General features: G+C 43.6%; 1 protein-coding gene and 1 pseudogene across 2 annotated transcripts; both read right to left on the bottom strand.

The window, feature by feature from the left end:
• Positions 1–4,600: 4,600 nt before the first annotated feature.
• On the bottom strand, positions 4,601–73,957 carry MRPS9 (mitochondrial ribosomal protein S9). Its single transcript, XM_079792436.1, has 11 exons — positions 73,779–73,957; positions 60,215–60,394; positions 37,800–37,862; positions 37,680–37,710; positions 26,651–26,730; positions 17,151–17,236; positions 16,222–16,297; positions 13,695–13,857; positions 12,477–12,585; positions 6,560–6,729; positions 4,601–4,840 (listed from the first exon to the last, which is right to left on the bottom strand). The coding sequence occupies exons 1-11, from the start codon at positions 73,911–73,913 to the stop codon at positions 4,749–4,751; spliced, it is 1,185 nt and encodes a 394-aa protein (XP_079648562.1). The 5' UTR covers positions 73,914–73,957; the 3' UTR covers positions 4,601–4,748.
• Positions 73,958–76,491: 2,534 nt separating this feature from the next.
• LOC307111975 (leucine carboxyl methyltransferase 1-like) lies at positions 76,492–85,055 on the bottom strand (annotated as a pseudogene). The gene is made up of 3 exons: positions 85,010–85,055; positions 77,331–77,387; positions 76,492–77,193 (listed from the first exon to the last, which is right to left on the bottom strand). The product of its transcript is annotated as a leucine carboxyl methyltransferase 1-like (transcript).
• Positions 85,056–144,179: the final 59,124 nt, after the last annotated feature.

Raw genomic sequence — 144,179 nt, forward strand, 5'->3', positions numbered from 1 at the left:
TGACAGCTAAGGTCCTGGCTGCCTCTGCCCAGCCATTATCACACTCGGCCAACACTTGCCAACAGACTTAATTGCCTCCTAATTGTTTTGTTGTATTCCTGTTTAGACTCTACTTGAAGGTAAAAAACTCTGACCTAACCATCTTTGTAACCACCTTACGCTGGGCCCAAGGCGTAATCAGTAGATATGTATGACTGACGGGAGAATCCAGACGCCATCAGGCAGCCGGGCAGGCTGACCACCACCTGAACATTAGTGTGAGGCATCAGCAACGACATGCTTCAACTGTGTGGCAAAGTTATCCTTGTGCGTCCTGTGTCCAAGCACTGGGCAGAGCAGCAGGACCCTCTCCCTGCCCCACACAGTGACTCCTCACGATGAGCACCGAGAGATGCACAAGTAGGTGCTGTGGACTCACAGAGGCGGAGGCTGGAGGAGGGGACCCAGGGGCCAGGCCTCACGGTGGGTATGGCTGGACTTGTGGACAGAGGGACAGAGGCGCAGCCCAGCTGGAGCGGAGGGGCTGGGAGTAACAGTAGGGTGTCTTTGAGGTCAGCCATCTGGTTTCCCTGGAAGCTGCTGTAACTCCAATCCGGTCCCAGCTGTCCAGAGCCCATTCAAACAGACGGAGGAGCGAATCCTGGCACCTTCTGGAAGAGCCTGAGAAGTGGACGGGGCTGTGCAGCGTGGGAGCTGGTGGGGGCTCCCTGCCGGCAGAGGCCGCAGCCCTGCGCGAGGTGTGAGACCTGCGGCCCTCTCCTTCCCTCCGTCCGTCACACATCCACCCAAGAAATTCCCTCTCAGTTTAAACGAGAAACTGACGTCTACAGTCCAAGTTCCGGGCTTTTGCAACTGCAGCCAAGAGAACCCTCATCTAATCCAATGCAACCACCACCGACATGTATTAGTCAGCTTTCTTCTTCTAAACATCACCATGAAACATATCTCCCGCCACCATTTCCTCCCCTCACTTCACACAATATCCCTAAATTATGAGATAAATGCAACGTAACAGTGGGGGCATGAAAGAACCGCTGGTGCCCAGGTGGAGAGGGTATGGCGTGTGGTGGGTTATGGAGAGTCTGGGGTTAACCTTTCATTCTGGAGAGGAGGGGACCTCACGCTGCGAGGCTGCACCCCTGCGTAGGTTCCATTCTTGCTTGGAAGTACAATTAGGTCCTGGGAAGATGAGAAAGGAATACATTTGGAGTGCTCATGAACAGTTTTCAAAGACTGGTGGTCCTAACTTCTGTTAGAGCTTCAGTAGCAGAGAATTAATAAAAGTAATGGGAATTTACCACTCTAATAAAAGGGTCTCCTCCTTTCCTTAAAAGAATTTCCTAGGCCCTTCCGGGTGGCTCAGTGGTTGGAGCATCATCCTGTACACCAAAAGGTTTTGCATTCGATCCACAGTGGGGGTGTCTATGGGGGGCAACGGAGCAATGTTTCTCATATCGGTGTTTCTCTCCCTCCTCCCCCTCCATCAAGTCAATGAAAACAAATCCGGGGGTGAGGATTAAAAAAAAATTCCTAGAAGGAACTTGACGGTTGACAGTTAGCGCCGACATAGCACAGCAGTTACTCGGCCATCTCTGTTCAGTGGCAGTCACGGTGCCCGTCTGAAAGGCTGAGGTTTAAAACGCGGGTTTATTCCTCAGGTGTGCTCTGCCCAGCCATTATCACACTCGGCCAACACTTGCCAACAGACTTAATTGCCTCCTAATTGTTTTGTTGTATTTCTGTTTAGACTCTACTTGAAGGTAAAAAACTCTGACCTAACCATCTTTGTAACCACCTTACGCTGGGCCCAAGGCGTAATCAGTAGATATGTATGACTGACGGGAGAATCAGAGGCCCCGGGTCAGAGGCCCTCACAGTGGAGGCCGCACACGATGCAGGGCCCACCAGGCAGCACTGGGTGGTCGGGGCGAGGGAGCCGGTGGCACTCGGGCCGAGCCTTTCCTGCGACCCGAGGCCGCCGCACAGGCAGGGCACGCAGGCCCGGGCTGGCTGGTGTGAGTGATGTCGGTGGCCCTGGGGCACAGGGGCTGTCCCGAGGCGTCTGGGACTGGCCTCTAGGGGGCCTGGAGCCTGCAGCCCCGTGTCGGGCAGGGTGGTGTGGACACGCACTGGCCGCTTTGCACAGGGAGGCAGCGGGCAGGCACTGGGCGCGGTCAACGCAGCAGGAACACGGGTTGGCACAAGCCTTCACTCCAGTCATGGCCTTTGTCTTCTAATTCCAGCGAAATACGTAATTCTACCTAGGGCTCCTTTCTTTTTGATATAACATCAATTTTATTGATTATTTAGTAAAAAGCTAATGGCCTGTGTTGAAGGAAAAGTAACAGTGATAGGACTTGAATTTTTTAAAATTTTACATTTTGCAGCTCAGTAGTAATTTCTATCCTCTGTGAAATGCTAGAGAAATTCTTTGATAAGATTTTGCTCAGTGTTGAAGTACAGTAGTTTTTATAGCATGGTGTTCAAATATTACTTTCAAGTTTTAGCAATGAGTTTATTGTGTTTTAATCAAAGGCTCAGAATAAGACAAAGTTCTGCAGCCCACAAAGTCATTCACCAAAGAAGGTGGCAATGCTGCGAGACGATTTGCTGACAACTTACTTTCTGGTGTCCGGCCTTTCTGCTGGCGGCACCTGCTCCAGTATCTGTGCGGGACAGCGCACTGACCCTCCTTGCCGTGTCGGTAAGTCCCCACCGGCCGCTGCCTCTGTGGTCTGCCGGCTGTGAGAGGCTGGGCACAGGCCTGGGGGTTCCTGCATCAAGCCCACCTACAGATTCTAATAGCTGTGGGGACACTTGGTCCACGACATCACAGTATTACCACATTCCCATCATGCTTTGTTTCCCAGCTGTCCAGTCAATGAACGCAGTGCTACCTGAAGAGAATACAGGGACCGACTGCCATTCACTTTCAAGGGAACCACCTGTTCACCATCGTATTCCTTCCCTCGCCAAACTCGACTGCTGCCCACTTCTGTTTAACCAAATGACAGGGACAAGGAGAGAATTTTTATGAGAACCCAAACCAACCTGTACTGAGCACTTCCTGTGGGCCATGCTGCTCACGGGGATTTTACGGGACCCTCGTCAGCCTTGGAGAGGCGCTGCCATTCTCCCCACTTCATGCGAGCAGTCAAGGTGTACGGAGGTCAGCCCGCCAAGGTCACACAGGACCTCAGAGCCTGTTCTGAAACCTCCACGTGGTCTGCAGGATGGCCTTCTATTTACTTGTATCATACAACAGCACATAATAAAAACCGTACATACCCCACGGGGAAGGTATAAGAAAGTGGACACCCATGTGCCAGCTTACGATAACGGCCATTACCAATTCCCTTGCTCACTACTCCCGCCGGGTGCAGGCACTCTCACCGCAGCATCCTACCCACACCTGCTCTGCTTTACCTGCTGGATTCACTGTTGCACACAAAAACCAGGCTTATTTTCCTTAAAAAAAAAAAAATAAAGCAAAAATCCTCCTTCAGCCAGTGGTTCTTAATACCATAGGGATGGACCTTGTGGGCATATGTGAAAGCAATGAATCGACAGAGGCCAGCAAAAATCACACACACAGAAAACTCTGGAAAGTATTTCAACGTTTCACACATCTCCTCAAGCTCCAGGTGACCATGTAACCGACGTTCACACCAGGACACTGTGGGGAGTAGCTACACTGAGGGGCAGGTGCCAGCTGCGGCCAGCGGGCACTGCTGTCACCTCCTCACAGCAGCTCCTACCTCGCCAGTGCCCGCTCCTCCGGTCCCGCGGCCCTCTCGCTGGCCCGCGCTCCCGCCTCGGGGCAGCTCACTGTCTTTATTCCCAGCCTTCCGGAAGGACAGTTAACAAATAAGATGGTAACATTTAAAGCGCAGTGTGACAATTTGACGTATGCATACATTGTGGAAGGGGCCCCGCCACTTGAGGTAGTCAACATGCCCATCATTTCACAGTTATCCTTTGTGTGTGAGAACGCTTCAAGATCTACCCTCTCAACAAACTTCAATGATACCATATAATACTAACTACAGTCACCATTCCGTACATGGGATCCTCAGAATTAATTCGCCTTACAACCAAAAGTTTGTGCGCAACTTGAAGGGCACTGTGCAAGGTGAAATAAGCCAGACAGAGGAAGACAAAACCTGCATGGATCAATTATATGTAGACTGTATTAAAAAAAAAAAAGACGCAGAGAGGAGGATGGTACTGCCAGGGGCCGAGGGGTGGGGAAACTGGCTTGCTGCCTTCAACAGCTTCCGGGCAGCTCGGCCTCTCCCTCAGCTTCCCTCTGCTCCTGAACAAGCTCGCCCCTCAGTGTGGAAACTGCTGGCCCACTGCCACGCGGGCAAACAAGAGTCAGGAGAGGCGAGTTCAAGCCCAGTCCCACCAGAAATACAATGGGCTTAACCTTAAGCGGGGCTGGGCTTTCTTGTCCACAGAACGAGGTGACTTGATGGGGATTTGCTCAATGTTCCCCTCAGGTCGAGAATGCCGAGATGCTATGAATTTACACTTCTAAAACTACCTTCTGAAAAAGCCTAAAAAAACAAAGCAGCAGACTGAAGCTAACATTTTTAAAAGTGATTTTTAAAAGGTAACCTTTGCAAAGTAGCATTTGAAAATAAGCGCTCACAACCCAGTGTCTGGCTGTGGCCTTCCCACTGGCCGGCACTTGATGTGTGCTGGCCACCGGCAGGTGCGCGTTCCCCCTCCTTTCCCGGCGACACTCAGCGCTTCTTCCAGGTAAACTTCCTGCGGGCTCCCTCCTGGCCCGGCTTCTTCCGTTCTCGGACGCGCGGGTCAGACGTGAGCAGTCCAGCTGCAGCACAGAGAGAAGCTGTGACAAACCCTGGGAAACGCACTCTCAGGATATTTTCCCAAACACCAGCGACATGACTCAGTCTGCTTTCCTTATCGCGTGAGGACTGATTACTTTCAGGTTTTCAAACCTGTTTAACTTAAGGAAAGCTGCTCTTGTGTGGGAGGTTGCTATTCCCGGCAGTGGAACTCCTGCACACCCATCATTCCAGATGCGAGCGAGTTTAATGAACACAGAGGCGGAGAAGAAACACACAGGGAAGTAGGAGGTATATGGACACCATATATTACTGGTATCATGAACATACACATACTTACAATATGATTCACTGAACATGTTTTAGAAAAAAAATCTTAATCTAATTTATGCGATCATAATATCCCTGGTATTTTGTTTCAGAATCTAAGTAGTGAGTTTTAGGATTGCATTCTCAACATAAGCAGTTTATCCCAGAAGAACAGTCAGTGTAAATTAGAGGCTCCCACGCTCCTGGTCAGTCTCCGGGAGCAATTATGCTTCCTCCACAATTACGGAGTTGCTCATAGTGCATGGGCAACGAAGACCCGGCATGGATGCAGTCAGCATATCAGCAAAGACCACAGATTTCAAAACTTCCGGCAATAAGAAAGCTTTTATAAATATGTAAACGGACCACAGTGTTTCACTGTTTTTTTTAAACTCTTCTAACACTAGTACGTGTGTAAGTATTTCATGAGGGGTCTTGTCACGACCATCCAGCAAAGGAAAACTTCAAGTGCTTATCATGTACCCATAGCTTTTGCACTTTACTTGTACTTAAATGGCATGGAATAAAAAATATTTTGAACAAAATGCAGACAAGACCTGTCTAAATTCTACTTGAAATTATAAGTGATAATGCTTTATTACTTTTCGATATGCACAGTAACTCAAACTGGCAGAATTGTTAAGACCCTATAAAATGATTTTAATGACCAGATAGGAATGTCACAAAATGGTGAACTGTTTATGAACAAATGGATTGTGAAGAGGTTGACACATTTAACGAGGCTCAGCCACAGGGGGCACCTGTCTGTAGCTCAGCTCCGGGAGCCAGGGGCTGAGGGAGGGGAGAGACTGGGGAGCCAAGGACTGGGGAGGGCGGCGAGTGAGGAGCCGCAGCACCCGCAGCACTGTCGTTTCTTCACTAACCGTGTAAAGAAAATCTCCAGCCAGAACCGCCCTGATTTATTATAAATGCCGAAGCAGTGCCCTAACGAACAAGTCTAGCGCATATTCATTCTCACACTTGTTTCCACGACCATGTCATGGGGTTACATGAAGCGAGACAACATGAAATTCGAACTAACATCACCATGGAAAAATGGAAATCTCCAATAATTTTGGAAAGAAATACCTACCTTAAGGGCTTCACCATTAAATGAAATAATTATTATAACTTTCCATGATAAAACAAAAACAACCAATCCATCTACTAAATACAATTGAGCAGCACTTGATAAAATGGTTATGCCTTGAGATCCAAATAAATTTCCTCTGATGCTAGCAATGCCTCCCTTTTCTTTTTCTAATTCAAGTTCATTTTGTAGAAATCAAAACTGAATAACAATGCTATAGGTTCTGAAGCATGAAAAGAGAAGGCAGCAAATTGCAATACTGCACAGTGAACTGTTTTCTCACTGAGTTCAGGTAAGTAGCACAAGAATAAAACAAACACTTCCCTCCCACAGCAACGCATACCTTGTCTCATCCACTCGACCTCTTCCTCGGTGACAAAACTGCACAAAGCTCTGGCCACTGCCAAGCGGATGGCTCCAGCCTGCGCCGACCTGCCGCCCCCGGAGACGGTGCAGGTCACATCGTGCTTTCCCAGTCGGTCCAGGAAGTGAAAAGGGAACATCAGCTGTTCTCTGAAGCACAGCACCAGGAATGCGGTTAAGTTCACTACAGCACATGACTTCATAAACGGTTCACATTCTGACCATTTACAAAAGCCAAATTGTGCCCTAAGTGTTCACACTTCTGGATGAATCCATTACTATATTTTTCATACTTTTTAATTAATCCATTGTGAAGAAACACTAATATTTCTTTTTAAAAAATATTTTTATTGATTTTTAGAGAGACAGGAAGGGGGAGGGGAGAAAGAGAAACATTGATGAGAGAGAAACATTGATTAGCTGCCTCGGGCATACTCCCTCCTGGGGATTAAGCCTGCAACCCAGGCACATGCCCTGACCAGGAATTGAACCAACAACCTTTTGGTGCATGGGACAATACCCAACCAATTGAGCCACACCAACCAGGGATTTTCTTTTTTTTAAATCCTCACCCAAGGAGATGTTTAGAGAGGAAGGTAGAGAGGGTGAGAGAGAGAAACACTGATGTAAGAGAGAAACATCAATTGGTTATCTGACTGGGAGTTGAACCTGCAACCTTTCGGGGCACAGGACAACACTCCAAATAACTGAGCCACATAGGCCAGGACCACGGATATTTCTGATATTTAGAATGTTTTGCTGAGAGCAAGGTTTATTTCTCTTTTTCTTGGATATAGCAATATACTATCTGACTTTTGATTACTTTTATCTTCATAAGGCCTTTGTGAGGCTTGGAAATAACCTCTAAAGAAGTCTTAAAGTTGGAAAACTCCATTAATCAAATGAATCTAACTCGCTGGAGTCAAGGATCAGATACAATATTGATTGATGGGCTTTCCCATGCAGTTTCCAGTGCTACTCGACTCACTAAATAAAGTATGCTACATTTGTATAATGCACATACAATGCACATCCTGACAGTTTTTAAAGTTACTAAAGCCACATTCAACTCCCCACACCCCACAATGAAACACATATTGCTATTAACAGTTCTCTAAGCTGCAGGGTCCTGCTCCTTGCCTGATTGCAGGTGACTGCACAACCCCAGCCAGGCCTGCGTCCCTCAACAGCGAGTGTCCACGTGGTCCCAGGCAGGCACCACAGGATTAGAGAAAGGAGCACAGACAGAACATGGGCCTGGACCTTCTCTTGCTCAACTGAGCAAGTATTTGCTGAGCACCATTTATGTGCCAGGTGCAATGTTCACTACCACCTTTGTCAAGTACTTAGATTTTGCAATTTTACCTTAATATCTCTGCTGAATTTTTATTTAGAAAAGTTGATTTATATTGCATTTTGCTTGCTTTGACTGACACAGTAGCTTTCTAGACCCAGAATACAGCTTATTACAACACAGTGAAGCTGAAAGATGAATACAGGCAGAACATTCAAGTGTCACTCCTTGACTGACATTACCAAAACAATCACATGCAGGAAGATGTATCGGAAGGGACCTTCCAGGGCATAGTTCACTGGAACTTATGACAATATTGTTTCAATAGGGAGAAACATAAATCTATATTGCTCTTTTGAACAAATAAACAGCCAAATAAAAAATAGGAATGTTGTGGAAATTGTCGTTATAAGTAACTAGAGGCCTGGTGCATGAAAATTCGTGCACGGGGGTGGGGGTGGGGTGTCCCTGAGCCCGGCCTGCCCCCTCTCACAGTCTGGGAGCCCTCAAGGGATGTCCTACTGATGGCTTGGGAGTGGGCCTAAGCCGAAGTCTGGCCTCCCTCTGCGGGAGGTGACCGGGCTGATCAGGGGAAGGTGCCGCCCCCATCACCCTGCTGTTGCTGCCACTGCTGGCCGCGGCAGCTGCCTGAGCCCATGGCTGCCTGAGCCGGGGCCTCGCAGCCACTGTGGCTTTGTCTGGATGGACATCCAGATGGATGTCTGCCCTAATTAGCATATTACCCTTTCATTATAAGTAATAGCCATGTTATGATAATAACTGAAGAGAATTTAGAGACTGATAACCTAATTCCATCATTTCATTTTTTCCAGCAGGAATGAGGCCGAGATAAAATCTGTGGACTGTCGTATGCACACGCCACTGGAGAACCTGCATGCATCACAGCCAAGTGAGGTCCTGGCACCCGTGATGCTACAAAGACAAGCTCTGATCATCCACTCGTTTGGGAGTTTAAACATTTTCCTGTCCTAATTTCTAAAATTTCAAGATCCCCCAACACTTGCTTATTAAAGAAACTTAAGACTAAAATTCAGGAAGAAATACTACCATTTACTCGAGATGCATCACTAGAGTAGTCCAGGTAAGAAAGAACCATTAAAGAGAATCTAGATAGTTGAGAAATTGGTATACACTGAGGTACAATCTTAAATTTATAAGTAGATGAAAAAATACCCAAAGGGTAATAATAAAAAGTAACTATATAGCTATTGATTTAAATTAATCTGACTACAAACTGGTACATGACTTGAAAATATTTTATAATTCACCTCTCTCCTCAGGAATCCCAGATGAAATCCTGAGTTAAAAGAATCAAATTTACTGTTCCTTGTTATATAATACAAGTTATTTTGAAAAAACAAACAAAATCCCACAACTTTCTCATTTCTATCTTCTCTGAACACTACTTCTAGGACATCAATTCTATTATCATGTAGCTTAATATACATATAATTGCATAGTCTCTTATTTTTCTCCTAAAGGCCAGGTGCACAAATTTGTGCACAGGTGGGGTCCGGTGGGCCTCTCCGATTGGGGCTGATTGGGCTGGGCAGGCCGGGGGAGGGGCCACGGGCAGTTGGCCAGCTGACCACACCCCCTGGTCGAACTCCTGGTCGAGTGGACAATTTGCATATTAGCCTTTTGTTATGTAGGAGGATAACTGCCTGAGCCCTAAGCGTATCTCCTCGTCTACATGGCCCATGTCCTGTGAGGAACGCACTCCTTCAGTACAGTGATGATCACTTAGAGCTGCTTTACTGGTTGATGACAGAGCAAAGGCCTTTCCAAATCAGAAAGGTTATTGATCTTTGTAGTCCACAATGCCAGGCGCACTGTAATAAACAGTGTTTGTGTAAGTGGATGAAAGAATAAAAAATTCCTGAGGCTGCTGGGAAGGCAGCAGGGTCAACCTTCCCAGTGATCTGCTGCTGTTTGTGTAAAGGCAGCCTAAAGAAAGGCCCTGGAAAGCAAGCAGTTCAATCAACTTCAGCATTATCTTAGTGATCACCACCTTGGCTAAGGTCCCGCAGCTGGGAAGCATCAAGATCACCCTCCTCCGGTTCAGTGGTCCTGCCCGGCCAGCGCCTCACTGCTGACCTGCAAGCTCCGGGGCTGCTCCATCAGGAGGAGAGGCAGTCCATGCTAGTGTGGCCGCCGGGAGCCCTCCAGCTACTTACAGATGAGGTGGTTTAGCCACCCATTCCCACCATGACTAACAGAGTTTCCTAATGACAGAAATCAGATCTTACATGGCTGTAATATCTTCACACTATCCAGAACAAGCCTCGACTCATACAATCCTTATTAAATGTCTGCTGAATTCTAAATGAATAAGTTCTGAGAATATATTTTAATTGTGAGATCAAGCCAAAATGGAGATTTTGTGTTAAATCATCAGTTATATCTGAAAATCAATGAACAGGCAAATATAGGTCAAATGTTATCCCCCCTAGCAGTCCCCAGTGCTAAAGTGATGGGTCTCTCTTGCTTTTCATGAGGGAAATAAGAACTTTCTCATCTGTTCCCCTGCGAGGATGATGGCAGAATTAGTTTAATTCACATTAAATGGAGTCAGAGCAGACACAAACACACACAGATAAACACACATTTCCTGAAGAAATTACTCTGCCCAGGAGCTTACACTGCATCAGCAGGTCCCTTTCCCTACTGCACTGACCTTAAAACCTCTCCCCATTCAAGAAGCGGGAGGAGGATTAGGAAAGGAGGAGCAATCATGCAGAGCTCTGTTCCTTGTGGATAATGACAGTCAATACTGGAAAGACAGTAACGGTCTCAAGAACAGGCCTTTGCAGGAGACTCAGAGACCATAGAGGAGCACATGTGGAGGCTCTGAACTGTAACACCCACTAATGATTCATGTGATTCGTGCCTGTTTCCCATGGGATACAAAGCTCGGAAAGAGAACTGTCATATTTAGCACTGGGGTGCGGCCAAGCCCTCATGGGCTCTTATTTAAGGTGGAAGTGGTTGCTCAATCTATATATACTAGAGGCCCGATGCATGAATTCGTGCATGGGTAGGGTCCGGCCGGCCCGCCCTGATTGGGGCCGATCAGGGCCACGTCGGCCAGGGGGAGGGACGCAGAAAGTTGGCTGGCCGGCCCTTCCCCCGATCGGGGTCGCAGTGTGCATCAAAGTAACCGGTTGTTCTGGTCACTTGGCTTTTATATCTATACTACAATAAAAGGGTAATATGCTAATTAGACCATGTCAACGGGACATCTTCCAGACGTCCGACTTCCTTCTGCACAAAGCCACAGTGGCAGGTGCCGAGGCAGAGGCGGTTAGGGGCGATCAGGCCAGCAGGGGAGCAAGCACTTAGGGGTGAGATCAGGCCGGCAGGGGAGGGCAGTTGGGGGCGATCAGGCAGGCATTCAGAGGCAGTTAGGGGTAATCAGGCAGGCAGGCAGGCGAGCGGTTAGGAGCCAGTGGTCCCATATTGTGAGAGGGATGTCCAACTGCCAGTTTAGGCCCTGTGGGATCAGGTCTAAACCAGCAGTTGGACATCCCCTGAAGGTCCCAGATTGGAGAGGGTGCAGGCCTGGCTGAGGGAAGCACCCCCCCATGCACGAATTTCATGCACAGGGCCTCTAGTCTTACCTAATAATAGACAAAGATGTAAATTGACCGTACCTCCGCTATGCCCACCAGCCAATCAGGAGTGATATGCAAATTAACCAAACAAAATGGTGGTTAATTTGCATACACAGGCACTGAGCGACGGGGGGCGGGTGAGAGGCTTGCATCGTTGCCATGGTGATGACGCAGGCATTCCGCCCCACCCCTGGTCTCTCAGGGCCTCTGGGCAGCATGGGAAGGCGGGCCAGAGCAGAAAGAGGTGGCTCTGGGGCTGGGCCAGAGTGGAAAGGTGGTGCCGGCAGCCAGGGAAAGGAAGGCCCATTCTAGCACGAATCTTTGTGCATCGGGCTTCTAGTATATAGATAAAAGCTTAATATGCAAATTGTCCTCACGGGAGTTCAACCAGGAGACCAATCGCTAACTATGACGTGCACTGACCACCAGGGGGCGGTGCAGAATGAAGGAAGGCCCTGGCCAGCAGCTGGCAGTCGAGGAAGGGAGGCCCCAGCTGGCAGCCAGAAGACCCCGATCAGCCCTGGTCGCTGGCCAGGCCTAGGGACCTTACCCATGCATGAATTTCGTGCACCGGGCCTCTTGTGTACATATAATTTATTTCCTCTGAATAGGAAAAAATCTGAAGTGACAGAGCAGACTTTTTCTAATATGCATGATGGCCATGGCTGCTTATCATTGTTGTTTGGTTTTGTTTATGCCCACCCCTAAACAAGGGAAACAGAAAGTGGAAATCTACTTTTCTTACATTTTGGCACATTCTGCATTTCAGAACGTAAGAGATATCTGTGGGAAAATATGACAAAAAAGTGATAGCGTCCCTCTAGCTAGTCTGATAAATTATATTAGTAAAAAAAAAAAATCATTAGCAAAGACAAATGCAATCAGAAAATCAAAAGCCTTAATGAATTGATCATGATGAAATATATTTTCTTTAAAAACAAAAAGCAAAAGCAAAACCAGACACTAACCTGTCCTGTATCACAGGGAAGTAAAGCAGGTAATCGATGCCATTAATTTTTATTCTTCCATTTCCATGTTCATAAACAACTGCCTCTGCTTTTGCACTCTTTCTTTTACCTTTAAAAATATAAAATTTCTAATAGTAAAAATCTGCAATCACATTAAAATTTTTTTCTTCCAAATAACAATATATAGCTCTACACAGGAAACTCTAAGACTACTATACAAGTCAACCAAAAATAGGTAAACTATGCCATAATCAATGTAATAGAGCTTATTATGAGGTAATTTTGTTATTCAATTCCATTTGAAAAACACTACAATGATTTTAAGTTAGTTTTCACAAGAAACAAAGTAATTCATATTTATTTATGTTACTTTAAAAAGTCAACCATTTACAGTGTTCTTTTATATTCAATAAGAATATATTTAATCATATAATTTTTCAAATATTTGAAAAGTATAAAATATAATTGATAGAAATGAAAGTAATGACAAGGCAAGATGTTAAATTTGTAAGAGTTGCAGGTATATTATTTAATACATTAATTTAAAAAAAATATATATTTTTATTGATTTCAGAGAGGAAGGGAGAGGGAGATAGAAAAACATCAATACTGAGAGAGAATCACTGACTGGCTGCCTCCTGCACACCCCACTAGGAATTGAGCTGGCAACCTGGTCATGAAATTTCTGCCCTGACCAGAAATCGACCTGTGACCTCTTGGTTCATAGATCGATGATCAACCACTGAGCCATACCAGCCAGGCTAGTACATTAATTTTTAAAAGTTACACCATGTCAAATGTCTGCACACCTACAAGGAGAAGGTGAGTGAGGGCCTAAAGTTCTCCCGTCTCATAGTTTTAGCTTCTGATATGCAGATTCATGGGCACTTTCATTTTATATAAGAAACCTTTATTATAAATGTTTTAGTGTTTCTACCAGTTGAAAGTGTAAAAATAAAAAGATTTAACATAAATATGTGAAAATAAAAAGGGTTAATACGATTGTGTAGGAATGTGTCCACATTTTTTCTTAGGACATTTTAAGGTCTTGCTTTTTAAAACTTCAATAGAATCTTAAAAATGAGGAATTCCAAGGTAGCAATAGGAAAAATAAACAAACAAACCAATCGAATGAATCCCAGAGAGCAATAGCAAGTAAAAATCACTGCAGTTTCATGGTGGTCACGGAGCTCACTTCTCTCCGTGGAATGCCATTACCTTCGCTGGTGCTGAAGGCCATGCCCTGCGCGTCATGCTGCACGGGCTCGATCGGCTGCTTCTTAGATTGCACAGTGACACTCCTGCGGAAGCGCTGCACAAAGTCCTCTGCGGCAGCACCGCACTGCAGTAACCTTTCCATCAGCTGCACGAACTGCGCGTACTGCACACAATGAAAACTCATTAGAAGATGCAAGTGTAATTGCATTTGCTAAATTTTTTCTATTTTGATAGACTCGATCTTTCCAGTGTTGCTTTCATGATGGCTTTGACAGGATGACACTTGTGCGCCTTCACGCTGCTTTTAACGCAGCGTGCAGACGCAGCACTTGCCCGTGGATCTTCAGGGCTCACTCATTTCTTTGAGAAACAAAGAGATATGTCATTCAAAGAAGTCAACTTCTCCATATTTTGATGACGTGAAATTGAGATTTAAATTCATTTTCAAAAAAATATTTAGATGATCTTCAAGAGTAATTTCTACTTCTTATTAGAACCGTATTTAGAGGAGCTTCATAAATAATTTCCAGTAAGTTATGTGTAGTAAAATGGGAAGAGTTTGATTTTGAGAAAATGTACTCTTAAATTATATTTCATAATACACTTGGCAAATATATCTTTAGCTGTTCAAGCTGTGTTACTTTAATGTTTATGATTTCCTTTAAAACCGAACAATCAAGCTATTTAAAAATTCAAGAGATACTTGACTTAAAGGGCAACCTCTTGAAATAAATTATCCTTGCTACTCTGTGCATTTTTTTTAATAGTTCTTGAACATGTGATTAGAAAGTAAACAACTTGGTATTAACCCCTTAAAATTAGAAGTCAGAATAATCATTCTAAAGTGTTTTTGCAGAAGGAAACAACTAACACTGGAGGCCTCAGGCATGTGCAGTATGAAACCAATGCTGACAACCTTATTGATGTCTCTGCCACCCTGAACGGCACACTCGTCTGCCACCATTGCCTTCGGTGTGGAAGTCTGCCATCGGTAACCGGGAATATGGAAGACTCTCAGCGCTCAGAGCAGAAGGACTGCTTCCATCACCGCCCCTGTGACGTCACAGTGAGGAAGGCCGTTTTCCAAGTGGGTGAAGAACTCAGCCACCAGTGATGCTGGCCTGATAAAGCTCCATCCTTCCCTCCATCCTCAGGCCGGGCCTTTGTCCTCAGCGATTCTCTCAATTCCACTGCACACAGTGTGACTACTGGTGAACCTACCAAGGGGTAACTGCAGGGATGATATAGTCGTGCTCATGAACTAAGAAGTTTAGGAAGTCACTGACTGTTCCTGCCTCCTTCATCTTGATACCAGACTTCAGCTGAGAGCCACTCCCCAAAAGGATAGAAGACACACGTACATACACATCTATGCACACCTGTATGAAGTCTTTGCGATGTTTTCAAAATGAAAAACACAACCCTGTAGTATGAAAATCAAAGCAACCAGAAACGGGAAACCATGAAGTGCTGTGTTCCATGGAGAAGCAAAGGGAGATTTTTCCAGTGAGATCCGAGTTCAACAACACCGACGTGGCAGTCAGGATGTTGGAAATTAACTCCAGACCTACCACTCACTCACCGAATGCCTGACACCTTGGTTAAGCAACTTGCCAATTTGTTAATTTATCCAATATATTCAATGAGAAAAAGGGCAATGTCAGTACATGACTTAAAACCTACTTGGTGGCAAGGCACTACCACTGTTAGCCACTGCCAGGGAAGAAAAAACACTCTTGGAACCATTTTGAAATTAATCTACACTGAAATCTTCCAAAAATAATCTAAATTTAGAACAGAAAAATATGTAAAAATATCCTCAAATTTCCTCTGATGATACTGGCATATATTAGGACATTTTGTAAACAATCTGAGACCTAAAGTAGGAGTCAAAAGCATTCACCTGGAAGCTTGTTAAAATATTGATTCCGGTGACTCCCCTAGAAATCCCGAGCTACGCCTGAATATGAGGGCTGCATTTTGTAAGCAGCATTCCAAGTGATTCTGTCACAGGGGTTCTCCAGATCCAGAATGAAAAGCAGTGGCCTCGAGATACTGCACGTAGGTAAGCCAAAAAGCAGGAAGTTGTATGAAGGTCACCACGGGCTTCCTACTTTTCTACTTGACCTGTAATAATGCCTTACACTTACCATGAGCTTATAAAATGAGCTGCCTGCTTTACTGAGACAAAACTGGCATCAACAGACCAAGCTTCCCTAGAATGACAAGCAGAGGGCATGAGGGCACGTACACAAGGAGGGTCTGGAGACCAGGCATGCCACCTTCCTGACCACAGGCAAGGTCCTGACCCGTGGCAGAAATCAACTATAAATATGTTATCAAAGGAAAACGGTCTTAGGAACAACTACCTCTGAGGAACATCACTATTAGGATTCTAAATACAATACTGTCTGCATTGTTAGGGCACAGGCCCCCTTAAACTAAAATGATTAATTACTCACTTTTTTTTTGTTAAACCTCATCCGAGGATATTTTTCCATTGATTTTTTACAGAGTAATTACTCACATCTTGATCTGACAGTTTTTCCACCAACATTTCTTCTAGTTCCTCCTTAATCAGCCATCTGCTGCCAATCAGGTCTCTGTTAAAATATCACATAGATTCTCTTTTAAATTAACCATGCAATTAGAGTTATACCACAAAGGATCCCACATGTAGTAGCAATTCTTGATTGGGAAACAAATTTTTGTACTATATAGCCGTCAAATTTCATCCAAGTAAACTAATTTTCAGATATAATTTTTCACTTCCCTCAATCTACTCTAGGAAAGATACTCAATCTAGCAAATGTTTTGTTTGAAGAGTTAACATGCCTCTGTGGAATTAATTTGATAATTAAAGCCATCAGATTTCTTAAAAATTAAAAGTTCACTTGTTTTCCATAATTTACTTCACAGAAGATGCTTTGAGTGACCGTGAATCTGCCAATGGGCTGAAGTAGGAACACATCCAAATGAAGGGCCAGGCATGGTATTTACAGCCTCAACAAGAGATGCTCAAAGACTTGTGTCTTTTACATAAGAATGTCAATAACCAGGCTGAAATTTAAAACTGGTTGCTCAGCATGATGGATCTAATTTATCACACTGTTTGCTAAATGAAAGCACAAGCCCTAAAATACTAAAAAAAATTTAAAGCATGTAAAAATTAAATGTGTAGCTATATACACAAAAATTCTGAGGCTGCCATACTCAAATATAGTTATTAAATACCATTTAGTATATAAATATGGAAAGTAACATAAAAATATAATCTTAATATTTACTTCCTCTCAAACAAAAAAAAATCACCTATTATTTTGACGTCTAACTTTAATAATTAATGCTGAAATACTGAACCAATTTTTAGGCTTAAGGTATGCTTTAAAAACACCAATGATAAGTGGCATGTTAGTTCAAATTTTTTATATATTTTAATAGAAGAAAAGAACTTACGTGGTTTTATTTTTTTCTGAAAACAGACCTTTGGCTTGCAACTGATTTTTATGTTTTTCTATATCGAGTATCTTTCCATATGTGTCCTGTGGCAAATAAAATACACATGCTAAAATAAGGGAGATGGTACATTATTACTTTTACTTTACATTTTCCCTGAGCACCCCTTACTTCAAAAGTGACCTTCTCAAATAATCTAGCTGCATAGCAAGTAACACTGAAAATGCTTTGTAAGAATACTATTTCTCACTCAAACTAAAGAATGGGAGAGTAATTTCAATGAGAATTTAGTATAATGCATATATTAACTAATTTTTAAATAACTAATTTTTAAGTAACTGTAAGACACAACTCCAGTGAGATTGGTAAAAACAAAACGAAACTACAAACTATTTTCCTTAGAGTCCCACAAATAGGAACAAAAATTTTCCTTAGAAAAAAAAATCTTAATTTATATAGCAGTATGTACTTTAAAGTTAAGAGAATTAACCAGTAAGTTATGGCATTTACAGCTGAAGTGCTTATCTCATGTATATTTATATAATATTTAAATCCTCACTATATAGTTTGTATCTTAAAAATAGTGTTCTATTATATTTTTCATTATCTGTTTTCTTTTATTAATTTACTTTCCAACAAAGTCTGCAAATGTATGGCACTTGTTAAACTATAATACAAATAGGGGAAAACTTGCCATTTTTTTAGAACTTGGCAATACAGGTTTATCAACAAAATACATTTTCCAGGAAATGAGTTTACAACAAACAAAATAATGCAATTGTTTCCCAATTTTTTTGTTTGAGCAAACTTATTTGGACTCATATCCAATATGTGAGTATTCATCTATAATTACACATAACCTACTTTACTAATACCTAACGAACAAAGAGGCATTTTCAAAGAATGAGTTAGACATGATATGAGTGACGTTTTTCCCCTCGCTATTCATGACATCTTCCAAGGTCATTAGCGAATGTCGGAAGACAGCTTGTTGCTGATAGAGATGCTCACCCAGATCGCAGACAGTCTTAACTAATCATTTCCAATTTGAGGGGCAATTTCTTATGAACTGTGATTAGACTGCCATGTTATATCACAATGCTGCTAATTTGTTCTAAAAAGAAGTATCCCTTTGCCACTGTCTTTGTATTTACCACTGCTTACATTTTATTATTCATTCAGGAACCTATTTTCAGGAGTCCATTTCTCTCATGGGGGACAAAAATGTTAAAAAAAAAAAAGAAAAGAAAAGAAAAAAGAATGTAGGGGGGAAAGGGGACATATGTAACGTTTTCAACAATAAAGAATTAAAAAAAAAGAGGAATGTAAACACAGAGCCTTTGAGTTTCACAAATATAGGTGAGAAAAGCCGAGGCTAACTCTGTGGGCCGAGACTTCCCATGATAAGGATGTAAAAGTTCATTTCTTATGGCTGGGGAGACTCAGCAGAGCGCTTTTCTGTTTTCAGCAGGACTAGCAGAACTGACAGCTCATGAGAGACAAGAAAAGCAGCAGAAGAAGAGAAGCAGCAGTCTGAAGCTATGACATGGGCTGAGCTACAGATTCTAACGGTGGACATGAGTATTCCAAAGTGAAACACCTACTAGTTCAGGAATTGTAAAGCTCAGACCAATAGTAGCATCCAAGCCTAAGAATGGTTAGAAATATAACTTCTCACCCTAGCTGGTTTGCTCAGTGGTTAGAGCGTTGGCCTGCAGACCAAAGGGTCCTGGGTTCGATTCCGGTCAGAGGCATGCACCTTGGTTGCAGGTTCCTCCACGGCCCGGGCCCTGGTGGGGGCTCATACAGGAGGCAACCAATCGATGTGTTTCTCTCTGTCTTTCCCTCTATTCCACTCTCCCTAAAAATCAATGGAAAAATATCCTCAGGTGAGAATTAACGCCCCCCCTCCCGCAAAAAAAAGGAAGAAAGAAAGAAGGAGAGAAAGAAGGGAAGAAAGGTAACTTCGCAGGCCCCTCACCAGACTTTCTGAAAAGGAACCTTGGCCAGGCCAGCGATCTGTTTAATGATGCCCCCAGATGTGCAGTCACGCCTGGATCTGTACACTAGACCTGTCGAGAGCCTGGTTCCATTCGACAGCAAGAGGACAAAGCAAGTTAATCTGCTTCTGGTGTCCTATTAAGGATAACTATCTCTACAACTACAGCCAAAGTACAAATCCATCAGCTGTATCAGCAGCAAAATGTATGTGAACCATCTGTCCACACTAAAGAAAGCAAAACCTAACATGAAGCATCTCAGATAAAACACGCTCCTGCTATTCAACTTAAAATTTTACAACTGCCTCCCATGAATTGGTAAGCCTCATTTGACTGTGGTTAGGGAACTTCTGACTCAGTTCTAAAGGATCAAATAGTGGGGTTGTGTGACCCTAACTGAATAGTGTATCAGAAAAAATTCTATGCACTTGTTTTGAGAAAGCAATTCTCAAGTGCCCTGAACAGGTAAAATAAAAGGGAAAGACCCTCCCCCACGTGTCAGAAGTGGACAGACACAGTACAAACAGCATCACACCGGGCACCGGACCCCAGCCAGACTGCCATGTTTGGGGGCACTGGTAAAAGGATGGTGCTAGTTAAGATTCTGAGTGCAGCCCTAAACGGTTTGGCTCAGTGGACAGAGCGTCGTCAGCCAGTGAACGGAAGGGTCTGGGGTTCGATTCCAGACAAGAGCATGTACCTTGGTTGCAAGCTCAATCCACGGCCCGGGTCAGGACACGTGCGGGAGGCAACCAATCGATATGTCTCTCTCTCCCCCTCCCTCCCACTCTCTCTAAAAATCAATGGAAAAATATATTCGAGTGAGGATTAATAAAAAAAAAAAAAGATTCTGAGAGGGTAAGTCACAGACGTTGTGTGTTTCGATCTAGTTAAGGAAATATAAATCCAAGAGAACACCAACAACAGTAATAAGATACTCTCCCCTTCTTGTGAGGGTCTATTTAATTTCCTGGAATAACCAAGGCAACAAAAATAAAAATAACTGACCTGCTTCACAGGAAAGTTTCAAGTCAAAGTTTGGGCTGCTAAATTCATCATCATTTTCAGGTGACTTGTGAGCAAATTTTACTTTAAATCCATATTTTTCCTTACTGTTGTCTCTCACTATGCCATTACCATCCAGTGTCCCACTTGGCTCCATAATAATTTATAAATAGTGCAAGTAAGATAATCAGAAAAATATGAGAAAATAAAGTTCATGTCAAATTTCAAGCACGGTAAATTCTGTTCCTTTATGACAAATGTTAACACTTTGATGGCTGTAATCTGTCAAGTTACATAATACTCATTGTATTTCTTCAAATAGGAAAATATATGTAAACTAGTTAGCACAGTGCCTGACCTATGCTAATGGGCATGAAATGGCAGCAGTGGTGACGTTTGACATCCGGGAGCCTAATAACGGAGAAACCATCTTCCTGGTGCACCATTTCTATTTTCTTTTTCTTCTACATAATACAACCATTCTTGAAATTCTATCTTGGTTAGAAACAACAGTTCTCTGGAAAGTAGACTCTATAGCTTCAACTCCCTGAAGAGATGTGTACTAATTTACATAAAAAATTCTTGAGGGTATAAAATATGCCAGGAACTGTCAATATCACAGATCATCACTGGTAGCTTTCGGTATACTGTTAAATTCTCACTTAATCTTTAAGGGACACTAGAGAATTAGTATGACACTAAGTTTATATACTGTATTTAATAGTATCTTTTTAAAATATGACAGGAATAACCCAGATGTGAAATGCTGAATCATTAATCACAGTTATGATTAATATTTCATAAAATCAAAGTGAGCCTATCTACCCTTGTGCCATCAGATTTCCATAATGCATGAGTCAAATTTAGAAGGTGCCTAATTTGAACATACCAGATGCTCAGGTTCAGGAAAGAAGTGCTTCAACTAAACCCTCCTGAGCAGTATGATTTTTGGTCTAAAAAAAGCTGATTTTAGTCTTCTAAAACCTGTTTTGGTTGTATTAATCATGTAGAAATTCCAAATTTAGGAAGGGTAAACAAATAACATTTCTTGGGAGAATGGTATAGGAAAAGTCAACTGAATTTTGATATACTTATTTACAGTAACATACTAATAATTATCATCTTAGATACTAGACACAAACAGAAAAGTAACACAGTTAAAATTATGTATTTGTGTGTTTTTTATCACAGAAAATCAATTTCCTAAATAACATTCTTCTCAATTTTATGGCTACTGACATATACAAAATCAAATGAAATAAATATAAATATAATTCATTTATCATGGTTTCTGCTATTTATCTCAAGTTCCAAGCGATGCAATTCTATTGTATACTCTTGCTATCATATCACTCTGTGAAAACAATATGCTATGTAGTTTACACATCATACAGTGCTAGTCAACATAAAAGGGGAAATAGACTCTTATACATGGCATACAGAAAAGTACTTTGGGAAAGCACACCCAGGAGTAATTACATAAAAAAGCTTGTAACTCTCATACCATATACTTTTACTATTCAAAGTAAGGCTCCACCACATATTATAATAACAATTATACCATTATAAGAGTAATCTGATTAAAACCACAGAGGCAATAAGTTGAATCAGCTTTTAAAAATTTTTAATTGTTACATTTAGTACATGCAAGATATAAAATGGTAATTATTCTATGCATATTAAAGATACTTCCGGAACAGCAGTTTCTATTGCTGAGTTAATTCAAGAACTGACTCCTGCTGTCGAGAAAGTCTTAAAACAGCACACGGCAATGCCAGCATACCTCTGTAGCTTTCTAGAACCAAGTCCTTTACATAGTGTAGGTATTTCCTCATACCTCACTGTGAGAAGGCTCACTGTTTCAATTCCATTTTTACAGATAAAAGCAGTACATCAGAGCTCTCAATATTCACCGCAAGGTTACAAAGATGTGAAGAAGGGAGGCCTCTGACTCCAGGTCCCAGGAGAGGGCTTCCTGGAGTGTGGAGTCTTCGCCGAGGAGCCCCACGCCGCTCCTGGCTGCTCTCCGCTTGCCTGCACACGCTCACAGGAGGCCACTCCGGTCGTTTAAAACAAACTGGAGGATTTCTAAAGAAGCCTTCTTTCAAAAGGCAACAAGTCTTGCTTATGCGTAAGTTATCGGAATTACTTGGTTTTGTTTCAGATATTTTTTTAAACTCAGGAGAGTAGTTTAAGTATATAATGATCTACGTATTCCCTAATTTTATACTTTTATTGGAGTAAAAATTTCATCTGTGACCATGTGATTCCTTCAATTTATAAAAATACTTTGAAAATACTCCATTGTTTACTGTAAAACTTGCCCTAAACTATCAATCAGATTTCTATAAGATTATTATTCCCACTGCAGTTTTTAGAGCTGACTAATCTTATCTTAAAGACTGGGGAGGAGAGCTCATGTAAAATTTCAATAAACTCTTACTGTACTTGACAGCTTAGTGTTTCAATACGCTTTCCAGCCTTTCCCAAGCACCAGTTTCCCCGGATTTTTAAAAGGTGTTCTGGGCAGAAAGGGCTCCGGGATCCAGCATGTTGCAGCAGCGGTGGGTTAGTGGCCCACGTTTCCTCACTGAAGGACTTCACAGAGCTGTTCACACTAAGAAGTGCCTTCTTATTAGTTTCTCAGTCTGCCGTCTTCCACACTGACTTAATTTCAGAGACCCTTTCTTGGAGATTATTTTATAACCTGTGTGCCTCAGAAAACACGTTGGGAAAGCTGCATTATAAACATGGGGCCATAATGAACCATATTTTACAAACGGGTTTCCACTCAGAGTGAAATTATCACCCCCTATAATGAGTTTTAGATAATTTCCAACTCATTTTTTTGTGAGTGAATTTTAAAAATTTCAGAAATGTATGTATTAATAAAATGAGTCAATCTGAATTAACATTTTTCTAAAAATCAAAGGACCTGAGGTCAAACTCAACCCTGACTACGCAGGTGGCCGCCTTGCTCAGGATTGCAGCCCCCTCCCCGTTACCACTGGCTCGGTCGGCCGGGACAGGCTCCAACTGCTGCGGACAAGGGGTACCCCTGGCAGGCGGGTGCACCTGAAGAGCACGCTCTTCTGGCCTGTCCTTTACCGGTCCCTCACCCAGACCCCAGCCACTCACAACTCAGCTGTTCAATGGCCTAACATTTTCTTCATTGCACAGACATTCCGCTTTAACAAGTCTTCCCTTTCCTTTACACTGCTGCTCAGCTGTTCTAGGAAACGTCTTTTATTCTTCCTCTAGTTCTTCATTCTGCTCCTGAAACCCTAAACGGAAACTCTTCAGTCGTGTCTAAAAAGTATGCAAGTTCTACTGGATAAGTGGCTGTTACAGAAACGGAAAGCCATCCATTTGGGTGAAAAAAGTCAGCCGAGCAGTGCCACCCAGGCTGGAGCTCCCTTTTCAGTTCTCACCACCCTTTGTGAGACTCCTGAAGTCTCCTGCTGCTCCTTACTTAAACGACTTTTTATTGCTTAAGGAATCAGCTGCTAGCACGGTTTTATACTTTTTTTTCACTACACATGGACATCATATTCGCTGTAAGTGGCATGTTAGCAACTTTCCCAGGAATGTGAAGCAGTGTATCACTGTCCATAGGAAAATGCAGTTCTAACTCACCTGCTAACGAACCTTCAGAATGTAACACACAGTTGGAGACCCTAGGGATCAGCAAAATTTCCTTCACTTTATTCTCCCCTAGACTTCATTTCAACGGAACAAGAAATTGCTTCTTCCTTTTCATCTTTATCCTCCCTCAAAAATCTCCCTGCTTCTCCACAAAAATTAGATGGTCCATTATAGGCCAATTGGACAGTGCTCACCAAAGGATTGTATATCGTTAACTGTACGCTGTATCAGGACTATAATGTAATATATAGGCTTAACATGCTAGCAGTGACCAAATACTAAAAGGAGGACTGGCACAGAGGACAGAATGGCTAAATGGCACCAGAAAGGTCTCCTGGCAGAACTGCACACACATGCTCTGGGCCCGAGTCTTTGTGTCAAAAGCTTGGCCGATGACTGCCACGCTTCAATTGGGAAAACTGATTTGGCTCAGTGTCTTTTACACCGTCACATGGAAAGAATTGTATCGACAAAAAGAAATGGAAACAACAATCATTCATTTCCAAGTACTTAACGCCCCATAGTCTCTGGGGCCTATCCCCTTGCTGCAGCGGGAGGGCAGGAGTGGACTCCTAACACAGAGAATGGAACAGCAGCCCCCACCACCAAGAGAAGGCAGAACAAAGGCCAGAGCAAACACATGAATCCGTTTCCATTTTCATTGTTTTACTTTATGTGCAATACTTGACTTCACTACAAAACCACTGCTGTAAGCCCACCAGCAAGCACTGAGTCACATGCTATTTAAAGCAGCAAACCGAATCTGAGATGATGCTGGTCTGCGTGATCTTGGAAACGAGACCGGTGCGACGAGAGCTGTAATTAGTAACAAGTGCCACACACTATGCTAAGTGATGGGCATACATTCAGGAAAACATTTATCCTTTCCCCCACACATATACGTACTTTAAAATTCCATAAGACACATTGTTGAAAATACAAGGTTTTATGATTATCTGAATTAAAGTTAAAATGCTTAAGTTAACCTCAAATATCTGTAATTCCTATCTGTAAACTGTTCTGATCAGCAATAAAACAAACGCTAAACCCCATACAGTTTGGGAAGTCCAAACACCCAAGAAAACAAACTGACCTAAATTAAATTAAAGGATTTAACTGAAATATAAAAGCCAAAGAACTCTCCTATATGTAACAGGAACCAGATTACGCAAAAAGAAAGAATATTTATTAATCAGATATAATTTGACTTTTCAGTCAGAGTATGCTAATATTTTATCCACTGAGAAACTAACCAGTTTCTTGAGCAATACCTTTTTAAAAGACATAAACAAACTAAAAATAAAGTTAGGCCTCTCTTACAATGTGTAATTTCTTCATTATGATGGAATGCAACAAAACATCTTGCCCTTGGGTTGCGCAGTTTCAGCCAGAACAAATGCAAATGGCTTGTGGGTTGACAGCTGTTTGATAAGGCGCCTGCACAAGACCTGCATGCTTTACTTTCTCCCGTGAAACTTGGGATGAAAGGCAGAAGGCAGGAAGGGAATTAATGTAGCATACAGTCTAAAGGCAATGCTACAGCCGTGATTAAGTAGAAAAGTTAAAAGGCACAGATTTTCCACAGCTTCGCTGCGTGCAACCCATCCGTGTAACAAGCTGACAGGCCTGGCGCGTCAGCTCCATCATCCCCTCCGACAGCTAAAGCGCAGCACTGATCCCTTTCCGGAGGAAATGTGCGTCGGCACCATGAAGCGCTGTACATTATTTCTTAGCACTGCAGGGGGCTTACGTCCATATGGAACCTTCACAAATATTACCACAGATCAAACCAGCGGCGGCGGCAGGCAGATTTGACATACCTATTTAAATGAACAGCAGGGGTCCTCGGGCAGCCTCGGGCTGTGCAGAGACAACCTCAGCGGAATGCCTGCGCCTCAGCTCCATTACTCAGCAAAGATACACTCTACATTTATCATTCGTTTCATTTCTGCCAGGGCAAGAAGCTCATTTGCCCAAGGTCAACAAAAACGAAAATAAGGTTTTCTTTTTTTCTCCCCCAAGAAATAAATGTACCTGACAAATGTACCTTTGGGTTTATCAGTCCTAAAGAGCAGAGGAAATGTGTGCATGGGATTCAAGCAACCTGAAATCGATGGGGGGGGGGGGGGGGGATAGGGGGAAGGGGGGACGGGACCCAATAAATACTCTAAAAAGTCATACAATGAATAAAGTAAAACTTGACATGTTCTAAGAATGAAATGGGTTCTGTGCTCAAACCTGGATATTGGCATCCAGGTCTCCCCCACAGTTATTCTGGGGAATTGCTGAGTTTACTCACTATCACACACTTAGGCTCTGAAAAGGAAACTTCCAGGATACTCCAATGCAGGTGGAAGTCAACGTAATAAAATAATTTCTTGGGTCTTTTTTCTAGGCTTGCTAGACTCATACACTGCATAAGTCTATGAAGAGCAACTACTGTACCTAAGTAACAAGTACAGTTAACTATCTGACTCTCTCCCAAGGTGCCTTGCAGCTCCCACCACACTCCACAGAGATTCACACAGACTCGGCCTTGCCCTGCCTCACGTTTTACCTGTACTGCACAGACACGCACTATGGCTAAGGGAGCATCTATCTCCTAACAGGATCTCAATTTGTAAGTAAAAGCATTTGAAAGACAAACCATTCTGTTATAAATTCTATAATGTTTACCTTTAGAAAAATGAATAAAATATAAAGTCTTTAACATACTGTCTTACCTCTGAAAGTTTTATTTTGTCCATTATGAACCATTCTAGGTACACCGTGAAGCTTAGCAAAATCTCTGGTATAATCAGTTACTTAGCTTACAGTTCCTATTATTTATCGTAAATGTAATATACTTACATGCATTAATGAGTAATATGACTGCTTGCCAGTATAAAAGAGATAATGAAATGGACGGCCATCTTCTCCCCACTGGGTTGCTAATAAAAAGCCAGATGAAAACAAATAAAGAAACAAAATAAAATACACAGAAAGAGACCAAATAGATGTATTTAATTGCAGTTATGAGACATGTTAGTAATTCTAATTAACTTTTAAAGTAACAAAAACATTAATATTTAAAATTTTAATATTTAGTTTAGCATGTTTAACATGTAAATATTTAGGCTACTTATTTAATACCTAATACCCATTGATATAAAACAATGTATTTGAGTAACTATTCTAAATATCTCACCACGAGAATTTCTATAACTTCTTTTAAATAAACACACATAAAATAGTCAAAATCATCCTGTTAGGATAAAAATATTTTGGTGTGACTGCAAATACAATGCACTCCCATATTCTTAAAAATAAAAACAAAAACTGCTAGTCAATAATATACTTCATTCAGAAATTAGAAACAGGCATAATATAACAAAGAAAAAAAACTAAGTGGATTTTTCCATGCCACATTATTTATTTCAACTCTGTGATGACATACCTCCAAAAGTTTAAAATGTCTAAAGCTGAAGGGGCCCCCAAAAGGTGCTACGTGTAATTCCTTTTGAAATACAGATGGCCATTCGCTCTAATGAACACCAAACAAACTGAGAGTGGAGTCTGTAGTAAATAAAGCAAACACCAACTCCATGCCCTATGCCCACGTTTCTCTTGTTTCTGTTAACAATTTGTAGGAACTCTAATATGTTAAAAATTATACTCCTCTGTCCATTACATAGGCTGTAAACTCTCTTCTCCCAATCTGTCACTTGCCTTTTAATTGTGTTTGTGGTGTCTTTTATAATCGAAAAGTTTAACATATGTTTTTGTAGAATCTGTCACTTTTTCTCTATTGCAGTGTTCCTCAAATGTTTTTTTATTATCAACCCTATTAAGGAGCCTTTTTAGACTTTTTTTCCTAATTGCCTCCTTCCCCATGAAATTTTAATACCAAACATCCTGCATATCGGTTGATGTGTACTGTGGTGGCCCTTCAGAGGGCCAAAACCTTGTAATAGCTGAGATTTTTTTCACTTCCTCTGAACCAATTTATTCCTCTTTGGGCTCAACATCACTCCCATTGAGAAAGCATGCTTTTAAGATTATGCTTTTAAGAAAGTATTATTTTCCTATACTCTGAAATTTTTGTTTTCATGTTTAGAAATTTAATCTACCTGGAATTTACATTTATGAGACAGAAATGCAACTATTTTGTCCACCAAGGTAAGTCATTACCCATTAGTTTTTAAAATACTGTACTTTCTGTTGAAATGCCACCTGCACAACATGTAAGTAACCTTTCCCTTCTGAGGGTAACTGGCATTACACATGGACCACTTCAAGTGAATACACCTGAAAAGAAGACCAAACTTCCACAGTAACTGGTGAAAAAGAAATCCTGATAGAGTTCAGCTTGAAAAAATAAAACAAGATTCTTATTTGTCAATGGCTTGAGGATGAATTAAATAGTTCTCCAACATCCCTATCATAGGTTGCAAATTTTCCAATATTTATAACTTTACTATGCAATAAATTTTCACTATACTGAAAAGCAATCAGTTAAAAAGTGACCAAGAAAGACAAACATCATGGCTACAGATGAGACTTGACTGTAAAGCTTGGAGGAATTTTGAGTTGGGTCTCATTTCATGTGAGTGTTTAAGTGTGAGTGTGTATGTGTATATTTGATTTCATAAAGTATGCATGTATATACACATATGTATATATGTGTGTGTGTGTGTGTGTGTGTATAGACTTGGTTTCATTCAATCTAAGATGCCACAGATTTTAAGATGGCCCATCATGCATCTTTTACAAAGAGAGAAAAAAACCTGATAGCATGCTTCATAGTTTACATTAATTGTATAATGAATCCTGTTATCTAAGACTAGAGGCTCAGTGCACAAATTCGTGCATGGGTGGGGTCCGGCCAGCTGGCCCCAATCGGGAGATTGGGGCTTGGGCCTGTCAGGAGGAGGAGATGGCGGGAGGTTGGCCGGCCGGCTCTGTCCCTGATCGGGGTTGGGGGGAGGGCCGATCTGGGGTGGGGCCGGCCGATCGGGGGCAGGGCTGGTAGGGAGAAGGGCGGTGTGTGTGTGTGTGTGTGTGTGTGTGTGTTTGGCTGCTGGCCCCGCCCTTGATGGGGTGGGAGAGTCCGATCAGGGGTGGGCCGGCCGGGGGGAGGGGCTGTAGGAGGTTGCCCACCAGCCCCACCCCCTAATCAGGCTGGTTCGCTGGCCACAGTGGACGTCATAGCAACCGGTCATTACAGTTGCTGGCTTTTTTTATATTTATAGATGTTAAAATTTGAAAAACCATGTCTTAGAACTCACAAAATATGGCATAAACAACTGTTGACACTGAATACTCTAATTTGGTCTACTCTGCACCACTACCACCATTTAATTAAAATCAGCTTCTTGCTGCATTTTGATACCTGGTAGGCTAAGCTTCTATCATTATTCTTATTTCTTTTTAAAAACATCTTGCTGCCCTGGCCGGTTTGGCTCAGTGGATGGAGCATTGGCCTGCGGACTGAAGGGTCCCGGGTTCAATTCTGGTCAAGGGCATGTGCCTTGGTTGCGGGCACATCCCCAGTGGGAGGTGTGCAGGAGGCAGCTGCTCGATGTTTCTCTCTCATTGATGTTTCTAACTCTCTATCCCTTGCCCTTCCTCTCTGTAAAAAAAAAATCAATAAAATATATTAAAATAAATAAATAAATAAATAAATAAAAACATCTTGCTGCTTCTTGCACATTTACTCTTTAAAATAAACTTTACAAGTTTCTCCCAAAAGTCCTACCAGGGCTTTGATCATGAAAATTATATTAAAGTAGCTTGCAATCTTTCTTTACATAAACATGAAATTATTTTCCAGCTATTTAGATTTTCACTTATGACTGACCTTTTAAGTTTTATAATCTACTAGCGTTCCCGTTGCAGGAAAAATCCTGCAATAGGGTTTCCTGCTGCACTCTACCCCACCCTGCCTGCTCTCCTCCCTTGTCCCCTGCCCCACGATCTCCGCCAGCCCCCCTGCTTTTCTAACTTCTCCACCAGCCCGCTCTCCTTCCTTCTTCCCTGGCCCCGCCTCCGCTCCTCCCTTCTCCCCCCGTCCCGCCTTCTCTGTCAGCCCGCCTGCTTTTCCCTTCTCCCCCGGCCCCGCCTCCGCTCCTCCCTTCTCCCCCCGCCCGCCTTCTCTGCCAGCCCGCCTGCTTTTCCCTTCTCCCCCGGCCCCGCCTCCGCTCTTCCCTTTTCCCCGGCCCTGCCTCCGCTCCTCCCTACTCCCCCGGCCCCACCTCCGCTCCTCCCTTCTCCCCCGGCCCCACCTCCGCTCCTCCCTTCTCCCCCGGCCCGCCTTCTCTGCCAGCCCGCTCTCCTTCCTTCTCCCCCTGGCCCCGCCTCCGCTCCTCCATTCTCCCCCGGCCCCGCCTCCGCTCCTCCCTTCTCCCCCGGCCCCACCTCCGCTCCTCCCTTCTCCCCCGGCCCCGCCTCCGCTCCTCCCTTCTCCCCTGGCCCTGCCTCCGCTCCTCCCTTCTCCCCTGGCCCCGCCCCTTCTCCCCGGCCCCGCCTACTCAACTTCCTTCTCCCCCGGCCCCGCCTCCGCTCCTCCCTTCTCCTCCCCCTGGCTTGCTTGCTTCTCTGCAGCTTTGCTCCCTTCTGCAGCTCTTGGATTCTTTCTACCCTGTCGCGATATGCAAATTAGCCGCCATCTTTGTTGGGGTAATTTGCATATCCGTCCTGATTGGTTGATGGGCGTGGCTTGGCTGGTGGGCGTGGCTTTGGCGTAGCGAAGGTGCGGTCAATTTGCATATTTGTCTATTATTAGATTAGATACTAGAGGCCCGATGCACGAAAATTCGTCCAAGAGTAGGCCTTCCTTCCCCCGGCTGCCGGCACCGGCTTCCCTCTGGCACCCAGGACCCGGGACCCGGGCTTCCCTCCTCCAGCCGCCCGCAGGCACCCAGGACCTGGGCTGCTTCCCTCCTCCGGCCACCCGTGGGCACCCAGGACCTGGGCTGGCTTCACTCCTACCCTGGCTTTGTCAGGAAGGACATCCAGAATGACGTCTGGTCTAATTAGCATATTACCCTTTTATTATTATAGATTATAGATATATAAAAGCCTAAGCGACCATCTGACCGGTAGCTATGACGTGCACTGACCACCAGGGGGCAGATGCTCAACACAGGAGCTGCGGAGCTGCAGTGACTTGGCAGCTGCGGTTCTCGGGTGACGCACCTGGAACCAGAGAGGAGGGAGCCCAATTCCGGGGTGTGTCACCCGAGAACCGCCCTCTTGCAATCCGGGACCCCTCGGGGGATGTCGGAGAGCTGGTTTCAGCTCTATCCCTGCAGGCCAGGCCAAGGGACCCCACCGGGCCTCTAGTTTTCTATAAAGCTCTTATATATTTTTATAAGTTTTACTTGTATTTTAGTTTTTGTTGTTCTTGATATGGCTTTCTTGGTTATCTATGTTTTCTAAAGCATTAACTTTAATTACACAAGTAATACACTTTTATTATTGTTTAAATAGACTTATTTTTCAGAGCAGTTTTAAGTTTACAACAAAACTGAGAGGAAGATACACAGATTTCCCACATACCACCTGCCACCAACATGCACAGGCTCTTCCATTATCAACACCCTCCACCAACTGGTGAACCCACATCAACACATCACAATCACCCAAAGTCCACAGCTTACATTAGGGTTCACTCTTAATGTTGTTCACTCTTGGGGTTTGGACAAATATATAATGACATGTCCCCATGATCCAAAAGGAAAGCGTGGGAGCTGGGTGCCTGTCCGCTCAGGCACCAGGCCTTTCAGAAGCCTCCGCCGTGCCGGAGGCTTCTGAAAGGCCTGGTGCACCAACGGACAGGCACCCAGCTCCCCATGATCCAAAAGGAAAGCGTGGGAGCTGGGTGCCTGTCCGCTGGTGCACCAGGCCTTTCAGAAGCCTCCGGCACGGCGGAGGCTTCTGAAAGGCCTGGTGCCTGAGCGGACAGGCACCCAGCTCCCCGGCTTTCGATGGTCCGCGGCGGGAAGTGAGCTCGCTGCCCCAGAGGCCCCTTCTGTGCCGCAGCACAGCCATGGCGCCCACACTGAGCTTGCGCCGCCTCTGGCGACGCAGCTCAGCGTCCCGCCCGCCCAATCAGCCACCCCGGCCACCCCGAGTCCCGCCCCCCCACGCCTCCTGGCCAATTGTGGGCATAGCGAAGGTACGGTCAATTTGCATATTTGTCTATTATTAGGTAGGATAGTACTGGAAGTACTAGCAACCAGACAGGAAAAAGAAGTAAAAGTCATCCAAATTGGAAAGAAAGAAGTAAAAGTATCACTATTTGCAGATGACATGATACTATATAGAGAGAACCCTAAAAATTCCACACAAAAATGTGATTAGAATAAATGGGCTCAATAAAGCTGAAATATATAGAAATCTGTTACGTTTCTATACACTAATAATGAATGATCATAAGAGAAATTAAGAAAACAACCCCATTTTTAATGCAGCAAAAAGAATAAAATAATAATAAAAAACGAATAAAATACTTAGGAATAAATTTAACCAAGGAGATGAAAGACCTGTACTCTGAAAACTATAAGACATTGAAGAAAGAAACTGAAGAGGACAAAAATAAATGGAAGGATATACCACGCTCTTAGATTGGAAGGATTATTTTCATTACAGTGACCATACTACACAAAATAATCTACAGATTCAATGAAATCCCTAGCAAAATACCAATGGCGTTCTTCTTAAAACAAGAATAATTCTAAAATTTATATGGAATCACAAAGGACAACAAGTAGCCCAAGCAGTCTTGAGAAGGAAGAACAAGGTTGAAAGTATCACACATCCTGATTTCAAACTATTCTACAAAACTATAATAATCATAACAGTAACATAGTGACAAAAACAGACACAGCCCTAAAATAAACCCTTGTTTATAAGGTCAATTAATTTAAGACAAGGAGGGAAGAATATGCAATGGAAAAATGACAGTTTCTTAACTGGTGTTGGGAAAACTGAACAGATCATGTAGAAAAAATGAAACTGAACCATTATCTTATACCACATACAAAAATAAACTCAAAATAAATGGGACTTCATTAAACTAAAAGCTTCTGCATAGCGAAGAAAATGATCAACAAAAGGATAACCTATAAAATGAGAGAATATATTTTCAAATGACATGTCCAATAAGAGATGTTGATATTCAAAATATATATTCTTTGAAAAACTAAATCTACCATAAGATTCAGCAATACTTCTGGGTATGAAAGTGAAACCACTAATTCAAAAAGACATATGCACCCCTATGTTCATTGCAGCATTATTTACAAGAGGCCTGGTGCACGAAATTCGTGCATGGGACGGGGGGAAGGGGTCCCTTCATCCCAGCCTGCACCCTCTCCAATCCAGGACATCCCTCTCACAATCCTGGACTGCTGGCTCCTAATCGCTCACCTGCATGCCTGCATGGTTGCCCCTAACTGCCCCCCACTGCTGGCCTGATCACCTCACACTGCCTCTGCATGTCAGCCTGATTGCCCCTAACTGCCCCCCACTGTCGACCAGGTCGTCCCCAACTGCCCCCTCCCTGTCGGCCTGGTCACTCCTAACTGCGCCCCCCCAGCCGGCCTGGTCACCCCTTACTGCCCTCCCCCACCGGCCTGGTCACCCCCAACTTCCCCCTCCCGCTGGCCTAGTCGCCCCTCAGTCCCCCTTGCCAGCCTAATTGTTCCCAACTGCCCCATCTGCTGGCCTGGTCTCCTCCAACTGCACCCGCCTCCGCCAGCCTGGTTGCCTCTTATTGCCCCCCCCCCCCCCCGCTGGCCTGGTCGCCCCCAACTGCCCCCCTCTGCCGGCCTGGATGCCCCTAACTGCCCCTCCTGCCGGCCTGGTCACCCCCACTGCCCCCCGCCTGCCAGCCTGGTCGCCCCACACAGCCTGCTGTTCAGTCATTTGGTCACCTCTCACTAACCCCACTGCCGGCCTGGTCAAAGGCAGCCAACTTGTGATGGTGTGAGGGTTAATTTGCATATTACCTCTTTATTATACCGGATAGCCAAGATATGCAAGCAACATAGGTGTCCAATGACAGATGAATAGATAAAGAAGAAGTGGCACATACTGTACATACAATGCACTATTACTCAGCAATAAAAAAGAACCCAAACCTGCCATTTGCAACACCATGGTTGAACCCATAGGTATTATATTAAGTGAAATAAGTCAGACAGAGAAAAACAAATACCACATGATTTCACTTACATGTGGATTAAAAAACAAACAAACAAATAAAACAAAACAAAAACAGACTCACAGAAACAAAGAACAAACTGATGGTTGCCAGAAGGAGAGGGGTGGAGGGATATGGGAAGAAAGTGAATGGGAATAATCAACAATATAGTTGTGAGTATGCAAAACAGTGTTTATTCTTGTATTATTTATTTATTAATTATTATATTATTTTCCATATGATGAACAGAATAAATCTACTTTTGCCCCCTCTGTATTTCTAAATAGTCTGATATCTCAATTTTGATTTCCTCTTTAACCCAATAGTTTTATGGTTCTGTTAAGTTTTAAGTCGGAAAAATCTAATCTATAACACCTACTTTTGGGAATTTGTTAGGTTTTCTCAATCACCTATTACATGGTATTTCTATTAATATTCCATTGGCATCTGCATAGCAAATGTATTCTTTGCACTTGTATCTGTAGCTATAAAATCATGCTGTGTTATTCAAATTCTTCAGAGATTTAGTTAACAGCTTTTGCTTTAAACATTTCAATGCTAAATGCTTGGTGCAAAAAGGTTCATGGTCATCAAATCCATTTAATAGATATTAGGTTTTATCAACATAAACTAATATTGTTTCATTGAACCATTCCCCAATCTCCCTGAATTCCATTTTGTCTAGTATTAGGTACAACTCCTTGCTTCTGTCATCAATTCATATATATCTTTGCTTATCCTAATATTTTTGTCACTTGCTTTAAATGGTAAAGCAGGATTTTTATGTTAACTCAATCTAGAAGCTTTCATCTTTTAACCAGGAAAGCAATAGTATACTACAAGTGTAATAATCTACTCAACTCTAAAATTCACTCACACTTTTTAACAGAAAAAATCATTTTGTCCTATTATTCACAAAATAAAGCAAAATTGATAGGTAGGTAGGTGGCAAAAATATTTTGCCAATTCTATGGGAGTATTGTTTATTGTTTTAATTTATTTTTCTTTTTTATTTAATTTATTGGGGCGACATCCTATCTAATAAAAGAGTAATATGCAAATTAACCATCACTCTGCTATACCCACCAGCCAAGCCCACCAGCCAATCAGAGCGAGCATGCAAATTAACCCCAACCAAGATGGCTGCAGCCATGGAGTGAGCAGGAGGGAGGCTTGGGTTTCCCTGGCAATGGAGGAAGCCAAGCTTTCCACACACCCTGGCCAGCCCAGGCCTCCACTCAAAGGTACAAAGTTTCAATTATAGGAGATAAATAAATTCCAACAGAAATGGCGGCAGCCAGGGAGCTGCAGAGAGCAGGAGGCTAGGGTTGCCAATGGAGGAAGCCAAGTTTCTGCAGCCCTGGACGGCCCAGGCCTTGGCTTGAGGCTACAAAGTTTCAATTATAGAAGATAAATAAATTCCAACAGAAATGGCAGCAGCCACAGAGTGAGCAGGAGGCTTGGCACTGCTCCAGGCTACGAAGTTTCAATTATAGAAGATAAATAAACCCCAGATACCAGGGTCTCCACTTGGGTCGCTGGGGGGCGTGGTCAGCCTGCAAACCACCACAGGCCCCTCGCCCAGGCCACCCCACGCCCCAAGGGAACCCTCACCCTGATCCGGGACACCCTTCAGGGCAAACCAGCTGGCCCCCACCCATGCACCAGGCCTCTATCCTATCTAATAAAAGAGTAATATGCAGATTGACCATCACTCCAACACACAAGATGGCTGCCCCCATGGGGTCAAAGATCCTGCCCTCATGTGGACACAAGATGGCCACCACAAGATGGTCAGCAGGGGAGGGCAGTTGGGAGGAACCAGGCCTGCAAGGGAGGGCAGTTGTGGGCGATCAGGCCAGCAGGGGAGGGTAGTTGGGAAGGACCAGGCCTGCAAGGGAGGGCAGTTAGGGGTGACCAGGCCGGCAGAGGAGGGAAGTTGGGGGCAAACAGGCTGGCAGGGGAGCAGTTAGGCATCAATCAGGCTGGCAGGGGAGTGGTTAGGGTGTGATCAGGCTGGCAGGCAGAAGCAGTTAGGGGCAATCAGCAAGGCAGGCAGGCGAGCAGTTGGGAGCCAGCAGTCCTGGATTGTGAGAGAGATCCCAGATTGAAGAGGGTGCAGCCTGGGCTGAGGAACACCCCCCCTAGTCTTCTATATATATAAAAGGCTAATATGCTAAGTGTCCACCCGTTCGTTATGACATGAACTGATCATCAGGGGGCAGATGCTCAATGCACAGGCATGGAAACATGGAACAGACTGATGAATCTCAGAGGGCAGGGGCAACGGGGGAAAAAGGAGGGTAAGAAGAGATTAACCAAAGATCTTATATGCATACTAGAGGCTCGGTAAATGGATTCATGCACTGTGAGGGTCCTCGGCCTGGCCTGTGCCCTCTCGCAACCTGGGACCCCTTAGGGGATGTCAGACTGCCAGTTTTGGCCCAATCCCCGCAGGCCAGGCCGAGGGATCCCACCAGTGCATGAATCCATGCACCGGGCCTCTAGTTGGTTAATAAAATTATATAGGCTTCAGGGGTACAATTCTATAATATATCATCTGTATATTGTACTGTGTGTTCACCACCCCAAGTCTCCTTCCATCACTGTTTATGCCCTCTTTCCCCTCTTCTTCTTCTTCTTTTTTTTTTTTTAATATGTTTTTATTGATTTCAGAGGAAGGGAGAGGGAGAGAAAGAAACATCAATGATGAGAATCACTGATTGGCTGCCTCCTGCACACCCTCTACTGGGGATAGAGCCTGCAATCGGGCATGTGCCCTAACTGGGAATCAAACTGTTCATGGGTTGATGCTCAACCACTGAGCACCACCAGCTGGGCACCCCTTTTAAACTCTGTTATCTTCCCTCACCCCTGTTTCCCTCTGGTAATCACCACACTGTTTTCTGTGACTATATTTTTGTTTGTTTTTGCTTAATTCCTATGTAAGAAAATCCTACCAACACTGACGTATTTCTAAAATAACACATGGGCACTTGTCAGGGACAAACAGAAGTTCATAGGTTGATGCTCAACACTGAGCCTCATGGGCCAGGCTAAAAAAAAATGATTTCTTGCTTAAATGAACTGAAAACTACCACCAGTCCACTCTGAATAAGAGGTTTCAAATGTAAAGAAAAAAATAGTAAATGTATTACTTCCTGGCAACCTTAAAGTCTGTGTTTTCTTTAAGATTTTATTTTAAGGATTTAAAAGGTAAAATCATAAAGAAGCCAGAGAAAACAGTGGGCCAGATAAAAATGATGGTTAAATGCTCATTAGAAACAATACATGACAAGAGATGATGGAATCACATCAATAAAGTAACGAAAGACCAAAAAACGGATGTGGGGGATCTTTAATCAGTGAAAATATTCTTCCAAAGTAAAGATAAATGTAAAATTTTCATAAACTCAGGAAATCTGTACCAAACTCTTCCTCACAAAGTCATATTAGAATGCAAGCAAATTGGTGTGACATTAGTGTAAGCATAAACTCTAACCTGGTCTAATTTTAATATTTTTTAATTTAAAAGAAATCAGTTGTAAACTAAATTATTAGTTATAAAATATTTTTTACCTACCACACAACCACCATGATATACAAGAGTTCATTTACATACTATGTAAATGACTGCTGACATATAACTATATAGCAAAAATAACTGCTTATTTCATTCTTAAGCAAACTTACCTTTCTGTTTTGGAAAAATCTGTTCAGGATGCTGTAAAATAAATTTAAAAATGCATTAGATAATTATTGCAACATATAAAACTAAGTGAAATTTTAAAAAATATGAATTAAGATAATTACCTTCATTATTGGTCTGGCTCGCTTCTCAAACAAACCGCTGGGGAAAAGATAAGCAATAGCTCTCTGAAAATATACATAAAGGTTAATTAACAATTGTTATAAAAACCGGTTAATGTTATGATTAACAGTTATTGAAGTGCAAATGTGCCAGATATCACATTAACAGTTTCATATACATTATCTAATTTCAACATAATAAAAATGAAAGAATGTTACCACATACACATCCCCCTCCAAAAGAAAATTGTAAGGAAAGTAGTCCCTAGTTCTACAACCCCCAGTAGATGCCTGAAACTCCTGATAATCCCCAACTCTATGTATGCCATGCTTTTTCCTATACATACATACATACCTATGGTGAAGTTTACAGCTTCTCTTTGGCATAACTGAATTGCCAGCACTATTACTCTTGGGATTTGGGGCCCTTGTTAAGTAAAATAAGGGTTACTTGAACATAACACTGTGATACCTCAACAGTGAATTTGATACTAAGTGACTAAGGGGCGGGGAGTGAATACAGCTTGGAGACAAGAGAACCAAGGCTGATTCACATCCCGGTGAGATAGAACAGGACAGCGGTTTCTGGAATTGTCCATTTAATATTTTCAGAGTGAGAAAGTCCACAGGTAGCTGAAACTGAGGAAAGTGCAACTGTGGATAAGGGGGCATTACCGTATTAAACTAGTTATGAACAATTTTCAAGTGTCTCCTCAAACATGAAAGTAACAGCACACATACAGATCATCTCTCCCTTTTAAAGGAACCCCAGACCGCTGCCACACAACTGCCGAGCTAATGTGCTCCAACACAACCCTAACGCCCAGCTGGAAGTACAAATATCGGGCAGAACACTGATCAGAGTAGGCTTGACATCTTACCCACAGTGACACCCACTGATTTTCTGGCTGCTCTTTGAACTTTCCTAGAAGTTGTAAGTGATTTTAAACTACATATTCCCAAACAAGTTCTCGAAATATGTCTGTTTCTCGATGGGGATGTTACTGGCACTTTGAGTGCGATAGTTCCATTGTAGGCAACTTTCCTCTACACTGCAGATAGCTTAACACCCCTGGCTCTTTATTAAAAATCTGTGCCATGACATGCCCAGTGCTTGTGACAAATCTCACGCACACACATTTCCAAATGTCCTTCACCTCTGAAGGACAGCACTGCCGGAAACTTGAGAACGGCTTTAGCCATTTGTGTCTTCTCCAATAGCCCTGCCACAACTAAAATAAATAAAAAAAAACTACCTACAAAAAGCACTCATTTTGTTGAGCGATGTCAGATGAAGTCTGAGGACCGGGGTCTTGTGCCCTCTGAACTCTCAATGAACTGGTGGCCCGTGTGAGCACTGAGCTACTCGCCTGGAGAACCTGTTCTCAGCATGGGCCTGCTCCTCCATCACCCAGGACGTGTGCTGGACCCAGTTCTCTCCTGAAAGTAGGGGCTATAATTTGGGGGTACAAATTCAATTATTGTAGGAGCCCAGCTGTGTCTCTGAGTCAAGCTTATTCTCATTCAAGCTTTTGCCAATGAAATTGACACTAAAAAAAGTGAAATATCAGAGTGTTAGTTTTGTGACTTTTTTCTTTTTAAAACCAGGAACACCTGTCCTTTCCTTCTCTGATGGAGAAAAGATGGAATTTTTAATAAGCAATGTGAATAACTGCCATAGGCAAAAGATAAACTAGATCCAAACCTCACACCATACACTAAAATGAACTCTATATGAGCCAGAGAGCTAAACATAGAAAATGGCAACAAAACAAAACAAGTACTAAACAACATCAGTGAATTCTTTATAATGTAGATATCAAAGTCTTCCTTAACTATGACTCAAAATTCAGAAGCAAAAAAGACTGACCAAATTAAGCTATATTAAAAAAAGAAAAAATATGGCTTTAATGTATTCACAATAAGAGAAGTACAATTAAAACCACTGAGTAAATGCTTTTCATCCAACAGAACTAGCAAAAATTCAAAAGCCTGACAGCACATTGCTGAAGGTTAGAGAGCTCTGCAGTGCCTTGCTGCTGGTGGAGTGTTAAATGGTGCCACCAACATGGAAAGTTTGACACTATCTAACAAAACTACATATTTCTCCCAGCAATCCCATTTCTATGAATTGCTCTTAAAGATACACCCCCTCACAAATACATAAGCACAGGTTATTCATTGATTTATAAGAGCAAAATATTTGAAACAACCAAATCCCCAGACACGAATTTGGTTGAATAAATGATGGTACTTCTATGTGACCAAGTACTTTAGCCTTTTGCACTCGGATGTCGAGTGTGACTCGACATGGTTAGCATTAGAATAAAGGAATCGAGAAAAAAGCAAGCGAGTGTAAAGGGTTAAAGCTATAAAAGAAAAAAGATTGAGAAAAACAAGATGCAAAAGAAATGTACTTAGAATAAGACCACTAGTGTGAGAAAGAGAAACAGAAATAAGAAAATACATATTGGAACAGGAGAATAAACATACACATGTTTCTTTGTTGCAAACATAAACACAGAAAGAATTAAGTGGAAAATAATAAAAATCATTACCAATTAAAGGACTAGAGGCCTGGTGCACGAAATTTGTGTACTCAGGGAGGAGGTCCCTAAGCCTGGATTGCGAGGGGGTGCAGGCCAGGCCGAGGGACCCCACTGGTGCATGACCAGAGCCAGGGAGGGACATGGAAGGGATCCAGGGTGTGTCCAGTCTGCCTTGCTCTGTCCCGATCGGCCGGACCCCAGCAGCAAGCTAACCTACCAGTCAGAGCACGTCATAGCAAAGCAGTTGAGTGGCCTTAGCATATCATTAGCATATTATGTTTTGATTGGTTGAACAGTTGACAGGACGATCAGACACTTAGTATATTAGGCTTTTATTATATAGGATTATATAGGACTAGAGGACCAGGGTGTGTCCGGCCTGTCTTGCTCAGTCCCGATTGGTCTGACCCCAGCAGCAAGCTAACCCCCTGGTCAGTGCATATCATAGCAAAGCGGTTGAGCGGCCTTAGCATACCATTAGCATATTATGCTTTGATTGGTTGAACAGTTGACAGGACGATCAGACACTTAGTATATTAGGCTTTTATTATAAAGGACTAGAGGCCCGGTGCATGAAATTTGTGCAGGGGGGGCGTGTCTCTCAGTCCGGCCTGCACCCTCTCCAATCCGGGACCCCTTGGGGGATGTCAGACTGCCAGTTTAGGCATGATCCCTGTGGGCAGCTGGACATCCCTCTCGCAATCCGGAACTGCTGGCTCCTAACCGCTCACCTGCCTGCTGGCCTGATCGCCCTAACTGCTCTCCCCTGCCAGCTTGATCCTCCTAACTGCTCTCCCCTGCCAGCCTGATCCCCCTAACTGCTCTTATACATCCTAAGTCTGATCATGAGAAAGCAATTAGAAAGCCAGAAAGTGGGACAATTGTACAAAACCCCTAGCTAGCTATAGACATTTTGCAGAAAACTGGGAAAATTTTCTGAGACTATATATGATATTACAGAATTATAACTGTATATATATAACAGTGGTATTGTGGGAGACAATAAGCATGTGGTTTTATAACTTGGCTCTCTATTCTGTTCTATTGATCTGTATGTCTGTTTCTCGGCCAATTCCATGCTGAATTAATTATCGTAGCTCTGTAGCATAATTTGAAGCCAAGCAGTGTGATACCTCCAGCTTCATTCTTCTTTCTTTGGCTATTTGGGGTCTTCTGTGGTTCCATACAAATCTGATGATTTCTTGTTCCATTCTTTAAAAAATGACCTAGAGATTTTGAAGGGGATTGCATTAAATCTGTATATTGCTTTGGGCAATATGGCCATTTTAACTATTGTTGATTCTTCCAATCCATGAACACAGGATTTTTTCCATTTTGTTGTATCTTTTTCAATCTCTTTTAAAAATGCTTTGTAATATTCAGTATATAGGTCTTTCGCATTCTTTGTTAAGTTTACTCCTAAGTATTTTATTCTTTTGGTTCCAATTGCAAAAGGAACTGTTTTTTTTTTTCCCCCTCCATTTCTTTTCCTGAAGTTTTGTGATTAGTATACAGGAAGGCAATGTATTTTTGCAAACTGATTTTCTATCCTGCAACTTGACTGTATTTGTTCCTTGTTTCTAATAGTTTTTTTGATAGACTCTTTGGGGTTTTCTATATACAGATGATATATATGTCATCTACAAAAAGTGACAGTTTGACTTCTTTCTTCCCTACTTGGATGCCTTCTATTTCTTTCTCTTGTCTTATTGCTCTGGCTAGAACAGTGGTCGGCAAACTCATTAGTCAACAGAGCCAAATATCAACAGTACAACAATTGAAATTTCTTTTGAGAGCCCAATTTTTTAAACTTAAACTTCTTCTAACGCCACTTCTTCAAAATAGACTTGCCCAGGCCGTGGTATTTTGTGGAAGAGCCACACTCAAGGGGCCAAAGAGCCACATGTGGCTCGCGAGCCGCAGTTTGCCGACCACGGGGCTAGGACTTGCAGCACTATCTATACTAATAAAAGGGTAATATGCTAATTAGACCGGGAGACCTTCTGGTCAAAGCCATGGTGGTGGGGCCAAGGCAGAGAGGGTTAGGGACTATCAGGCCAGGAGGGGAGGGCAGTTGGGGGTGATCAGGCTGCCGGGGGTGGGGGTGGAGTTGGGGGTGAGCAGGCCAGCATGGGGGGCCAGTTGGGGGCAATCAGGCCAGCAGGAGGGGCAGTTGGGGGCGAACAGGCCGGCAGGTAGAGTGGTTAGGGGCGATCAGGCAGGCGAGCGGTTAGGAGCCAGCAGTCCCAGATTGCGAGAGGGATGTCTGACTGCCAGCTTATGCCCGATCACTGGATTGGGCCTAAACTGGCAGATGTCTGAGGGGTCCCAGATTGGAGAGGGTGCAGGCCGGGCTGAGGGACCCCCCTCCCATGCACAAATTTCATGCACCAGGTCACTAGTCTATACATATAAAAGGCTAGTAAGCTAAGTGCCCATTCGAACGGTAACTATGATGCACACTGATCACCAGGGGGCAGACGCTCAACGCAGGAGCTGCCGAGACTTGGCAGGGGCAGTTCTAGGGTGACACCCCGAAACCACAGAGGAGGGAGCCCGATTCCTTGCGGGGCTGCGCTATTCCACCTTTGGCTGTGGGTTATGTTGTTGCCCTGAATCTGGTTTACTGCACACTTGAGTTTATGTTCCACACCCTGTACAACAGCAACTTTGCAGAGTGCCCTCTCGCATTCCTGGACACCTTGGGGGATGTGGGAGAGCTGGTTTCAGCCCGATCCCCCCAGGCCAGGCCGAGGGACCCCACCTGCCAGAGGGACCCCGCTGACTCCGCAGATGCCCTTCATGCCACGGAGCCACCCCAGGTGTGGCTGGCTGGGGAGGGACCAGAGGTTGGCTCCAGGGCATGTCTGGCCCGTCTCGCCCAGTCCCACCCCACTGGCCACCTTCTAATTAATTTCCTTTCAATGTGTACGAATCCATGCATCGGGTCACTAGTGTGGAATAAGAGTGGTGAGAGTGGACATCCTTGTCTTGCTCCTGATCGTAGAGGAAAAGCTTTCAGTTTTTCACCATTCAGTATGGTAGTACCTGAGGGTTCACCATATATGGCCTTTATCATGTTGAGGTACTTTCCTTCTATTCCTATTGTATTGAGTGTTTTAATCGTAAATGGTTATTGTATCTTATCAAATGCTTTTTCTACATCCACTAATAAGATCATATGATTTCTATGCCTTCTTTGATCATTCTGCGTGCATTACATTGATCAATTTGCATGCATTGAACCATCCTTGTGCCCCTGGAAAGAATGTCACTTAATCGTGATTAATTATTAATATTTTTTAATGTACTGTGGTATTCGATTTGTAAGCATTTTGTTTAGGATTTTTGCATCTGTGTTCATCAGAGATATTACTCTGTAGTTTTCTTTTTTTGTGTTACTATTGCCAGATTTTGGTATCAGGGCTATATTGGCCTCATAGAATGTTAGGAAGTATAGTCTCTCCTTCAATTTTTTTTGAAGAATTTGAGAAATAGGTTTTAAATCTTTGAACAATTGGTAGAATTCACTGGTGAAGCCATCTGGTCCTGGACTTGTACTTTTTTGGGAGGTTTTTGATGGTTGTTTCAATTTCCTCATGGCTGACTGATCATTTAGATTTTCCAGTTCTTCATGACTTAGTCTAAGATTATATATTTCTAGGAACTTATCTATTTCTTCTAGGTTATTAAATTTGGTGGTATATAGTTTTTTATAATATTCTAGTATGACCCTTTCTATATCTGCGATGTCTGTGGTGTCTTCTCTCTCATTTCTGATTTTGTTTATATGGGTCTTTTCCCTTTTTTTTCCTTAGTGAGTGAGTGTAGCCAGGGGTTTGTTGATTTTATTAATCTTTTCAAAAAACCAGCTCTTTGTTTTAAATTTTTGTAGAGTCTTTTTGTTCTCTATTTCACTCAATTCTGCTCTAATTTTTATTATTTCCTTTCTTCTGTTCATGTTGGGTTGCTTTTGTTCTTTTTCTGGTTCTTTAAGATTTGATGTTAGGTTGTTTACTTGGGATATCTCTTGTTTCTTGAGATAGGCCTGTAATGATATAAACTTCCCTCTTATTACTGCTTTCGCTGCATCCCAATTTTCATATGTTGTATTATCATTCTCATTTGTCTCTATAGTCTTTTGATCTCATCTTTTATTTCTTTGACCCAGTCATGTTTTAGTAATATGTTTTTTAATCTCTACACACTTGTGTGTTTCTTTACTTCGTTTTTGCAGTTGATTTCTAATATATCAAGGCACCATGGTCGGGGAATAAGCTTGGTATAATTTCAATCTTCTGGATTTGTTGAGGCTCGTTCTGTGACCCAACATATGGTCTATCCTTGAGAATGTTCCATGTGCACTGGAGAAGAATATATAATCTGATGTTACAGATGAAAGGTCCTGTTATTGTCAATTATGTCCATTTGGTCTAGTGTTTCATTGAGGGCAGATATTTCTTTTATTTATTTAAAAAAAACACCTTTATTGTTGAGAGTATTACAGATGTTCCCCTTTCTGCTTTTTGCCCCTCTCCACCTGGTTCCCACCCTGACCGAAGCCTTCATCACCCGACTATGTCCATAGGTAATGCATACATGCAAATAAGTTCTTTGGTTAATCTCTTCCCTCTGAGATTTGTCAGTCTGTTCCATGTTCCCATGCCTCTGGTTATATTTTATTCATCAGTTTATTTTGTTCATTAGATTCCTTGTTCATTTATTTTGATTGTTAGGTTCAATTGTTGATAGACATGTATTTATTGCCATTTTCTTGTTCATATTTTAGACCTTTATTTTTTTCCTTCTTCTTCTTTTTTCTCTTGCTGCTTTTAAGATTCTTTTTCTTTAACATTTGACATTTTAATTATGATGTACCTTGTTGTGGGCCTCTTTGATTCCTTTTGTTTGGACTCTCTATGCTTCCTGGACTTGTAAGGCTATTTCTTTCAACAGACAAGGGAAATTTTGTCATATCTTCAAATAGGTTTTCAATACCTTGCTTGCTTTCTTCTCCTTCTGTCAACCCTATAATGAGAATGTTGGTATGCTTGAAGTTGTCCCAGAGGCTCCTTACACTATCTTCATATTTTTGGACGCCTTTTTCTCTTTGCTCTTCTGATTGGGTGGTTTTTGCTTCCTCATATTCCAAATCATTGATTCTCAGAATCCTCTATAGTTGAATCCCTGTAAATTATTCATTATTTCAGTTAGTATATGCTTAATTTCAGATCCTTTTTCATGTCTTTGAAATTCTGAGATCCTCAAAAGTCTCACTATGTTCCTTGAAGCTCTCATTAAGATCCTCGAGCAATCTTATAACTATTGTTTTGAACTCTGTATCTAGTAGTGTACTTGCTTCAATTTCATTTAGTTCTTTTTCTGTAGATTTCTTCTGTTCTTTTGTGACATGTTTCTTTATCTCTGCATTTTGGCTGCTTCCCTGTGTTTGTTTCTATGTATTAGGTAGAGCTGCTATGTCTCCTGGAATTGGTAGAGTGGCCTTGTGTAGTAGGTGTCCTTTAGGGCCCAGTGACTCAGTTTCCTGTCACCGGAGCTGGGCACTCGAGGTGCGCCCCTGTGTGGGCTGTGGAGATCAGAGGGAGGGAGCGGGACCATGTAAGTTCATGAACTAGTAACTGCATGAGTCTCCAGCAGCCTCTGTGTCACTCCGCCACAATCCCTGCTAGTTTTAATGGCCCGAAGTTATAGGGACTTCTCTTCCCAGCTCTGGAATCCTGGGCTGGGGATCTGGTGTGGGGCTGGGAAACCCTTGCTCCTCATGGGAGGCCTCCGCACCTGAGATATCCTTCCCAATTGGAAAAAAAAAATTAAAAAAAAAAAGACACATGGGTGTCAGACCAGCCCGTTCCATGACTCCACCCCTCCTACCAGACTCCGTGTGCTTTCTTCTTTACTTCTCTAGTTGTAGGCCTTCCATTTCACCAGCTTTCAGGTGGTTCTGAATGACAGTTTGTCTGTATTTTAGTAATAATTTTGATGTGGTTGTGGGAGGCAGCGAGTATCAGCATTTACTACACCACCATTTGGCTCTAGGGCTGATATTTCTTAATTGAATTTCTGTTTGGTTGATCTGTCTAGTGCTGTCAATGGAGTATTAAGGTCCATCTCTGTCTCTTACTACCTTTAAATCTATTTTGTCAGATATAAATATGGCTACACCTGCTTTCCTGTGGATGTTATTTGCTTGGAGAATCATTTTCTACCCTTTTACTGCGAATCTGCCTTTATCTTTAAAGCTTAGATGTGTCTCTTGTAGGCAGTATACAGTTGTTGTTGTTGTTATTATCCACTCTGCTACTATTGGTGAATTCAGACCATTTACATTTAGGGTAACAATTACACACTCACCTATTGAAATAACCCATTCTTTCCTGACACACTTCAATCTAGCCTCACAGTAATTCCAATCCTGCAACTGCTTTGTCAGGAATCACCAAGGCTTCTTTTTAGATCTCTTCCATTTGAGGTCATTGTCTTCCCCTCTCTTAGAGCCATACTAGAAGCCTGGAGCACAAAAATTCATGCACTTGTGGGGGTCCCTCAGCCCGGCCTGCACCCTCTCACAATCTGGGATCGCACGGTAGGACCCCTAGGCATGGCCTGAGATCAGAGCCTATCGGGGCTTTCCTTCCCTGGGCTGCAGGCAGCTACCCACACCCCTGTCGCTGCCACTGCTTACCATCTATGCAGCTCTGCCCCCCTCCCTGCCACCGGTGGCCTCCCTCTGCAGGCGACAGGCTGGGGTGCAATGGCTTGGCTGGCCTGGGCCTCCCTCTTTCTTTGCTGAGGGGCGGGGGTCAGCCCTGCGAAGGGCCGTTTGCCTACCTACCTGATCACCCCTAACCGCTGGTCTGCATACCTGATCACCCCTAAGCCCTCTGCCTGCCTGCCTGATTGCCCCTAACCACTTGCTTGGGGGTGGGCCCAGCCCTGAGAGTGGCCATCTGCCTACCTGATTACCCCTAACTGTTTGCCTGCCTATCTGATCTCCCCTAACTGCAGGTCTGCCTACCTGATCACCCCTAACCCCTCTGCCTGCCTGCCTGATTTTCCCTTACCGCTTGCTTGGGGGTGGGGCCAGCACTGACTTCCGGTTGGTCAGCCTCCAGTCGTTACTGTTTGTTATGACCCAGGGTTTTTATATATTTGGATTCCCCTCCAAGCTCTCTAGAAACACACAGCTAGTGGCAACCATACAGTGCTAGACTATTTTAACCAAAGCTATCATGCAGTTTAGCTAGCACTGTACTGATGTTACTGTTGTATATTTTGGCAAGGTTTTTAAATGTCATTAAGCGGTTACAAAGTTTGTAATGAAATTTTACTGGTCTAAATTAATAAGCATATACTGTCACAAGAGAGTATTAACAACCAAATAGTCTCTGAATAGAAGATTTCTGCAGTGAAGCTGGTCTTGAGCATTCCTAATTTTGTCTTCTGTGTGAGGTAAGAGGGTTGGACAGTGGCATTTTGATACTTCTGTGACTTGGTTCCTTGGGGCTTGCATGGGCAATGCTATCATAGGAACCATCTGGAATGCTAACTTTCTTGACAACTCTCTTGGCACTATTGAGGCCATGTACTACTGACCAGACGGCCTGAATTTACCATGTCTAAGGCAAGAGAGCTTGGATTAACTACCCCATTTCAACCTGAGTTTCAAAGCTGGGACAGGAGTGGGAAACATTTATATACTGAAAGTGCTAAGATACGGGCATGCCCACAAACATGCATCTGGCTGAACATTAGAGGAACGTCACCACAGTCTCCAGGTCCCCAGAGCCTTCTTGTAGTTTTAATAATTCAGGGTCTTTACTGGCACAGCTCCAGTTGTCCCCCAACCTTCTGTTCTGTTCTGTAGTTAACCTTTTGCACTCGGATGTCGAGTGTGACGCGACACTGTTAGCATCGGTAGCAGCTCGTATGTCGAGCCACACTCGACACGTAGTTTCACCGCGGGGGGAAGGGGGATTTTTGTCTATTTTTCCAGTATCTTTTCTTGTTTTAATTAGCATGAAAGGACAAGCAAAATGTAAATGCCGTCTCAACTGATGCCACCACCTAAGCTTCACCAATGGCATCTTCAAAGGCTATTTGTTTCTAAGACACATCAGTCACGTGAAAAAGGTTAGACCAGTGCAAAGGGTTAATCTTAACCTGCTATTGGAAAGAAAAAGCTGTGTTGCTTTTTTTGACAAATACTGAAAATTCTTTCTGCATGTTTTTGCAACTCCTTCCTCCTAGAAAAACAAAGCACTGGGGAAAAACCAACCAAACATAACAATGACAAAAATGACAAATGTCCACCTCCTCATTTCCTAGGAAGGCTCACCTGAAGGCACAACATGATCCTGCAAGAACAGGGCTTTGTTTGCAACATGCCCTCCAGGGAGTGCCCTCCTCGCTCTCCATTGTGACTTTCAGTCTAGGTCCAGAGTAACTCTTTCCCACCACAATCTTCAAAGTAGGGATAGGGATGGTAGGGGGAGGGAGGGGCATATCATCTTTCTTCCAAAGCCTGCTGCTGGTAGTGATGCAGCTACTGGGAAGTCTACATGTCCACACAGCATGAAAATACGTGTCCTGCAGTCAGCTGTTTCAGCACCAATGTCACCAGCACAATCGTGCTGGAGTTACTGCAATCTCTCGTTATTGGAAGCTCTGGATGAGCTACAAGGGCACCTATAGCAATTTGCCTTGTAATGGGAGGAAGACCCACTAAAGGGTACAACAGCTTTCCTCCTTTCCCACCCCACAAGTCCCAATGTCAAGATTTCACCTTACTTGACCAGGATTACTAGGCCCTAATTCAAGGCCAGACTAGGAGAAATTACATCAGTGGCAAGTATACTCCATGGCCCTAAATTGGTTTATTAGGACATTGTGACTTGACATTTATTTTAGTAAAAAGGGATTTGTTTAAGCCCTTCCAAATATAATTTCAACTCTCCAGCTCTACCCTTACCCCTAGTAGTTTGCCCCTTTGGCTTCCTCAAGCAGTTTTTCTCAAAAAGCTCAAGAGACTTCCCAAGCTCTGCTTGCAGATGGTAGACAACTTTGCCCTCACTCCTTACACCGGATAGCCTCTGTCCCACACTGGGAAACATTTCATGGAAGATAAAGTTTTCCACAGGCTGATTTCTTGAGTCCTTGGGGCTTCTCAAAATTACAATTTTGCAATTCAACATAAAGCTAAAAAGTATTTCAGATAAGAATTATAATAACGAATAAGTAATATTGTTGGGAATAAATGAACTATTTCATATATAATTTTAAATTAAGGTAAAGATTTGGTTAGGAAATGTTCAGAAGTACAGCTGGAAAAGAAAATAAGAAACAAAGGTAAAGCAAGTGTTAAAATATGTTTTCTTAGCAGTTTTCTGGCATGTTATTCAAAAAGACCTATATCAGCACAATAAAAATGCAGAATTGAAATATTATAAGTGAAATTAAGTCAACCAGAAAGCCACTGGAGGAAACACTTGACTCTTTGCTAATGTTCACCTATCTGTCACTGCTATGTGCTATCATGCCCTGGTTCATATGTGGCACCTCCCAGGCATGAGGGGAAAAGAATCAGCAGGAAACAGGGTAGGCCTTCAGGTCCCTTAATATTACAGGAAAATTGGCATTCCATATCCAAACTGGGGTTTGGCCCACTTGGACCAAGTTTATCAACCATGACAGAAGTAACAGAAATGTCATAATTATCTGAAATAAATACTTTTTCACTTCTGAACAATCTACCCAATCTATTCTTTAGACTATGAAACCTAATCCTTCCACAAAAATAAAAAAAATATGTCTACCAGTTGGAACTCGATGATTTTTCAAGAAGCTTGAACACAGTATTTCTAGCCTAATATTTTTGTTTTAGGGTTATCATTTGTGTGTCAAGAGACCTTTTCTCAGCCTAGGAACCAGACTTTAGATGTGGCCTGTAGTTAATGCACTGGTATTCAAATATCAACATCCATGAACAGGTAGAAATATATACAAAATTATTGCTTTACTCTGATTTAAGGTTGTCGATGCCTTAATCTTTCAGTTTTAAATTCACAGAGAAAAAAATCTGAGCCACAGAAATAGAAAACAAAGGATGTTTTCCTATAATAAGTTCAACCTTTATAGTTCTTATATTAAGAACTTCAATTTGTATGGAATTCAACTTGGTTAAAGTTCTTTTAAACTTTTCTCACACTTGAAAAAATTGTTACATATATGGCTTTGGCTCATGATTGGTTAGCACAAAAACAAAACAAAACACAAAAAAACTCCTGCTTCTTCTGAGAAAAAAATGGTGAAGTTCAGATGGTCCCCAACTGATGATGGTTCGACTTACAATTTTTCGACTTTACACAGGTGCAAAAGCAATACACATTCAGTAGAAACCATACTTCCAATTTTGATCTTTTCCCAGGCTAGCAATATGCAGTATGATACTCTCCCTGAGGCCGGGCCGTGGCAGTGCCCACAGTTCCCAGCCAGCCAGACCATCACAAGGGTAAAGGACTAACACACTCCACAGTGTATTCATTGTGTGAGATGATGTTGCCCAACTATAGGCTAAGGTAAGTGTTCTGAGCACGTTTAAGGTAGGCTGGCTAATAAGCTATGGTTGGTATGTTAGGTGTAGTCAATGTCTTTTTTTAAAACATTCTATTTCTGATATTATATTTTCAGCTTACCAATAGGTTGTAACATTATCATATGTTGAAAAGCATCTATATACATTTAATAATAAGTATAGATCGAATCCTTTAGAGATTTATTAGACTACAGTAAGACTTACCTGAATCCAAAACAAAAAGTACTGACAAAAGTAAAGAATTAAATTTTTTTTAAAATTAATTCAAATAAGTCATGGAGTAATTCTTATTTGTAAACATGATTCTTACTTTTTTAGATTTTAACTAGAATATTGGTAACTGAATATTGGTTCCCTGAAATGAAGACAGAGTAACTATATTCTTAGGTTTATGTCAAAGTATAAAAGGACTGCAGGCTGAACCCAGAAGCAGCTCTGGGTCAGGAACGCAATCTCAATTAATTAGGTATCCCAGCTGGGCAGTGGGTTTGCAGCTGTTAACTTGATCAATGACTTACCTAAATGTCATCTCTACTGATGCGCTTATAAATTACCAGCAAGTGAGACTAATGTACAGGTGCTAATTTATTTAAACTGTTCTCTACATTTCTACATTACTTTATAAACTGCATCTGGCACCTAATGTTAGCTGTCAGTTGTACTTAGACATGCCTGTCCTAACGACTCTGTTCATTAGAAGTGAGCACAAATTATGAAATATTGTGAAAAATGATACATCAAATGGAATGGGCACAGCAAATCAATTAGGGAAAATTCATACAGCATATTCACACTTAGGAGAATAAAACATTCTGGTTTCAGAATGAGGTCTATAGTACCAATTAAAAAGTAATTGGTAGACTTCAACAGTGTTATATATCAATTTGCTGGCTTTTTTCCTGAAATTCTGTAGTAATGTAGAAGTTAACTTTTAATTCCCAAATAAAGACATTAGTACATGTAAATGCAATTCTGCATTCATATTATTTAATATAACTGAAATGTCTCCACAATATTTATAACTGATACTGCCTAATTCAAAAAAGCAAATGCAAATAGTGGCCCTCAACTTTGTGTTTACAGCATGATTTTGAGAAAAATGATTTTTGATGGTACATGTGAAAGGATTAAAAGACTAAACAATACTAAACATGTTAGCAATCATTGTAACCTGGAATCTACTCTAGCATAACAATGAGTTATCTACACTAATAAAAGAGAAACATGCAAATTAACCATCACTCTGCTACACCCACAAGCCGCGCCCACCAGCCAATCAGGAGCGAGTATGCAAATTAACCCAACCAAGATGGTGGCCGGCCACGGAGCTGGAGCAAGCAGGAGGCTTGGGTTGCCCCGGCAATGGAGGAAGCCAAGCTTCCTGCCCGTCCTGGCCTCTGCTCAAGGCTACAAAGTTTCAATTATAGAAGATAAATAAATCCCAACAAAAATGGCAGCAGCCACGGAGCTGGAGCTGAGCAGGAGGCTTGGGTTACCCCCGGCGATGTAGGAAGCCAAGCTTCCCGCCCTGGCTGGCCCTGGCCTCTGCTCAAGGCTACAAAGTTTCAATTATAGAAGATAAATAAATCCTAGATACTTGCTTCGAGCCAGCCCTGGCCTCCACTCAAGGAGGCGCTGAAAAAAAAAGAAAAAGGAAAAAAGGAGGGGCTGGGATCTTGGGTCGCCGGGGGGTGATCAGGCCAGGATGGGATGGCAGGGGCTGTTGGGGGGTAAGCAGACCAGCAAGGGGGCCAGTTGGGGTGAGCAGGCCGTCAGTGGGGGTCAGCTGGAGGTGATCAGGACAGCAGGGTGGGCAGTTTGGAGTGAGCAGGCCAGCAGGGGGGCAGTTGGGGGTGAGCAGGCCAGTGGGGAGAGAAGGTGGGGGTGGGCAGGCCAGCAGGGGGGGCAGTTGGGGGCGAGCAGGCCGGCAGGCAGAGTGGTTAGGGGAAATCAGGCAGGCAGGCAGGCAGGTGAGCGGCTGGAGCCAGCAGTCCCGGATTGTGAGAGGGATGTCCAACTGCTGGTTTAGGCCCGATTCCTATAAACCGGCAGTAGGACATTCTTCGAGGAATCCCAGATTGGAGAGGGTGCAGGCCAGGCTGAGGAACAAGCTCCCCCCAAACTCCCCCCCCCCGTGCATGAATTTCATGCACCAGGCCACTAGTAATGTCTATAAAATTCTATGGGAACTGACTACACTATTCACTGGCCAGCCTTTAGCCTCGGTCACTATTTAAGGACAAGTGTTTTCTGCCCTGCCTCTGTTACAGACTTTACTAGAGGCCCGATGGACGAAATTTTGTGCAAGGGGCTTGGCCCTCGCAGCCCAGGCTTCATCCAAAAGTTCGTTCTGCTGTTCAGTCTAATTAGTCATATTAGCTCTTTATTATATAGGGTGGTTTCCACACCTAAGATCTTGTTTTGACCAAAGTGTAAGGGCTTTACATTGAATTACAAAACCCACTCAGCTCAATGCTCAGTTGACAGGTTCCCCCTCATAGTAATATATACTGTTACAGCCACAAATACTTCTTACATATACACTGATCAGTATTTGGCAGTTACCAGTGAACGGTTTATAGAACAGGAGTTGAGAACCACTGTATTAAGATCTATTTCAAAATATTTAGCTTGTATTTTAAGCACTTTCAGCAAGACACCATAAACACTACTCATTGTTAGAGGGACCTGTGTTTTCTCTTATTAGATTTTCTGAAGGTTATCAGTTTACTGTGAAAGAGCAATAAGCGGTTTCTTTCTTTTCAATATACTTTAAAAAATCAGGCAAAAATTAAACTTTTTGAAATGGAGAAAATCTACACCTGTCCACGACCAATTTCTTTTTAGTTAATTTGGTATTTTGCCAACTAAAAATATTTTTAATATAAATTTATTACCAAGATTGAGCATTAAATATAGCAAATTCTGCAAAAAAAAAAAATTGTAGCAGATACACAAGCTGTAGGTTTGATAATTTAAACTCTTCTAAATAATGTAACTTTAAATAGCAACAGTGACAAGCAGAATTATTTTTAGTCATAAAATTGTATCTGATTTTTTTTATTTTACCAACCCATGTCTTAACTCTTTTTAAAGCCTTATTAAGTTAAGGCTACACTAGCATGTAAGATTAGCTAAGTACAATTTTCAGACATAAGTTATATACACAACACTCAGTGAGGCCAGGGGCCAGAATTCTATTCAGGCTCAATCTTCTGGAACAAAGTTATAAACTTAAAATTCAACAACAAAAAAGCCTATGAAGAGCAGAAATAGCTGACATAAATTCATGATTTTACTTAGCAGGAAGGTCATTTAGGTCCTCATGCTGAGGCCAATGGCCCTTAGTTTTAACTCACATACCTAACAAGTTTAGTTATGCCAGAAGGTTGGAAGTCATGAGAGAGGCTAGAGGCAGACACATATACATGGACATTTTGATAGGAAAGGAGATGGCAGGATCCAGAATAAAGCATAGCCAGGCCATTCAGTACAGGAACAAACATTCACTATGAGCCACAGTCGGGGTATCACAGTTTAATTCACTATGAGCCATAGTCGGGTATCATAGTTTAACAACCATACTATAAAGGAAAATCCTGAGGCACTATAAGATTAAGTTATACTCACTAAACTCTACATATAAGGTTGGGGAAACTGCAACTTACCTTAGAAAATGTTACCCAAAACAATAATCTTTGAAAGTATAGAAAAATAGCCTTTGGGTTCAGAAAGACCTTGTATAGCCTTGGTTTCTTCAACAATGAATACTTACTACCCCATACGGATTTTATAAACATTAAATGTGATAATGTGTATCAGGCTCCCAGACAGCAACCTGCACATGTATAAATGATATTTAGTAAGTGGTGGCATTTTTCATTACAAATCATTAAAAATAGGTTTCCCTTTTCAGAAAAATTCTGTTCTGTGGACTATCTAATTTCATGATCATATTAAATAAAAAAAATTACTGAATCTAGTTTTAATTTATATGTTAAAAGCCAAACACATTATACAAAGCATTATAAAGTCTATATAAAAGCAATTGCAATGCTCTTCCAAAGACTACCTGGAGGCTTAAAGTATTTTCCTGATTTTGGATATCAAACCATTTACTTTTGTGTTTAGAAATAATTAAACATTATGTCAGTATGGAAATTAAATAAGACTCATCAGTTATAATGTCTTTCAAGTTATACACACAGTCGAAACCTCTTACAAAAATAGTTTTGAAAATAGGAACCATAATGGGTGTATAATTTTAATGCCTTGATAACAGTTGGTTGTCACTGTCCTCTTTGCTTTCATATCTACTCAGATGCCAACAAGGGTCCACTAAATTTAATAAAATGCCAAGAGTTAATTGATATAATACGTGAGACTTAGTGAAGCAGATCAATCACTTGAGGAAGGTCTAGCACAGCAGAATTAGGTCACTGGTGTCAGGAAAATGGCAACACTCCCTCACACGGGCTTTTAGACAGTGAGGTGAGACAAAACACCAACCTATTATACAACACAACCTCCAGTTTATGTCATTCAGTGATAAATCAATGTACTCCACGGTATTTCAGATTATTCTCCCCAACATTCAGTGTCAGATGGCATGGAAGATTTGTGTTGCAAAGGAAATTAGAAAACTAGGAAGTGATTCAAGCTATGGTAGATTTTATTTATTTTTTAACACACTGCATTAATCTCACGTTCCTATATTCTTAGTTAGGCAAGCAGCCAGTATTACTTTAGAGACCAGAAAGACAAGTGGCAGAATGCTGTGGCTTGCTAATATTACAGTGCTAGTTAGTGACACCACAAAACATCTCCTCATCCCAGGTTTTGCATCTTCCTACAACATCACTTCAACAACAATGAACTTATTTTTAAAAAATCCACTTAACAAGATGCACATGTTCTGCATCTATATTCCTTACAATTCAAGAAATTCAGTTTCATTTAAGAAGATTCTCTATACTGTAAACAAGTAATTGGAGATTTTTTCATATTAATTCATGACTTCATTACTTTTTTTGCTAAATCTAAGGAAGATTTTTAAAAGTTATATTCTATTAGCACAATGACACAAAATTACATCAACTTACTTTCACCATATATACATTCACACACATGGAGTTTTAAAAGTACAGAATAACTATCATCTCCTACATTTACATAGTGATGTTTAACATGTCTTCTCTGGAAAACAATTCTGTATTTTAAAAACCAGAATTAAACATATTGTCTCTGACTGAATGACAGAATCCTTTAAGATTTCTCTAAATAATATAAAAAGTATACTCTAGATGGAAACACCAATGTATGTTGTAAACACCTTAACAAAAAAAAATTTAAAGATATTTTCATATATGAACATAGATACTTAAGAAAACATTTTTTTGTTGTTGTTAATCCTCACCCGAGGATATTTTTCCCCACTGCTTTTAAGAGCCGGAGGAGGGGAGGGAGAAGGGGGAAGGGGAGGGAGAGACACACACATCCAGGTTTGTGCCCTTGACCAGGAATTGAATCCATAACCCTTTGGTGCACGGGCTGACACTCTAACCACTGGCCAGGGGAGAGATTTTAAATCTTAAAAATATTTACTTAAATTCATTTATTAGATGGTTTTGGCTATCATTACTTTAGCAATTGTTAATAAGCAGTAGGAGTCCCAGATTGGAGAGGGTACAGGATGGGCTGAGGGACAACCCCCCGCCGTGCACGAATTTCGTGCACCGGGCTTCTAGTTGTTAATAAGCAGTATAAAAAACTTTCCAATATATAAAAGAATAAATGGTTTAATCTAAATACAATGGCACCTAATTTACCTACATGAACATTATACATACAGTGAGCCTAGACTTTTAACGAGTTACCTGAATTAAATTATAGATCATGTCTACTTTGTAAAAAATAAATTCTCATGAAAATAACTTTAACATTCCAAACTAATATTCTGATTAAATATCCAAGCAATGAACTAACCATTCCAAGCAACCTAATTCATTTTTACACTTAGGCTGTGAAAATGTTTAACAGTTATATTTACAGTTAGTTGATTTTCATTAAGGGTGACAAAACAATTCAATGGGGAAACAACAGTCTTTTCAACAAATGCCACTAGACAACTGGATAGCCTCATGGACCCCTATCTCATACTACATATAAAAATTACCCCAAAATGAACCAAAGACTTAGGTAAGAAACTAAAACTATAAACCTCTCAGAAAAAAAACATACGTGTAAACCTTCATGACTTTGGATTAGCAATGGTTTCTTAGGTACATACCCAAGAGAACTGAAAACATGTGACCGCCACAAAAACCTTTACACATGTTTATAGCAACACTAGAGGCCTGGTGCACGAAATTCATGCATGGGAGTGTGTGTGGGGGTGTCCCTCAGCCCAGCCTGCACCCTCTCCAATCTGGGACCCCTTGAGGGATGTCTGACTACCTGTTTAGGCCCAATCCCACCGGCACCCTGCCTAAACGGGCAGTCGGACATCCCTCTCACAATCCAGGACTGCTGGATCCCAACCACTTGCCTGCCTGATTGCCCCTAACCACCTCTGCCTGCCATCCTGATCACCCCCTAACCACTCCCATGCCAGCCTGACTGACGCCTACCTGCTCCCCTGCCGGCCCGACTGCCCCTACTGCCCTCCCCTGACGGCCTGGTTGCCCCCAACTGCCCTCCCCTGCAGGCCTGGTCCTCCCCAACTGCCCTCCCCTGCAGGCCTGGTCGCCCCTAACTGTCCTTCCCTGCAGGCCTGGTTGCCCCCTACTGCCCTCCCCTGCTGGCCCAGTCAGCCCTAACTTCCCTTCCTTGCCTGCCTGGTCGCCCCTAACTGCCCTCCCTTGCAGGCCTGGTCCCCCCCAACTACCCTCCCCTGCTGGCCTGGTCCCCCCCAACTGCTCTCTCCTACAGGCCTGGTCCCCCCCAACTGCCCTCCCCTTCAGGCCTGGTCGCCCCCAACTGCCCTCCCCTGCAGGCCTAGTCGCCCCGAACTGTCCTCCCCTGCAGGCCTGATCGCCCCCAACTGCCCTCCTCTGCCGGCCCGGTCACCCCTAACAGTCCTCCCCTGCAGGCCTGATCGCCCCCAACTGCCCTCGCTTGTAGGCCTGGTCCCTCCCATCTGCCGTCCCCTGCTGGCCTGATCGCCCACAACTGCCCTCCCCTGCCGGCCATCTTGTGTCCATATGGGGCAGCCATCTTTGACCACATGGGGGCAGGCATATTGTGTGTTGGAGTGATAGTCAATTTGCATATTACCTCTTTATTATATAGGATAATTCAAAATAGCCAAAAATGGAAACAATCCAAATGCACATCAACTGATGACTGGATTAAAAAGAAATGTAGTATATCCATACAATGGAAAAGTATTTGGCAATAAAAAGGAATGCATAACTGACACATGATAAAACATAGATAAATCCTGAAAACAATATGCTAAGTGAAAGAAGCCAATCACCAAAAACCAAGAATTATATGATTTTGTTTATATGAAATGTCCAGAGTAGGCAAATCTATAAAGATATAAAGTAGAAAGTAGCTGCCCAGAGCTGAGAGAAATGGAGGAAGTTGAAAAGTGGTTGCTACAGGGTACAAAGTTTTGTTATGGGGTGATGAAAATGGTCTACACTTAGACTGTGGTAATGGCTGTAGACCTCTGTGGACAGACTAAAAACTAGTGAAGTACACTCTTGAGATGGTATGTGAAGTATGTCTCAATAAAGCAGCCACCAAAAACAAACAAAAAAAGAAAACAGCAAAGGTTATCTCAAGAGAGAAGATTTAGAGGTGCAGAGATACTGAAGTGTATTTCTCTTTGAAAAACATAATTCTGTAGCATTACTGCTGTGCTAAGATGCTCATTATTCACTTACCTTTTAGAAGGATACATGTTATTGCAGACAGAAGGAGAAGACCTTATTTAGTTTTTGATCTTTTAATTGTTCTTTAAAAAATAAAAAATTTTTGAGTATACAAACACTAGTTACTTTTTGCCCTTTTTTAAAAAATAAATCTTTATTGTTGAAAGTTGCCCCTTTCTTCTTGAAAATCATATTTTGAGTATGTAGCTAAAAATTATGTAATACATTCTGGATACTGTCAGATATCTATTATCTATGAAATGAGGCAGATATGAAGAAAGAACAAAAGGGTCACAGTTTAAAGTTTTAAATGTTTCCCCTTTATCCATACTTAGATATTTAAATACGATGCTTATTTTTTTGTGTGCCTCAGTTTCCTCTTCTAAAAATGGAGCACGACCTTTGATTAAAATCATCTTATAAAAAAAAATACAGGTTTCTCAATATCCCTAAATACTGTCCAGATTATCATAAAATTCAAAAAACAGGATAGCAGCTATGAGGTAAATAACTCTAAGTCACCTGGACCTACAAGGGCAGTAAGAAATCCTTCTAGCTTAGTCAAGCATGTCGGTCTGGTGCCTCAGAAAGATACTGAAGTAGCATTTACAAATAATTAAGAAAAGCATACAAAAAGATGGGAAATAAAGTAAAATGTCTAAAAACACAAAATGATTAAAATAATTATATATTTGAAATAATATAAAATGTTAAATTTATACAAAGATGTTATTCTGTTAAATATAGATCACCATGGGATGTCATATGTTACTTTTTATAAAATAGAACAATCTTCAAAATTGTTAAATTGTTAAGTTCTTTTGCTAGCTATTTTGGCATGTCTAGCAAAAAAGTAATATTATTACTACTTTTCTCAGGATTATAATTTAAGAATGGCATGTGACTAGCATTCTAACCTATTCTCAAATCACTTGGACATGCCCTTACTTTGAAAATTCAAATATATAGTTAAGTTGATAAAAAACATGGGGCTTAGATTTATTTATGGGATTTCCTATAAACCTGACTCTATTTCCATTACCATTTGTTTTATCATTTTGTAAGAAAACTAAATTTAAGACTACCTACAGGATAAATGTTTCCAAATTGTGTATAAGCATTCATAGTGGCTCATATGACCTTAAATCAAGGAAAACATCCATTTCTAGTTGAAATCGAAAACTCACACTTTATTATGCTTCAAATACAGAGTAGCATCTCTCTTTGAAACCACAGTTTCAACTTGCAAAGTATTTTTCCTTATTCTGACAGTTTGATTAAAATTTACACAGACCTAAAGGGCTCAGGCTAAAGAACAGTGCTTTCAGCATCTAAAAGTTTATAGCAATTACTTTTCCACAGAGCAACTGTACTTACATCAATATCCTCTTGCGTAAAAGTTTCTGGATCTTCTCCCATCATGTTGGCTAAATGTCTCTTCCCTATGTTGAACTCCTCAATCTGCTTTTTAATGAAATCCACTGTGTAGGTTTCACGTCTTAAGGCTTTAACATTTTTCTTTGTTGTTACAACTGTGACATGTTTTAGCCTCAATATCTAGCAGAAAATATATGTGGAAAGAAAAGAAAAAAATTTTATATTAAACCATGATCTGTAGGCCACTGTCTCTAAATAAAACGGGATATTCAAACGGTTGTCTTCTTTATTATAGTACTCAGTTGGCAGGAGTCTGCAAACAAGGTAAAAGGCCTGTTAGAATTGTCCCCTGCTCAAAAGCTTGCTTTTTAAAGCCTATGCTTACAAAGTAGTTTAAATTATTAGCACTTCAACACAATAAAAACAAAAATACTATCCACATCCATATTTGATACTGATCCATCAACTTCAGCTACCTGTGATATATATATATATATATATATATATATATATATATATATATATATATCCTCACTGTAGGATATTTTTTCCATTGCTTTTTAAAGAAAGTGAAAGGAAGGGAGGAAGGGAAGGAAGGAAGGAAGGAAGGAAGGAAGGAAGGAAGGAAGGAAGGAAGGAAGGAAGGAAGGAAGGAGGGAAGGAGGGGGGGGAGGGAAGGAGGGAGGAAGAGAGAGAGAGAGAGAGAGAGAGAGAGAGAGACTGAGTCAGAGACATCGATGTGAGAGACACATTGGCTGGTTGCCTCCCACCCACGCCCAGCCAGGATGAACCACAACCAAGGTAACCACAACCGAGGTACCCGCACTGAGGTATGTGCCTTTGACCGGGAATCGAACCTGGGAACCTTTGGTCTGTGGGCCACTAACTACTGAGCAAACAGGCCAGGGCTCCTTGTGATACTTGACATACACGAGATGAAGAGTGACGGTGCCACTTCCTTAAAAAGAGGCAAAGGTACCAGCGGACAGAAGCGAGCGAGCAGTAGAAGTGGGGTAAAGGGACATGTACCCGTAGACTATAGGCACTCACCTTGTTTAGGGTACAAATGCAGCCTATCTTTAAATGCCTTAAAAATAATAGGTTTAGCTTAGTTTGAAACTTTATTCCATGGTCCTTGTTTTAAATTGACACAATGAGGAAACTGCTTCACTAAAAATAGACAATTTCTTAGTATTAATTTGGTTCTTTATGCTCTGTAGAAATAAGGGCTTTCACATCCTCTTAAACTATCAGTAATGATATCACACTTGCTGCTGTGGCAATAGGAATCTCCCCCCCGCCGCCCCCCCGCCGCCCCCGGCATGAATATTTCACCTGCAATAAAAGAAAAGAACCTGAAAAATGTTTTCAAATGGCCATTCAGTTGCATTCAGTAGCTGGAGAGAACTAGAACAGATCTTTCTTGTCCTGGCTTTTCTCAAAATCTTTAATCTGTGGTTCTCAACCTGATTGCTGCCTCAACAAGTCTAAACACTCTTAAGCAATATTCAGACTTAGTAACTCATTCATTTCCCTTTTCATAAATATAAAAATCTCTCTTTAAAGCCTATGCTTACAAAGTAGTTTAAGTGACTAGCATTTCAACACATTAAAAACAAAAATACTACTCACATCCATATTTGATATTGATCTATCAACTTCAGCTACTTGTGATATATATACATATATATATATATATATATATATATGTGTGTGTGTGTGTGTGTGTGTGTGTGTGTGTGTGTGTGTATTTTAATCCTCACTGTAGGATACTTTTTTCCAGTGCTTTTCAGAGAGAGTGGAAGGGAGGGAGGAGGAGGAGGGAGAGAGAGGGAGGGAGGCAGGGAGGGAGGGAAAGAGAAAGAGAGACAGAGAGAGACAGAAACAAAGACAAAGACTTGAGACACCACCAGCACCATCCCTCCCTCATCCATTCCCTAACCCTTTGAGAATCAAAGACTCAAATAACTCTACAGTAATTTGTCACCATAGTTACAATAGAAAAGGAAAAAATATTCAGGACAAATATTAATAGAAAATATCCAATTAATAGAAAAATTATGTTCCAAAGTGTCACAAATTAAAAGTGATAAAATAGTTTCTTGCTATTCTTTGATGAGTAAGAAAGAGCAATTTAAAATTCCATGAAAGTTTATAGTTCACTTTTCCTTGGGAAAGCACAGAGGAGTTTCTCTTGGTATTATGAATAGACAATTACGTTTTTTTACAATGCTCTGGTGATACAATGTTACTAATAAATGAGTAAAACCATGACCCAAACTGGCTTATGTATATAGTTAGGCTGCCCTTATATAGAGAGCCTATTTTCACACCCCTGCTACCTCTCCTCACAGCCACGTGCCACCAGCACCAATTCCCTATGCCAACAGTTTTACCATCTTTCCCCAGGCTTTTCTTTGGATTCCACTGTCTTCTTTGAACAGTGGAGAAAGTTACTTCCCATACTCAAAGTGAAAATGCTTTTCTGCCCCAAGAGACATGGCAAAAGGCATGCATTTGGGGAATAAAAATAACAGTCATAGAGTAGAGGTAATTCTTCCAAATGTTCATTGCCAAAACGATGATTACACTGCTGGTGCTGTAAATAATATGACAAATGTTTTTGTCCATAGCTAAAACAATCCATTCATAATACAGATAAACCCACTATCTGTATTTACTGGAGAAAAGGAGTCTTCCAGTGAACATGGCTCCATTCACTGACATAATGATGCTAGAGGAAGAACAACGTTAGGGAGGAAAGTGGTGTGTTCCATTTGGGCATGATGGGTTCTAGGAGGCAAATGGCTCTGTGTGTGTGTGTGTGTGTGTGTGTGTGTGTGGCACAGGAAAGATCTGAGCTGGAGATATGGTCTGTTAATCACATAGGACATGAAGCAGGGGAAATGGCAGGCGTTAGTGTTTCAATGAGAAACATCTCTTCCATGCAAAGTAGCAAAATAGTTTGTGAGGGTGAGTAGGTGGGGAAATAAGGTTACTTATGTCTCTGGCCACTATTTTCTTTGTGAAATAGGTCATGAGGTGGTCTATAGGGTAAGAAATGATAGGTTTGATGGACTGCATACTTCATATCCAAAGAGTGGTTGTAAAGGGTAGACAGAGCAATGGGGGAAAAAGTAGGAAAAAAAAAACCCCAACCATGTATGTGGCTATTTATACGGGATATTAGCCAAGGGGATAATACCAAAGAAACAGAGATCTACATGGTTTACACTATGTGCAAATTTTCTTCACCAGTTATATTTTTGTTTCCTATATATATATTTCCTTTGTTTGTTTCAGTGGTATACTCAATGCACTACTCAGTTCAGGAGAGTTTTATCTGAAGGCAGACTATACCCTTCAGCGTTCTCAAGTGTTCCATTCCCACACAACACTTCTATCCTGCACTCAGGTCTACTGGATCACAATATTGCAACCCTTTTAAACTCCCATTAGCACTACCCTTGAATATCACTGCCCATATTTTTTATTTAAATTCAGTCATTTTAGGTTTTGTTCTTTTGGCCCAATGTGTTTTAAAAATATGAGATTATCCCATTTAAGTGGGCTTTAATAGATACTGTCTTATTTTAAATCTTATTTTATCTTTAAATTTTTTATGCTTCCTGTTTTTATTCTTTTGCTATATGGTCTGTGCTTTTTAAAATTCATCTTTCTATCTGGCAATTTAGACAGTACATCGCCTGTTTTTATTTTACTAGTTTTCATCCATGTCTCTGATAAAATGTTTACACGTATTTCTCCTACCAACTTCAGCAATAAAGCAATAGCCAATGAACTCTTCACCTACTTATTCTCTTTTTTAATCACAGTAATTATCTATTATTCTGTCCAGTATACACACACACACACACACACACACACACACACACACACACACATATGTATGTATACAATGAGTGGCCAGATTAGTATGACCATCCCATCAGTACGTCGTTGGGCCACCTTTTGCCTTCAATACTGCGGCGATTCTTCTTGGCATTGACCCCACGAGATGTTGAAAGGTTATGTGAGGAATCTGACACCATGCCTGATGAAGAGCACTGTCCGGTTCTGTGAGATTTGATGGTGTGGAACCAGCTGCCTGATGGCTCTTTTAACTTCGTCCCGCAAATGCTCAATTGGATTGAGATCTGGTGATTGTGGGGGCCACCTAAGCAAGGTAAAGTCTCCCTCATGTTCTTGAAACCACTCCTGCACAACACGAGCACCGTGGCATGGCGCATTGTCTTGTTGGAAGAAGCCATCTCCATTGGGATACGCCATCAACATGATAGGATGAACTTGATCAGCAACGATACTTAGGTATGTTGTGCTATTCAGACATTGTTCCACACGAATTAAAGGGCCCAAATCATGCCAGGAAAACATGCCCTCCACCATAACACTGCCCCATCAGCTTGAAGGGTTGTACTCATGCATGTGAGGTGCATGCTTTCGTGCTGTTTCCGCGATATTCTCACTCTGCCATCTGCATGATGCAACTGGAAACGTGATTCATCGGACCACATGACTTTTTTCCAATGCTCGACTGTCCAATCCTTGTGTTCCTGTGCGAACTGGAGACGTTTTATCTCGGTAACTGCAGACAGCAAAGGTGTTCAAACAGGCCTTCAGCTTCCATATCCCATACGATGCAGTGTACGGCTAATTTGCCTACAAATGTCAGGTGGTCATAATAATCTGGCCACTCAGTGTATGTATGTGTGTGTGTGTGTGTGTATATAAATGTCTTACTTCTTGTCCCTTTTTTCTGCATTCTGTATGATTTATAAACATTTAGTCCTTGGTTTCTTGGTGTGTGTGTTTTTCCCCTTTCTCTGCAGTGCCAATTCTGCAGTCACTCTGAGTTTTTAGATTCTTACTATATATCATCAGTCCATCTTCAAAATTCTTTCCTTTTAGCTTCTTACTATATATCATCAGTCCATCTTCAAAATTCTTTCCTTAACAGTTTATTTTAATCATATCTATTTCACAGAACTCTCCCTCACCCAACATTTTAAAGAATGTTCTTGGTAGTGTTAAGTAATTAAAATAACTTGCATTTTGTTGAGTAAATATTCCTTTGTCTTTTCTTTATCTCTTTTTCACACTGTTCCTCTTTTGTTCCTACATTTTAGCATCATCTCAAATAAAAGAGTTGATTGTTGACTTGAAAACTCAATTCTTCACTTGATTTAAAATTACTTTTTGCCCTGGCTGGTTTGGATCAGTGGACAGAGCATCAGTCTGTGGACTGAAGGGTCCCAGGTTCGATTCCTGGGTTGCGGGCTCGATCCCCAGTAGGGGACATGCAAGAGGCAGCTGATCAATGATTCTCTCTCACCATTGATATTTCTTTCTATCTCTCTGCCTCTCCCTTCCTGTCTGGAATCAATAAAAATATATATTTAAAATTACTTTTTGTCTTTCTCTAGTTTGTGACATGAGGTAGCAGCTTTCATACTTTTGACATAAATGAGACTTTAAAAAGATCTGTAAAATGTTTATTGTTGTTCATAAAGGGTTTTTTTTTTAACATGTTCTTAATTTGCTATTTTTCAAACAATCTCTTTAAGATCTTTAAGACCTTTTAAAAAACATTTGTACATATTGCTGAAGATTATGACTAAGTAAGTTACAAAGCCATCATAGCATCAGCATCAGACTACTGAATATATTTATTAAATGTTGTGAATTATTTCAGCAACGAATTCACACACAAAATACTTACATTCGAAGGCATCCATTATTCATCAGTACAAGCCATCAAGTAAGATGCGGCTTCAAGCAAACCGAGCAGACCTTTAGCTGAGAACAGTAAGAATCCCTGGAGAGAATCTGCTTTGCCACTAAGTACAACTCCCAACAAAATTTTCTGCAGGTTCTATTTCCATCTGAGAAGCTATGACAGAGAATTTCCCTCAGACTTTGTTTTCATGGAACTGTATTGATACAACTTGACAGATATGTTTCTTTTTAAAGATAATCAGCAAGTCAGGCAACTGTAATTTGAATCCAGCAGGTTGCCAAAGAAGCAGACACTCCTGACAAAGCAGTGATGTCCCAATTTGGCCAAATGCCAGTGCTCCACACTACTTTAATGGTATTACAGAAGTATTAAGTATTTGTTCAATTGGATAAAAATGCAACAAAAAGAATCTGTTGCTAATTTGAATAGAAAAGGCAAAAAAATACTTTGAGGAATAAAAGAAAAGGTAAAGACATATACAGATTAAAGAAAATGTGGACAAATATAGAATATTACCACCTCCAGGAGCCCATAAGATGAGAGATGAGAAAAACAGATATTTAAGACAAAGACAGCAATGTTTCTACAATGAAACCAAAATATACAAGGGCTAAGCCACCAAATGCCATCGATCATTCCGGCAGACAGTTCAATCCAACAGGAGCAGACTGGCTTATTAAAGATGGAAAGTTCAAGCACTAAGAAAGTGCTTAGTAGAAAATAAAAGCAAGAGAAAATATTACCAAGATTTTGTAGTAATATTTTTCAAAACAGAAATTGGTCTACTGCTTTTCCTTATTATAAATAATAAATATTAGAGAAAGCTAAATTAGCATTCCTAAATTATATTGATACATGATTTAAGAATTCATGGGTGACCTTTATAGGACACCATAACTGTAAACTGCTTATAATATAGTAGAGGCCTGGTGCACGAAATTTGTGCACTGGAGGAGGGGGTCCCTCAGTCCAGCCTGCGCCCTCTTGCAGTCCGGGAGCCCTAGGGGGATGTCCACCTGCAGGTTGACATCCCTCTCACAGCCTGGGATCCCTCACTCCTAACCACTCGCCTGCTTGCTCCTAACCACCCGCCTGCTCACTTCTTACCGCCCGCCTCGCCGCTCCTTACCGCCCACCTATTAGCACCTTACCGCTTGTCGCCGCTCTTCAGCGCTGCTGCAGAGGCCGAAGAGGCTCCCGTCACCACCGCTACTCTTGCCAGCCGTAAGTCCGGCTTCTGGCTGAGCGGCACTCCCGCTGTGGGAGCACACTGACCACCAGGGGGCAGCTCCTGCGCTGAGTGTCTGCCACCTGGTGGTCAGTGTGCATCATAGCAACTGGTCGTTCCACCGTAACGGTCACTTAGGCTTTTATTATATAGATAAAAATCTAATATGTGAGAGATTTTTTAAAAATTTCAAGTTCCTTAGTATTGCAAAATAGTATGCCAAACATTCCAATCCTGTCTCTCATCATAATTGATATAACAAATCATTTGTTACCAGAATCCACTGACTCTGTACAACTCTGTCCCTTGTGTACCTATTACATTCCTAGAACAGAATACCTCTTTTTTCACGTTACTCCTAATTGCTCCTAAAGACTCCACTCTCACCTCCTCTGAGAAGCTGCCCACCACTCTACCCATCATAACTCCTTTGAATTAGGCATTGCACTTCTGTGCTCCCCTGTATTTACCTCTGTAAACCTTACAGTACACTGTATATAGATCCCTGTTAATCATGGGTTTATAATCCAAAAAGTTTAGCCATTCACGAGCAAGATTCCCTCCTCCACCCAAAATTTGGGACATTGAGATATTTGCAATTATATTTTGGAATTAATATGAAACATGCATGCCACAAGATTGGTATGCAAGAGGAAATCTGCTAGTGAGGTCCCAATTGAGCACTCAAAAGTCACTGCTTAACAAAACTTGTTTCTTTTTCCTTGTTGTATCAGTGTTTCTCATTGTGACCCACAATAATATTTACTGTTTTTATCACCACCTAGTGTACACTAGCACATTAAACAAATGTAAAAAATACTTATCCTGTACGAGAAGCACTTTACTATTATTATTATACTAGAGGCCCAGTGCACGAATTCGTGCACGGGTGGGGTCCAGCTAGCCCAGCCTGAATCGGGGCAGATTGGGGCTGGGCCTGTTGGGAGGAGGAGATGGTGGGAAGTTGGCTGGCCAGCTTGCCCCAATCGGGGCCCGATCAGGGCCGGGCCAGTTGGGGGGAAGGGCTGTGGGCAACTGGCCGGTGGGCCCCCACCCCCGAATGGGGTGGGGGGTACCGATCGGGGACCAGCGGCCTGGGGGAAGAGGCCATGGGTGGTTGCCCGGCCGGCCCTGCCCCTGATCAGGGTGGGGGTGCTGATCTGGGATGGGGCCGTGCGGGGGTAAGGGCTGCAGGAAGTTGACCAGCCGACCCCACCCTTGATCAGGTGGTGGGGGCCCATTGAGGGCAGGGCCAGCCAGCAGGAGGGGCTGCAGGCCAATCAGGGTGGTGGGGACTCATTGGGGGCGAGGCTGGCTGGGGGGAGGTTGGACAGCCATCCCCACCCCCTATTGGGGTGGGGTGTGTGATCAGGGGTGGGGCAGCCAGAGGGAGGGGCTGCAGGAGGTTGGCTGGCTGGCACCACCCCCTATTGGAGTGGTGGGGGGGATCAGGGGCTGGGCTGGCCAGGGGGGAAGGGCAGTGGGGGGGTGGGGCGTTTGGCCAGCAGGGTGTTTGATTGGGGTGGGAGAGTCCGATCAGGGGCGGGCCAGCTGGGGGGAGGGGCCACAGGAGGTTGGCAGGCCGGGCCCACCCCCTGATCAGGCGGTTCGCTGGCCACAGTGGGCATCACAGTGACCAGTTGTTACAGTCGCTGGCTTTTTATATATATACTAGAGGCCCGGTGCATGAAATTTGTGCACGGGGGGAGGGGTGGGGAGTATCCCTCAGGCCAGCCTGCACCCTCTCCAATCTGGGACCCCTCGAGGGATGTCCGACTGCCCGTTTAGGCCTGATCGGACATCCCTCTCACAATCCAGGTCTGCTGGCTCCCAACTGCTTGCCAATTGGGGCAGCCATTTCTTTTGGGGTTTGTGTTCTTCTATAATTGAAACTTTGTAGCCTGGAGCGGAGGCCTTCCTGATTGCCCCTAACCGCTTCTGCCTGCCAGCCTGATCACCCCCTAACCACTCTCCTGCCAGCCTGATTGATGCCTAACTGCTCCCCTGCCAGCATGTTTGCCCCTAACTGCCCTCCCCTGCAGGCCTGGTCCCCCCCACATGCTCTCCACTGCAGGCCTGGGTCCCACCCAACTGCCCTTCCCTGCAGGCCTGGTCACCCCCAACTTCCCTCCTCTGCTGGCCTGGTCACCCCTAACTGCCCTCCCCTGCAGGCTTAATTGCCCCCAACTGCCCTCCCTTGCAGGCCTGGGACCTCCCAACTGCCCTCCCCTGCTGGCCATCTTGTGGTGGCCATCTTGTGTCCACATGGGGGCAGGATCTTTGACCACATGGGGGCAGCCATATTGTGTTGGAGTGATGGTCAATCTGCATATTACTCTTTTATTAGATAGGATAGAGGCCTGGTGCACGGGTGGGGGCCAGCTGGTTTGCCCTGAAGGGTATCCCGGATCAGGGTGGGGGTTCCCTTGGGGTGTGGGGCGGCCTGGGTGAAGGGCCTGTGGTGGTTTGCAGGCTGGCCACACCCCCTGGCGACCCAAGCAGAGGCCCTGGTATCTGGAATTTATTTACCTTCTACAATTGAAACTTTGTAGCCTGGAGCGGAGCCAAGCCTCCTGCTCGCTCTGTGGCCGGCAGCCATTTCTTTTGGGGTTTGTGTTCTTCTATAATTGAAACTTTGTTGCCTGGAGTGGAGGCCTAGGCCAGCCAGGGCTGCAGAAGCTTTGCTTCCTCCATTGCCAGGGGAAACCCAAGCCTCCTGCTCTTTCCAGCTCAGTGGCTGCCACCATTTCTGCTTGGATTTGTTTACCTTCTATAATTGAAACTTCGTAGCCTTGAGTGGAGGCTTAGGCCTGCAATGGCTCGCAGAAAGCTTGGTTTCCTTTGTTACTGGGGAAACCCAAGCCTCCCTCCTGCTCTCTGTGGCTGTAGCAATCTTGGTTGGGTTTATTTGCATATTTGCTCCTGATTGGCTCATGGCGTGGCTTGTGGGTGTAGCAGAGTTAGGGTCAATTTGCATATTACTATTTTATTAGGTAGTATATAGATAGATTCTCGCTGCTTTCATTAAGTTGTCTGTAACTTCTGAAGGGATTTCATAAATAATGGGTTATGACTGCACTCCCCCCAAAAGATAGGCATAATTTTAGCCATTTATGAGGTGATTAAAAATTTTGTTTTATGAAACATGGCTCCTAAAAGAAATATAACCATTAAGGTTGCATATGGAAGTGAAAAAATATCGATATTTAAGACAACCAAGCCACATATCTATACTAATAAAAGGGTAACATGCAAATTGGTCAGGATGCCCTCATAGTAACAACTGAACAGCAGAGGCCAACAGGGGGGTTAGTGAGGGATGACCAAACAACTGAACAGCAGGCTGTGTGGGGCAACCAGGCTGGTGGGGGAAGGGAGGGGCAGTTGGGGGCAGTTGGGGGCAACCAGGCTGGCGGAGGGGGGGGGGGGGGCTGGGCAGCAGTAAGGCCTGACCAAGTCGGTGGTGGTGGGGGGGGGGGGGGGGGACAGTGAGGGGCGATCAGGCCAGCAGGCAGAGGCAGTTGGTGATCAGGCTGGCAGGCAGGTGAGCAGTTAAGAGCCAGCGGTCCCGGATTGTGAGCGGGACATCCAACTGCCAGTTTAGGGATCGGGCCTAAACTGGCAGTTAGACATCCCCTGAGGGGTCCTGGACTGGAGAGGGTGCAGGCTGGGCTGAGGGGACCTACCCCTCTTGCACGAATTTCATGCACCGGGCCTCTATATCCTATCTAATAATAGAGTAACATGTAAATTACCATCACTCCGCTACGCCCACGATTGGGCAGCGGGAGGCTGGGGGGCGGGACTCGGGGTGGCCTATCTGGCCATTGAGAGGCACGGATCTGCTGCCACTGAGGGGGGCTACCCTGCTGTTGAGAGGCGCAGGGGGCGGGACTCCTGCTCACTGTGCCTCTCAACGGCCAGATCCGCGGCCGCTGAGGGGGCCTGCCGCGGACACCCAGCTGCGCCTCTCAACGGCAGGGTAGCCAGGTGTCGACAGCCCCCCTCAGCGGCCGTTGAGAGGCGCAGGGTAGCCCTCCTCAGCGGCCGCGGACCATCAAAAGTGGGGGAGCTGGGTGCCTGTCTGCTCCGGCACCAGGCACCAGCGGACAGGCACCCAGCTCCACCGCGAAAAGCGAAAGCGTGTAGGGGACCCTACACATGCATGATTCAATCATGCACCGGGCCTCTATATTTATATAATAAAAGCCTAATATGAAAATTGTCCCCTCGACCGGGAGTTCAACCAGGGGGTGTGCCCAGCCCACCAACCGCCCACGTGCCCTCCCCCCAGCTGGCCCCAGCCCCGATCAGCTCCCTCCACCCCGATCGGGGGCAGGGCTGGCCGCCAACCTCCTGTGTCCCCTCCCACCGGCCAGCCCGGCCCGATTGGGGCAGGCCAGCCGGATCCCACCCGTGTACGAATTCGTGCACCAGGCCTCTAGTATGTATGTAAATCATTAAGGGTCTGATGGGGTCAGTTAAGCTTTCAGTTATATCTGAGCTGTGCCTCGTGGTTAAACATGTGCTGTGGTGGTATTCAGGAATCTGGGGATTGCTAAGGGACCATACTGTCTGGTATTTGTTTGATTTTTATTTATTTCAGTGTCTGGCTCAAGTAAAGTGCTCAGTAAACATTTTCCATGTGGATTAAAAAAGGCTTTATTTCAAGAATAATCAGGGAGATGAGAATTACAGTAACAAGGAGAAATTGTCACCCATCTTATTGAAAACCTAGTAATACCTAATGTAGATAGAAAAAGGGGCACACTCATAATTCAATGATGGATGTGAATTGCTACAGCCTTTTTGTAAAGCTATGTAAGAATATCTATTAAAATTTAAGATGTAGCCCAGCTAGTGTGATTCAGTGGTTGAGCATCGACCTATGAACCAGGAGGTCATGGTTTGACTGGGGGCTCAATACCCAGGAGGGGGCGTGCAGAAGACAGCTAATCAATGATTCTCTCTCATTACTGATGTTTCTACCTTTCGCTCCCTTCCTCTTTGAAATCAATAAAAACACATATTGCAAAAAATTTAAGATGTATACATCCTTTGCAGCAATAACCTCAAAACTTGAACTCTCTCCCACAGAAATAAAAGCATCAGTCAGTACCTAAGAACTGTACCAGAATGTTTACTGAATACTTTATTAGCGGAAGAAAATGGAAACTAAGCAAATGCCCATCAATTGTTAAATTAACATTGATACACTCACACCAAGAATATTAGACAGCAGTTAGATTCATAATGACTTAGAGGGATTTCTACTATATATGTAAGTTTAGAGAAGCAAAAATATAATGAGATCCATTTTTTCAAAAGTATACATACACACGTATGTTTGTATATGACTAAAAGAACATAGAGAAAGCCATAGTCAGGAGTTCCAGGGAAGGAAAGTTAGCAACTCCCCCACATGGCACACACATGAAGTGTTAACGAATAAAAATATTCTAATATTCTGTATGCTATAGTCCTTTTTAGATACTTGTGTTTATACAGCAAAGACATACTCAAAAGAGATGCAAGAAAAAATAACTCCCAGAATAGTTTCCAATAAGAAAAATAAAGGTTGGTGGATAAATGAATGGACATATTCGTTGATTTAGGTTAAAGTAATTTAAAAAGACAGAAAAACGATAAGTCTTCTTTTCAACATAGTTTTTAGATCATAGTACTTGAATTCACATTTGGTAAGTTAAGCACTTTCCTTCCTCGAACCATTGTCCCGTTTCCACGACACCACACTGCCTTCCCTCTGTTCGTGCTCAATCCATTGGGGTTCTTCTTGGTTGACTGTCTGTCCTTCAGGGCCCTGTCCTGCTCATTCCTCATTCAGCACACCCTCCTCGGTGACCTACTTCATGGCCCAGGCCTCCTACCCCACAAGGCAACACCGGGCTTGTAAACCAGTTCTGCTCCTGAATACAGACTTTCCTAGCTGTGGGCCTCCTGGAAATCTCCACTTGCACACCCACAGATGCCGGACATAGCCAAAACTAAACTCGTTTTCTTCCCTCTCAAATCTGTTCCTCCTTTTCAGATCCCATGCCAGTGAATGTCCTCACCCCACCACGAGGAAGGCAGCTTCCCACTGCCCTCAGGATTAAAGAAATGTGCAAGTTCTGTCTTCATCTCTCGAAAGTTTTGGGAAATTTAAGAAAACAGAAACTGCACAGATGCAAGGCGCTCTAAAGTCACTATCCTCTCCACGGTGTGACTTCCCCACCTGGCCTTCCAGGTCACGGCGAGAGTCCAGTTGCACTCACCTCCGCGGCACGGCCGCCTCCCTCCGGGACAGGGCGCGCGGAGGCCGGGACCAGCCCCCACCCGCGCAGGGACAGCAGTGGGCGGGCGGGGGCGCTCCAGGTGACTTTCCCCTCACACACCCTGCGAACCCCAGAAACAACCTCCAGAGTAGCCGCTGAAACCAACACCCACTTCTCTAACCTCACCACTCTACCACTCGGCACCTAGACCCGCCGGTGCCGGCGGGGGCCCGCGAGGCAGCAGGGCCTGCTCCCCATCCTCGCGCTGCAGGGACCAGCACTCCCACTCCTCCCAGGCCTTACCTGGGGCCCGGGAACTGACCGCAACTCCGCGGCCGCGGCCTTCCAGAGGACCTGTCTCGGGGCCAGGCTAACCCTTGGCCGGAGAAGGAGCCGCTGGGAAACCACGGCACCGCAGGACACACAGGAGGCCGCCATCTTGGCTGTGGAGGGCCGGCCGGCGAGCGGGGGCGGGGCCAGGGGACTGCGCAGGCGCCGGGGGCGGCTCAGGGGTGGTCGGGAAGCTCCGGCGAGAAGAGACAGGGGGCGTGTCCTGCGGCCTGAGGCGGCTGATAGGGCGCGTGAGCCCGCGGGGCGTGTCCGGCCCCGCCCCTGGCCCACGCGGACCCTGGCCGGGGCGGTAGTGGGTGGTTCCTCCACTTGTCTCCTCCGCGCCTCTCGAGCTCAGTCGCTGACCGGGTCCCCTCGGTCCTTGCTGACTTCCACGTGTGCACCGCTGCGGCACCTTCTTCCCCGGCTCTCCCCGAACGCGGAGCCTGCGCAGCCCGCGCGCACCGCCCTCTCCATGCCGTCTTCCCCACGCAAGCATGGACTCCAGGTTTTGCTTCCCATCTGCCTCCCTAGCCTGGGTTTTCCCTCCTCTCTACCTTTCACATTCCCCAGGGTCCAGGGTCTCCACCTCCTCCAGCAGCTACCAGACCACTCTTACGTTGTTTTTTTACTGTAACGCTAACAGGCCAAACCGGAAACCGGGAAGGACGAAATGCTGCCGAAATGCTGCCTCATCTTTGCACGTCACTCCCCGTAGTGTGGGCACTAAGCCTTACTTGAAACCCAATCAGAATCAGGTGTGAACTAGAGATGAGTATGCTTTCCCTCTGGGTCCTGTGTCCTCCTGGCAGTAACTCCAGGTTGCTTTACACGGCATATATAGCAAATGATGTAGTAAAGGGCTTTGAAAGGATGTCTAAACATTTAGATTGGAAGGACCAGTAAAATTAAAACACAGACATACACAGAAAATCGGAGGTCATACAAAGTTGTCAAGTAAATATATGCCATCTACTATCATTTCTTAAAACGCAGAACATTTCAACATTAAAAAGGTCGAACTGACATAATCTCAGAATAAAGAGCAGTCCTTTAAATGGAATGCATTTAGTTGTACAAAAAGCTCACTCTGTTGTTCTTTCTTTTGTTACCTTTTAGGGTAGTGAAACAGCAAATTAGCAGAGGTCCAGAAACCAAACTATAGGTTATTGAAGTAGATGTCTTGTCCTAGCCAGTTTGGCTCAGTGGATAGAGCATCAGCTTGCGAACTGAAGAGTCCTGGGTTCAATTCTGGTCAAAGGCACATACATACCTTGGTTGCAGGCTTGATCCCCAACCCCATCTGGACAGGGGCAGGTGGTGGAGGCAACCAGTCCATGTGTCTCTATCACATCAATGTTTCTCTCTCTCTCTCTCCTTCCCCCTTCCACTCTTTCTAAAAAAATCAGTGGAAAAATATCCTCAGGTGGGGATTAACAACAACAAAAATAGATGTCTTTTTTTTTTTTTTTAATTCAAACATCAGACTTCACGGTCTGAATTTTGAGCCAATGATTGCTCTCTTTTTCTGACTTATTTTATTTAGTTATGTATTTATTTATTTATTTATTTTTGTTAATCCTCACCTGAGGACATTTTTCCATTGATTTTTTTCCAATATAATAAGGTTTATTGTAGTAAGAGAAGTTGAAACATTTTTATTTATTTTTCCATTTTTTTATTAAGGTATTATATGTGTACATATCTTACCATTGCCCCCCCCACCCCACTCCCATACATGCCCTCACCCCCCAGAGTTTTGTGTCCATTGGTTATGCTTATATGCATGCATACAAGTTCTTCGGTTGATCTCTTTTCTCCCCCACCTCTCCCTAACCTTCCTACTGTAATTTGACAGTCTGATGCTTTAATGTCTCTGTATCTATATTTTTGTTCAACAGTTTATAATTTTCTTTATTATCCATAAATGAGTGAGATCATGTGGTATTTTTCTTTCATTGACTGGCTTATTTCACTTAGCATAATGTTCTCCAATTCCATCCAGGTTGCTGCAAATGGTAAGAATTCCTTCTTTTTTATGGCAGCATAGTATTCCATTGTGTAGATGTACCATAGTTTTCTGATCCAGTCATCTGCTGACGGGCACCTAGGCTGTTTCCAAATCTTAGCTATTGTAATCCATTGATTTTTTTAGGGAGAGCGGAAGAGAGAGGGAAAGACAGAGAGAAACATCGATGTGAGAGAAATACATAGATTGGTTGCCTCCTGCACCAGCCCTGACCAGGGCCCAGGCCTGGGAGGAGCCTGCAACCAAGGTACGTACTCTTGATTGGAATCAACCCCAAGACCCTTTGGTCTTCAGGCCCACGCGCTATCCACTGACTACCACTATACTATTGTGTCTGTCTGTGTTATATATATGGTGGTGTTTTTTTTTCTTAATCCCTTTACCTTTTTTCATTCAGCCCCCCCAAATAGATATCTCTAAATAACAGTTTCTATACATTGTAAAAAATATTTAACTTAATTGCGGAAACTTAAGTAGAAACAAGCAAATAAGTTTGTAGAAGCAGAATTTATGCCATTTTTTTTCAATTGGCAAATGAGATTTATTTAAACAATAAGTCAACAGAAACAAGAAGTGGTTCAGCAGCCCTAGTGACAGGTTTCTCGAGTGTGGGATGGGCTGATAGACGAGGCCTGGCCATCACTCAGGAAACTCAGTGTACCAACTCTGGGAAGGCCAGTGGCTACAGCTTCTGGCTCAGCATGGCCCTGAAACTGATTAGTACATGATCTTCAAACCTAGCACACTTCCTCCTTGGGTTGTCCAGCACGAGCAGTAATGCTGCATGAACTGCTTCGAAGCTCCATTTTTTTTCCAGGATTCAAGGGGCTCTGTTCTGCTGACTTCAGTCTGAAGTAAACTGCTGCACAATTCCATAATATTCATGGTTGATGCTGTTTCCCACCCATTCAACAGGAGCCATTCTTTCTGAGACTTTAAGGACTTGCAGGTTTCCACCCCTGCCAGGTCACACTGTCGTCTTTGCAGATGTCCCAACTAACCATCCATGTTCACCTGTTCATAGTTTATGAATGTGGCAGTCCCCAAACTGTTGGCTTTCCACTTGATTAGGTTTGCAGACTGCTCCGGAGTCTTGTAGACCAGCATACATTCAGTTATCATGGCAGTCACAATTGTGTATTCATATTACTTTTCTTTAGTTTCTCTTCATTTAAGGTCAGTCTTGAAGATCTGCTCCAGTTATGGCACATCTCTTTGAATCCAGCATGAGTCCATCGATTTGAAGTATGCCCTTTGAATGTAACTCTAAAATGGGTTTTGATAGGAGAGGTTTGAATTTGATGCTGTGTAGCTTTCTCGGGACTATCATTGGAAAGTCACCTTCAAAATATTTAATGCCTGTATAAATGCCTTTGCAAGCTGACCAATGCCATGGACTCAAGCAAAATAACTCTGTTAATTTCAGGGACCTTCCTTTCTTTAGACAGTCTCCCAAAATGCTGGATGAAAAGGTCATACCAGAAGCTACGGCTTACTGCAGACCTCTTGCATGTAGACATTTTCCCTGGTGCCACACATCCCCTCATCTGTTTCTGTGAAGGAGGAAGAGCAGGCGTTGAAAGTGGGCCTCTTGAGTCTAGTGGCCACGGGCACAGAGGTTCAAGGAGTGCTGTGCCCACCATGACATAGAAGTGGGGTTGACAGCCACTGGGGGAAGGTTATACCATTTTTAAAATAAGTTTGTTGGAACATATAAGAACTATGTTAAGTACTGAAATTAGGTTAAGAATTTTGCAGATTTCTTTTTTTTCCCTCTAAAATTCATGTTACAGTCTTTTATTAGATTACATACAGTAAAGCAAATGTAATACATTTCCCACTTCTACGGGCAACATGTGGACTGCTGCATTAAATTTCCTGTGTAGCCTTTGAGTTTGGGGACAGATACACTGTTAATAGTTTGATATTGGGTACATAATTAGGAGAAGAAGGAATGATTAGAATAATAATTTGATAAACATTTAAAATATGAAAAACCCATAATTTTACCAAACACCTAAAGCTTAGATTCATTTCATTTTTAAAATATATTTTTATTGATTTCAGAGAGGAAGGGAGAGGGAGAGAAAGATGGAAGCATCAATGATGAGTGAGAATCACTGAACGCCTACACACCCCCTACTGGGGATTGAGCCTGTGAACCATTCATAGGTTTACACTCGGCCACTGAGTCACACTGGCCGGGCTAGATTCATTTAATTTTTCTATTATTAACTGAGCATCGCATAGGCATCAAACCTCCGATCCCTAAAGTCCAATATGGTGGAGTCATGTCCAATGTGAGGATTTGGTTCTAAAGTCATCTGGTAATATAAACATAGGAGAGTCAAAATGTTGGGCTAACAGCAAGTGTTGCTAAGATGTGAGATAGCAGGAACTGTTAGATGCTGCTGGTGGGGGAATAAATTGCTACAGCTCTCTTGAAATCAACCAACGAATCAATGACCTAAAGTTAAGATGAGCACACACTACAATCCACCAATTACATTCCTAAGTGTATACACTGTAGAAACTCTTGGACAGAAATTTTGTAACAACAAATTTATCTGTCTATTGATAAGAGGATGGGTGGATAGGAGCACCATAGAGAAATGACAATAAATGGACCAGGACTACATATGAATATGGATGAGTTTCACCAGTAGGGGAAAAACAGACACATAAACTCACACTAGAGGCCCAATGCACGAAAATTTGTGCAAGAGTAGGCCTTCCTTCCCCCGGCTGCCGGCACCGGCTTCCCTCTGGCACCCGGGACCAGGACTGCTTTGCTCCAGCCACCACTGCCAGGCACCCGGGACTGGGGCTGCTTCGCTCTGCTGGTGCCGCCACCCACCTGGGACCCAGGCTGCTTCACTCCTGCTGCCGCGGCCACCTCATAGCAACTGGTCGAGTGGTTGTTCCAGTCGTTATGGTTGCTGGCCTTTTATTATATAGGATAGTTTGATTCCATTTACATAACGTTCAAAAACCAGCAAAACAACGCAATATATTGTTTAAGGATTTATTTATATGTAGTGTGGGAACCCCTTTCACGTCCAGTGTGGTTCAGGGTTCGGGTTCTGGAGAAGGCCGCACACAAATGAAAGAGACTAGAAAAGTATTAATTTGGGAATATTGAGGGCCAGGCGGGAGTCCACCTCTAGGGGGAGGACTACACCCCACTCTGGCTTTGCTATCCCTTTTATTAAGGTTATGGGATATACTCATATCCTTTAGGCAGGAAATTCCAATAATAGCCAATCAGGAAGAATTTACATAAGACTAACAGGTGGAGGCTGCTTCAGCTGCCAATGTCTCAACTAAACAATGAGTGATTAGCTCTGACCTTTCAGAGCAATTAAGGTTGACCAGCCTTCCGGATTTCCTGTTCACATCTCTCTATTAGTGGGACAATGACCGGTTTCCGGCAATGTAGTAAAACAATAAAGAAAAGCAAGAGAATGATACACCCAAACTTCAGGATAGTGAATATCCAGGGAGGAGGGGAATGATGCCATGAGCAAGGCACACAGGGTGGCATCAATGCTCCTGCCGTGCTCCTCATCGTTAGATGACTGGTGAATGCACAGGTATGTGTTTTATTGAAATGCTAAACGTGTTATAGATACACATGACAGGGAGGGTTGATTTTTATCCCCCTCCCATGTTGATTCACAATGAAAGATGTGGCAGGCTTTGGAGGGCGTGTAAATTGGTACAATAGTTATTTAATTTTCCTATGTTTCTCATATCTCATTGATTATATCTCTGTTTTTTATTATCTTTAATTCATCCGATACTCTCTCTTTTCCTATCCAGTGTGATAGCTTAAATACTGAATGATGTAATCCTCATAAAACACACACACACACACACTCACACACTTTAAATGATTTCTAGAAAACACCTCTATATCTGCAGAGTTCTGTGGATCACTCTGAAAAACCTTAGCTTAGAAAATACACAAAGGCTTAATGGATTTCACATATAACTGATATCTCCAGACAACTTTTTAAAAAAAAGATATTTTTATTTATTTCAGAGAGGAAGGGAGAGGGAGAGAGAGAAACATCAAGGATGAGAGAGAATCATTGATCGGCTGCCTCCTGCATGTCCCCCAACCTGGGAGCAAGCCCCGCTACCTGGGCATATGCTATTGACTAGAATTGAACCTGGGACCCTTCAGTCCACAGGCTGATGCTCTATCCACTGAGCCAAATCAGCTAGGGCTCTCCAGACAACTTTTGATCAAAGATGACCAAACACTGTGTGGTTCATGTAAAATATGTAAATGTGGATTAAAAAAAAAATTTCAGTGTTCTTATCTGAGCCCTGCCACAAACTCACTCTTTGACACTTCTGGTTCCTTTCGTTGATGGAAATCTACATTTCTCATCAGTGTAATAGGGTTCAAGGGTGGGGTTGGACCAGCGATTCTCAAAAGTGTAGTCCCTACAGCAGGGGCAGAGCATTATCTGACTGAATTGTGGGCTGAATTGTGTCCCTCCCCCCAAATATGTTGAAGTCCTCCAAGTACCTCATAATGTGACCTTATTTGAAAATAAGGTCTTCACAGAAGTAATCAGGTTAAAATGAGGTCATTAAGGTGGGACCTAATTCAATGTGACAATATTACTTGTAAAAAATGGATATAGAGACAGACATGTACAGAAGGGAAGCGATGTAAAGATACAGGAAGAAGATGCGCATCACATGCCATGGACCACCTGAGGCTACCAGAGCAAGGAAAGAGATCTGGAACAAATTCTCCCTCACAGGCCGCAGGAGAAACCAGCTCTACTGATACCTTGATCTTGAATTTCCAGCCTCTAGAACTGTGAGATGATACATTTCTGTTGTTTAAGCCCTCCAGTTTATGGGATTTTCTTAAGCAGTCCCAGGAATACACCCAGTGTATTGATTCTGCAATATCCACAATTTCTTGCTACTCCTTCCTTCAAGAAGTGGAGCCCCTCCCATTGAGTATGAGCTGGATTTGATGACCTGCCTCTGAAGAATAAAGTGGAAGTCATGGTGTACAACTCTGGATACTAGTCACAAAAGGTACTGTGGCTTCCTGCTTGTTCTCTCTTGAAGTGTCCACTCTAGGGGAGCTCAGATGTCACGTCATGGGACAGGCCTATGGAGAGGTCTGCCTTGTGACAAATTAACGCCTCTTGCTACCAGCCATGGGAGTGAGTAGTCTTGGAGGGGGACCCCCAGCAAGTCTTTTATTTTAAATGCTTTTATTGAATTATAGAGAGAAAGGAAGGGAGAGGGATAGAGAAATAGAAACAACAATGATGAGAGAGAATCATTGATCAGCTGCCTCCTGAACGCCTCCTACTGGGGATGGAGACCGCAACCCAAGCATATGCCCTGACTGGTAATTGAACCAGCGACCTCTTGGTTCCTGGGTCGATGCTCAACCACTGAGCCACACCTGTTGGGCACAAGCAAGTCTTCATATGCCTGCAGCCTCCATCAACATCTTGACTGCCAATTCATGAGAGATTCCGAGCCAGAACTGCTGATCTCAGAACCCTGGACTACAGAAATTAGGACATAATGAATATGTCATTTTAAGCCACTAAAATGTGGGGGAATTTGTAATGCTGCAATAGACAACTAGTGTTTCTAGACATTTGTTAAAAATGCAAATTCTTGGGTCCCAGACCTGTTATATTTGTAGGTGAGGCCCAGTGTAAAGTCTATTAAATAATTTAGAATTCTCATTTTGTTTGGTTTTATTTTTTGAGTTTACAATCCATTATTTCCTAGTTGGCCAGGTTCCATTTCATTTAATCCAGTGGCAAAACCCTTTTCCATCTTGACCATCTAGCTGCGCAGATTCCTACACCTCTTTTGTGTGCTGATGTGTGGTTAAAAATATGTAACATAAAATGTACTCTTTTAACCGTGTAAGTGTACAGATCAGTGGCATTAAGAACGTTCACTGTGTTTTGCAACCATCACCACCCTCCATCTCTAGAACTTGTTCATCTCCCCAAAATGAAACTCTGAACACATTAAACAACAAGTCCCATTTTCCCTCCTTCCAACTCCTGGTAACTGCCATTCTACTTTCTGTCTCCGTGAATTTGACTATTATAGGAACCTCATATAAGTTGAGTCATACAGTATTTGTTCTTTTTGTGCCTGGCTTATTTCACTTAGCATAGTGTTTTCAAGGTTCATCCACAATGTAGCATGTATCAGAACTTCATTTCTTTTTAAAGCTAAATAAACATTTCTTTGTATATATCACATTTTGTTTATCCATCCATCTGTCCACAGACACATGAGTTGTTTCCACCTTTGGGCTATTGTGAACAATGCTGCTATGGATGTGGGTATACAAGTATCTGTCCAAGTCCCTGCATTCAATTCTTTCGGGTCTATACCTACAAGTGGCATTGCAGAATTCTTGTTTTTAATGTGGCAAGGTTTCTAACAATCTACACAGGCAAGTGCCCACAAAAAATAACTTGAATGGAATTTAAATATGCAACTTGAAAAGTCTTTAATTATCTAGACCATACCCAGCTAAATAAACAGTATTCACGGGTATGAAAAAGAGTAATGTAAATTTCACTGGAGTTTGAAAATATTTATGAGAAGTAATTTTAGTACATAATTGCTATATATCAAGCTTCCATAACAGAAAAACCTCTCAGCCTACAAATTAAATCTATTCTGCCAAGATGCATATACTTTACCATATTAATTGAATTTTAATAAATAACAAATAGAACAAATATCTTCTTTGTTTTCCCCCAGTATGGACTCAATCTGTCTACATGTGCTCTCTACCTACAAGCTGTCAGTTATGTTTGCTGTGAAAGAGACAGCACTAAGGGAGCTGTCAGTCAAAGCTGTTTTAATGCTTCAAGAATCATTTCTCCAAGCTTCATGATCAAAAATAAAACAAATTTACATGGAACATAAAGATGGGTTGATCACACTATCCGCTGTGCATTGAAAATGACTTCCAACATGCACAAGTTCAGGGCAGTGTGCTTAGGGCTGGTGTCTTCCATACCACACGTAAAATGACTTCGCATAGATTCTGTCATTTTTTTAAAAGTTACATGTAGACAGTAAAAGTAATTATTTTCACAGGGTGGTTGGAGTATGAGTGGTTCCCCTATTTGAAATAATAGTGTGTAGGAAATATTCCGTGACATTATGGCTATTTCTTTTACTCATGCCCTAAGCATAGATTTGGGTTCAAAATAGGAGCCCCTGTTTTGGATGCTGCATGGAGATAAAGAAGATCTAGAAATGGAACTAAGTAGTCAAAGTATAAACTGAATATAGTCAATGCACTAGGTCTTCAGAATGAAAACAAAATATATAGTTGAAATCAATATAATCACTAAGAGCCTGGCTAAAATAAACAGACTTAATAGTTCAATTCCATAACACTATACCCAAAGTGAACTTCTGGAGGCATAAAAGAGACTATTTTAGGACAGAGGAAATACAACTTTACACATTAGGGAGACTCCTAAGAATGATGCAGCCTGAAAATGTAAATAAGGAGAAGAAGATTGTGATCTAACCTGAAAAATGAGAAGTGTAATTTTCATTCTTACTCTTTTGTGGAAGGAAGTAGTGGTAAGAGCAGCCTATCTTTAGTGTCCCTAATTAGAAAGAGTCTGGGTTTAGATGCACCATGAGATACAAGTCTAAGAAATAGAAATGAGAATAAAATTCTGCATGCATATACACACAAACACACATATAAAATATTTAAAAAATCAAAGCACTATATAACATTATATGGCATTAATTGAGAACTGTTCGAAGTCTTACTTAATCATAGCAAGAGCCCTATGAGGAAGACACTATTATTATCCTCTTATTAGAGGAGGCATGGAGATGTGAAATGACTTACATAAGGTCCCACAACCAGGGAGGGACGGAGCCAGGCAGCGAGATTCAGGTGTCCACACACTTGGCACCACTAGCCTCTACCATGCCCAAGACAGCACAGAATTGCAAGTTAGGCCAGGGTGTCTTAAGAGCCTTCCCTCTCGCCTGTATCCACGGCCTGTGCTCACTGCTCCCATTCACTTCAGGACCCAGGGCACTTGTGCTCTTGCCTCAGCACCCAATCACACTTCCCTGTGTGCTGCTCTCACTGTCCTCACCTATCCTATCTCCTGGGTAAGCACAGGAGATCACAGCTCTCTAGGTATCTTTTCAGAGGTCCAAAACTGTCCTTCAGAAAAGTGTTCCTTGGCCTGCACAGTGTGTGTATGTGTGTGTGTGAGAGAGAGACTTAAATAAGACTGCTTTAGGTTGACCACACCCCCATTTATCATGTCCCCATCACTCTTGGTACCCTACTTCCACGTTCCTGTTATATCCCAGCTCTCATGGTGTCCACTATGAGTGCTACAATATGCACATGACGAATGCTTTCTGATACAAGCATGAGCCCCAAACCATTCCACGTTTGCCTACTCAAAGATGGTTAGGAATGCTGGGGCTCTAGGATGCAAAAGATTCTTCCAGAAAGGCTAACCAGGGACCTGGGTATTTCATGACTCAGAGACGTGGTTCCACCTGCCCAGCATTGCTGCTGACTTTGTTGCCCAGCTGGGACTTGAATTTTGATACTTAAGAGTTTAATCTACATAAAGACTACTTTACCATTATCATTCAGTATTTATTGATACACTTTGCAAGGCTCTGAAATGGGTATTCAGATGGTAACTGTCTTTCAGCAGCTTATAAACTTACTAGAGGCCCAGTGCACAAAATTTGTGCACGGGGGGCGAGGGGGGGGGGGAGCGGGGTGTCCCTCAGCCCGGCCTGCACCCTCTCCAATCTGGGACCCCTCGGGGGATATCTGACTGCTGGCACAGGGATCGGGCCTAAACTGGCAGTCGGACATCCCTCTCACAATCTGGGACCACTGGCTCCTAACCGCTTGCCTGCCTGCCTGCCTGATTGCCCCCTAACCACTCCCCTGCTGGCCTGGTTGATGCCTAACTGCTCCCCTGCCAGCCCAATTGCCCCCAACTGCCCTCCTCTGCCAGCCCGATGGCCCCCAATTGCCCTCCCCTGCCAGCCCGATGGCCCCCAATTGCCCTCTCCTGCTAGCCTGATCACCCACAACTGCCCTCCCATGCCGTGACCCGTCTCCTCCGCCTAGACCTACCTCCTCCACATGAGGCAGTGGAGATGCCGGGACCGGCCTCCTCCATGCCGTGTGGAGCTGTGGGACCCCCAGTCCTCACCACGTGGAGCGGCTGCCAGGCCCCGCCTCTGCTGTGCATGCAGCCATCTTGTGACAGCTATCTTGTAACAGCCATCTTGTGATGATGTTAGGGCATGATTTGTGAGGGTGTGACACCACCTAGGCTATTATTAGTATAGATATGGAGGGGGGAAGATATTTACACAAATATGATTATTTTAGAAAGACTGTGATATAGTCAGGAAAGCATTGTAAAGTAATGTGGGACTTTGAAAAGGAAAACATTACTGCTTGCCAAATGGGTCAGGATTTCCTACAAGTTTTATAGAACTGAAAATCAAAATAAGAAAACCATCTAACTCGTTTATTTACCATCTTGCAAATCCATTTCCAAACTTGTTCTGAAAGCAATTAACCCACCCCATCTTATAATACCTACAAAGTAGAACTTTCTATCTCAATTTATCGAATCAGGTGATTAAAAATTATCCTATACTAGAGGCCTGGTGCATGAAATTCGTGCACAGGAGGGGCTCTGGGGTTCCCTCAGCCCGGTCTACACCCTCTCCAATCTGGGATCCCTCTCACAATACGGGACCGCTGGCTTCTAATCGCTCGCCTACCTGCCTGCCTGATCGCCCCTAACCACCTCAGCCCGCTGGCCTGATTGCCCCCTAACTGCTCCCCCGCTGGCCTGATTACCCCCTAACTGCCCTCCCCTACCAGCCTGATCACCCTTAACTGCCTCTCCCTCGGCCCCTGCCACTGTGGCTTTGTCTGGAAGGATGTCTGGAAGATGTCTGGTCTAATTAGCATATTACCCTTTTATTAGTATCTATATATATAAACAGGGAATGTGCTAATTAGCCAGGCATCACGACCGCTCAGGAGGAGGCTGGACCATGACCGCTCAGAAGGAGCTCCGCGCACAGATGGGTGGGAGGGTACTGTGTGCCGCCCCCAGCCCCAGCGGCCGTAGGGAGGCTGGGGCTGGGGTTGGGCCAGAGTGTAGACAAAACACACGAAGAGGCTGGGGCTATGCGGGTCAGGCATGGGTCCTGGCCCGCCGTGGGGTGCCTCCTCGCATGGCGGGAGGCAGGGCACCTCCTCACGCGATTTCAATCATGCGCTGGGCCTCTAGTAGATGATAAAAGGCTAATATGAAAATCGAATGGTGGAACGACCGGTCGCTATGACGTGCACTGACCACCAGGGGGCAGACGCTCAATGCAGGAGCTGCCCCCTGGTGGTTAGTGCACTCCCACAGAGGGAGTGCCACTCAGCCAGAAGCCCTGAGCCAGACTCATGACTGGCAAGTGCAGCAGCAGTGATGGGAGCCTCTCCTACCTCTGTGGCAGTCAGACATCCCCCAAGGGTTCCTGGACTGCAAGAGGGCGCAGGCTGGGCTGAGGGATGCCCCCGCCAAGTGCACGAATTTCGTGCACCGGGCCTATAGTTCTTAAATATTCTTAAACTAGAGGCCCAGTGCACAAATTCATGCACCAGTGGGGTCCCTCAGCCTGGCCTGCGGGATTGGGTCGAAACCAGCTCTCCTACATTCCCCAAGGAGTCCTGGATTGTGAGAGGGTACAGACCAGGCGAGGGACCCCACTGGTGCACCATCAGGGCTGGGGAGGGACGCGGGAGGTTGGCCAGCCGGGGAGGGACCATGGGAGGGCTCTAGGGCATGTCCGGCCCATCTCGCTCAGTCCTGATCATCCGGACCCCAGCAGCAAACTAACATACCAGTTGGAGTGTCTGCCCCCTGGTGGTCAGTGTATGTCATAGCGATTGGTAGACCAGTCAACTATCTGCCCCCTGGTGGTCAGTGAACTTCATAGCGAGCAGTTGAGTGGCCTTAGCATATCATTAGCATATTATGCTTTGATTGGTTGAACAAACGATTGGTTGACTAGACACTTAGCATGTTAGGTCTTTATTATATAGGACTAGAGGCCCGGTGCACAAATTTGTGCATGGGTGGGGTCCAGCCAGCCTGTCCCAATAGGGGCCCTTTGGGATGGGCCCAGCCAGGGGGAGGGGCCGCAGGCAGTTGGCCAGCCAGCCCCGCCCACGATTGGGGTATTGGGGGCTGAACGGGGGTGGGGTCGGCTGGGGGGAGGGCCTGCGGGAGGGCTCCAGGGCATGTCCGGCCCATCTCGCTTAGTTCCAATTGGCTGGACCCCAGCAGCAAGCTAACCTACCAGTCTGAGTGTCTGTCCCCTGGTGGTCAGTGCACGTCATAGCAAGCAGTTGAGAGGCCTTAGCATATCATTAGCATATTACACTTTGATTGATTGACCGAACGACCGGACACTTAGCATATTAGGCTTTTATTATATAGGGTGACTCTTAAGCATTTACATTCCACCTTTCTTATTTTCACTGAAGAAACTTTCTTGGCCCATTTTCCAAGTATTTTACAAAATAAAGTATCATATTTGAAATCCAAAATTTGTCCAATTTCAACAAGCATGTCACAGCCTTGTGTGTGATTAAACTATCTTATCTCTTTATGAATAAAGGTTGCTATGATTAGATTGTAAACACCTGCATGGTGTTATTTTAACTTTAGACTTAAAAGAACATTTTATCCTGCAAAAACAGATTCCTAAAATAAAAACATCAGTTTTCAAATGAAGTTATAAGAGTTACATTTTTAATGACTTTTAAAGCTTAGAAATAGTTATGGCTAAATGGTATATCCATGATTTCTTATCATTTTATTTATATAGCCAACACTCTTTAGATACAGATTCCTGACCTCAGGCATACACTTGTCAAATAATCATATTCTTTAAAACTTATTTTTTTATGTCAGAATCAAGAGTTCAGTTTTAAGAATTCAACAATTCATGCAATTTATAACAGAGGAGTTAAAATTAATAGTATGAGTTAGCATAACTTTCAGATTTAAAAAAAAAAATTGGCCCATGTTGGAAAGAGAGAACACAAGGGGAAAAATGGGAATTTAGTTTTCATATTTGTCTTTTGTTATGTGAGCAATCAGAATTGTAAGTTCACACCTTCCTGTCAGCAGGGAGGGATTTCTGCTAAACAGTGGGAACAAATACTGGGTTAGTAATATTGTATTCATCTGTGCTCAGTTGCACAGGGATTTTTTTTTAACCAGTTATTAACTAATTTATAAAATGATTGAAAGGGTAGTTGGGTCAAGCTGTAGCTGAACTTGAAGGAACAAGTGGATGCCTCATGCTCTGCCCATCTTAATCCAGTTACAAATTTAAGCCTCACGGGGATGCCTCTGATTGGCAGAAACTAAGTCCTACCTCCTAGCAGATACTGTTTTGCTTCCTGCTCTATTCCTAACAGCTTTCTAGACAGTACCCAGTATCTAGAAGCTGGACCATACATGTTTATTGAAGGAAAGAAAGGAGAAGGGATGCTGAGCAAGCTAATCCATGGTTTTTGCAACAACTTAATGAAGATATTGCTTTAAAGGGGGCTTAAGAGTCTGGTAGAAGCTTATATGAGATAAATTTAAAGTCCTTTTCAAGTCCCGTGAGAGCAGGGTCCTTATCTTTATTGTTCATATTGTATCCCCAGCTGGACGGTGCCTGACACAATACTAGGCAATCAATAAGTGCTTGTTGGTTGAATGAATGATTACATAAGATGTAAGTTGTCTTTTCCTCCTATCTCCACCTTTCTTCAGTGGCCAAAATTCATATACAGATTATCTCCAATTTTTTTCATATCACATAGCTATTATATGTGGTAATTTTGTCATTTGATTTCCTTTTCCTAAATCAGTGATGGGCAACCTTTTGAGCTTGGTGTGTCAAACTTCGCCAAAAAACTGAGCATAACTCGAGTAGTGTGTCACTTTGAGGAAAAAACATTATTTCGCAAATGTTTCATCCCCGGCATGCGGCCGCCTCAGCGGCCAAGTGTCATCAGAAATGGCTACGCGTGTCATAGGTTCGCCATCACTGTCCTAAATTGAGAATGTATACAAACGAGGATTTGTGAGTATGTTTGTGTGCACGATCTCTTTAGACTGAAAGCTCAATTTATTTTGATGCTTACTTAACTCAGTAGAAAGCTGGTATTCACAAGAAGAGTGTAGTTGTCCATTTTGATTTTTGTTGCACAGAAAGTATCATTGAAAAGTTATCCCTGCAGAAGATGCCTTCCTTCTAATCACAGAAAATAACACGTTAACTTTTAAAGCAAGGCAAATGCAACATGACTAATCAGAAAACAATGATCATATCAGTTTTCCAAATATCATGTTCTTGATGCGGCTTTATTTCTATGGTTTGGGGTGAAGGACAATAAGCAGAACCGATAGTTGTTTAGCAAATGCCTCCTTCTCTTGTTTCCATATTAATAATAGGGATTTTTCACTTATTTTTGAAACTGAAACTCTGAACTCACAAAATAATAGCTCTTCTTTCCTCTGTCCCCCACCCCTGACACCCACCATTTTCTTTATGAATTTGACTCCTTAGGGGATGTCATATAAGTAGAATTATATACTGTGTCTTTTTGTGACTGGCTTATTTCACTATGCATAATATCCTCAAGGTTCACTCATCTTGTAGCATATGTCAGAATTTCCTTGCTCTTTAAGGCCAAATAATATTCCAATTTGTAAATATAGCACATTTTGCGTAACCATTCACCTGTCTGTGGACATGCGGGTTGCTTCCACAGTTTATTGATTGTGAATAATACTGGTACGTAGTTACTATTGGCACGGGATATCTTTTCCCATCTTTTCACCTTCAAGGTATTTGTGTCTTTGATGTAAAGTGAGTTTCTTGTAGATAGTATATAGTTGGATCATTTAAAAAATATGTTTTTTAATTGATTTTAGAGAGAGAGGAAGGGAGAGGGAGAGAAGGAAACATTGATTGGCTGCCTCCTACACAACTCTGAGCCCACAATCTGGGCATGTGCCCTGACAGGAAATTGAACCGGCAAACTCTTGGTACATGCTCAATCAACTGAGTCACACCGGCCAGGGTGGATCATGTTTTTGAATCTATTCTGCCAATCTCTGTCTTTTGAGTGGAGAGTTTAATCCATTTATACTTAATTACTGGTAAGTTGGACTTACTTTTGTCATTTTGCTATTTGTTTTCTATATGCCTTATAGCTTTTTTGTCCCTCATTTCCCATATTACTACCTTTCTTGAGTTTTGTTGATTTTTTGTTGCAGTAAAGTGTTTTTTTAAAATATATTTTTATTGATTTCAGAGAGGAAGGGAGAGGGAGAGAGAGAGATAGAAACATAAATGATGAGAGAGAATCATTGATTGGCTGCCTCAATCCCAATACTGGGTATTGAGCCTACAACCTAGGCATATGCCCTGTCCAGGATTTGAACCCTGACTTCCGGTTCATAGGTCGACGTATAACCACTGAGCAACACTGGCCAGGCTGCAGTAAAATGTTTTAATCCCCTTTACATTTCCTATGGTGTATATTCTATAGATATTTCCTTTGTGGTTACCATGGGGATTACATTTAACATCCTAAAATTATAACACTCCAATTTGAAATCAAACTAGCTTAAATTCAATAACATATAAAAACTCTGCCTTGTACAGCTCCATCCCCACTGACTTTTAGTTATTGATGTCACAAAATTATATTGTGAATTTTCATACATTGTGTCCAAAAAACATAGAATAATAATTTTTTTTTGCATTAGACTCTTAAATTATGCAGAAAACAAAATGTGGAGTTACAAACCAAAGTTAAGGTGATACTGGCTTTTAGCCTAATAATTTTTAAGGTATAGTCTCTTAAATCATGTAGAAAACAGAAAGCTTTGTTACAAACTGAAGTTACATTAGTACTAACTTTTATAACTGCTCATGTATTTAACTTCACTGAGCTCTTTATTTCTTCCTATAACTTTTACTTACTGTCTAGTGTCCTTCATTTTAACCTGTACGATTCCATTTAGCATTTCTTGCAGGACAGGTTTAAAAAGACATGACAAACTCCCTCAGCTTTTGTTTATCTAGGAATGTCTTAATTTCTCTCTCAGTTTTGAAAAACATTCTTGCCAAACATAGGATTCTTTTTTTAAAATCTCTTTTTAAATATATATTTTTATTGATTTCAGAGAGGAAGGGAGAGGGAGAGAGATATAGAAACATGAATGATGAGAGAGAGTCATTGATTGGCTGTCTTCTGTATGCCCCCTACTGGGGATTGAGCCCACAACCTGGATATGTGCCCTTGACTGGAATTGAACCAGGGACCCTTCAGTCCCCAGGCCTACGCTCTATCCACTGAACCAAACTGGCTAGGGCTTTTTTTTTTTTAATCTTTACTGTTGAGAGTCCCTCTTATTTATCCCCATTGCCCACCTCCACCTGGCTCCCACCCTGCCCCAGGACTTTGCCACCCCACTATCCGTGCCCATAGGTAATGCATACATGCACATAAGATCTTGTTTAATCTCTTCCCACCCCGCCTCCCCCTTCCCTCCTGGAACCTTCAGTCTATCCCACTTCCATGCCTCTCATTCTGTTTTATTCACCAGTTTATTCTGTTCATAGATTTCTTATTCATCTATTTTGAGTTTCAGATCCAATTGTTGATAGATATGTATTTATTGCCTTTTTATTGTTCACATTTTTTATGTTTTTCTTCTTCTTCCTCTCTTTAAAGAATTCCGCATTTCATGTAATACTGGTTTGGAGGTGATAAACTCCTTTAGTTTTTTTCTGGGAAGCTCTTTATCTGACCTTCAGTTCTAAATGATAGCTTTGCTGGTTTAGTAATCTTGGTTATAGGTCCTTGCTATTCATCACTTTGAATATTTCCTGCCACTCCCTTCTGACCTGCATAGTTTCTGTTGAGCTGACAGTTGTATGGGTACTCCCTTGAAGGTAACTAACTGTTTTTCTCTTCTTTTAAGATGATCTCTGTTTTTAGCCCTTGGCATTTTAATTTTAATGTATCTTGGTGTGGGCCTCTTTGGGTTCATCTTGTTTGGGACTTTTTGTGCTTCTTGGACTTGTAAGTCTATTTTTTTCACCAGGTAATAGAAGTTTTCTGCCATTATTTCTTCAAATAGGTTTTCAATATCTTGCTCTCTCTCTTTTTCTCCTTCTGGCATCCTTATAAAGGAAATGTTGGTATGCTTGAAGTTGTCCCAGAGGCTCTTTACACTATCTTCATATTTTTGGATTCTTTTTCCTTTTTGCTCTTCTGATTGGGTGTTTTTTGCTTCGTCATATTTCAAATCCTTGATTTGATTCTCAGAATCCTCTACTCTATTGTTGAATCCCTGTATATTATTCTTTATTTCAGTCAATATTCGTAATTTCTAACTGATCTTTTTCCATTTTCTTGGCATTCTCACTAAATTCCTTGAAAATCTCACTAAGTCCCTTAAAGGTCTCATGGAGATTCTTGAGTAACCTTATAACTGTAGTTTTGAACTCTATATACAGTGGTTTGCATTCTTCCATTTCTTTCATTTGTGACCTGTTTCTTTGTTTCTGCATTTTGGCTGCTTCCCTGTGTTTGTTTCTATGTATTGGGTAGAGCTGCTATGTCTCCTGGAGTTGGTAGAGTGGCCTTGTGTAGTAGGTGTTCTCAGCCTCCCCAGTCACCTGAGCTGGGCACTCTAGGTGCCCCCCTTTGTGGGCTTTGTGCACAGTCTTGTTGTAGTTGAGACTTGATTGCTGTTGGTGTCACTGGGAGTAATAGACCTCCAGACTAATTTTCTGTGAGAACCAACTGCACTACAGTGGGAGAGCTGCTGTGCAGGAGACAGCCCTATGGAGTAGGACTTGCTTCAGTGGGGCTTTGGTGCTCACTGAGTCTGCCCTGGAGTGTGTCGCTGATGGATGTGTAGAGTTGTAATCTGGTATGGTCTGATGCTGACCACTGGGTGCACTGGCTCTTGGGTTTCCAGGGAGGTGCAAAGTCAGCTACTGCCTGAGGACACCCAGCAGGAGCTACGGAGAGATCTGCAGATTCCTCTTATTTGTATTGGGTTTGGAAGTGCCCAGGCGAGGCCCAGCTGTGAAGCAAGGTAGGCTGGTGCTAGTGCTGGATATTGAGCCTTTTATTGATAGGTTTGGGGCTCCCTGATCCAGCTGCAAGTTGTTTGAGAGATTTTATCAAAGTCTGAAGCCTGAGAAAGGACAGGCCATTCATATGCAAAAGCCATTGCACACAGGTTGAGTGGGGCTACAAATTCGATGGGGTGGGGTCTCAGGGAATCACCAGGGAGGTGCAAACAGAAATGGCTGCCAGTCAGCCCTGCAACCAGGAAGGTCTCAGCACAGGAACAATGACCCCTGCGAGTGCCTCCCTTTGGGAGAAAGCTGCCCCTTAATTCCTTCCCAATGCCAGACAATCCAGTTTCTCCTTGTATATATCTGTGTCCCCCCAGAGCCTCGCCCTGGCACTGGAGCTCAGAGGAAGCAGAGCCTTGTAAGTTCAGTGCATTTGGCTCTCCAGGGGTGTCTGTATCACTTAGCCCCCATCCCCACTGGTTTTTATAGCTAGCAGTTTTGGGGACTTCTTTTCTAGCTCTGGGAGCCTGAGCTGGGGATCTGGTGTGGGGCTGGGACCCCTTGCTCTTCACAGATGGCCTCCACAGAGATGATCTCCCTCCCCATTAAGAAAGCAGTACAGGTGGGTGCCGGTCCAGCCTGTTCTGTGCCTCTGCCCCTCCTACCAGTCTCAGTGTGCTTTCTTCTTTAATTCTCTGAATGGAAGTTGTAGGACTTCCATTTAGCCAGCTTTCAGGCAGTTCTGGATGATGGTTGTTCTGTATTTTAGTTGTAATTTTGATGTGGTTGTAGGAAATGGTGAGTGCAGGCATTTACCTACATGGCCATCTTGGTTCTCCAGGATTCTTTAAAATATATATATATATATATATATATATATATATATATATATATATATATATATATATATAATTGATTTCAGAGATGACGGGAGAGGGAGAGAGAGATAGGAACATCAATGATGAGAGAGAATTGGCTGTCTTCTGCACACCCCACTCTGGGAGTCAAGGCTGAAACCCAGGCATGTGCCCTGACCAGGAATTAACTGTGCCTCTTGGTTCAAAGGTCAATACTCAACCACTGAGCCACGCCAGCCAGGCTGAACATAGGATTCTTGATGGATGGTTTTTTCATTAAGTATTTTGAATATGTCAGCCCACTGTCTTCTGTCTTCAAAGTTTCTGATGAAAAATCTGCTGATTATTTTATTGACGATCATTGTGAAGAGTCATTTTTCTCTTGCTGCTTTGAAGATTCTCTCTATATCTTAATTATAATGTGCCTTGGTATGAATTTCTTTGAGTTTATTCTGCTTCGAGTTCATTGAACTTTTTGGATATTTATAATCATGTCTTTTATCAAATTTGGGAAGTTCTGGCATTATTTCCTCAAATTATCTCTCTGTCTCTCATATCTTCTCCTCCCAGGACTCTCATATGCATATGTTGATCTACTTTATGGTGTCCCTCTGGTTCCTTAGACTGTTCACTTCTTTGATATATTTTTTCCCTCAGACTCAATATTTTCAATTGCCCTATCTTAAGTTTACTGATTCTTTCTTCTGCTTGCTCAAACATGCCTTAAAATCCTGCTACTGACATTTTTATTTTAGTTATTGTACTTTTTAGTTCCAGAATTTTCTCCTTTTCCTTTTGGTTTTCTATCTCTTCTTTGTAATTTTCATTTTGCTTATACATAATTTTTTTAAAAATATGTTTTTATTGATTTCAGAGAGAGGAAAGAAGAGAGAGAGTTAGAGATAGAGAAAGAGAACCATTGATTGGCTGCCCCCTGCACACCCCTTACTGGGGATCGAGCCTGAAACCTGGGTATGTACCCTGGCTGGGAATTGATCTGTGACCTTCTGGTTCATAGGTTGATGCTCAACCACTGAGCCATTCCAGCTGGGCTATACATCATTTTCTTCATTCTCTTTACATCTTCCTTCAATTCTTTGAACATTTTTTAAAAAATAGATTTTTATTGATTTCAGAGAGGAAGGGAGAGGGAGAGAGAGATAGAAACATCAATGATGAGAGAGAATCATTGATAGACTGCCTCCCGCACACCCCAAACTGGGGATCAAGCCCACGACTCAGGCATGTGCCCTGACTGGGAATCAAACTGTGACCTCCTGGTTCATAGGTTGATGCTCAACCACTGAGCCACACTGGTTGGGCTCTCTGAACATCTTTAAAACAGGCATTTTAAAGTATTTTGTTAGGAATTCCTCCAAGTGGTCTTTCTCAGGGACAGCTTTGTTGGGTTTATTTTTATTTTTTATTTATGGCCATACTTTTCTCTTTCATTGTATGCGTTGCAAAAATTTTTTTGGTTGAAAACTAAAATTTGAAACTAATAATGATAACTTTGGAAAGCAGATTCTTCCTCTTCTCCTATTTGTTGAATTTTGTGTTTGTTATTGTTTTTTATTTTTTATTTTTGTAGACCATCTCTGTGCTGGGGATCAACCAGAAGTGTAAACTTAAGGTCTTCTCAGGTCTTTTTTGAACCTGCGCCTTTCCCTGGGCATGCATGATGGTTTTCTAAATTCCTCTATATATGTGTTTGCTTTTGAATGTCCTAGACCTTAAATGCCTGGCTTTTACAGGGAAAAAAAAAAAAAGGAAACTGAGAAGGGGAAGACAAACAAAAGAAATTGTAAAAAAACACTGGCCCTTTAAACCCCCTGAAAGACATTTCAGCCTGAACAGGGGAGGCTAATGACAGTGGAAGGAGTACAGCGATGATTCTGTGTCACACTCTATGTTTGCACCTCTATGATCGGAAGTAGCAGAGATCGGAGCACAGATCCCTGATATTTGGAGGCAGGGTCCTTATTATCACCCTGGATCACTCAAGCTGTGTGCAAGCTGCTCCTGAAATGTGTGCACAGATGCCTGTTGTGGGGCCAGGGTTGGGACATGGATAGTTGTTACCAGGAAATTGATGGAAATTATGTGCAATTTACTACCCAAGCGTTCCCCTGGAAGTTGGTAGCCTTCAATGGACTCCAGTTACAAAATCGTTATATCAGACAGAGTCTGCCAGTGCAATTGTTGCCCAGTCAGGGAGATAGATCCCTACTGCTTCCTATCCTGCCATCTTTCAAGAACTTGCCCTTTATTAAAAAACTAGAGGTCTGGTGCACGAAATTTGTGCCCAGAATGGGAGGGCGGGCTGGGGGGCGGGAGGTCCCTCAGCCTGGCCTGCACCCTCTCACAATCCAGGACCCCTTGGGGGATGTCTGACTGCCGGTTTAGGTCCAGTCCTGCAGGGATCCCTGTGGGACTGGGCCTAAACCGGCAGTCAGACATCCCTCTCGTAATCTGAGACCACTGGCTCCTAACCGCTTGCCTGCCTGCCTGCCTGATTGCCCCTAACCACTCTGCATCCCTGCCTCATCACCCCTAACCACTTGCCTGCCTGCCTGATTGCCCCTAACCACTCACTGCCTGCCTGATCACCCCTAACCGCCCTGCCTTGGCTCCCACCACCACGCTTAGTCCAGAAGGACGTCCGGAATGATGTCCGGAAGGCCGTTCGACTGTCCCATCTAATTAGCATATTATGCTTTTATTATTATAGATAAACAGTAGCTTATTATTTCTTGAAATATATTTGTTTTATATTTTAAAATAGTAAAAATATTTCCCTGTATATTTCTGCAAATCTGTTAATCGCTTGTCCCTGTACAGTTAAACAATTTTAAAATAAATGCTAAATAATATATTATTGGGGAAAAAGGCTGATGTTTTTGCCCAAAGCAAGACATTTTCCCATTAACATGTTAGTATATCAAGGAGCAGAATGTTGTGTTTACAAATAAAAACCGTTTTAAGTAAGGCAACTACACCTTTTGGAGGTGCCATCAATATTGGGTTTGTACTCTATGTCAAAGTTTCTCTTTTTGGGGTGGGGGGGCGAATTACTTTATTTTTTCTCATTGTTATTTAAATGATTTAAAAAAATTGCTGATAGTATTACAAATGTCCACCATTTCCCTACCATTTGCCCCTCTCCACCCAGCCCCTGCACCACCCCAGGCCTTCACCACACTATTGTCTGTATTATGGGCTATGCATATATGCATATATATTCTTTGGTTAATCTCTTCCCACCCACCCACGCTTCTCCCCTCTGAGATCTGTCTGTCTGTTCCATGCATCCATGTCTGTGGACCTATTTTGTTCATCAGTTTCTTTTGTAGATTCCACATATAATTGAAATCATGTGTATTTGTCTTTCTCTGACTGGCTTATTTTGTTTAGTATAATAATCTCTAGTTCCATCCATGCTGTCGCAAAAGGTAAGAGATCTTTCTTTTTTTTTTACAGCCACATATTATTCCATTGTGTAAATGTACTACAGCTTTTTTATCCACTTATCTCCTGAAGGGCACTTGGGCTGTTTCCAGATCTTAGCTATTGTAAATAATGCTGCTATGAACATAGGAGTGCATACATTCTTTTTGGTTGCTTTTTGGGGATTCTAAAGATATATTCCCAGAAGTGGGATCACCAGTTCAAAAGGCAGTTCCATTTTTAATTTTTTGAGGAAACTCCATACTGTTTTCCATAATGGCTGCAGCAGTCTGCATTCCCACCAGCAGTGCACTAGGGTTCCCTTTTCTCTACATCCTTGTCAGCACTTGTTGTTTGTTGATTTACTGGTGGTAGCCATTCTGGCAGATGTGAGGTGATGCTTCATTGTAGTTTTGATTTGCATCTTTATGATGATTAGTGATGTTGAGCATCTTTTCATCTGTCTATTGGCAATCTGTATGTCCCTTTGGAGAAGTGTCTATTCAGGTCATTTACCCATTTTTTAATTGTGTTGCTTGTCTTCCTGGTGTTGAGTGTATATGTTCTTTATATATTTTGAATATTAACCCCTTATCAGATGTATCTTTGGAGAATATGTCCTCCCTTTTCATTTTACTGATGGTTTCTTTTGCTTTGTAAAAGCTTTTTAGTTTGATGTAGTCCCATTTGTTTATTTTTTCCTTTCTTTCTCTTGCCCTAGGAAATGTATCAGTGAAAACACTACTTACTACCTGAGTTGTCTGAGATTTTGCTGCCTATAGTTTCTTCTAGGATTTTTATGGTTTCATGACTTACATGAAAGTATTTAAGTATTTTATGCATTTTGAGTTTATTTACTTGCATTTAAGTATTTTATGCATTTTGAGTTTATTCTTGTGTATGGTGTAAGTTGGTGGTCTAGTTTCATTTTTCACATGTATCTGTCCAATTTTCCCAACACCATTTATTGAAGAGACTGTCTTTGCTCCATTGTGTGCTCTTGCCTCCTTTGTCGAATATTAATTGACCATTGATATCTGGGGCCTCTGTTCTGTTCCATTGATCTAAATGCCTATTCTTGTGCCAGTACCAGGCTTATGCCAAAGGTTTTTAACATTGGCTACATGTTGAAAAAGCACTGATGTCTGGTCCCAAGCCCAGAAATTCTGGTTCAGTGGTCAGGGGTATTGAATGACCTGGGCTCTGGCATTTCTAAACACTCCCCAGGTGATTCTAATGAGCATGGGAATCTCTGCTCTATTCCTTCTTTCCCTCATGGCAATAAACATGCTATTCAGCATATGACTGCTCAGACATTTTTATACTCTAAGACAGAGCTCACGATTTCTGAATGAGCATTCATCTTCACTTTACAATTCCAGGCATACTGTCTAACATTCCTGTATGTGTTGGACATTGTTGGGGCTTGGCCAGATTCAGCTGGGTTACTTTTATTCTCATGCGACCACCCCACCCCCCCTGGCTCCTGTCTGCTCCTATCTGCTTCTGTACCACACCCGAGCCTTTCTCTGGAGGTCTGCCCAAGGCCTGCTGAGGCCACTTCGGGCACCGTACGGAAAGCAGGAAACGCCTAGGAGCTAGGTCTCCTGAGGGAACTCCTTAGCCAATGGCATTCTGGTGCTTGCCTCTAGTTGGCATAAACTGAGTCAAAACTAAATAATAGAATTCCTCTGCCATATCAGGCTAGGTCTTCTCCCCAGTGAACTTGGCTTGAGATCATACCTTTGCTCGCCTTTCCCCCTTCCCTGTCTTACTTCCCCTTGTCTCCTTATTGGTTTCTCTTGTGAGCACTTCGGAATAAACCATTTGTACTCATATCTTTGTCTCAGGATCTACTTCTGGGGAACCCAAACTGATCCATGGTTCCATGGTGGATCCACTGCATAAGTAACCCTAGAAGTCATGTAGTTAAGGGAGGAAAGAGAAAACAAAGAGTGAAATGTTAACTGGAAACAAACAAACTTTTTTTAAAATAATTTTTTATTTTTCAATTACAGTTGACATACAATATTATATTAATTTCAGGTGTCCACCCCAGTGATTAGACATTATATAACTTACTAAGTGATCATTCTGATAAATCTCATAACCATGTGACACCATACATAGTTATTAGAATATTAGAGGCCCGGTGCATGAAATTTGTGCATGGGTGGGGTCCCTAGGCCTGGCCAGCGATCTGGGCCAATCAGGGCCTTCCTTCTGGCAGCCGACTGGGGCCTGCTGGAATGGGGGAGGGGTCAGGGGAGATTGGCCAGCCGCTGGAGGTTGGCTGTGGGAGCACACTGACCACTGGGGGCAGCTCCTGCATTGAGCATCTGCCCCCTGGTGGTCAGTGAGCATCATAGCAACTGGTTGTTCCAGTTGTTCCAGTGTTCTGGTTGCTTAGGCTTTTATATATATAGACTAGGGGCCCAGTGCATAAAATTCGTGCATGGAGGGGTGTCCCTCAGCCCAGCCTGCACCCTCTCCAATCCAGGACCCCTTGGGGGATGTCTGACTGCTGGTTTGCTGGTTTAGGTCCCTGATCTCCACTTGCCTACCTGCCTGCCTGATTGCCCCTAACCGCCTCTGCCTACCAGCCTGATGCCTCTAACGGCTCCCCTGCTGGCCTGATCATGCCCTAACTGCTCCCCTACCCCCTAACTGAGCCTTGGGCCGCTGGGCAGCTGCCATTGGTGGCTTGCCTGAGCCTCGGGCCGGCCCTGGGTGACTAGGCAGCTGCCATCCCCAGCTTGCCTGAGCTCGCAGTCACCATCCCTGGCTTACCTGAGCCTCGGGCCAGCCCTGGGCAGCTGGACAGCCGCTATTCCTGGCTTCCCTGAGCCTCAGTCTGGCCCTGGGTGGCTGGACAGCCGCCATCGGCAGTTTGCCTGAGCTTGCAGCTGCCATTCGCAGCTTGCCTGAGCCTCAGGCAGCTGCTGTGGTTTGTACGGAAGGTTGTCTGGAAGGTCTCCTGGTCTAATTAGCATATTACCCTTTTATTAGTATAGATTATTGACTATATATTCCCTATGTTGTACTTTGCACCCCCTTGACTATACTATAACTACTAATTTGTACTTCTATATTCCTTCACCTTTTTCATCCCCCCCCCCCCCAATTCCCTTCCTATCAGGGAACTGTCAAAATGTTATCTGTATCTTTGAGTCTGTTTATTCTGCTTGTTCATTTATTTTGATTTTTAGATTCAGTTGTTGATAGATATGTATTTATTGCCTTTTTGTTCATATTTTTATCTTTTTTTTTCTTCTTCTTAAAGAAGACCCTTTAACATTTCACGTAATACTGGTTTGGTGGTGATGAACACCTTTAGTTTTTTCTTGTCTGTGAAGCTCTTTATTTGACCTTCAATTCTAATAGCTTTGCAGGGTAGAGTAATTTCGGTTGTGGGTCTTTGCTTTTCATCACTTTGAATATTTCTTGCCACTCCCTCTGGCCTGCATAATTTCTGTTGAGAAATCAGCTGACAGTCGTATGGGAGCTTCCTTGAAGGTAACTAACTTCTTTTTGTTTGCTGCTTTTAAGATTCTTTCTTTGTCTTTAACCTTTGGCATTTTACTTTTGCTGTGTCTTGTTGTGGGCCTCTTTGGGTTCATCTTTTTTGGTACTCTCTGTGTTTCTTGGACTTGTATGTCTATTTCTTTCACCAGGTAATGGAAGTTGCCTGTCATTTTTTCAAATGGTTTTTCAATTTCTTACTCCCTCTTTTCTCCTCCTGGCACCCTCATGATGCAAATGTTGGTATGAATGAAGTTATTCCAGAGGCTCCTTATACTATCTTCATATTTTTGGATTATTTTATCTTTTAGCTGTTCTGATTGGGTGTTTGTTGCTTCCTCATATTCCAAATAGCTTACTTGATTCTCTGCATCCTTTACTCTACTGTTGATTTCCAGTAAATTATTCTTCATTTCAATTAGTGTATCCTTTATTTCTTTCTGGTTCATTTTCATGGTCCCTGTGTCCTTTTCATGTTGTTGAAGTTCTCACTAATTTCCTTGAAATTCTCACTAAGTTCCCTGAGCATCCTTATAAGCATTATTTTGAACTCTGCATCTGGTTGTTTGCTTGCCTCCATTTCATTTACTTCTTTTTCTGGAGATTTCTCTGTTCTTTCCTTTGTGACATGTTTCTTTGTCTCTACATTTTGGCTGCTTCCCTGTGTTTGTTTCTATGTATTAGACAGAGCTGCTATGTCTCCTGGAATTGGTAGAGTGGCCTTGTATAGTAGGTGTCCTGTAGGGCCCAGTGGCTCAGCCTCCCTAGTCACCAGATCTGGGCACTCTAGGTGTGCTCCTGAGTGGGCTATGTGTACTCTCCTGTTTTAGTTAAGACTTGATTGTTGTTGGTGTCACTGGAAGGGATTGACCCCCAGGCCAATCGGCTGTGAGGACCAGCTGCAACTGTTGTGGAGGAGCGACCCTATGGAGCAGGACTTGCTTTAGTGAGGCTTTGGTGCTCACCAAGTCTGCCCCTGAGTGTGTTGTTCATGGATGTAGTATGGCTATATCCAAAATGGTATGAACCTGTCCACCAAGTGCACTGGCTCTGGGGCCTCCTGGAAGGTGCTAAGTCAGCCACCACCTGTGCCCTCCCTGGGGCCACCTGGCATGAGCTACAGAGTGATCTGCAGATGACTTCTACTTGTGTTGGGCTTAGAGGTGCCCAGGAGAGGCCAAGCTGTAAACCAAGGCAGGCTGCCTCTAGTGCCAGGCCTAAGGCCACTTAGAAAGAGTACAGGGCATGCTGAGGCCAGCTGCTGCTTGTTTGAGAGATTTTAGGAAAGTCCAAAGCATGAGACAAGAGAGGCCAGTTGTATAAAAAAGCCACTGGAAACGTCTTAGATGAGCCCACCAGTTTGGTAGGGTGGGGTCTCAGGGAATCACCATGCAGGGTAAACAGTATAAGCCAGGTCGATGGAGACTCAGATGTGGCACCTGGCAGTTGGCTCTGTGGGTGGGAGGGCTCAGCAAAGGAACAATGGTCTCTGTCAGCACTTTTGCCTAGCAGAAAGCTGCCCCTCAGCTCTTGCCCTGATGCCAAACAATTTATTTCCTCCATGTATGTCCCTGGTTCCTTTCAAGCAGCTTCCACAACACTGGAGCTCAGAGGAAATGAGTTTGAGTAAGTCCATGTGGAGGCCCTGAAGAGGAACAGCCTGGGACCCCAAGAGCTTCCGTGTCACTCAACCTCAATCCCCTCGGTTTTGTTTGTTTAATTAATTAATTAATTAATTAATTAATTTATTTTTTAGAGAGAGAGAAAGGGAGAGGAATAGAGAAATAGAAACATCGATGAGAGAAAAACATCGATGAGAGAAAAACATCGATGAGAGAAAAACATCCTGCACACCCCCTACTGGGGAGCGAGCCTGCAACCCCAGGCATGTGCCCTGACCAGGAATGAAACCAGTGACCTGTTGATTCATGGGTTGACACTCAACTACTGAGCCACACCAGCCAGGCCCTGCTGGTTTTTACAGCCCGAAGTTATGGGGACTTCTCTTCTTGGCACTGGGACCCTGGGATGAGGGTCTTGTGTGGGGCTGGGATACCTTGATCCCCAGTTTGGACTTCTGCAGCCAAGATATCCCTCCCAATTAAAAGCCCCCTCACATGAGTGTGGGACCTGCTTGTTCTGCATCTCTGCCCCTCTACCAGTCTGGATGTGGCTTCTTCTTTAAATCCTTAGTTGTAGGATTTCCATTTAGCTAGATTTCAGGCGGTTCTGAATGATGACTGTTCTGAAGATTAGTTGTATTTCTGATATGGCCGTGGGAGGATTTGAGTACTAGGTTTACCTACACTGCCATCTTGACCAGAAGCCACAAACGTTTACAGAAGTCAACAAAGAGAACTTAGTATTTTTAATCTTCATTTTTGTGTATGTGTGTTTAGCTGCACTGGGATATCATGCCATGGCTACTGATGTTTCCATCTACTAGGGAACAGTACCAACATCAAAATATTTTCATATATTTGATTATCAATAGCAAATTTACAGAGATGAGTACACTTACTCTGCCAGCATGACTTAACCAGGCAGACTTTTCCACACTGCACACACTTAGTATGTACTTTTGTTAATGGTGTGGACCCTGAGAGAGAGCTGGTACCAACAACCAGCAGTCGACATGGCATGAGACAAATTATGACATCCTACTTGGGGACAGGTTTCTCCTCCATTCTCAGAAAGAAAATATTGGGTTATTTTTAGGTAGGTAGTGGTAGTTCAAGCATCATTTTTGGGCCACTTTCAGATGGTAAGACATAGTGGGTTCAATCTAAGCACTACTATAAGATTTGCACATTTTTACACTGAAGGCTGCAACCTTAGCACAGAAGCAAATGCTAGATCAAGGTTAAAAGTGACCTGAGCCTTGGCCGGTGTGGAGCAGTTGTTTGGAGCATCGTCTCATGCACCAAAAAGTGCTTTTCCAGCCAAAGCACATACCCAGGTTGTGGGTTTGATTCCCACTCAGGGCATGTATGGAAGGCAACCCATGATGTTTCTCTCTCACTTTGATCTTTCTCTCTTTCTTTCTCCCTCTTCCTTGTTCTCTCTTTAAAAATTCAATGAAAACATATATATATTTTTTAAAAAGTGACCTAAGCCTTCTCTTAAGAAGTTGCCTCTCTAGTGTGAAATTGAGGCTAATGGTAGCATGAAGGCAGTTCTTTTCTGAACACATGGATTATAGACTGAATAAAAGGCTTCATTTTCCAGAACTGTCAGTTTGATGTCTTTCTCAATAATTAGATTTACTAAAGAATTTTATAGAGAAAAAAATGAGAGAAATTAAGCAAAATGTCCAGATGTCATCTGTTAAAAATGTTTTATTGAGGCAATAAACAAATGACATCAAGTACTAAAATTTTAATTAAAATATGATTTACAATGTTGCTATACACCACTAGAAGCATTGTTATTGACAGGAAATAAGATTGCACTGCTTGTATCCTTAGGACACTTGAACGTCCCATTTGACTTTGTGGCCTTCCCTGCCAGTAGAGTGCTCTGATAATGTCTTTTCCATGCCCACAAGCATGAAAATTCTCAACACTTTAAAACACAATAGCAATATCAAACATTGCCTTTCACTGCTGGCTACATCACTAAATAGATGTATGTTATGTTTTCTTGCCTTCTGCTCAGAAAAATCTAAGTATTGCATTTCTGTCAATTCATTGATTGAAGAGCTTCCCCCTCAGAATGTTGACAGCTGTTTCAGACCTTTATAAAATAATTTGATAACAGCTGAAACGGGTTGGCTAAAGAAGATTTGGAACTACGTAATTAGTATTCATCAAACACACACATTTTCTTTGAAAAACCTTTCCAACCCAAAAGTTAACTATCAGGAAGCTGATAAATCTTAAGTCTCAAAACAGGCCTTGCTAATGCTTAATTCTCCATTAGCTGACTTAAAATATAGTGAGTATTGAATAAGCTATTAGTGAATGCTAACTGTAACTACTGTTGCTTTAATTTTTGTTCTTTATCCATCAGACAAACAGCCATGTGGTGGGCCATCTCTTAATGGTATAAGGTACTGATAAATTCCTTGTACTTGGTAAGATGTAATTCCAAAATATAAAGTGTAAATAAACCCAGTAACCCAGTTAATTTTCTTTGTGGACATAAAAATATTCTTTGCAAGAAACGACAATGTAAACATGTTGTAGTCACCACTGTGTTAAGAAGCGTTAAAACCCTTGAAGTTAAAACCCGGAATGTTAATAGTGGCTAAGCAGTCTGGTGTAACTGGGAGATTTTTCCTTCTTCCTGTACATTGTAAATGTTTTAATTGAACATGTAATCCTTACATAATTGAAAAGTGCAACTCTATGTTAAAATGCTTTGAGTATGTAAAGTAAGCTACAGCCCACTAGCGTGGCTCAGTGGTTGAACATCGACCTTTGAACTTGGAGGTCAGGGTTCGATTCCTGGTCTGGGCACATGTCTGGGTTATGGGCTTGATCCAGAGTGTGGGGCATGCAGGAGGCAGACGATCAATGATTCTCTCTCATCATTAATGTTTCTATCTCTCTCCCTCTCCCTTCTTTTCTGAAATCAATACAAATATATTAAAAAAATAAAGTAAGCTATAAATGTACCTTCAGGGCCAACTGGAATCACTAGTCTTACTTATCCTGAAACCTTCAGTTTACAAAGAACCTCCCAGGAACTAGGTTCCTATGGATAGATGAGTAGATACTACTGTGTATGCTACATTAACATTGCAATGCCAACAAAAGAATCTTCAATTTTTTCTTCATTTTGTTTTCTAGATTTATTTCATTAACTAGACTGTCCAAAGTAGTGTTGAATAACACAGACAGTGAGTACACTTGTCTTATTTCTGACATTAGTCAGAAAGCCTTTACATTTTCAGAATTGTTTACTATCGATTTCTGATAAATACTTTTAAAATATTTAAGAACACTTTTTAATTTTATTAAACACTTTTAATAAATGGATACAAAATTTTATTAAATATTTTGTATCTATGAAAAACTAAAATCACCACAAGTTATTTGGCTTTTATTTTTTGTTTAGTGATGTATTACTTTTAGTTTTCTAATGCTGCTTAGTTAAAATGGGATCATTAGGGTGGGGTCTAGTCTGATACGACTGGTATCCTCACGAGAAAAGGAGAGTAGGAGACAAAGTACAGAAGGAAGACCATGTGGAAACATAGGGAGAAGGTGGCCACCTACCAGCCAAGGAGAGAGGCCTCAGAAGAAAGCAACTGTGCCCACACCTGGATCGTGTTAGACTTCCAGACTCAAGAATTTTGAAAAAATAAATTTTTGCTAAGTCACCCAATCTGTGGTACTTTGTTATGCTAACCCTGGTGAACTGATCTGTTTCCCAAATTATGGAGTGAATAGCTTAGTAAGTGCATAAATTCGTGAATAGTTTATATGCATAAATCAGGGCAGGCCAGGTGCAAAACAGAGGCAACCCCTACAAAAGCAGAAGTCTAGAGCTCAGATTCATCTTGAGAAATCTTGGAACTTGTAAAACACGGGGGAGGGGTTAGACATCCACAGGAAGATCAGGCCCATGTTACCCAGACCCCGTGGTCTGTAGGCCTTCATGATGCTTCATATCCTAGGACAGTGGTCGGCAAACTCATTAGTCAACAGAGCCAAATATCAACAGTACAACGATTGAAATTTCTTTTGAGAGCCAAATTTTTTAAACTTAAACTTCTTCTAACGCCACTTCTTCAAAATAGACTCGCCCAGGCCGTGGTATTTTGTGGAAGAGCCACACTCAAGGGGCCAAAGAACAGGATGTGGCTCGCGAGCTGTAGTTTGCCGACCACGGTCCTAGGAGACTGGTAATCACTTGGCAGGTGCTTGCTTAGCGCAAACTCAGGTGTGTGGGCCAAATCCTTCCCATCACCTGCTTTTGTAAGTAAATATTACTGGAACACAGCCACAGCTATTTGCTTACACATTGCTGTGGTGCTTCCACACAAGATGGCAGCATTGAATAGTTGCAACAGAGCCCTATGGCCTGTAAGATCTAAAATAGTTGCTAAACTTTACAGAAAAGTTTGAAAAGTTTGAAATGAAGTGAATAGTAAAACAAAGTACCCCTTCTTCCGAAGCACATGATGGATTTGTAGACCTGAGTTCAGGGAAGTTCTTGTACACTTAACATGAAACTATGTGCGCAGTGGTTTCTCAGGTGGCCTCATGAATCGACAAGTTGGGGAATGAGAAGAGCCAGGCTTGGGGAACATTGGGAAAATGCTTGGGGAATCTTGGGAAATGCTGGATTTTGACAAAATGAAAGGAATAGAGGCATGCTAATCAAGATGAGTGGCTGGGTATATGCCAGTTAACTGAGGAAGGTCTGAGCACCAGAACTAGAGAACATAATGTCAGGGGATTCCTACAGAAAGATCCCATGGCACAGGAGCCGCTGTGGAGAGTTTTGTTCTGGAAGTGGAAGGCTACACAAACCAGATTTCAGCTAAAATGAAGTCTCCCAGGCCCCGGTTATCCAGACAGGGTTGGCTCAAAACTCTGTGGAAGTTCTACCTTCTTTCCTCTCAAGATTTCTAAAAATTCTCAGGAACTTACATCCTTTTGGTCACCTCTGGCTCCAAACTCCTTCTTTAAGTGAGGCTGTCTTATCCACGGCACACCAATCCAGTATGATTGTTCAGCCTCTTCCATGAGGTCTACCACACACTCACACCCACTGAAAGCATTCAGGAGAGTAATATATTTTACTACTAGAGGCCCGGTGCACAAAATTTGTGCAAGGTGAGGGTATGTCCCTCAGCACAGCCTGCACCCTCTCCAATCTGGGACCCCTTGAGGGATGTCCGACTGCCCATTTAGGCCCGATGTAGGATCGGGCCTAAATGGGCAGTCGGACATCCCTCTCACAATCCAGGACTGCTGGCTCCCAACTGCTTGCCTGCTTGCCTTCCTGATTGCCCCTAACTGCTTCTGCCTGCCAGCCTGATCACCCCCTAAACACTCCCCTGACAGCCTGATTAATGCCTAACTTCTCCCCTGCAGGCCTGGTCCCCCCTAACTGCCCTCCCCTGCAGGCCTGGTCACCCCTAACTTCCTTCCTCTGCCAGCCTGGTCACCCCTAACTGCCCTCCCCTGCAGGCTTGATCGCCCCCAACTGCCTTCCCTTGCAGGCCTGGTCCCTCCCAACTGCCCTCCCTTGCTGGCCTGATCACCCACAACTGCCCTCCCTTGCAGACCTGGTCCCTCCCAACTGCCCTCCCCTGCTGGCCATCTTGTGGTGGCCATCTTGTGTCCACATGGGGGCAGCCATCTTTGACCACATGGGGGCAGCCATCTTGTGTGTTGGAGTGATGGTCAATTTGCATATTACTCTTTTATTAGATAGGATACATTTCTGAAGCGAGGGGGGTTGGGCATTAGAGAGTAGTTTCCGGAGAATAATGTAAATCACCTTAGGTTCAATCTTGAAAAATATGTCTTTAAATATTCTTTGGCTACTTTGCTAATCAGAAAATTTCTTCTGGCTGCCTCTTAGGGCATCCTCTCCAGCCTCAGACTGTCTTGCTTTTTCCACCACTACCTTCTCTCTCTATACCTTTCTTCTCTTCTTTTCCTGTTCTTCAGAAGCAAAAAGAAATCCCTTCCTATGTTTTATGCAGATTCACTTAGCTGTCCTCTTTGGATCTCTTTAAAGTCTCACCCCTGTCTTCTTGATGCCAAAGATGTTGTCGAGAAATCTGATGGACTTTGGTTCTCTGTATGTGATTTGTTTTTCCCTCTCCTTTTGGCACTCCTATCATCAGCATGTTGACCCTTTATTACTTCCTGGTGCCTTATGGGAGGATTTCTTAATCTTATCTGATCATGAAGCCTTTTTTTTTCCAGGGGAATACTCTCTGAGATTCACACCCTCCACCCAGATTTTTTATGTCAGCAATTATAGTTTCAATCATTGTTTCCACTTGGTTTCTTTTTTTTAAATGACTGCCTGTTATTAAATAGAATTTAATATCATATTTTCTAGAATGAAAGAAATATGAATGACATCACAGAATGAAAGAGTTCACAGTATGGGTAATAAAACCCTACATCTAAGTACAAGATATTAAATTAAAGAATCTCAAAGACAAAGGAGAAAATTCATGTATCTATTCAACTATACTTATTTTAACTTCTCATGGGTTCTATAAATTCATTTGGTAGAGTTGTTTAGTCTATTTTCTTATTTTACTCTTACATGAGAGTAAATAATCTGTAGACAGCAATCATCATCTTTAATGATGATCCCTTAGGTGATTTGTGAAAGTATGATATTGGCTGTTGTTTTAAGTTAGATTTTCTTTATCATGTCCAGGAGATAGCATTCTGTTTTTGGTTTTCTAAGTGTTTTTGTTTTTCATTATAAATTAAATATTAATTTTCAACCATATACTTTCTAAAACATATAAAATCTGCATATAATAGACTAGTGGCATGGTGCACGAGATTCGTGCATGGGGGTGTCCCTCAGCCCAGCCTGCACCCTCTCCAATCTAGGATCTCTCAGGGGATGTCGGACTACGGTTTAGGCCTGATCCCAGGGATTGGGCCTAAACTGGCAGTCGGACATCCCTCTCACAATCTGGGACTACTAGCTCCTAATCGCTCACCTGCCTGCCTGCCTGATTACCCCTAATCACTTCTGCCTGCCAGCCTGATCACTCATAACTGCTCCTCTGCTGGCCCGATCGTCCCCAACTGCCCTCCCCTGCCAGTCTGACCGCCCCAACTGCCGGCCCAATCACCCCCAACTGCCCTCCCCTGCCATGACCTGCCTCCTCCACCGGGACCTGCCTCCTCCACATGAGGCGGTGGAGATGACGGGACTGGCCTCTTCCATGCCACATGGAGCCATGGGACCCCCAGACCTCACTGTGTGGAGTGGCCACCAGGCCTCACCTCCGCTGTGTGTGTGGCCATCTTGTGGTGGCCATCTTGTGATGACATTGTCCATGAGGGCCACCTAGGCTTTTATTAGTATAGATTATTTGTAAGTACTGCTTATTTGTAAGGATTGATTACCATGAACAACTTCTAATTCACACTCTCCAATTTCCTAGTAAATAAATGTCTTGAATTCTTTTGTAGGAAAGAGCCAAGACATTTTTCTTTAAGCCTAATTGAAATTTGATAGTTTTCTCTTACATTCATTTCTTAAAAGCAATCTATACTAATAAAAGCCTAGGTGGCCCTCACTCGCGATGTCGTCAAAGATGGCCACCACAAGATGGCCACGTGCACAGCGGAGGCGGGGCCTGGCAGCCACTCCATGCAGTGAGGCCTGGGGGTCCCGCGGCTCCGCGCGGCACAGAGGAGGCAGGTCCCAGCAGAGGTGGGTTGCAGTAGGGGAGGGCAGTTGTGGGTAATCAGGCCAGCAGGGGAGGGCAGTTGGGGGTGATCAGGCCAGCAGGGGAGGGCAGTTGGGGGTGATCAGGCCGGCAGGGGAGCAGTTAGGCATCAATCAGGTCATCAGGGGAGTGGTTAGGGGGCAATCAGGCTGGCAGGCAGAAGCAGTTAGTGGCAATCAGGCAGGCAGGCAGGCAAGCAGTTAGGAGCCAGTGGTCCCAGATTGTGAGTCGGACATCGCCCGAGGGGGTCCCAGATTGGAGAGGGTGTAGGCCGGGCTGAGGGACACCCTATACCATGCATGAATTTTGTGCACTGGGCCACTAGTGCAAATATAAGATTTCTCCAACCCTATTAACCTTAGTCTAATTCAATATTATAAGCCTTTTTTGTGTGAGAGACACATTGATTGGATGCCTCCCACATGTGCCCCAACCAGGCTGGGAACCTGAAACTGAGATGCATGTCCTCGACAGAATCAAACCCAAGATCTTCAGTCTACAGACTGACACTCTAACCACTGAGAAACCCTGCTAGGGCAACTTTCATATCTTTTAAACTCACTTTCATACTTTTCCTTCTCTATTGCTCTACACTTCATTCTATAGCATTTATTTGGTTCTATCTTCCAGGCAACTCGTTCTTTCCTCAGCTGTCCATATGGTCTGCTGCTGAATGGTTCAATTGGATTTTAAATTCAGTAATTTTATTTTTCACTCCTGAAAATTATGCTTGTTTTTTTTTTCAATATTGTGCTTTTGTTATGTTTTCACACCTCTTTAAGAAACATCAAACATATTTATACTACATATTGGGTTTTTAAATTGAATATTTAAAGCAATGGTTTGTAAATATAGGTATATATCAGAATTACCTGAGAACTCATTAAAACATAGATTGCTGGACTTACCTCTACAGTTTCAGTGTGTCTGGAGTGGACTCTGGGAATGTATATTTCCAAATTCAAGGTGACACTGATGCTGTTAGTTTAGGGATCACATTTTGAGGAAAACTGATCTCAAGTATTTGTAGGTGAAATTTTTCTAGCCATTGTCTCTCTCTGTCTCTCTCTTTTTCTGTGTGTGTGTGTGTGTGTGTTTTACTGAGAGCTGCTCATTTTTCTTGATTTTTTTTTTTTTTTTTTAGGAGGGAAATACTTGGGATATGGGATAAAGTTGCATTTGTGAAGAAAGGATTTGCGTTTGCTTTTGCCAGATTTCTGGGGACACTACCAGCCCAGGACCATTGTAAATTAAATTCTTGGCTGGAGGCTTTTTGAAATCCCCAGTTTAGATGAATTCAGGTTATACGGTCACATTAAGAATGGGTTTAGTTATGCTACTTGACTACCACTTTTGAGATTGGTAAGATCTTTACAGTTCAATGTAGTAGGGTCAGTGTTAGTTTCAGTCTAACTCTGCAGGGAATGTGTAGCCCTTTGATGCCCCCTGGGGGCGGGAAGAGGGGGAGTGTCCTCCTTAGCTCCCACCTTGGCCCTGTCTTTGACGACTCCTGCTCTGCGGAGCTGGTGGCATCTGGGTGGGTTCACCAGGTGCATGGAGCGCCCTCCGGGTGAAAGCAGGCGCAGGGCCCAGCTGGCCGCTCTGCGTTCTGGGAGTTGCAAACATTCTCTCCTAATCTGTCATTTGCTTTGCACTTTGCCTGCAGTGGTCGGCAAACTCATCAGTCAACAGAGCCAAATATCAACAGCACAACGATTGAAATTTCTTTTGAGAGCCAAATTTTTTAAACTTAAACTTCTTCTAACGCCACTTCTTCAAAATAGACTCGCCCAGGCCGTGGTATTTTGTGGAAGAGCCACACTCAAGGGGCCAAAGAGCCGCATGTGGCTCGCGAGCCGCAGTTTGCCGACCACGGGCCTATGGTATTTTTCAGCAGAGAGAAAATTAAATTTTAGTAGTAAAACCTAGGAATTATGTTCAATTTTCTTTAGCCAGTACAGACAGTGAGCACACTTCTCTTGCTGCTGTCATTAGTCAGAATGCCTTTAAAATTTCAGAATTGTTTACTATTGATTTCTGATAAGTAATGTTTAAAATAACTAAGAAAATATTTTTTATTTTATTAAACATTCGTAATCAATGGATACAGAATTTTATTAACTACTTTGTGTTTTTTGAAAAAAAATAAAGTCACCACCTGTTACTTAGCTTTTATTTTTCATTTAATAACGTAACCGTTTTAGTGTTTTAATGCTGAAGCATCTATCAATTAAACACTAAATCTGATTTAGTTTACTGCTGGGCTCCATTTGCTGACCTTTTTCTTAGAGTTTGGTTATTGTTTTTATGCCGTTGTTTTCTCACATAGGACATCGGCTGTGTCTGCACAGAACTTGCCGACTGCGTTTAGGACTGCTGCTCACCGTGAATGAGACGCTCTTCCTGGACCAGCCGTCTCTGGAAGGTGCCTGTCGGAGGCCGGCAGGGTCCCGCGACAGAACGTGTGAGTTCTCTGTCGGTGACGTCTGCCTGGACCCGGGACCTCAGCTCTGCAGTCAGTTCCTGTGGCCGAGCCTCCTCCCGCCCGCCCGCCCTCCCACTCCAATCAGGATGTGTGTGATGTGCATCCGGCAGCACCCTCCCTGCTTCGGGAAGCTTCTCTTCAGACTAAGGTCAGGGCCGTCCCAGCCCCCAGCCCCCAGGCGTTATTAATTTTGCCCTTCACACTGCGTTACTCAAGGCCCAGTGGGCAATCAGAATTCCACCCGTTATCTTAACATAGCGAATTTAATAGAAGAACTCGATTAAACAGATTCTGGAGGATATAAAATGGAAAAAGGACCACTGACTTAACCTAGAGACATAACTGCGGAGGCAGCCGCCGCCCTTCGTCCAGGAGGAATAAAGGGAACAGCTTGGAGTTGTTCAATCTAGAAGGCTGGTGGGGTGGGAGACAGACCTGTGAGGAGAAGTGTGACATTTCAGAGGGGGTGAGATGAGGCTGATGTTCTGGGAATGTAGAAAAACTGGAAACTGGAGCCAGCTGTTTCTGAAACCAACTGCCAGCACTGGGATGAACTGCAGCCCTTGAAATGCTCTTCTTGCTTCTGGTTTCCTCTAGCACTGCCCACTGGCAGAACCTAGGACAGTGATGGCAAACCTATGACACGCGTGTCAGCGCTGACACGCGTAGCCATTTCTGATGACACGCGGCCGCTGAGGCGGCCGCATGCCGAGGATGAAACATTTGCTGCTCCTGAGGATGAAACATTTGCGAAATAATGTTTTTTCCTCAAAGTGACACACTACCCGAGTTATGCTCAGTTTTTTGGCGAAGTTTGACACACCAAGCTCAGAAGGTTGCCCATCACTGGCCTAGGAGAAGAATGCCATGTGCAGCGTCCCAGCAGCACAGAGCATGAGAAGGGCGCTTGCTCTTGAGGCCGAGTGGCTTCCTACCCTGCCTGTGCCGCCGCCTGAGTTCTGCCCCTGGGAGCCTCCCTTCTCGGCAGTTCTGCACTTCTATTTGACCTCTTATTTTTCCTTGTATGTTGTGGCTCAAGGTTACAGATGTCTTCCAGTTTCATGGAAAATGGATTTGTCTTCTGGTTCTTATTATTTTAATACTCTTATGCTAACTTATTCTCTGAGTACCCGAGGGTGATTTCTAAGGAGGGGAAGTGCAATCCTCCTTTACTCCGTCATTTACAAACTGGAAGTTGTAGATGTGCTAGTGGCCCTGTGATTTCCTCGGACACTTTCTTGTCCCTCCCAGCTTTCTTCTCATCTTGGTATAGTATTTTATTATAACTTTCTTTTTCTGGTGTCATTGAGGACATAGCTGTTTTTAACCCCAATAAGACGCCCAATTATTACTTAAACTGTCTTCTGATTTCCATAGTTAGTCATTTTTAGAAATAGGTTCTAAGTTTTCAGAATGACGCTCTATATCCCTGACGAGCAATGGAAAGGTGTGTCTGACACACATACACTTCCTCCGAGAATGAGAGAGACCCAGCCCAAGAGCTGGAGTCTGCCCATCCACAGGGCGGTGGATTTCCCTCGGACCCGGGCAGTGATCATTGTCATTCTGCTGGACTCTCATTCTCGTACATATTCCCGAGTTTAGACTGAAAGTCACTGCACGGACCAAGTCCAAATGCTTGGCAGCTCTTAGTTAGTGTCACGGGAAGGACAGGGTGACCTGCTAGTTGTGTGGCCCTTTCTCCAGCTTCTTCCAGGGATGCCAGAGGTTTTGGCCCTGGATTGCAGACCCTCTCCAAAACTGACATGGGGATCTGTTAGAAACATCTACAAGAAATCTGAGGTACACGAGCAGTGAGCCTAGGTCTGTGTACCAGGACTTACCTGTCCTCACTGCTGAGGTTGCTGAGTCGGGGGTCACCCTGCTGCACCGGAGAATGGGCGCCATATGTCCACCCAGCGGAAGGCCTCCATGAGTTTAACCCACTCAGCCTCCCTCCCTGTCCCATCCCGAATGAATGACAGGTATGTGGGAACACGTGCCTGGAGTCATGAGGCCTCATCTTTGCTGTTGCTGTGTGTGCTATATTGCCCATCCTGTATCCATTTTTGTTTGTTTTGTTTAATTTTTTTTACTGATATCTTAAAGAGAGAGGGAAGTAGAGGGAGAGAGAGAGAGAAACATTGATGTGAGAGTGAAACATCCAGGGGCCGCTTCCTGCACATGCCCCAACGAGGAATCAAACCCAAACCCGGGCAAACTTTTCGTGGCCAGGGCTGAACAGTTTTTTACGTGCTCATTTGCCATCTGTATGTCCAATGCAGTAAATTGTTTGTTCGTTGTATCTTGCCCATTTTCTAATAGGTATTTTTTAATGGTGAGTTTTGAGACTCCTTTATATATTCTAGATCTAAGTTTCCTACTCTGTGGCTTGTCTTTTCATCCTCTTTCACAGAGCAAATGTTTTTAATTTTGTTAAGGTCTAATACATTACATTTTTCTTTTGTAGTAGATCACACTTTTGGTGCCAAGTATAAAAACTTGGAGATTTTTGTCCCAGGCTACTTTTTTCTCAGTTTTATAGTTTTACATTTTATATTTAAGTCTGTGGCCCATTTGTATCTGTTTTCAAAGGTAAGTAAATCTGGTGCTAAGTGAAGTCTCTTGTATCTCTTGTTATATTACCAATAGCAGCCCATCACTGTTACAGCAGGTAAAACATGTTGGGTGTCATCCGGGATATCTTCTCCTTCCTCTTCCCGCCTCGCTCTCTGACATACAGGACTGATGTGATGTATGAAAACATACACTCCGAGGAACATTTTGGAGATTGCTAAGCTCAGAAATAATTTGCCATCTCTGAGCCAGGTGATGCTTTGATTCTTTTTAAATTGCAGGTTTAGGACACCAAGAACAAAAGTGAGTCAAGGAAAACATCAGTTTCCCCTTTCGAATGCGGTACTAAGACAGTGTGGCTATCCCCTACACTAGTTCTGGTCCTTACTGGGCAGGAGAGGTGTAGTTTCAAGCCCAGGATTGGATCGCTCTGATGTGCCATCCTATCTACAATAGCTGTCTTTAAACTTGAATTAATTGGAAACTGCTTCCCCTCCCAGCTGTGCCTTCTACAGGGAGGCAGGAAATGGGGCACGGTCCTTTCCTCTCCCCTCAGCTCCGTTCCCCATTGCTCTCCAAAGCGGAGTGGAGCACAGGCCGCGGAGTGGGCAGGGGAGAGCGGTCTCACTGGGACACCTCAGGACAGCCTTGTGCTTTCTGATTCTGGCAGAGTTGTAACACTTAGTCTTTATTTTGGGGGGCATTTCTGTGGTTCCTTGGGGATTCTTGTCACCTTTAATTTGAAGTCTTCTCTACGTAGAGAATGCTTTTCTTTGGATTTTATATGTACCATAGAGTTATTTTGTTGTTGTTGTTGACCAGCATACCTTATCTAGAGAAACCCTTTGATTTTCACCAGTAAGTGTGTCTTTCTACGGCAGATAAAGCAGGTGCTGATATAATGCCTTTGGCAGATAAGGATCTGTTAGAAATAATCTTTCTTCAGCTAATATTCAAAATGCATCAAGAACTCATACAACTCAACAAATACAAAAACAATGAAAGAAACACAACCCAATTAAAAAATGGGGAGAGGACCTGAACACTTTTCCCAAGATGGCCAATAGATATATGAAAAGATGCTCAACTTTACTAGCTATAAGGGATATACAAGTCAAAACCACAATGAGTTATCCTCATACCTGTTAGAATGGCTATTATCACTAAGACAAGAAATAACAAGTGTTGGAGAGGTTGCCAAAAAAAATAAAAATAGATAAGCTTGTTCATTACTGCTGGGAATGTAAATTGGTGCAGTCTCTATGGAAAACAGTATGGAGGTTACTAACAAAACTAAGAATAGAGCTATCATATGACCCAGCAATTCCTCTTCCAGGTATTTACCCTAAAAATGTGAAGACTCTTATTTGTAAAGCTATATGTATCCTTATATTCATTGCAGCATTATTCACAATGGCCAATACATGGAAACAACCTAAGTGTTTTTTGATGAATGATTGCATATACACTGAGTGATCAGATTATTATGATCTCTGAATGCATAATAATCTGGCCACTCAGTGTATATCCTATATAATAAAAGGCTAATATACAAATTGTCCCCTCGACCAGGAGTTTGACCAGCAGGCAGGCTGGCCAACCGCCCATGTCCCCTCCACCTGGCCAGGCTGGCCGGACCCCATCCATGCACAAATTCATGCACCGGACCTCTGATATATACACTGAGTGGCCAGATTATTATGCGTTCAGAGATCATAATAATCTGGCCACTCAGTGTATAAATGGAATGCTACTCAACCATAAAAAATGATAAAATTTTTCCATTTGCAACAACATGGATGGATCCTGAGAGTATCATGTTAAGTGCAATAAGACAGAAGAGAACAAGGAGCTTATAATTTCACTCATATGTGAGATATAAAAATGAAAGTAACAACCTAACAAACAAAACAAACTCACAAACACTACAACAGTATGGTGGTTACCAGAAGGGGAGACTAGACTTTGGGGGGTAAGCACACAGTGCAATATACAGATGATGTATTAATAGAATTATACACCTGAAACTTATATACTGTTATAACCAATCTTACCCTGATACATTTAAATTTTTTTATAAAGAAACAATCTCATTTCAATGGAAAGTGCTGGAGGCTAATTCCAGCATGTCATAATAAATGCAAGAAGTTCATCAAAAGGTTGGTGGACCTTGAGCCTTCAGCAAGGGCTGAAGAATTATATTATTGCCTGCTGGAATGGCTGAAAGCATTTCCCCAAACCTGAAAATCTGCATATATTATTCCCTGTTGCCAGACAGCTGAGGGCATTTCAATCTACATGGTATTACCTGCTGCTGGCCAAACAGCTGAGCAGCCGAGGGCAGTTCCTCGAACCTGACAATGCCTACTGTATACCAAACCTTAACCTTTAAAAAAAAAAAACCAAAAAAAAAAACCTTAACCTTTGATATGTATATCTGCTTTGCCTTAGGACAATCTTATCTAATAAAAGAGTAATATGCAAATTGACCATCACTCCAAGACACAAGATGGCTGCCACAAGACGGCCTGCAGGGGAGGGCAGTTGTGGGCAGTTAGGGGTGACCTGGCCAGCAAGGAAGGGCAGTTGGGGGATCCAGGCCTGCAGGGGAGGGCAGTTGGGCAGGACCCAGGCCTACAGGGGAGGGCAGTTGGGGGGGACCAGGTCTGCAGGGGAGGACAGTTGGGCGGGACCCAGACCTGTAGGGGAGGGCAGTTGGGGGGGACCAGGCCTGCAGAGGAGGGCAGTTGTGGGTGATCAGGCCTGCAGGGGAGGACAGTTAGGGGTGACCAGACTGGCAGGGGAGGGCAGTTAGGGGCAATTGGGCCAGCCGGGGAGCAGTTAGGTATTGATCAGACTTGCAGGCAGAAGCGGTTAGGGGCAATCAGGCAGAGGCAGGCAAGTGGTTGGGAGCCTGCAGTCCTGGATTGTGAGAGGGATGTCCAACTGCCCGTTTCAGCCCGATCCCAGTGGGATCGGGCCGAAACGAGCGGTCAGACATCCCTCAAGGGGTCCCAAATTGGAGAGGGTGCAGGCTGGACTGAGGGACACCCCCTCTCCCGTGCACGAATTTCATGCACCGGGCCTCTAGTTTGTTTTAATAAAAAGCTAGGGGTCCAGAGATTCAGAGAACTTGGTTACTGAAGCTAGGTCTCCTCTGGCTCCCCAAAATGCCTTTCAAACTTATATTTCATGTCTATTCTCTTTATTAATTGACGCACAGCCCCTTCTCCAGATTCCTGAACCCTTCTAGATGCTGAGAAACACCCCGGCATAAAGGAGAGAGGAGACAGAATCATAAGAGGGCTGGTATGGGGCATACCTGTATTGCAGATAGTGCTTGTAACAGTTATCTGTTGCTGTGTAACAAATTACCCCAAACTTAGGCAATTTGGATTGAGCTCATTGAGGAGCCTGTCTTGTCTGTTCCCAGCTTGGATTTTCTAGGCTGGGCTCACTCACACGTCTGGGCCCCCAGCTGGGAAGGCGGGGACCACTGTGATGCCAGGTCCTCTCCTTCATCAGGCCAGTGTAGGCTTGTCTACATGCTGGAACAGAGGTCCCCAGCAGCAAGAGGAGCAGCAGCAGGGCCTCTTGACACCTGGGCCTGGAAGGTACACAGCTTTACCTCCACTGCGTTTTATTGATCAAAGAGGTCTCAAGCATCCCAGCTTTAAGAGGCGGAGAAGAGGCTCCACTTCCTGACAAATGAAGCTGCAAATAATCTGTGGCTACATTTGGTAATCTGCCACAATGCCTGAAGACCTATGTGCCCTCTTCTCAACTGCCCCAGGAGAATAAGACAAGTAGCAGTAAACAGGGGACCAGCAGTAGCCAAGCCAGTGGTTAAGAGAAGTCATTGACATCGCCTCTTTGACCACCTACAACATCCTGAGTAAGAGTGCCCAGGTAATGAGACAGTGCTGTCCTGGACCAGGGGAGTAAGAATAACGATGATATGTACAAGTGTTCCAATTTATCCACATCCTCACATACACTTTTTTGTTTTTTATATATAGTATCATTCTCATGGGTGTGAGGTAATAATTTAAATTTCTTCTCCCTTTCTCTTGCTCTTTCTCTCTTTGTATCTTTATATCTTGCAACTGCTTCTTTCTGATTGTTAGCTTTAAAATTTTGGACTAGAAACATTGCCTCTGATGGATCCAAGCTCATCCTCATAGTTTAGAACCAAATAGAAATAGAAATGCTTCCCTCTTAGCCTCAATTTGAAAAATCTCAGGGAAGGATGATGATTGGAATAGATCAAACCATATACACATTCCTTGGGCCAATCACAATAGCCAAAAGGGTATAATATAACTAACTCTTCTTGAGTCATATGCATATCTTTTTGAGAGGTGGTGGTTACTTGTAATAGAATGGCACCTCCCAGTTAGACCATGAGAAAATGAACAATTCCCCCAAATTAATGATGGGCTGAATAGGACAAGTATGGCCATTTGGAGAATCATTGTGAACTGGGTAGCCAACCCAATGTGTGTCTACTACACAAAGAAGTCTTAATATTTGTGTCTACTACACAGATGAAGCCTTGATAGCTAGAGTTTGAGTTCTTCATTTCCTGCTGTCTTATTTTTCTCCTGTTTTCCATAAGAGATGTAAAAGAGAAGCAGACTACTCTGATGAGGAATTTCCTTCATGCCAACCTGCCTATCTTTTTTTCAGACCCATTGTCTAAAGACAAGGCCTAGTATTTGATGAAAGGTGTACTCTATTTTAAAAGAGTTTTTAACTAGAAATTGTGCCTTCACCTGTAACATTTAAAATTCATATGTTTATACTCTTGTTCATGTACTTTTCAGTTATATCTTCTCTGAGAAGGTCAAATATTACATACCATCTGTTTCTGTTAACAGAAAGTACATGTTCTGATAAATAAAGCCCTTTTTAACTAAATAAATAAATAAATAAAAAAGAATAACTATGATGCCACTTATATCAATGCCACTTACATCTTTTATTTTTGGTCCATGATATCAGATAAATAGACCTTTTGTTTCCTTGTAAGTACCATATTCTAAGACGGTTTAATTTGGGCTCAGGAGAATTGAAATAGGCTTTATGTAAACAGCCCAAGTTGTTACCAAGGCCATTTTGCAATGAAGTTCAAGTCCAACTACTGATACTGTATGCAGATGATACATAATACTTCCCATTTGTCTGGCACTCTGTGTGGGGAGGGAAGGTGTTCATAGTGAGATTGCCATCTCCCAGCTGTGTTTTTAAAAATTCTTTTGTTGCCCTAGCTGTTTTGGCTCAGTGGATAGAGCATCAGCCTACGGACAGAAGGGTCCCAGGTTCGATTCTGATAAAGGGCACATGCCTGGGTTGTGCGCTCAATCCCCAATGTGGGGTGTGCAGAGAAGGCAGCTGATCATTGATTCTCTCTCATTGTTGATGTTTCTGTCTTTCTCTCCCTCTCTCTTCCTCTCTGAAATCAATAAAGATACATATATATATATATATATATATATATATATATATATATGTATATATATATAGACCTTTTGTTTCCTTGTAAGTACCATATTCTATCTAAATCAATAAAGATATATATATATATATATATGTATATATATATATATATACCTTTTGTTTCCTTGTAAGTACCATATTCTAAACATATATATATATGTTTTTTTAAAGAAATATATTTTATTGATTTTTTACAGAGAGGAAGAGAGAGGGATAGAGAGCTAGAAACATCAATGAGAGAGAAACATCGATCAGCTGCCTCTTGCACACCCCCTGCTGGGGATGTGCCCGCAACCAAGGTACATGCCCTTGACTGGAATCAAACCTGGGACCCTTGAGTCCGCAGGCCGACGCTCTATCCACTGAGCCAAATCGGTTTCGGCAATAAAGATATGTTTTTAATAATTATTTTTGCCATAAATTCTCTGCACTTGAGTTTAAGAAAATATTTGAGTTTTTCCTGACCTTGCATCTATAGCAAGGGATTTTTTTGGAAAAAGTAAAGATTCAATGCAAAAGAAAAGTATGACAAACATTTCAGGCTATTAGCCTAGTTTGAAATGTTTTCAAGGTTTCAATAATACAAACATATCGGCTGGAAATGGCACATGTCTACCCATTTCTATCCACCCACTCAGAGGGAAAAGCCAGTATATTTTTATAACTTAAAAAAATCAGTTAATTTCCCAGACAAATGCACGGTGGAATTTTCAAGGCGTTTTCCAACGTTACACCTGTGAACTAGAGAACAGAATAAGCTCCTTTGTGTCTCAGGAAGACAGAAGATGCCAACCACTGCATGCCTCCTGGCTTGGGCACAATGACACATTTAGGATGGTATGCATTTAAATTACAGAGCCGAACCAGCATTTAGGCACGCAGCCCGTCTATAATCACTGACATTACTGCTGGAAGAGTAGTGTAATGGGGTGTAATGTGATGATGGGAAGTTGACTCATTCTGTCTAGGTTTTACTACTCTAATGAATATTACCTATGTTTGTTTCTCTGGGTAGATTACAGAATTGCACAAATTGTTAAAAATGACAGAAATGGCACACTAGCCCTGGCTGGTTTGGCTCAGTGGATAGAGTGTTGGCCTGTGGACTGAAGGGTCCCGGGTTCGATTCCGGTCAAGGGCACATGCCTGGGTTATGGGCTCAATCCCCAGTAGGGGGCATGCAGGAGGCAGCCAATCAATGATTCTCTTCATTGATGTTTCTCTCTCTCTCCATTCCTCTCTGAAATCAATAAAAATATTTTTTTTTAAAAAAGAAGGCTCCAACATTAAAAAAAAAAAAAGAAGAAGAAGAAAAGGCACACTTTTTTTTTTTTTTTTTTTTGGCTACAACATAGTTACAGCTCATAGTTATCTTAGAAGGGAATGTTCAAATACCTACAGTCCTCCCAGCTGAATTCATCAAGCATTTGAACATGTTCTCTTATCCACCACTGTTTCTGGGACTTCGTTTGAGCTCTTACATTCTCGAGAACGAACAGAATGCAGACAACACTACAGACTGCTGACTCACCTTTATCCATTCTCCTTTAAGACACTCAATTCTCCTTTTCCCAGGGAGATTTTTGTGAGTAATGAGCAGAGAGTCACTTATGGCTGTTGTTGTTGGTGGTGAGGTGTGAGGTGCAAAGGAAAAAGCACGGGCTTTGCTGTCAGACACCGACAGTTTGGCTCAGAATCCACCGCGGTCACTGCCTCGCTGTTTAGTTGCAGACCTCCGTGAACCTTACTCTGCTTCCGCATCACCAGGGCAGGAGTCTCAACTATGCAAGTGGTTGGTGATAATCAGCGCCAAGGTATGTAAATTTCTTAGCAGAGAGCAGGTATGTTACAAACAGTAGATGCTGTTATTGTATTTAGCACGGCTAGCACATGTCTGTATTTGTGTGCAGTTTCCTGTAGTTATGTGCTTTGAAATTTTCTTTCACAATCGAAGGCCTTAGTTTACACATTGAACTGGTTCTCAGCCTGCTGGGCACATCGCTCCGGGCACCGGCTGAGCCAGCAGCGCCTGGGTGACTGCGCCGCCTGTCCTCGCCCCGGGTCCCTGTGGCGGGAGCGCTGCCTAGGAGGCAGCATGCTTGTACTTGTGTTTTTGATATTATAAACTCTAGTCGATAGTATTTATTTACCCTGACTTGCCACAGAACAGTATATGATAAAATATGATGCTTTCAAAATATTACTTTAAATGCATGCTTAAGTGATTTTTTAAATGTTCTAATTATTTTAAAAGTCATACTTTACATGTTATTACTTTAGATACCTCACGTAAGTGGAACTGTGCAGTATTTGTCCTTTTGTTACTGGTTCTTTTCGCTCAGCATAATGTCCTCCAGGTTCATAGGTATTGTTGCACATGCAGGCTTTCCTTCTTTTGAAGGCCAAATAGTATTTCACTCTGTACAGACCACGTTTTCTTTACCACCCAGAGGCCCAAAGCACAAAGTTTGTGCAAGGGGCTCGGCCCTTGCGGCCCCGGCTGCCTTGTGGCCCTGCGGCCCGCCTCCCGCCCAATGGTCGTTCCAGAAGGTCATTCTGGAAGGTCATTCCGCTGTCCGGTCTAATTAGAATATGACCTCTTTATTATATAGGATTCACCTGTTGATGGGCATTTAGGTTGCCTCCACACCTTGCCTTTTGTGAATAGTATTGCAATCACTATGGAATGCTAATATATTTCTGAGATATCCTGATTTCAACTTTTTGGGATACATACCCAGACGTCGGGTTGCTGGATTATACGGTAGTTTTATTTAATTTTTTAGAAACCTCCATACTGTTTTCCATAGCGGCTGCTCCAATTTACGTCCTCACCAACGCTTGTTACCTTTTGTTTTTTTGATAGTAGCCAAACTCATGGAAACAGAGGAAAATGGTGGTCAGCAGGGACAGGGGGAGGGGGAGGGGAGCTGCAGGACAGGCATAGCGTTTCAGTCACACTGAGCCCGCTGCACAGCGCTTGCCCATGGTGAACAGCACTGTCCTGTGCATTAAAATTTTCTTAAGAGGGAAAATCTTGTGCTAAATGTTCTTACACAATAAAAAGCCATCACCACATTAATTTATTAATTAGTCTATTTGTCAAAAACCCATGGAATGTATAACACCAAGAGTGAACCCTAATGTAAACTATGGACTTTGGGTGATAACGATGTGTCAATGTGGCTTCGTTGGTTGTAACAAATGTGCCACGTGGTGCGAGACGCTAATAGTGGAGAGGCTGTGCATGTGTGGGGCAAGGGGTATGTGGGAAACCCTGTATTTTTCTGCTCAATTTTGTTGTGAACCTAAAACTGCTCTAAAAATAAAGTCTGTATTTAAAATGTTATTAGTACATCGATTCCTTGTTCCACCGGCGTCAGAGTATCATATCGGACTCGAAGTACTCAAGGAACCTAACGTGGGCAATGTTCTATGTACACCCCTTCTGCGTGCCCCTTCCCTTTGAGCTACTGTGACTCTTTCTGTTCCTTTCCTGGTATCATTTGTCACCTGCTCTTCTATCCTGTCTTAAACCCATTCTGCTGACAAGGCCAGCGATGATTTCCACCTGGCTAGATGCAATATTGACTTTCAGTGCTTATCTTCCTTGTTGCAAGTGGTAGCGTCTGTCACAGTTGATTTGTCCCTCCTTGAAACGCATTCTTCACTGGCTTCCGGCGCAGCACAGTGCCTGGGTTTCCTCCTCCTTTGCCAGTCCCTCCTCATTTCCCGGCTTTTAAAAAACCTGTCTCTATTGTTGAAAGTATTACCGATGTCCCCTTTGTTTGTTTGTGCCCCCCCACTGCCCCCCCTCCACTCCAAACCCGCCCCTCCCGGCCTCACCGCCCTATTGCCTGTGGCCATGGGCCATGCAGACATGCGCACACAGCCCCTGCTTCTTTGCGTTGCGGTGCTCAGCGCACAGCCCTGGGGCCTCTGTGAGTCCCAACCTCACTCAGCTCCCTTGATAATCTCACGTAGTTTTATGGCTTTACATTTCACATTTAAATCTCCAAGTTTTGAACCCCCTGAAATGCAGACTGGTAAACCCAACTGCCCACTTGGTCTCTGCACATGGGTGTCCAGCAGACCTCTAGCTCACTGCACCTCCAAGCGAGCTGCTGACCTCTGCCCCTCCCCAGCTCTGTCCCAATTCCACTCTTCCCAGCCTCTCCAGCATTCAGACCAAACACCTTGATTTCTCCGTGTCTCATCTGCCACATTCAACCCACCAGGAAGTCCTGCTGAAGCTCCCTAAAATTACATCTAGAATCCACTCATTTCTCACCTCCCCCACTGCTCCCAGCCTGGTCCAAGCCACTCTGATCCCACCTGGTTGATGCGATAACCTCTGTGATCTCCTTTCTCCCACTCCTGTTGTCTGGAAACATCAGTGGGATCATGTCATTTCTTCACTCAGAACCTCCCAGTGGCTCCCACCTCACTCAGCGTCAAAGGCAAGTCCTTACAGTGACCCGCAGCGGCTCTACAGGACCTGCCGACCCGCCAGGCTGCACTCACCTCGCCACCTCCTCCCCTGCTGGCCTCCCGGCTCATTCTGCCCTAGCCACACTCACTCTTCTTCGCTGTTCCTCAAATTTGCCGAAGACGCTCCCAGGTAGGGCCTTTCCCTTTGCTCCTCCCTCTGGCTCTAGATAGTAACTGCGTTTCCCAGATATCCATCTTCCTTCCTCAGGAATGTTTCCAAATACCTTCTTGAAAGATCAGTCGGAGGCCGAAAACCAGGTGACACAGGCTTTATTAGAGGAAAGACTGCCGGGCTGTCTCGCAGAGGGAGAGCAGCAGCCCGCGCAGCGGTTAGAACTCTTTTTAAGGAGAATGAGGAAGGCACGAGGGCTGGTTGGTCAGTCAATGTATATGTCCATCCAAGGTGTTCCTCCTAGGTGGGGGCCATATCACATTTACGGTAAGTCATTGCCATTCCAGGGACGGGTGGGTTTAGCAATCACATTCCAGGGAAAGGTGAGTCTATCACTTCTTAATGAGACTTTCCTTGACTACATTATTTAAAGTGCAGCCCCCAGCTCTTCCTCCTCCTCTACTTTATTGCTTAAGTCAACATAAGAAAACATTCAAACCTGTAAAGAATTTTTGTGAGTTTATTTGAGCCAAACTGTCGACAATTGCTGGGAAGCAAAATCTCAATGTATTGGTATAATCCTCTGAAAAAAGGGCAATTATTCACTTAGTTTTATAAATTTCCATTAAAGGAAGCGACACAGTGGGTTACATGAAATCCATTGGTGATAGGTTAGGGAGGTAGGAGGAAGCAAAGCAGGGAAACCTCTGGGATTGGATAAAAAGTGAGATGACAGACACATGCTTCTGTTACACAGGTGGGTTAGCAGTGGACAATGAACACAATAACAATAACAATGAGGGAATTTGTGGTTTCTGCCTGGTGTCATTAGTTGTACCCTGAGCGGCTACAAGTTACAAGTTACCCTGACATTGCACAGGTAAGTGGTCTTAGATGCAAAAAGACAATAGGCTCAGTCAAGATGGAGTTGATCTTTGTCAGGGAAGATACTGGCCTAGGACATGTGAATATATAGGACAAACGGCTTTTTAACTAACGGTTTTAATTGCAGACCATCCTCTGTGGTTACTTTAGGTCTCTTGAGTTTGCAAGGCTGCCACGCAGGCTCTCCCTAGTTAGGTCCGCATGTGGCCCTTTCCTCCCCACTTCCACAGCACTCTCACTCCGTTATGTACGTAGTCTAGCCCCAGCTAGAATGTATGTTAGGAGACTTAAATGCAAATTTCCCCTCCCTGTGATACCCTTAGATCCTAGGCCACACAGGAGGCACGCAATCAGTATCTGAATGGAGGGATCAGTGAGTGCAAGTGCACATTTCCTTTGACTGGAGTACCCCTTTCCTTCGCAAAGGAGTGGTGAGTATGTAACTGTGCTCTTGAAAATGTTTCCAATGCTAAAGCATTTTAGTCAAAATTCCTAGAATGATTGTTGCTGTAAATGTAACCAACATATTATGCTACAGTTTGAAATGTAAAGTAAACGTTATTTTCATCAGAAAGAAAGGTAGTTATTTGCATTAAGGTCTTGCTCACCGAGGTGCTGAAGGGTAATTGAAGGGCACATAGAAACTGAAAGGCAAGGTAAGTCTTATTTCTTAGTCTCTGGTTTGATTTTATCAATTTGTCTTCCTTTCATTACTCACTGAATAAAAAATGAACTGAAACATTTTTTACAATAATTTCTTGCATTTAGGAAGTTTTAAAATTTAGTAAGAAATGTGTCTTAATTTTTCAAAGCTCTCGGTAAGTATAGAATTCTTAATCTTACTTTAATTTGAGTTCAGAATGGAATTTCAATGATGCTATTAGGGCTGGAGGCCACGTGTTCTGGTGGGAAGGGATTTTGTTTGCTTGGTTTTATTTTTCTCCCCCTTCTGCCTTTGCCAATAATTTGCTCTGAGGTTGCTAGGAACTCTCATCACTTTTCTGTATTCAGGCTGCAAAATATGAAGAAAAATGACTGCTCTTGTGTAAGAACGTTCTCCTGTTTTATAAACTAATGTTGGGGAAAGTACAAATACTTTAAAATCTGAGGAAGAAACTTACGAGTGAGTGTAAAGAGCCACATGTGCCCCGTGCGCGGAGGGCGAGTCAGCCTGCAGGACCGCGGTGGGGCAGCGCTGCAGCGCACCAGCCGGTCACACGAAGCCGTGTTTGTACATAACAAACTTTGTTATACAGATGCAAGATACTATGTTATCATTAAATTAAATTAGGTATTCTCTTCACTTTAGAACTCCTTTAATGCACCTAAACATTTACAAAGCATTTTCTAATTTATGAATCTGCAGTTGAAAGGACAAGGTTTTTAATGAATCTAGTTGTTAGGTCTGATCAGATAATTGAATCGATACCCCTCGCCTGGGAACTAACTGACCTTTAGTCCACTTCAGAATGAACCTTCCCTTTCGCTTAGACCACATGCCACTTGCTAAGACCATTGTCTCTCCCCCTGGGACCTTCTCAGGATACAGACCTGCACAGAGAATTCTCCACCCAGAAAAAGCCCGCCTAGAGTCCTTTAACATCTCTGACTCCCCGTCTTTGGGTGCTGGCGCCATTTTGGGGCTCAGCCCATTTGGTAACCAGGTGACCTAATCTATAATAATAAAAGTGCAATATGCTAATTAGACCGGACATCCTTCCGGATGGAGCCGGGGCTGCAAGGGAAGCCCAGGTCTGGGTTGCCAGAGGAAGCTGGTGCCGGCAGCTGGGGGAAGGAAGTTCTACTCTTGCATGAATTTCGTGCATTGGGCCTCTAGTAAATTTATATTCCTTCGCCACTTTGGCCTCCTGCATTCCTCTTTGGCAACCCTAACATTTGGTGCCGAAACCCTGGAGTGTTCCATGGGGAAGGGGAGCCATCGCCCTGGCTTCGGTCATCCCGAGTTTGTTACTCGGAGAGCAGTGGGCAGTGGCAGTTTGACCTTGGCTTACCTCCCAATCCTACTCAGGTTACTTGATGGCTGGCCTTGAGTAGGCCTCCCTCCATTAAGGGTTCTCCCGAAACAGCCAAGGAAGATGCCTGATCGGGAGTCTCTCCTTCTCCATTGCTGACCCTCCATCCCCCACCAGCCACTCTTCTCTAGGTGAATGAGTGTGCGGAAGACTCAGACAAGGGACATTGTGGAACGTCACTCACCTAGAGAAGACTGGCCGGTGTGGACAGTAAATGCCTGCTCTCCTCCATGACTGTCCCCTCCTCTAGATAAGAAATACTCTCCCTTCTTGGGCTCACCGGGTACTTGTGCTCACCTCTGATTCCCAACTTTAGTCTTCTCGCCAGCCCCTCTATGAGGAAGCAAAGGGACCCCTCACTGAGCCTTTAGATCCCAAGGCCAGCATTCTCACCCCTTGAATTAATGTTCACTCATGAGTGTTCTTGAAAAACCACCTCTTCAAATCCTCCAAGAGAAATGAACATAGATCTTATACAAATTGTGCAAATTCCAACTAAAATGTTTTAAAGTCACCGCGTGATTGTGATTGTTATTAGAGAGCATGCTTTGGCTACAAGGTCTCTGGTACTGTGTATCTTCCCGCTCAACCATTGCCTGACAGATAATAGTCACTCCGTACTGTTTGGGAATGTACAAATAAGAAACACTGTATTCCTCATTTGTATAGATGTACCTTTTCAATGTGTTGGCCTACTCTGTTAGTTATCATGGCATCTGTGCTGTATCTTGCTTCCCCTTCTTGAGAGCAGGACCACTGTTCTGTTCTTGTTCCCTGTTCCTTCCTGCGGTGCAACACCTCCTTCAGTGTCCCCAAACCTTCAGCAGGGCACACTGCATACACTAGTTTGGGGAAGTAAAGGAGGAGGGGCTGTGTCTATGAGGAAAGAGGTCCTGAGGAATCTGCCGAGACACACAACGGGAGCCAGTGAGCAGGCTTGCGAACTGAAACAGAAGTGGGGATTTGGAGTCCTCCCTCCTTTCTCCAGAATCCTTGGACATAGGGGAGAGCACTGGGTGTCCCCTAATATATGTGACAGGGGCTCCAGTCATGTTATCTACATACTGAAGGGCAGGATGACCCCAGCGGCCTAGAGGACTTGACGTCCTTTGGGTTGCATGTGGCTTACTGCTAGTTTTGGACCACAGTCCTGTCGCGGGCAGCCTTCCCTGTGCGCTAGCTCTGTAAACCCCGACCATCACCATGTGAGTGGCATCCCCATCGCCTGTTGTGTGACTTAGTTCTGAGACATTCTGCTCATTTGCAGAGGAAACAAACCTAGATGAGGTTTTAGCCACGACAAGAGAAACACCGCTTTGCTTTCATGTGGGCTTGAACAGAGCTCAGGTGGTGGTGGAATGCTGCTTAAGGCCCCGCCGGCTCACACAGCTGGTCTGGCTCCGTCCTACAAGGCCAGATGTCCATGAGCGGCAAAGACCAGAGGAGCTAAAACTTTGGATCTCAAAAGTCGGACGTATTTTAGAAATAGGCAGAAAATTAAATCATTAGTGAAGGAAGCTCACTGATTGAAGTATTTTGAAATGATTTTTAAAAATCTAGTAGTAAATTAGCTAAATTAACCTGGAGGTTTCTGAATAATAAAGCCATGTTTTATGTTTGACACCAGAGAGCTGTTTTTTGTTTTTGTTTTTTTACATCCATTATTCCTTCTTATTCTCTCTCTGTCTCTTTCCCTTTTACTTACTCTCCTTTTTGTCTAATTTACGGACTAATCAGAAATAAACTGATATTGATAAAGTTTGCCTCTGAGCTGTTCTCCTTGATCAGCGTGTTCTCTCCTGGTCAGCGAGTCCTGTGGGTGTGTGGCTGTGAGCACCCCTTCCCATCAGTACGTCCTCAATGCTTCTCTCTGCGCCGAGGCCGGCATGCCGGTATTATTTACATTTATATTGGCTGAGAAGTAGCTACTATTTCAATTTGGAAGTAAAACAGTTGATTACTTCCTGAAGTACCTCTTTAAGTCAGGAAGCTTGATAATAAAAAAAAAATCTTTAAAAAATGCTCTGAAATTGCAGAAGGTGGAATTAACCAGCCTCCAGACACCAGTCAGGACTCCTGGGCTCAATTCTGAAATGCCCCCTTTCTGCTCCCTGAGGCCGAGGAACTGGGGAAGGCAGGTGCAATGAGACTGGCCAAGCTGTTTGCTGAAGGGTAAGACATGTGCCCTGCAAGAACCACCAGCTTTCTCACTGCTCACATTTCCTACACAGAGCGCAGCACAGCGAGAAGAGGGCAGAGCCCTTTGACAGAAAGGTGCTGTGGAAGTTCCAAGGACAATTGTCCCATTTGGATTCTATTTTGCTGGGAGCCAATGCCAGCATGTCATAATTGCAAGAGTTTCATCGAAAGGTTGATGGAACTTGGGAACTCAACAAGGGCTGAGTCACATGTTATTGCCTGTTGGGAATGGCTAAAAGCATTTCCCCAAACCTGAAAAGGATGATTGCTTGCTGCAAGACAGCTCAGGGCATCTTAATCTACATGTTATTGCCTCCTGTTGGCCAAACACCTGAACAGCCGAAGGCAATTCCCCATTCTGACAATGGATTCTGTATCTAACCCTACCCTTTGATGTGTGTATCTCCACCTCGCCTTAGGACAATTTGTGTTAATAAAAAGCAAGGGGTCCTGAGATGAGGAGAACTTAGTTCCTTTCGCTAAGTCTTTCTCTGACTCCCCAATATGCCTTTCAAAATTATGTTTCATCTCTGGACTCTTATTTAATTTATGCACAGCCCCTTCTCCAGATTATTGAACCCTTCTAGCTGCCGGATCAAGACCACTGGCATTACTATTTTTCTGTTTTAAGCATTTAAACTAAACAAACAAACAGACAAAAAGCCAAATCACTTAGAGTGGCCACAGTGAAAACTCCCAGGCCTTTTTGATGCTGCGCCAAACATATCCATTTTGCAGTGCTTTGAAGAGAATGTTTTCAGGTTGATGAATTCTGTCCTTGTCCTTGCTGCATTTAGGATCCAGGCCACAGTGATTGCACAGGCAGTTTTCTCACGGAGGGCTTGCTCATATCGCTGTGATTCTGGTCGCACTCCATTGGAGCTGTTACAGTCAGGCTGCATCCGCAGAGGAAAGTACACCTGATTCCTGATGACAGGACTACTACTAGTTTAGTATTAGTTACTACGGAGGTGTTAATTCTGCCTCGGCCATTAAGTTACAAATCCTTGAACTCATGTACCTTAAACTCTTCTTTTTGGAGGGATAGTCATCTTGCCAGCTACCCATAGAACTAGAGAAATTGTTACCGCTTTTGAGGTAATAAAGGCTCCTTGAGTGTATTTGGTGTTTTTTCTTTATGCGTATTCATGTATATCTAATTTTCCCTAATCCAGGGTATTCTCCACAGCATCTATGTTAACTAGGATATTTAAAAAATAAGAAGTAAAATATTTATGACATAAAACATACAGCCCTTAGTTTTAAAATATTTGGGCATATTTTAGGGATTTCAACGGCGAGGCGAATTCCTTGCTGTAAGTTGGAATTTCCGTTTCCACCCAGCACCGGGGAAAGGGAAGCCCCTCCCTGATTCCATCACTGACCAGAGGCCTGCGGGGGGCGCAGCCAGGTCTGTTTGGTTTACACCAGAATGGCGCCAGGCGTTGTAAGTGGGTGAACCCACTCCACTCCCAGTGGCTGAGCTTTTCCCAGTTCTGGGATGAAATCCTTGTCCATGACCAGCGGCCAGCTGACTGAGTCCGGCACCCTCTGTGGACCATACATCTCATGGGAAGTAAAATTTTTCATGACTCTGTGAGGTTGCTCTGGAGATTAAAAAAATAATAATAATAACTTAATAATTTTTTAAAAAACCCCACTAATTTCCTCTTTATTTACAGAAACTAGTGTTGAGGAACTGCAGCTAAAAGACTCAGTTTAGGGGTCTCCCAGTGGTGTTGAAAGGTGAGACCCAAAGAGTGAGTGATGAATTTTTGAATGGGGACCAGCAGATCTGGTGCTTAGGTTAGGGTCCTGGGTGCAAAGCTTATCTGAGACAGAGAATAAATTCGCATGACTTTGGACATTAGTGGCCAACATTTGTGATGAGGGACAGGCAGCAGGGATGCCCCAGAGGAAAAGGTAAATTGAAAAGCTACCAAACAAGTTGGGCCCCAAAGGGATAAACTTGGCCTTCCCCATGGCAGGGATGACAATAGCTTTTGAGGACATCTACGTCAGGAAAATATTCAGTGGTGTTAATTGAGTACTTATATGTTAGTTATCAGGAATAAAACAATTATTTTATTTTATTACTAGAGGTCTGGTGCACAAATGCGAGATTGGGCCAAAACTGGCTCTCCGACATCCCCCATGGGATCCCAGATTGCAAGAGGGCGCAGGCCAGGCTGAGAGACCCCACCAGTGCACGATCAGGGCCAGGGAGGGACGCGGGAGGTTGGCCAGCTGGGGAGGGACCGCAGGAGGGCACCAGGGCCCATCTCGCTCAGTCCAGATCGGCCGGACGGTAGCAGCAAGCTAACTGACCAGTCAGAGCATCTGCCCCCTGGTGGTCAGTGCACGTCCTAGGACAATTGTCCCATTTGGTGTCCCATTGACACCAAATAAGGTGTCACATATTTGTCATAGTGACTGGTCGACCAGTTGACTTTCTGCCCCCTGGTGGTCAGTGCATGTCATAGCAAGTGGTTGAGCAGCCTTAACATATCATTAGCATATTACACTTTGATTGGTTGAATGGCCGACCGGACAACTGGACACTTAGCATATTAGGCTTTTATTATATAGGATTATTTTTTAAAGAATTTTGTGAATTTATTAGTCTGGAAAGTCATATGGGCTAAGTCCGAAAATGGTGCCTGCACCCAGGAACAGGGGGTCAGAGATTTTAAAGGACTCTAGGTGGGCTTTTCTGGGCAGAGAATTCTCTGGGTGGGTCCAGATCCTAGGAAGGTCTGGAGGGAAAGGATAATGGTCTTAGCAAGTGGAATGTGATCTTAGTGAAGTGGAATGTGGTGTAAGCAAAAGGGAATGTCTGTTGTGAAGTGGCCTAAAGATCAGTTTCCCGGGGAGGGGTATTGATTCAATTATTTGATCAGACCTAACATTCCAGCCTTTTTGTTTTATGGAATAGGGACGAAGGTCACATCTTCTATAATTACTTCCTGCGGAGGGGTGACATCAAGATCACAGAAGGATGGACTTTGATTGTAGTTGGCTGGAACACTGTATAGATTCCCCCTGGTTGGAGTGAAGGGTCGCAGCAGCATGATTTCTCCAAGTGACTGGTTGAGTGACTTGGGAGGTAAAAGCTGGTCCTGAGGCTGCCACAGGGTCACGTGTCTGGTTTTGCTGCTTTTCTGGGCCTGGCGTTGAAATACAACTGAGGCCTAGATGTTATCTTTATGGAGGAAAAGATCAGGAGTCTAAGCTGACTAACCAGATGGAGACAAACTGTTTTATAAATTTTAGTATTATTAAGGCAAAAACTAGAAGAAGAATTATGACAAATGGTCTGGTGAAAGGAAAGAGACATTAGTTTGGAGGGTTGTAGTCTAATATGCCAAAATGAGGTCTATTCTCTTAGCTTCATTTGTCCTTGGGTGTGGTCAATAAATGGCACTAATTGGATTTCTGCTATCTGTATTCCCGAGTAGGTTGACTTAAACTATTTACCCTCTGGTTGGGGAGGAATAATGCAAATCATTTACTCTTAAGTGTCCTTGGTTTAGAGAAGATAAGATTTTCTAGATGGCTGCAAACTGCTGTTTAACTATCTCAGTTTCCCTATTTTGCTTGTCCTGGCTTACTGGCCTGTCATTTATATAACTTCCTGTTACCGCTTCTTCCTACAAACCTTATATAACTTTCACAAACCTTCTTACAACTTTAACTCACTTTAATTTTTCTTCAAAATGCATGTCCATGCCTCAGGCTTTCTATTAGCAAAACCATACAATTTCCAACTAGTAGCTCTTAGAAGTCTCAATTTCCAATAACCAAGAAAAGCAAACAACCAGTATTTTTTAGACTGACCCTTATGAACATATTTTAAGCCCACTCAGTTTCAAGACACACTCTCAACAAAGCACAAGTCGTTACATTAACAGCCCCAAATCTACTTCATAGATTTTCTGTAACAAAAGCTAAAATCAGGAAACTTAAAACTCATTGAAATGTTTGGATGTTTATCATTTAACCCAGCAATGCTCCAAAGCTCTTAAGTTACCAAAGACTTTGTAAAATTATGTATAGGCCTATGAGGCTGATAAAAGGCAGAATGGGTGCAGGGAGCAGGCCCAAAGCCTGTTTTAGGACTGCAGCTTCCAGGCCTCCAGCTGCTTAGATTTAAAACTGTCACATTTTCCCATGTTAACCTTTCCTCACACGCTAAGGTTTGGGTTTTAATGAGTTCACCTTCTGATAGCAGCAGGACTGTTAAGTAAGCGTTTGCAGTTTTGCAGTAAAAAAAAGTTGTTCTTTGGGAAGAAGGGGGGTGTCTAGTAAGATGCAGTGTAGAGGTGAGGTGACTAATGGCTGTGAGATTAATCTGTCAACCCCCATGACAGAGACCAAGGAGGGAACAAGGGGTCCAGCAAATTTTAGGAGGGCAGAATAAGTGGCCCTAGTGTCAATTAAAAGGGAGATGAGCTTACCTGCCACCACAATCGTTACCTGAGGCTCTGTCCTGGTGATAGAAGTCTGCGGGACCTTGTCAGGGCCTGGGCAGCTTCAGTCTTTGGTGGCCAGTCCCAGATCTGGAAGCTCAAAACCAGATCCAGAGGGCGGCCTTGATGGACTGGCTGAGGTCCGAACTGGAGGGGCCAGACTGCAGTCTGATATCCAGTGGCCTTCCTTCCCGCACCCTGGGCAGGGCCCAGGTGGGGGTCTCAGGTTTGGGCAGGACTTGGCCTGTGTCCGTTCTTGTTGCATGTGAAGCATGGGCCCAGAGAAGGCTTAGCCCTGACTTACCCTCGGTTGGAGGACTGGCACTTGGGGGTTCATGAGGGTGGTGGCTAGGAGCTGAAAGGCCTCCTTTGGGCCTCAGCCTTGGCCTGATCTTGCTTTTGTCTCCTGGTCTCTATTTGAGTGGATTTGGGTCTCCTGGTCTCTATTATTAAAGACCTTAAAGGCTAGGCTAAAGAGGTCTTTTTGAGGGGTTTGTGGACCTGTATCTATTTTTTTAAAATTTTATTTTATTGTTTAAAGTATTACATATAGTAGTACATATATCTCCTTTTTTTTCCCCATAGAACTTCCCCCAGCTTCTCCTACCCCCTGTCACATGCCCTCATCCCACGCCCCCAGTGTCTTGTGTCCATTGGTTGTGCTTATATGCATGCATATAAGTCCTTAGGTTGATCTCTTTCCCCCACTCCCCAATACTCCCCAGCCTTCCCGCTGTAATTTGACAGTCTGTTCGGTGCTTTACAGTCTCTGTGTCTATCTTTTTGTTCATCAGGTTATAATGTTCTTTATTTTCCATAAATGAGTGAGATCATGTGATATTTTTTGAAGTCTGTGGCCTATGTTGGGGGCTGATTGGGATATAAAATGGGTGTTCAGAAGAAGGGTTCTCTTTGGGGAAGTGGGGTCTAAGGTGGTACATTTCTGTAAGGCCTCTGTCAGGCGGGAGAGGAAGAGAGCTGGGTTTTCGTCCGGACCCTGAGTAATTTTATTGAGTTGTCATAGTTGACTGCCTTATGGGAGGGCAGAATAAGTGAGTCCAGCAATGAGACAGGCAATTACTTGGCTACGGAGCCAGCGCCCTGGAGAGTAACCTGATAATCCCATCTTGGGTCAGTTCGGGGGATCATGTCAGCACAATCCAGGATGGCCTCTGATTCCTGTCTATGGCGGGCCTTGGCATGATCCAGAGCTGCTAGCCAGATGCTCCTTCTCCTCTGGGGTGAGAGAGGAGGACAGGATGACAGAGGTCGTGCCAGGTCAGGTCATAGGACTGGGTCAGGTACTCAAATTTCTTAGTAAAAGCAGTCAGGTTGGTGGAAAAAGACCAAGATGCCTCTAAATATGTGTGAGGTAAGACATGGAAAATGGGATATGTACCTGGACTATACCCTTGGCCCCAGCCACTTCTCAGAGGGGGAGGATGGGGACTGGAGGCTAGGCTGTCTGGGAAGGAGTAAGAGGAGGGCTTAGTAAGGAGGTTGAGGGGGTGGACAAAGAGGTGGAGCCTGAAGACAGGGGGCAGTCAGAGGAGGGCTGTAAGAAGTGGGTTCGGGGGACCTAGAAGGGAAACGGAGAATCGAGTGATTGGAAGGATAGAAGGGAAGGTCTGAAGGGCTTGACCGGTTGGGGAGGATGGGTCAGAAGGCTCAGGGTGTAAAGGTCCAGGGTTGGCAGAAGGGGGCTTTGAGTGGAGAAGTAGGATTTGATAAGTAGAGCAGGTTTGACAGAGAAGGATGGTTACGGAGTGTAAAGAAGGCCTGGACGTAGGGGATCTCTGACCACTTCCCATTGCAGTGACAGAAATTGTTTAAGTCCCGGAGAATGTTAAAACTGAAAGTTCCATTCTCAGGCCAGTGTGAATAATTTATATTGTGGATAAGGTGCTCTGGCTGGACCTCCGTGGGAAGGCCAAGTGTGTTAAGATTACGGAGGAGACATCCCAGTGGAGTGCTTTTTCTGTTTGTTTGTTTGTTTTTGGTGGTGGGGGCAGGGGTGGGTTGGGGACAGAAAAGAATTCCCCATAGGGTAAATTAGGAAGAGGAGGTAAGCAACAAAGGGAGGCCTGGGAAGCTAGATTAGAGGGAGGGCGTCCCCATCGTCTAGTCAGGCCTGGAGTGAGGAGGACAGTCTAATCCGAGTGGCGGGTGTTCCCTGCGACTAGGAAGACTGTGGGACCTGGTTCCAGGGCCAAGGGTGGACTGGAGACTGGAGAGGATTTCTGGCCTAGAGCTAGGTTGTTTTTTTTTTGTTGTTGTTGTTTTAAATTTCTTTATTGATTAAGGTGTCACATATTTGTCCTCATCCCCCCATTCCCATCCCCCACCCCTCCCCATGGATGCCCCCACCCTCCTGTTGTCCTAAACCATTGGTTAGGCTTGTATGCATGCACACAAGTCCTTTGGTTGATCTCTCCCCTCTACCCCCAACCTCCCCTACCCTCCCTCTGAGGCCCGACAGTCCGATCGATGCCTCCTTGTTTCTGGGTCTGTTCTTGTTCATCAGTCTATGTTGTTCATCATTTCCCCTAGATGAGCGAGATCATGTGTTACTAGAAATATACTTATAAGAACCGAATGTGAGACGAGCAATAATAGTTATGCTGACAGGCAAATGAATCATTCTGTAGTGAGTTTCTTTCTGGACCAACAGTTCTTTTGAGACCCAATTTCAATGTCCACCAGTTCCTTATGTGTACATGTCGGCACTGACTTTTCAGCTCTGGATGGTGGACAAATGGTGGTAATGCAGGTCCGACTCCCTCTGGTTTGGTCTCGGCCGGACCCAGGGGCGTGGCTTCACCCGGACCCAGGTGTGAGCGGCCTCACCCGGTCCCGGGATCCAGCCTCACCAGGACCCGGGGGTGTGCAGCCTCACCCCGACCCCGGATCCAGCTTCACCCGGACCCATGGTGCGTGGCCTCACCCGGACCTGGGACCCAGCCTCACCCAGATCCAGGGGCGCACGGCCTCACCTGGACCCAGGATCCAGCCTCACCCAGACCCAGGGGCGCGTGGCCTCACCCGGAGCTAGGTTGTTTTTGTCTGAGACAGCAAATCAATAACCTGGAGGGGTGACCCAATCGTTAGTTACCGGAGATTAAATGAACTGGTGTTGAGTGCGGGCTCAGTGGTAGGAAGGAGAGGCACCGTGGCTGGTTCAGGAGGGCCCATAAGGGAGGATGGCCTAACTGCCGAGGCCAGCCACAGGCCAGCCATCGTGTCACCTGAGTAGGATTGGGAGTTAAGCCCAGGTCAAGTTGCCGCTGCCTACTGCTCTCCGAGTAGCAAACTCGGGGGGACTGAAGCTGTCACCACCATGCTGATTAGAGGGGAGACAATGGGCATGAGACCAGTCATCTGGATGGAGAGTGAGCAAACACCCATTTCTTTCTTTTTGGTGAACCGCTGCCCACGGGACCTGCCTCTGCTCCCGCAGCGTTTGGAACAGATGCACAGAGTGCCTGTTCTCGGGCTGCCATCTCCGTTTCCGCTTGGACTGCTTGAGCTGCTTTGCTGGTCTACACCTTTCCACTCAACGCCTTTGCAGGAGCCACCCGCCTTTACTATTACTTTCCAGGCAGCCCACGGCTGGGCCCCCTCCCTTCCCATCATGCATCAGGGTTTCCTTATCATGTTGATCCAGAAAAATACCCAAAATTCCATGGTAAGAATGTGGAGTTGAAGGCAGGGAGGCTGTGAAAATACCACACTAGTGCTAGGAGAAATGTAAATGGAAAACACTTACCAGGAGGTGCCTTTTATAGCATCAGCATTATTATACTAACAGAAGTAAATTGTATTTTGATGGTGGCCAGTTGAAAACCATATCCTACATGTATGAGGTGTATAATCAGCTTAATCAGTTGCTGATCCCAGGACAATTTCATCCCAGTGTATTGGGAGAGTGCAAATAACATAGAGTTTATTCCATTCTTCTTAGTAATTTAAATGCCACTTTGTTAAATGAACTTGAAGACAGATTCGCATTACTCGTAACACTTTCTTCCCTTTCCATACCAAGGCAATGGCTTTATATAAAAAGTAAGTGGTTATATTCAAAACATGTTCCCAAATGAGGATCTTTAATGGCATGATTTTGGCGGGGGGGGGGGGGTGTTCTGATGTCAACTTTATTTTCAAAGTCTTGTTAAAGGTGCCGATTATTACGCTATTATCTCCTCTCAAACCCACTTGCCTATTACGGGTATTTATGGCACCAGGGCTGGGACTCTGCAAACCACACGTTGGCTTTGCCAGCTGCGTCCCTGGTCCACTCTGCCGGGAGAAGGTGCTGGAGGAAGGTGGTGTGCTTTGGAGTGAAAGGGGGCGCTGGTTCCTTCCTGTTGGCTTCCTGCTCCTGTACTGTCACCCCAGCCTCACTCATCACTCACGCGGCAGCAGTTTACCGAAGTGGTAGCAGTTGTGGTTTCCCAGCACTCGGAGCCCTCGCTGTCCCGCCCGGCAGAGGTGGCTGCCCAGGGGAAGGCCCTGCGACTACATGGAGAGGAGAGAGAGCAGCCACCCAGTGAGCCAGGAGGGCCTCGAGGACTCCGGCTCTGGCTCCGTGCTGATGCACTGACGCAGCTCCCCGAGAAGCCCCGCTGGGAGCGCAGCCCTGCCTGGCGGGGCTCAGGTGCTGTCCCAGGTGCCCGCTCTGGGCTTCCTCCGGGCCCGCAGTCAGCTCCCGAAAGCAAGCAACCTAAGGGACAGGAAGTAGGAGCTGCCAGTTCCTTAAGGCTCGCAAACGGGCAGTGTCTCTCCCACTGCTTTCAGTATCAGTCAAGCAGCCACAGAGCCCAGGCTCAAGGAAGGGGACACAGATCTCCTCTCTCGATAGGAGAATTCTCAGAGGATCCAGGGGCCACCTTCACACACTGCTGTAAAGGCGATATAAAATGGAGCGGGAGTGCCACGCCAGGGGAGCTGCCTTGCACGTCTGATGCCTCAAACCCTTGAAATGTTAAGCCGGGCAAACTGACCTTTGGATGAGGCCGAAAGCAATGTGTCCCCTAGAACTGTGTGCGAAAATAACAAGAAGGCAGACAGTGCGCCTGCGGCACGGTGACCGGGGCTGACAGTTACAGACGCTGCTGAGAATCAGTATCACTCGTTACCTGCACCAATAGGAGTGTCTTCCTTCTCGGAAATGCCACGGCCTTGGTCTCCTCATCAGAACTCTATTTGGGCTTCTGCCTGAATCAAAGCTTCCCAAATAGCTATTCTTTTTCATCTCAAATAAATGCTGTTGCCTCGCTTTGAAAGGCCTTTCATTCTCGGGTTAACACTGGCCCAGTCAGCTCTCTGGCCAGATTATTTATAGAACGTTCCTCTCATGTGCACTCCCGGCCCCGGCTCTCGCATGCACTCCTACTATTGCAGGCACCACACAGTTTTAATGAATTGTTTACATGCCTGCCCGCCCTCTGAACTTCCTTCAAGACAGATAGGGTGTCTAATTCATCTTTGGATCCCTTGTGGCTGGTGGTCTTATTACACAGCATATAATGTATAGCCAGTAAGTGTTGAACCACCATAAATTACACTGTACACGCATAACAGTAAATGGGTTGTAATCAACATAAATGGAGAAAGGAGAATGTCAGCTAATGGTTAGATTAAATACTGAGTTTCATTACACATTTTCCAAACAGATATCTCCCTCTTTTCAATTCATTATGACTACCTTGAAAATCAAAAATTAGTGTGAGCCCGGCCAGCGTGGCTCAGTGGTTGAGCATTGTTGACCTATGATCCAGGAGATCACAGTTGGATTCTGGTCAGGGCACATGCCGGGGTTGCGGGCTCAATCCCCAGTAGGGGGCATGCAGGAGGCAGCCAATCAATGATTCTTTCTCATCATTGACGTTTCTATCTCTCTCTCCCTCTCCTTTCCTCTCTTAATAAAAATAATACATAACAAATTATTTTTAAAAATTAATTTGAAAAAATTTGGAAGTAGAAATGGAATCAGCAGTAGAAATGCTCTCAAGTCCTGTTAGGGGAGCAAATGATTATATCACTACTCACTATCCTGTCTTCCTGCTTATGTTCACTTTGTTTTTGCTGTCCTTTCCTGCCGAGCTGAGTCAGGAAGGCCCAACGCCCTGGTGCCACCGTTCTCTGCAGGCAGGTAACTCACCATTCCTCCGGCCCTCCTCACCTTTCTTCAAAAGCACTTCTATCCAACATGCAGGAAACATAACCAAGGCAGCAGGTCAGTCCTGGCCCCGAGCCATCATGAAAGGGGGAGGAATATGTGGAGCAGAAAGACGAGGCAAAAGCTTTGACTTAGATTAAAAATTAAAAACAAAACAAAACCCAGGAGGCATTCCTGTCGGCCCTGGGACTTTCCTAAATTGGCAACAAAGGCGAGACATTCTGCACTTGGACTGTTGTGTTGTCAGCTGCACCGCTGCAGTCTGGAAGGGAGCCGCCTGTGCCTCACTGTCAGTGCAGGACCTGGCGCGGGACTGCGTTTCCAGGAGGATGCTCTCGGGAGGGGTAAGGTTCAGTGGTGAAGGACCTAGGGAGCCAAGAGAAAGAAAGCCATTATTCACCCACCCACGCTCTCATGAACAAGTACGTATGTATGAACTAATCTGTGCGAGGCCCTAGGAACTGCATGGCGCACAGGACAGCCAGGGCTTCCACCGCGGGGACCCGAGTTCCAGTGAGGGAGACACATGGCGCGTGTTAGGTTAAGAATCCACACTGCTTGTCGTAGTGAGTTCTGTAAAGATCAGCGTGAAGAGTAGGTGGAGGGAGCAGTATTTTAGGCAAGGCGGTCAAGGAAAGCCTTTGTGAGGAGGAAACATTTTAGCGAACACGTGAAGGGTGAGAAGGAGCCAGCCACAGAAAGCCCCGAGAGCAGAGGACACAGCCCCGAGGCCCTGAAGCTGGAAAGAGCCCCATAGGCCTAGGAGCTGATGGAGGTGGGCAGGGCCAGATTCTGCAGCCCTCATAAGCCAAGTTAGAGGGCGTGGGTTCTATTTTACGTGAATGGAAAATCATTAAAGGTTTTTGGTCCAGGGAGTAAAATAATTATGCTTTGAAAACATCAGCCTGGATGCCACATGGAGAACAGAATAGAATTGGGGAGACCAGTTTTCAGATTATTCCAGTGGTTCAGACAAGATATGAAGGTGGCTTAGACACAACAAGTGACAATAGAGATGGTGAGAAATTGATAGATTTAAGGAGTGTTTTGGCGGTTGAACCAACAGGTCCTACTGAAGAGGGAGGGTGAGAGGAGCAAAAGAAGACTCAGATTTCGTCAGAACGGCATGGCCTTTATTGAGAGCCAGTTTGAGTGTGGTAGTCTCAAGGGGCCTATAGACACCCAAATGGAAATGTCAAGTCAACAGTTGGATATATGAACCTAGAGCACAGAGGAGAGTTCTGGAAATACCACAGAGATACAAATGCACAAGGTCATATATGCTTACTAATGAGAACGCATGATGGAGGATCGGTAGAAGACCACTCAGGAGCAAGGCCAAGGGCCTCTAGTGTCTGAGGTTTGTGTGGAAGAGAAGGACTAGGGGTGGGTTTGCTGAGGCACATCTTTATGCCTTTTCCCTTGGTCTGGAATGCCCTTCTCTTTTCTCTTTGCCTGGTAAAATCCCATTTATGTCACCTCAGCTGAGAGCCTCTTCCCATCACAGCAGAATCAGTGGCTCCCTCTTCTGCTCTTTGTTCACAGGCTCTCTGGGTCCTGAAAACACTGTGTTCCAGGCAATTGTCGATTTTTTCATTTCCTGGAGAGAGTTGGAGCCCTTTCAGACAGGTGCCATTGCTTTATAACCAAGTAGAGTTTCTTATAATTGAGTATGGTTTCAGTACCTAGCAAACAATAAACATTTGGCAAATGAATGAATTAACGGAAGAATGGACTACACAGTATAAATATAATACCTGGTGGATTTGGGCTACTGGAAGAGATGTACTAATTAAGGACTGGACTCTTTAGTCCTGACCTTTGAGAACTAAGTTGTCTAAAACCATTTGTGGAATGTTGCTTATAAAAAGGCCCATGGAGTATTTGTTGATGAGTGTTCACCACTGGTCATGGGTCTCATCTAAGGACACTGAGGTTTCTTGTGGCAGTCACTGAAGAAGCCCTGGAGAGTCTTGTTGAATGTCAGGGAGTCAGTGTACTGACCTTTGGCAGAAATCCAGATTCTACATGAGGAAGGTTTCAAGAGGAGGTTCCTGCCCGATTGCTGGCAACAGGGTATCCATCCCTTCCAGGAAGAGGGAGAATAGCTTTGCCAAAGAGCAGCTTGGATGGGTCAGACAAGTTTGTAAGAGCAGCCGCAGATTACATTTCAGTTCACTCTCAGATTGTAGCTGCTCCACAAGCACTTCCAATGGCCTGTCTCTAGCTGTCGCGCTGAGCAAAGCATTAGGGCAGGAGTGGGCCTGCTGGCCACCAGAGTAGTCCTGGAGGTAGCAGCCTCCAGAGCCCATTGCCTTGTTTCCAGGCTGGTTTTCTTATCACCTTGGCATCGTGTGGGGAGTGGGGACCTGGCTCTTTGCTCAGCCTTCAATCTCTGCCGCCCACGGACTCCCACAGGGGGGTCATCCTGCCCTTTCTTTTTCATAACAAGGAATGAGATTGACTTACAAACTCTCTTTTTTAAAAGTTTAAAAAATATTTCTTATTGATTTTTACAGAGAGAGGAAAAGAGAGGGAGAGAGAAACATAGATGTGAGAGGGTAATATGGGATCAATTGCCTCCAGCACATCCCCACCGGGGATAGAGCCTAAAACCTGGGCATGTGACCTAACCTGGAATCAAACCAGCAACCCTTCAGTGCACAGGGAGGACGCCTAACCAACTGAGCCACACCAGCCTGGGCTACCAACTCTTAAAAATCCATCCTTCAAGTAAAGAAAACAAATAAACAAACAAACAAAAAACAGCTTTATTGACAATAGTTAGTTTATTCCACATATCAGTGAAAATCCTGTCTAAGGGCATACTCAGAGCTGGGTAACTGAGCAGAACTTAATAAAAGAATTCTTTACAAAGAAGTGGGCAAAGTTTAGGAAAATCAATAAGGGATGATGTAGCATCTGTAGCTACCAACAACAACTGTACCACACCTGAGCTTGAATGGAC

Source organism: Cnephaeus nilssonii (genome assembly GCF_951640355.1).
Source record: "Cnephaeus nilssonii genome assembly, chromosome: 15".
Taxonomy (NCBI): Eukaryota; Metazoa; Chordata; class Mammalia; order Chiroptera; family Vespertilionidae; genus Cnephaeus; species Cnephaeus nilssonii.

Bases quoted from the DNA above. Each gene is read 5' to 3' on its own strand.
- MRPS9 (XM_079792436.1), bottom strand. From the start codon at position 73,913: ATGGCGGCCTCCTGTGTGTCCTGCGGTGCCGTGGTTTCCCAGCGGCTC. The intron at 26,731-37,679 runs GTAAGTTTGCTT...GCTTTTTATTAG, and splicing joins GATTTTTCCAAAACAGAAAG to CAACCCAGTGGGGAGAAGAT. The intron at 6,730-12,476 runs GTTAGTGTCTGG...GCTGTGCTTCAG, and splicing joins TTCCCTGTGATACAGGACAG to AGAACAGCTGATGTTCCCTT.